This window comes from Falco biarmicus, chromosome Z, assembly GCF_023638135.1.
Source record: "Falco biarmicus isolate bFalBia1 chromosome Z, bFalBia1.pri, whole genome shotgun sequence".
NCBI classification, from domain to species: domain Eukaryota; kingdom Metazoa; phylum Chordata; class Aves; order Falconiformes; family Falconidae; genus Falco; species Falco biarmicus.
In genome coordinates this window covers 46,760,112-46,904,290 of record NC_079311.1, presented here as the reverse complement: position 1 = coordinate 46,904,290, position 144,179 = coordinate 46,760,112, and the positions used below count along the sequence as shown (strand labels likewise).

The window sequence follows — 144,179 nt, the reverse complement described above, 5'->3', positions numbered from 1 at the left end:
TAAATTCAGTCAGAATATTATTTTTGTTTAGTATGAAAAGGACTGTAAGAACTGATGCTTTCTGCCATATATTTTCCTCTATTTTTGAACTCAGAACAAAACCTATGAACAGGAAAAGAAAAAAGAAAAAAATATATGTGCCTACAAAGTGGTGCAAACAGAAGGTACCACAGAAAAGTGTGAAACTTCTTTCTGGTTACTCCATACAAAATACCTATTTGATAGCTATACTGTTTAAGAAAATATGGGCCAGGCCAGGCCAGGCCATGTGTCCCACTTCCCAAACTGATGCATGTAGATATCCCATTTAAAAGGAAAGAGGATCAAGAACTTAAAATTTCTTATTTTGAAAAATACTGTGTATCATTCCCAGTTGGAATGCTCAACATTGCAACTGGAATAAAAAATCAATCAGAGATCAAGACTAAAAGCTCTGACTGTTGCTTTGCGATAATTATTGCTTTCTGTCCGGCTCTCAGTCCCCAGAAGAAGCATCCTTGAATGGGGCATATGTAAATCTTTAAAACTTTTGAGAAAATACATACTATTTATTGAAAAAACTTGAAGACACAAACTAGACTTTTACACTGCAGTCTGTGTCAAACAACATAATTTCTTCATGCTTATTTAGTCATATCATGAACCATATCAGATGTATCATCTCTGGTTACTGTCCAATGCTAGTTACCAGGATCTTGTTGTAAATTAAGGTCATTACAGCCTGTAAGAAAAACAGGCAGTAGAACTAACACAATGATTAATTTTACAGTGGAAAGTCTACTGAATATGAATGAAAATGTCAGAGAGAAAAACAATCTCATCCTTGGAAAATTCAGTGGAAAGTTTTAGCAGAGCAAACCCCACATGACACAGCCTTTCCTTACTTGGTTTTGCCTAAATTTTTGGTCACAAAACCAGGCTTTTGCTCTTATGTTTCTAAGAGATTGCTTTGCTTAATTTTCATGAGTTTCCTGAGCAAAGACCCCTCTACAGTCCCAAAACAGCAAACTATTGTTGAAGAAACAACAGATGTTTGTTTCCTTTTTTTAAGTTTCCGTACAAAGTACAGGAACTCCAGTTTTACTGCAGATTTTTACAGCTGGCTACTACAAGGGCAAAGAGAAAACATAGGAAACAGTCAGCTCCAAGTAAGTTTTCTTTTATTCTTTTAAGCTTTTCTCTTTTTTTCCCAGTTGCTGACATGCAAAAAATAAAAGCAGTAGTTTTCCAAGCTATTCCATCTACACAAAATGTTTCAAAACTGAAAGAATGTCCCCTGCCCACACTTATCTTTTCCCTTGTAAGCAAATCCAGCCCACAGAAAATTGCACCAGGTTACCTGACAAATTCAGTATATTAAAGTTTGTCGGATCTACAGAGAACAGCAAAGAAGTAAAGAAACTTACCTTGTTCCTCACAAAGACAACTTTTCAGGGCAGCGCAGCCAGAAGTAAGAGACTAGAGGTTTGTTGATGCTTTTATAGCGCAGCGAGGGAGACCCCACCTAGCAACGAGCGTGTTTCCTCAGCCCCAGCAACCATCTGCTCTTGCAGCAGCTACATCTGGGTGCTGTCCAAAACACAGAACCACACAAAAAAACCCAGTCATTGCAAAACTATGTGCTGGAGAAAGCAGGACCAGATTTCAGAAGGCAAAAAGCAACAAACGAGCACGCTGTTGTAGCTCTCCTCCCCTGCCATGGCCACATCTCTCACTATAGTAAATTGTCATACAACTTTCTGGATTGTGAAACTAAAATGTTAAAAAACTAAACTTTAGTTACTCCATATTTTGACATGTCAGAGTGAATATATTCACTTCAAAGTGATTATATTAAGACAAAATGTGGAGAAGAGTCAATGCAGCTTTCAAGCTTCACTGAGCTCTGGTGGCTGTTAGCTCTGCTTCTTCTACACATAAGCCCATGGCAGAAACGTTCAGGATTAAGACATGTCTGAAACTTAGTATCGATTTTTTTTGTTGGTTTTTTTATTTTATTTTTTACAAGAACCCCCTGGCAACTGGCAGACTTAATAAAAGGGCAATAACTGACACCTACATAATCAGAAAGAGGTTGAAACATTCAGCTTAAACTCTGAAGTTCAAAGTGAGAGTGGTTTGCACAAGATGAGGGAGCTTGCCAGCCTGCTAGAAGCAGTTTTCTGCAAGCACTTCCTCACCAAGCCAGCCAAGCATACTTTCGAGAGCACGTCCGGCACAGCAGCACACAGCGTATCACTAACATCTCAGGTTGTCCTGGAACATGTTGCCCAGTGAAGAAATACCACTTGCTGAACTAGGAGCATTTGCAACTAGCAGATAGGCCTCCTAGCTGGCTGTCATGCTGCTTTCTGCTGAGCTGGACCTGCAGCAACACACTGGCACCTCCAGAATGAGGAAGTCTGGCTGATCTGCCTCTCATGAACACATATGAAATGCAGTCTCCCCTTGAAACCCAAGTGTAGCAATTAATGAAATGGGAGAAAGGGGAACAGACTCTTGGGTAGCATTAGAAGGGACACTCCAAATTCCTCAGACAGGCATCACTGCATACACAATCCAGCACTGCTTACACATTACTCTATCTAAAATACCTCTGTAGAAACTCTTGGGGCCCTAAAAACATCCCCCCAACTGGGTTTGGTGGCAGGTGCCAGGGGTAAGCTTGGGATCAGCACAGCCAAAGGTGTCACCATGCCACTGGGCCAAGGGAAGAGCTCCCAGCAGTGTTTTAGGAGGCCAGGCCACCCCAGCCCTGGGACCTGCCTTCAGCTGTGGCCCCAGCACTTGTTCCCCACCCCAGCCACTGCCCCACTGCCTTGCAGCCAGGCTGGGGCGGCCTGTTGGAAATGTGCGGGGCCCAAGCTGTGGACTGGTGTCAGGTCCCTTCCTATCCCTATCTTCAGCCCCAGAGAGGTGCCCCATGCCTGGGGCTGGAGCTGCTCCTGGTATCCCTCAGCTGTCCTGCTCCTGCTGGGGAGGTGGGACAGGAAACTGACCCCCTCCCGCAACCCTGGCACTCAAATTGCTCCCAGGTTCCCTGCCCCTCTGACAGCAATTTTCCCCTGCACATTGTTCTTTCCTTTTCTCCTGCACATTTCACATGTTATTTGACAAAGGTATTTCAGATATTTTCAGTAAGCTGAATAATTGAAGGGGCCTATCAGCTGCCAGTGGTACTGTGAGCAAGCTGTCAGGTTGTATTTGGCTTTGTTTATCTAATTATGCTGTGTGAAGTTCAGATTATTCCTGCCCTCCTGACATTCTCCATGTCAGTATGACACTACCAGTCTTATTTCACTGGTTTCAGGTGCTTGCCAAACCCTCTCTTTACAGGTTTTATCTGGGACTGTTTCCCTTGTCTATTAATGAGCATGGCTAATTACAATATTTTTGTACTGAAAAGCTGGACATCTGTGCATACCCCTGGTGCACCTAGCTGTCTTCTGAAGTACTGAAGTAATCTAGAAAGCTGGTTACACAGGCTCGGGGCATCTTTTTGAGTTTTCGGCTTTTCTTAGTAAAGAAAATAGCTCAACAACATGTACTGCAGGCCTATAAGGGTAGGAATTAGTGTGTTTCAAATATTTAGTAAGACACTTTTCTATGTCAACTCTTTTCTTTGGTATGCTTTCTCAATAATTGGACTATTATTCCGTTTTCATCACAGTAGGTTTTCACCTCTTTTTTTTATTGTATTGTCTTTCAGGCCTGTGTTCCTACTTTCAGAGTGATCTGTCATGAAGCCATTGTTACAGCTCATTGCAGGAGCTGTTGGTGTTTGCTTTTCTTCCTTCTAAACGGGTGGAGAGATGTTGACTCATTGGCTTTCTGTAGCTGGAGTGAGTCACCATCTGAGCTAGAGGGCTTCTTTGTACAAAATGCTTACACTTTAAAAAAGCAATGTAATTGGAGGGAACTTTAGTGTTTATTGTCAAGTTTTTAACTGTGACTCCATCATTTGTTTCATAAAGTTATAACAGTTTGTGTACTGTCTGTTGTTGACCTGTTACTGTTTATTCAGAAGTGACAAAACATGTAGCTACTGCTGTAATATAGATGAGACAAAAAGTAATATTTCTTCTTTACTTTTATACTCAATGTGGAATCTCTCAGAGTATCACTATTTTGACACAATAGTCAACATAACATGGAATACAGTTGCTGCCTAGAGAAACGGAAATGTTCAGTAAAAATAGAAAAGAAAAGACGTCACTTTTGGTAAACTGTCAGATTTGGCCTTGCCAAATATTTCTCTTGAGACTGCTGATAACAGCTCAAGTGAGCAGTTGAAGATTCTGCAAGCAATTCATCCTACACAAGATGTCAGCAAAATGAGGCAGGAGTTTTACAGGTTGAAAGATCAGCAGCCCTTACATCTATTTCAGAGGCTGATGCCTCCCCTGATGTAGCTCTGTGTTTGTTCTACCTGGGATGCTATAAAAAAGACTTAAATTTGGGGGTATTTGAGCGAGGACCATTCTACCCACATTCAGCCAAGGAACCCCATTTTATAGGTGACCTTCAGATTACCTATGAGATAAACATTGAGTGGAAAATGATGCTAACAAATTGCACTGTTATGAAATAGCATTATCTTGCAGGAGCTTTAAAATGTACTAAGTCAGTCAATAAATCATAAACCAGAGCTCTGCCTATTTTCCACGACAGTCATACATTTTGAGTCAGCTGATAGCAAGCCAGAGCCACCTGGAATCTGCCTTTCACCTTTTGCACCTTGTGACTTCATTTATCTTTGGTAGCTTTTATCCACATCCTACAAAACTGAGGAGAAACACATTACTTCATTTCCTTAGATAGCCAGGTCCTTCAGGGTAACTAGCTGTACTCAGATTTCAAGTACAGAGACAAGAGACAGTGATATAGATGATATAGACCTAAGAGCATGTAATGTCACCGCTGTATGAGATACAACAGTCCTACCAAAGACAATAATACTTCCAGCAAGATGTTCCAGAGCAAACCAAGTACTTCTTCCACTAACACATATTTACTAATTCCTGTTTTAGGAAGCCTATCTCAGGCACATTATTCAGAAAAACATTTTTTCTCCTTACTGAAGTATAGTGCCTGCTCAGATCTTCATCTCTTCCTGTCACATTACAACAAATTAGATTTCAATTCCAGTCGAAACAGCTATGCTGTCAGTTCATCTGTACCTAATCTTCATGATTCTAGATGGTCTGTCTAGAGCTCGGTTGTAATCACCAGTATCCCCGTGAACCTGTACCATGGGCTGGGTGGCACAGAACTTCAAATCTAGACACACAACTTCTTTTTTAGTTTCATGCTTTAAGAAAAAAAAAAATGTTCATAAAACATGTAATCAAAACTGTGTAATATCTTTTATGCCTTCTCTGTTAAAGGATTTATTTTCATTAATGTGTTATTTCCCATTCAGGTTCTGCTTCAGCTGCAGACCTCTTTGAAAGCTTGCAAATAGGGAAAAGATTGGACAGCATGCATTTGTGTCTTGATACTAAGTCAAAATAGTTCATAAATATTTTTAAGGAATTTTATAACTGGGTTTAATTGTATTTGGCTTTGCACCACACTAAATATTTATCATTCACCTCTCTCATCGTGGATTGGCCAATATTTTGTTAGTGCCTCATGAAATACTAAATTGGCATTGATCCTCTGGGAACAGGAGCTACATGCTTTAATCAAACATGCACTTGCTTCTATAATTAGCTCTAAAATTTAATATTCGCTTAGTTGCAGTAAATACCTTTCTGTAGCTCTATAGATTTCTAGATGTATAAAGGGATTTTCTGAGTCTCATGGTAAACCAAAGCTTGGCTATCCAGAAGATACAAAATGTGAGTGAACTGGCCCCTACATAAAGAAATAAAAATAGAATGCTGTACTAGAAACAGGCAGAAGAGTTTTGTGTGAAGTCATGTCAAAATGCTATAATTTTAGGAACTAGAAATCTCATTCAGCTGAACTGAGCTCGTTTTGTCACTCATTTTAATGGAGCGAGGAATGCATCTCAAGGATGCAGAATGAGAAATGCTGCCAGAATCTTTTTCAACTTGCCAGACTGCCTTCTGTGCATAAGCCCTGACTCTGCTATGGTTGTGTGCCAAAGTAATTTATATGAGGAAAATCTGGACCTTCTAGGAAGCCTCTAGGAAAAAAGCTTTGAAAACCCTGGTTTACACAAATTCTGCCCCAAATCACAGTAGAGCAAAACAGACCCCTAAAATGACAAGATTGTGACAAAAACAGTAAATCACTGGGAAAGGTATAACTCAGTGCATATGCAGGGGATAAGACAAAGAAATAGGAATGCACAGGCTTTTTACAGACTTATGTAGTATAATGCTAATTAGAGGGTGTATATTATAACAGAAGTGGCATTCAACACAAATAACAGAGCTTTACTTTAAACAAGTGAACAATTTATGGCTGTTGTAGAAAGGTTAATGCCTTTAATGGAGAAAAGTCTTTTGAACATTGAGAAACAAAAACCAAACCAAACCCAAAACAGGAGAGCTGGTGCTGTGTCACAACTGAGCTTCAGAGGAGTGGAAGATGACTGCTGTTCTTGTGTCTTGTAAAACAAAAGTTTTACTCTGGACTGGGCTGTTTCGAGGCTGTTGCTGCTTGGAAAGAAGTACTACGTAGAGCACAATGGATGACGTGGTGCAAGTCATAGTTATTCATGACAAATTTTAAAGGGTTTAAGCTTGTTTCAAAGAGAAGAAACTTCAAGGCATGTTTGTATTTGTTGTAATTTGTCCCATTATAGATCTTCCTAAAGGTACATAACTCAGAGCTTGATTTGCATCTGAGTTTCCTCAAAAGGGAAAGGAACAGATGTGACATTTCAAATGTGTCCCAATTCTATACTACAGTAAATTATCTATCTCTGGAACTGCTACAAGGTTTTCAAGAGAATCACAGTGATTTGGAATATACAAAGAGGAACATGAGATTCCTGGCCCTAGAAATTTACCTTTTCATAATTATGCATGAAATATTATTGATAACAAAATACCAGAGGCCAGAATGCAATAGTGAGTCTCAAGATGATGGTGATTTAAGAAAAAGATGTATATGTAACTGATTACTAAACGGATTTTTGAAGAATGCTTTAAGTAAAAATGTAAAGAAGATTTGTCAGGTAAAGATTCTTCCTAACATAAGAGTAGCAAGAACACCAGCCAAAACAAAAGTACGGAAAAGAAAGATCTGAAGATGTCTGTGGCACAGCCAACCTGTTTTATTGTTTGTTTAATAGCTAGCACAGTCAGGTCCTAGCTCAGTACTGGGGCTACTGCACACCCCATAAAAGACTAAGTAAAGCAAGAAACATTATGGTGAATATTAAAAAATTAAAGTAGAAACCTAAAGTAACATAATTAAATATGACTTGGAGTCAGGACTTTTTCTGTTTTGCCAGTTTCTTTTTTTTAGCAGTAGTTGTAGTGCTAATTCTATGCCATACATCTTTTTATTGTTATTTAAAAAAAATCTGGAAACAGAAATTGTCAAAAATGGTTTTATTTTTATAAGGTGGGAATTTTTTACAATCAGACACCCTCAGTGGTTCAGGTGGTTGCTTTTCTCTTCATTTTTTCTCCTTTTCCATTCTTTCTTTTTTTTCCTCTGTAGCAAGAGGCAAAAGGGGGAGGAAGGGGGGATGGACAAACATGGACACAACACAAAAGTCCACTGGTTATTTTTTTTTCTGTGAAAAGAAAAATCACAAAAAAAATTTATTTTATATAAGAAGGTAGTCTTTCAGAGAAGCCTTTTATCTTGGTCCCATATCATGCTATAATTTTCACATCCTGCTGAAACTATAACATATTCAAAATAGAACACTAAAGAAACTAGTCATACAAATTAATAGGTTGTGGATTATCTGAAAGAAGATTCCCAGTGATGCTTCTGCTATAAACCCACACTGGAACTGCTTGTTGAGTTAGTAATAACAAAAGTTTTCCTTTTGTACTATAATCTATAGGCAAGTACCTGGTTTTAATCCTTTTTGACATGAGGGTGGGGTGCAGAACAATACAAGTGAAGTAGAAATCCTGAGCCACTGGCCTCACCTGACTAAGGTGGTTCGCACTAGCCTGCGAAGAGTTTATTCTGTATTTGCTCTTGCAACTGCTGAGCAGTACTTTCCTCTCCCAGTTCCTGTTCCTGTATTGTTCATATTAATATAGAAATATATCACAAGTTCTGTGCCTGGAGTTATACCAAGAGAACAGTGTATTTGATCGACGGTTCAAAAGTACCTGCTTGTCTCATTACCTGAGACCAGTCTCAGCATAATGATGTTGGCAATGTCTTTTTTCTACCTTTAATTAGTAGAGAAGAGAAATGGCAATACGCTTCCATGAAGCAGTCCTCCAAAGCAGGGCAAACTTTGCTTTAATGTAAAAGGAGTTTCACCTGGAAGCATTTAATAACTCTGTTTATGTGAAATCAGGGCTGAAGTTGCATAAAACATCCTTTATCTTTACCAGTTTTACCACTACTGGAAATGTAGCAAGAGTATCATATTTCACATTCTTTCAGCTGAAACAAGGAAGTGTGGATATCTGTAAAATATTCTAATTAAACCCTTTTAACCCTGTGAACATTTGTGTTTTCAAGCGTACTTCAGCCTGTATTTTTTTCACTTGCACTGAAGTCTTCTGCAGCTGTGAGTTTCATCCTGTAAGTTTTGGTCTCCTGGCAAAACAGACATTGCTAGCTGCAGGAAACAGTGAGAAGAAACCTGATATTTATCCCCCATTTTACTTTCTGCAGGTATCTGGTTGCCTAGTGAAGGTCTTTTGTTTTAAAGATTAAATATTTATGTACACAGTGTGGGAGGCTGTCAGAAAATACCAGAAGTTAACTCTCAACTCTATGGGAACACTGGCCCTGAGAAACAGACTGGTTACAATGGATGAAGGTAATTTTTTGGACATAACGTTTGTTTAGAAAAAAAATATGTAATTGTTCATGTATGTTATATTACAGAACACAGTTGTTGAGCGTGGAAGAGTGGAGCCAAACCGCTATTATATTAAACAAGCTGCATAAAAAGTGTGACGAGGATAACAATCTATTTTTAAGATTCTTAATTGCAAACAAAAGTCAAGGAAAGAAACACACTAATATGAATGACATGCTAAAAGAGCTAAGTTGTTTACATGGCAGAAAGATCCACAAGTGAATGAGTATAGTTTTGAATACAGCTAATTATTTTGCAAAGCTCTCTTGCTGACCTAGGAAAACATATGTTCAAATGTTAGTGACTAGTTGGAAAGCTGCATACCAATATTTAGAAAAGCGTGATAAATGAAGGTCTTCTAAATAAAGCCACTCTAGGATTTACAAATATTTTGTGAATTTTTAGAAAAACAGGATTGAGTTTCCACAGCTCAACAAGTCATTATTATTTCAGCCACAGCAAGTGACCATGTGTGCTCATGTTTATGTATTTTGACTCCCTTTAGGGATGTCATTTCAAGAAATGCAATGTTAGAAAATAAACAAGAAAGATTGTACAAGGGAATGGTCAAAGGGCTGATCAAAATGGCTTCTGGTGAAAGACTGGAAAGTGGGTTTGGTGGTCTAATAATGTAAGAACCTTTAAATTCTTTCTCAGAAGACTGTGTTCAGAAGTCTTCAAAAGTCTTCAATTTGGTTATAGGACAAGAAGGAACGAACTTAAATTTAAGAGGAGAGAGTTTCCATTGAATTTCAAGCAAAAAACACTGTACCTAAAAGAGCATTTAACAAGATATTTGATAAGTGAAAAAAAAATGGGTTAAGTAGTTAGTGCTTTCTTTTCTATTATATATTTTATTTAGGAATATTTTTTGAAAGATTAGACCTTTTCTCAAGATCTCCTGTCCCTGGTGCTTATTTCTTCCCTGAAATCTTAACTCCTGAAAAAAAGAATTTACAAGGCAAATAATTTTACCAGAGCATTCTGCCTCAAAGAAGAGAAAATAAGGCCACAACAAAAGAATAAAATTGTATATTGCCTAACTTTGTGGGTTTCCTACTAAATTTTCTACAGAAATAAAATATATCCTAACAGTGACATCTTAAAATTGTCATTAAATTGCACCTGTACTTTTAAAATATTTTTTGTTGTACAGAATACCTCTTATGAGCTACTACTGTGAGTGTTCAAACTTCATTTTTTCTGATATACACCCTAAGGTGGCCATATCTGGGGGCTAGCAGGTAACCAAGGTTAAGCTTCAAAAATTAAAATATTCAGCGTTTACAGTCATTTTTAGTTTGAGACCTTTATTGCATATGCATTTAGGGGTTTAGATAAATGAAAGCAGAAGGCCAGATTCTGTGAGTGCTCTTCAAGGGTGTGTAATTAAAGAATAAATGAACAGTTATGCAAAGCCGATACTAAAAGAGGGGTGGTTTGCCTTGCCCCACCTTAGGGAGCAGGCAGCTGAAAAGCTGTGTGAGGGAAAGATGAGGAGGATTTGTGGCTTTTTCTATGCAACTTGCAGATCCTGCCCATAAATCATGAGGGAGCAGTCTGCTCATACCTAATATTAATGAATATATTTGAACCCTTTCCACACATATTAGTAAAAGTGATTTTTTTCTCAGATGTCATATACACTTCTCTAGCATTATGCTTAAAATTGAAATACATTAGTAAAGATTAAAATTAAAGGATCAGCCATGGCTGATTTAGAGATGAACAGCACTCAGTGTGGCACTGTGATCTACTTTTCTCAGGCAGTTGACTAATGAATAACCAAATGTTGGGAATACAATGAAATATCAAGTTGATATGAATGGATTAGCTATGTTTATAAATAAACATACAAATGCACAATATTTTCCAAGGACTGTTAAATTTGCATTCTCATCTTTGCTCCAGTATCTCTGCAGCTTATAGTAGGAAACGTGTGCCTTTACTTTGATTTTCAAGAGGAAAATAATGATAGCATCAACAAAACACAGCAAGACAAAGCCTTACTGTCTGTAGTAACAAGCTGAAATATTAACCGTTGTCATCAAAGTTTTTTCCAAATTGACAACTTACTAGTTGATAACTTCTGTATATGCTCTTCTTCATGCCTGTGCACTATATTAGGATAATTAAGGATTTTTAAATTTAAAAGGAGAAGTCAACTTACTGACTGTGCAACCTCCTCTCAAACCAGAAGTTAATAACAAGTTAAATGACATCATTGATTGTCAACTCTGTTAGGCAATGCTATTGGGCAAGGCTATTTCTTAAGGCAGTGTAATCTGAGAATGTTAGAGAAAAAAATGTGGTTTGACCAGAATGAATACGCAGAAAAAGTTTGCATAATGTATTTTCATCTGGAAAAAATCTGAGCTGTAGCCTTTGACAATGTAAACTAACCTCTACTTGTAAAACACTGTCAGAGTTCATTGTTAAGCTAGATTCAGAGGATGAGATCGAGTTATAAAAGATATCCTTCTCAGAGGATGAACCTTCCTATTAACAATACAAAGGCTGAATTCATATAACAACAATCAATGCTATAAATGCAAGCTTAAATATAATAGAAAAAGCTGATATCCATGTGATGCAGTGCTCAATGAGAAGGAAGGATCAGACTACTTAAAGACCATCTGGCCTGTAGGTAAATAGGAAAGGCAGCTACTATTCCATTCGCAAATAAAAGAGGCCCCAAAATGCCCATTTCCAACCACTCAGCTACACTGAATATTACAACCACATTTTGTTACTTGACTGCTTGTATGAGTGATCAGCAGCAGCAATAAAAATTACAATTTCCACGTTTTTTGTAAGCAACAAAGACAAACAGTGTGGTCTTGACTGTCAGTGCCCATTTGTTCACAGCATTGGGAGAGCAGTTATTCTATATCCACATCAAGTTTTGTGCTATTTATTTTCCACATAATAAAGGTCAAAATACTCTGTACATCTGCCCAAGTCAAAGAAGCAGTCACCTTCTCTTTCACTATGTTTCTTCTATTGAAACATACTTCAAGGACACTCTCACCAGACTATAAAAGTCTTCTCACTGCCTTTCCTTGTCTTGCATCAGAGCACAGAGGTTAGGACAAGCTCCATTCAGCCCATTGATACTTTTATTAGAAAGTCTAGTGTATACACTTGCGTTATGAAGAGTATTGAATAGCAGAGTATGCATATCACTAGAACAGTCCTGTAACAAGGAGCAATCAAGAAGCTTACTTCCAGGCAGCCCTCTATACAAAGTTATTAAAAGAGCATTAGTTATATATATGTTATATATTAGTTATATATATGATATATATTTTTCTGTCTTTGCAGACAACAACTGCTACCTCCCTATAAATGAGGGCTTAAAATTAGAGGTATTACTCACAACACAGGAGTGGTGCCCAGACCAAGCACTACATTAAATTGCCCCAACAGCTTACAGATTACAAATTTCAATAAATTCCTGTTCTGGCAAGGTTTGAGAAATTGCTGTGAATGCTGAAAGTCACTCCACTGTTTTGCCATTTTGATGGAAATTGCAGTGTTCTATACCTTGACATACAATGAGTCGTGGAATAAGACACATAATGATTGTTAAATACTATTAATGAGAAACAGATGCAAAGATAGTCTTGCTTCTTCATCTTCTTTTTGAGCCATACCCCTGAAATGTCTATGTCTTGCATAGAGAAATTAGTCTGTGTTGGGTTTATCATGCTCATATAGTGAGATGCACGAATATTTAACTGTGTGTACTACTGATTTAAAAACTATACTTGCTGAGTCAAGGAAAGATGTCATACAAACCTGGCTGATTTCTCCATCCCTTAACAGCATCCTTTCTTTGTAGTCTGAAGCACATCTCAGTAGAATAATATGTTCCTTGTGTTCCAGCTGTTCCCAGCCCTGTAATATGCTTGCAAACTTGCAATTTGAATGAATTGCGTATCTGATGATTTACTGAGACTCTCAGAGCCCCATTATCACAGCTGGTCTGGACTGGGTCTAAGTGTAACCAGAAGCCAAGGAAAACTAATTTGAGATCACAGGACTGTTTTGGCTGTTGCGCTGTATCTTACATGGCACTTCGCACACAACATTGGTATTGCAGTTAGCATTAAAGTACCAAGATTCATTAGAATTTGCTGTCCAGGGAAGCTCCAGAGGAAAAACCCTATAAATCTGTGAGATGACCCTTAATCCATAATATCCTAAGAATTTCTGTAGTGGTTTTTTTTTTTTCATCTGAAAGGCATTAAATTAATTAATGCTGTAGGATGGCAATACTCTCTGTAAAACATCCCACACTGTGAACTGATTACCGAGACATTATATTAAAACTGGTCCAAAGGTATAAAAGCTTTATGTGCTTACAATACTCACTTTTTCTTGACCATATGCAGAACATGAACACACTCTGTCAGAATAAAATGACTGATTTTAATCTATCTCTATGGAGCTTTTCTTTACATAAGTTACTTTAAATACTAGAGGGTGTCTCTTTCTCCTTTTACTATAATGTATGATAAATAGGAGTGCCTGGTGATCTTTGTTTAATTCTTACATGCATTGCTTTCTGTATCATGCGTAATAACAATGTATTTTTTTGGTTTGTTTTATTTTTTAAACAAAAATCTCCACTAAACACTGGAATAAGAACTACTTTTTCATAATATGTGATGTGGTGGGGTTTTTTTCTGTTCCTATTGGTTTTGGTGTTTGGGGTTTTTTTTGGGGGGGAGTGGGAAGTATTTTTACTTAGGCCAGTATTCCTATTCTGAAGAAAGTATTCCACTGTCATCACAATCCTGGTTCCGGAAGAAGAATAATTCTGTTTCTCCTACTGCTAAAAGACAAAACAAAACAGGTAATGTTAGCTTATTTTATTGGCAAATATTTGCACACACAAAATGGAGAGAAAACTATTGAAAAGGTGTAGAACACCACTCTAATGGAGGTGTGGGATTTTATCAATCATCCACCAAGCTTTTTAAGCAATAGGGTATAACTACTTGAAGATTTATAGATGAGAAAAAGATGTCAAACTGTGCCACTTGGCTGATGATCTGATTCACTCCTTTCAGCTGCTGAACTGTAGTGTCTGTTTGCTCTAGTTGCAGGTATAACACATGTGGAACTGGGAGCATCATCTTAAACTAGATTGGAAACTCTTGAAAGGCCACAAAAATGGGACTGTGGATTTGAGTTCTCTTGTCCCTTAAAATGGAGGTAGTGTGACTGAGCCAACAGCACATACCTGAATTTTGGAACATTATTGATACCAGTCTAGCTTTTTTTTAAAGCTAATCTATTCTATCCTAGTTTAAGTTCAGGGGGGCAAACAAATTCTCAACCATTCTCTTTTTATATTTTTATGTGGGTTGAGAGGACAAAAAGAGCATTTGAAAGAGTAGATTCTAAATGTGTCGTACCAATAGTTAGTTTCAGACATGACCTCAGAAAGACACTGACTGGAACACTGGCATTGTGATAGACCAAGTATCTTTGAAGTTGAAAGACTAATGGAGTAACTTGTCTTTCCATCCAGGGCTTTAGCATATACTACAATAGTCCCTGGCTGGCCCAATTATTTTCATATGCCAGCTAATCCTTTGTGTATTATGGTCAGACAATTGTGTGTTAGTAGTCACAGTGCTGCTTGAGTGGAAAATTATGACACTGTATGAAACAGTATCTGTTTCAGTGACTGAATGCTCAACTTGCTGCAACTAGCCAGCCTAGGTGGGTCCCTAGGTAGTTTTGGGACAGAACATGATGACTATACCTGCCACCTATGTGAACATCAATAATAACATCTCAGTAACCTTAAAACCATAAATAACACACCTGTTAAACATGTCTCCACCTTACCCCAAGGTTAGAGACCTAACAATTCAGTGACTCCAGCTGTAGAAAAGTGACTGATCTATAAGGTTCAGAATAGCTTGAAAAGGGAGGTGTCATACCTCTTTTAACTAACCATACCACCATTTCAAAAACTAGAACAGAAACATTTTCATGGAGCTTTGCAATTTTGTAACTCCATGAATCTAAACTTCATTACCTAGTAGTAAAGAAATAATCCATGCATTGCTTTTCTTTTTCTCTTCCAAAGATGAAAAGAGCAAGACAAAAGAGGGGTTTTTACATCTTGAACTGATACCACATTCAGTAGAAGTAACAAATACAATCCTCTTTGCTTTGTGGTTAGCAAATTTCATAACTCAAGAAATAACTACCCATAGACTTTGAAGGATTTACGAAGTCAGCTGTGTAAGAATCTTAGAGATGAGATGCCAGGAGGTGACTACATTAATTCAGTTCATGCTATGAGAACTGAAGTTACTCAGGATATTGACTGCTAAACTTTTAATTTTTTAGCAAATTCAAGTAACACCTCCCAATGATTCAGGATCAGGGACCAAAGATATTTTGCTACTGCTTTACTGTTGGGTTTTTTTCCTGTCATTTAGATACAATCACATTAGACTGTTGGAACAGTGATGTGTGTTATTCTGCTTACTTCTGATATCTGATCTAGAGTGAAATCAGGAAAAAAACTGTGCAATTAGAACTGACTCTTCTGACAAAATTTGCTAGAAATTTGTACAAGAAATATACTAGAAAATGTACAAAGAGAGTGTCAGTTTATCAAAATCAGCATCTTGCGTGGGGATACTGGCATGTTAAACACGTAAGAGAGTTCAGGGTGGACCTAGAACAGAAATTATCAGCACCAGAGAGATATCTGCTCCAAAATGTGCATTACTCAGAAATTTAAGGCAAGCATTTGTGTTCTCATTCCACTGGAGATTAGGAATTTGAATATCAGGCATTAGCACACTTGTAGGAAAGCTCAGCCCTAAGGCACCCCTTTCTGCAACGCTTATGCTAAAATTTCCCATGCTGTGCTGCTTACCCATGAGCTGATTTCCTTATTGCGATGCAGCACAGGTCTGTCTATGAAATCTTGTGAAGCTATAATGCAAGATGTGCATAGGCCTGAGGCAGGTTCTTATGACTGCTGCTCATAAGAATGTAATGTAATGTCATGTCAAGAATGTAATATGGGGCAGCCACACCACACAAAGTTTGAGTTGCCAGTGCTCTTTGTTTACTGCTTGCGATCAGCAAAAATACAAAACCTTCAACTACATGAGGAATGCCTGTGTGAATGTTGCCTCAAATTACAAGTTTTACCCCAAGGAAACCGCAGACCTCCCTAGCTTTATATACACTGTTCAACCCCTAGACTTCTATGCTTTTAAATCAAAGTTTGTTTCAGTGATGAAGTTAGCATGCAGCATTCCTGGGCATGAAGCTCCCATTTCACAAGGTCTGATCCTGTGAAATGTCTATTACTATTGAGATCCTGAGCATAACAGCATTTTGAGGGGATTGCTCTGATGTGCCTGTAATTACATCAGAACTGGTCATGTTGTCCTACCCCTTTTCCATTCAGTGAACTCACAGATGAACCTGGAGTTAAATGTAAAGACTGGACTACCATCCACCACTGTTTTTCTTAAACTCTGTAAATATATTACATAATTCAATAGGCAATGGAATGAGAACTTTTGTCATAGGCTAATTTTTCCTGACTAGAGAAGAAAAAATTTCCCAGAAAATAAAACTTAATACAAAGATATGCCCATAAGTTTTTAAGTTGGTGGTGATGGCAAGTTTCTCAAAAGCTAACGAGATTATTTTAATGTGGCCAAATAATATCATATTAATTATTGTAACTGGACTTCGTGACCAACTTATAATAAATACTTAGTTTTGACATTTATCGTACAGGAAAAAATAAATTTATGAAATAATTAATCTTAACAGATATCACTTTTCTGGAAAGAAGCTAGGTTCTTCACATTATTATCCTTGATCTTCAAATGAAAAATGTAGATGTTAAATATACAGGTTTTATGTGCATTTATGCATTATCCAGGTTGTACTTTTGATACAATGAAAAGACTACATTTTTTCTTTTGTGTTTCATTTGGACTGATTCTATTATCTTAGAATTCCTACAGGACACACAGTTTTGAGGTTTAAATTTGTATATTTTCTCTAATAGCTGAGTACTGCTGTATGGTTGCTCCTGGCAAAAAAAAATAATGCTGGGTGTTAGTCAATATGAAATTAAAAGTCTGTAGCAAAACTCTACTGTTTCCTGTAATTCTATATTAAAAATACCATTCCTTTTCTCTAAGAAGAGCAATTAGACACAACTTAATTGTCATAAATTGTCTTTTCCTTTTGGTAGAATATTCCTGTAACCACAATAGAAGCATTTATACCTTTCAATTAAGTTACTACTAGGGATGCAAAATGTGTAATATTTCATGACTGCAAAGAAAAACAAGTGCCAAACCAGTTGCCTTTGCTCTGAGATCCTCTGAAACTTTCTCTTTATGTAACAGAGAACACAGCACATCTGCTTTGTCTTTTGTCTCATCTTTTTTCAGGAGGTATTAGTTATGAGGAAAGAGGAAATTGAGACTGCAGTGCAATGACATTTTTTATGTTTTACTTTGTTTTGATCACTTAAAAATGCAAATTCTAATATGCAAATTCTTTTACAGAATAGCAAAAATGTGTCCTTAGAATGCACTATAATTATAATATTTTAATAATGATATAATAGAATAATTTTCTTCCATGCTAGCATACTTTGTTGTGTTAATTTTTTTAGGGGAAAAATTCTCTGGCAAAACAAAATATAAATGTTATGAGACTTTGGAGTTATATCTGCCAAAATAGATAGTCCTCTTCCATCTTGTCTGCCTGTTTTGAGCAGTATTATGAAGATAAGTCTCTTTCTGTCCATCTGTCAGAATTGCAACTGGCCGCTTCTGTAAAAAGAAAATAACTCCCTGTCACAAAGCAACATCTGCTAATGCAAGGCATAAAATAGAAATCACTACAGCAAAAAGTAGCTAAATGGTGAAACATGCGGGATGTGATAAAGCTACAAGACAGACCTCAGAATTTATACTTGTTAGAGGAGTAAAATTTATTGAAGTTGGCATGAAGTAGCACAGAAGTAACATGATATGGAATCAGCAATTTCCAACTACAACCGCATCTGAAGTGCACTGTTAATTCTTAAACTTAAGTATCAGCAGGGAGTAGTCTAGATATAAATGAAGCATGCTATAAAACAGGAGACAAACTGCTCCTATTTTAAATTGTGATTTTTAATTTAAAATACATATATATATATATATATATCTCCCTTTGTGCATCCCAGGCATCAGTTTTAAAGTATAAATTAAGATTTCATCTCAACCAAGAAGATATATTTCTCAGAACAGCCTGACCTCTAGGTCCCCTAACCACCCCAGTAGAGATGTAGCCACAGACAGTTGTTCACTTTCCTTCCTGTGATAGCGTGTTACGCATGATTATCTGCATCAAGGTTGTTTGATCACGTTTTCCATGCAGACTGCACAAGATGCATGTTTATGCTTCAGTGTGAGGATTATGAATGTAAGGACATTTCATGTTTCTCATCAAATGTTTATCAGTTGTATATACACAAGGGACAACACAGCAAACACGTGAGAGAATGAATGACAACAGTACTGTGTGCTACATTTCCATGGATGGAAGACAAATGAAGTTTCTATGTTGACAGAGGAACTAAAATTTTACATGAAAATTAAAACTTTTCTGTAAAACTCATACCCCTTTTAATTTCAAAAATAGTCTTGGACATGGAAACAGTCTACCAGGGAGTTAATCCTGAAAAGCAATAATTGATTAAGATCCATTTTTGGAAGTGAGCGTGACATGAAAATTAATCACAGAATCATAGAATGGTTTGGGTTGGAAGGGACCAGTGAATATCACCTAGTCCAACCCCCCCTGCCATGAGGAATTCTTTTTAAAACTTTTTAATAGAAAACAGATCTATTCTGGTTGTACCCCAAGGAATCTGTTTGGAAAGTCTTTCCTTTTACACCTTAAATAATGCTAGGCAAAAGTAATTTGCTCATCCTCATCCCTGGACAGGTGATGGAACAGCTCATCCTGGAGGTCTTCTTGAAGCATGTGGAGGAAAAGAAGGTCATCAGGAATGGTCAACATGGTTTCACCAAGGGGAAATCACACCTGACCAACCTGATAGCCTTCTGTGCTGGAACGCCTGGCCGGGTGGATGAGGGGAGAGCAGTGGGTGTTGTCTGCCCTGCCCTCAGCAAGGCTCTTGCCCCTGTCTCCCACAGCCGCCCCAGGTGAGCGCAGGCCGGGTGGGCTGGGCGCGTGGGCAGGGAGGTGGGCTGAGACCTGGCTGATGGCAGAGCCCAGAGGGCTGTGACCAGCGGCGCAGCCCAGCTGGGGGCCCGCAGCCAGCGCTGTGCCCCGGGGCTCAGCACCGGGTCCCGTCCTGCTCAGCCCACCCCCCAGCGCCCTGGGTGAAGGGGCAGAGCGTGCCCGCAGCGAGTTTGCTGGTGGTACAGCGCTGGGAGGGCGGCTGATACCCCGGGGGCTGCGCTGCCGTTCGGCGGGGCCCGGGCAGGCTGGGCAGTGGGGCAGGGGGGGCGTCATGAAGCTCAGCAAAGGCAGGGGTAGGGTCCTGCGCCGGGGGGGAGCGACCCCACGCACCAGCACGGGCTGGGGCTGACCTGCTGGCAGGCAGCTCTGCGGGGAAGGGCCTGGGAGGCCTGGAGGACACCGAGTGGCCCGTGGGCCAGCAGTGTGCCCTGGTGGGCAAGAAGGCCGCTGCCAGCGCGGGCTGCATCAGGAGGAGCGTGGCCAGCGGGTGCGGGGGGTGTCCTGCCCCTCTGCTCTGCCCTGCTGAGGCCGCACCTGGAGTGCTGTGCCCAGCGCTGGGCTCCCCAGTTCAGGAGAGACAGGGAGCGACTGGAGAGGGGCCAGCGGGGGGCTGCCAAGGGGGTGAGGGGGCTGGAGCATCTCCCTCATGAGGGAAGGCCGAGAGAGATGGGCCGGTGCAGCCTGGAGAAGGCTGAGAGGGGATCTCATCGTGCATACAGGTATCTTCAGGCCGAGTGTCAGGGGGACGGGGCCAGGCTCTTTTCCTGGTGCCCAGTAACTGGACAAGGGGAAATGGGCACAAACTGCAACACAAGAAGTTCTGTCTGAATATGAGGAAAAACTTTTTTCTTTGAGGGTGACAGAGCCCTGGGACAGGCTGCCCAGAGAGGCTGTGCAGCCTCCTTCTCTGGAGACATTCAAAACCCACCTGCAGGCAACTCTGTGCAACCTGCTGTGGGTGAAGCTGCTTTAGCAGGGGGTTGGCCTAGATGACCTCCAGAGGTTCCTTCCAGCCCTGACCATTCTGTAACTGACTCTGTGATCTCAGGGAATGAAAGGTTAGTAATATGTAGTTTTGTAGAATGATCAAATCCCCCAATCCAAACCCCAAAGCTAGTTATGCTATGTCTAAAATACTATAAAGAAATGACTGCAGGCTAAATAAACCTCCAAACTACTTCTAATACTGTATTATTGATTACTGTCTGCATTCTTACTATACAGATGAAACAGGTATTTTCTCACTGCTCATTAGAAGCATCCACTATCAAAAGTCCTGCTTTGCAACACCAAGCATAGATATTTCCTTCCAGAAGTCTTTGGTGGAATGCCTTACTTACAAAGAAAAGTTTGGGGTTGAATCCACTGTCAGTAAAATTATGTGGTTTCATATGTATTTTTATGTGGTGAGACTCTTCCCAAGTACAAAGTAAGGCACTTACCTAATGAAGATGTTACAGCCTAAAATAATTGTACTAGATACCTTCTTGAATTGTGAAAGTACTTTCATTTCCACTGAGTTCTGATCATGAGATTAAGTTTTCTGGGCATTGTTTCCATTAGATTGCAGGCCAGTTGAACTGGCCATAAAGGAAGAAGGACTTTCAGCTTAAGTCAAAACAGATAGCAGTGTGATTGTATGAACAAAAGATCATCAAAGTCTATTAGGTTTAGCATTTTCCTTCTAAATTACTGTTATTTGAGGTACAGACCTGAAACTGATGATAAATCAAGGAACTTTATAGTGTGATCTTATTTATTAAAAAAAGAGCGTGAAAAATCCTTGTTTGGATCCCGACCACAGTAGAATTACACAAGTGACAGGTTTCTCTCTTTACAGACACAAGCCTCTTACTAGAAAATGCTGTATTCTAAAGCTGCTCTCATCTTTAATCTTAGCTGAAAATATATTTAGAAATATTTATCTGACGCTTCCTTCACTGTTCTGACAGTGCTTCTGGGTATAAGAGAATGTGCTTCTCAGTCTCGCTCTCATAGTGAAATACTGTATTTCCACATAGCTTTTGTCAAACTTCCTACTCAGAACTAGGTTTACATCAGTTTGATTTCTGGACAGAGTTTTTATGCTTCAACGTTTTGCATAGGTAAGTTTAAGTGCTTAGTACATTTAACTTGGATTGAAACTACTGTTCTCTTTCCAGTTTCAGTAAGTTTTCATTCAACTTCCATTCCAGTATCACCTACATTTCAGGCTGCTTGGAAGCTGTACTGGTTTTGGCTGGGATAGAGTTAATTTTCTTCATAGCAGTCTGTATGGTGCTATGAATTTGTGACCAAAACACTGTTGCTAACATGCAATGTTTTATTTCTGAACTGCGCTTACACAGTGTCCAGGTCTCTGTTTCTCACACTACCCACCAGCAAGTAGGCTGGAGGGTCACAAGTAGCTGGGACAGCTGATTTCAACTGACCAAGGGGATATCCCATGACATATGACATTGTGTACAATAAAAGCTCAGAGAAAGGAGGAGGAAGTTTTTTGAGTTGTACCATTTGTCTTTCTAAGTAACCACTACATGTGATGAAGCCCTGCTTTCCTGGAAATGGCTAAACAACTGCCTGCCAATGGAAAGTAGTGAATTAATTTATTTTGCTTCGTTTGCTTTGCTTTGCCCATTAAACTGTCTTTATATCAACCCAGAAGTTTTATCACTTTTAACCTTCCAGTTCTCTCACCTGTCATGCTGGAGGGTGCGTTGGGGCTGGGGAGTGAGAGAGTGGTTGTGTGGGGCTTAGCTGCTGGCTGGGATTAAACCACAACAGAAGCTGATATACATATATATGAACATATTCTTGTGCTGCTTCTTTGCCTAGTGTTACTGAGCAAATTGGCTGGGGAAACATAAAAAAAGTTCTTAACTGTGGTAATGGTAATAGAAGGAAGGATTAGTGAAACCAACGGCATCTTTGTTACAGTGCAATTACTGTTATTAAATAAATTAAACTGAAATATTATACAATCATCTTGTGGTTTTGGTGGCCAAAAATCACTGCGGTGGGGTGGGGTAGGTGGGGGGAACAAAAAAACAAAACGAACCCACAACTTTAATAGAATACAGCAAAGACTATTTATTTTTCATTATTGATGAAAATCCTGTATGATTCTTTAGAATTGTGAAGATAATTATGGAGAGAAAGTAGCAGAGGGCCAAGAAATTCACAGCCAAACTTAGTCCATCTAGGGGGAGTGATAAAATCTCTTAATGAAGCCCTGGGAGACAAACGCTTTCTCCCTAGGAATTTCAGTCGACAGTGATAAACTATTCTCATGTCTCAAAAAGGTCTTAATTTCAACCACTTACACATAACAAAGAAAGGAAATACGAACAAGGAGAGGAATAGCTATTTATTTATCCTGATAAAGCATCAAAAATAAAATTAACAGTCTGTTGGCATTAGAGACTGATGTGCAGGCTACAGGTGAACCAAAGTTTAAGCTACACGTTCTGTATAAAATGGAGAGCTGCAGTGATTACAGGATACACTGAAGCATGAGGGTAAAATGGCAATCTGAAAAGCTCTTTGCAAGATGGAGTTGTGAGTGGAATTTTTGACAAGTGCTTTGGTGTGCAGTATTTCAATGTTCTGTAGTCACATGCAATAGATTCCATTCTGAAAAGCACCCATGCAAGAAAGAAGGTAATTAAATTCCTCATGATTTTTTTCCATGGGAAAAGAACTCAGGAAAACTTTAAACAGAGCATTAGGAACTATCAAAGTGTTGAGCTTTACCATGAATGTTATTATCCATTCTAGCTGAGAAGAAGGTCACGTGAGGAACCTTTATCCTTCGGAAGCACAGTCCATGCTCAAGCTGCATTTCTCAGTCTGCTATATGAGAATGTTCTGTCATATTCATTAGATATATACAATTTCAACCAGTACATGTTACTTTTGGTAACTACTTCGTCAACATCATAACTCTTGATGACCTCTGTTATTTCTGGAAGTGTAATTTTAAGGCCTTCTCGGTGTGCATAAGCCAGGTTTTTAAATGCTTTATGCTTTTTAGTGCAATGTTGACAGACAGTGAGCAAATATCAATGGTGAGACCCATAGCTAGGTAGTTAGAAACTCTGCAATGATTTAAGTTCAGTTGTTGAACTTCTAGCCACCTAGATTTTAATTCCTCTATATGTGCTCTGATTGCTTCCTCAAAAGCCTGTCTTTGTATACAGGTTCAGAATAAAGTACTTACTTTCTTCCTTATATGGGAGTTTATGTCTAGCTGTTCCATACACCATGAAGAGCTGGAAAAGTAGTGTCTTTATGGAAGTTATGAGTCTGGCAAGGCAAAAAGAAAAAAAAATCAAAAAATGCACAAAAAACCAACCAAACAAAAAAAGATTACTTTCTGCTAATAGATCATTTTGCTTTATTTGAAATGCATCAAAAAGAAACACCTCTTGTGGGGACAGAGTAGAAGCTGGGCGTAACAAGAAAGCAGACATCTTAAAGAGATCCAGAAACAGAAGCTGGCCAAAAGCTGGAGGAATATGTTTGAGATGTGATTATGGATGGAAGTTGCAGGAGACTTAGCAGGTCTTATTCAGCATAGTTGGTGAATTCTGGAAACTTTATTTCATGGACTTAGATATGGCTGCCATTTCAGCTAAACCTGACAGTCAAACCAAGATTAAATCACATAATCATACTAGATTTCAAATGAGACAGAAAGAAAATTCCTACGAGTCTACTCTGGACTATGTGTTTGCTCTAATCAGTTTCTAAGAAACTCATCCAGTTTTACTTTAAATCAGCTGACAGTTTGTAATATTTTTATCTAAAATTATTTTTATGTGTGATCTTACATATCTGTAACAGATCTTACATATCTGATCTTGTTTCATTATACCTGTTTTCAAGAGTCTTGACTGAATACCTCTTCCTAGTATTTATTACAATTACTTTGCTTGTTTTTCCAGAACTGTGGGTGAAAAAAGCTATCCCTTCAGGCTTCCAAGAACATGAAGATTCAGTAAGAATTGATACTGAAACTAAACCACAGACCACCATTTACTCATCTGTTCCTCTACCAGGCAGTGTTATTGATTATTCAGAGGAGATACAAGAACATCCTTCATGTGTGATTAGAAGTGTTATGATTGAAGACACACCTGAGGAGGGTAAGGAGTACTTTGTGCCTCAGGTGTTCAGGATGAGAGTGTAATTGATTGTTTTCCACAAAAGGGCAGATTGGTACCACATTACTATATTGTAGTCTTACAGAAGCAGAACTGCATAAGCATATAGTCCATATTGCATTATCAGTGCTGATATAGCTTGAATATGGATGAATGTAAGTATGGACTAAGTGGGAGAGTTCCTGTCATGATTCAGCATATAGGTAATGGAAGTGATCCTCAAGCCTCTCATATACAAGAGATGCGTATTGGCTTTATATTCATTAAACCCAAAGTCAACAGAGGAGGATTAAATTTATGTGTTCTGGACCTGCAGCTTCTAAAACAAGGTGTGCAACTTACCAGACTCTAAAAACTGTCAAAAAATACTACCACAGCTATTCAGAACAGCAATGTGGCTGCCTAGCCTGTGCCATGTGCTTTGATTTTAGTTGTAAAGTGAGAAAGGAGACACCTCTTGTTTGCAGAAGATTACATTCCAAAGCAATTAAACTGCAAGGTCCTGTGGTGGTTTGAATGCCTTTTGAGAGCCAGTCTGATTGATGGCATTGAAAATAAAGGGAAAGAACTGTTACAGATGTCTTGTCCCTGCCATACCACAGAGTTTTGCATGAGTTAACTCACAAGAATTGTGAAAAAGTATTAAGTAGTTTGGGGAGTGACATGCTCTGTGAGATGCTAAGCTAAAAAGAACACGTGGACTGAGTTTTAGCATTCATGAATTGAAGGCGGTTCAACTGTCTTTCTTCCCAATGGGCTGCTATTGACTAAAGGGGAAACTTGCAGGAATTTCAGGAGGTGATATAGTAATGCACTTTTTCCAGTAGGAAACAGTATCTGTGTCTGTTTTCCGTTAAAAGTTAAGATTAATCTTTATCCTAGAAGACAGATGCTACACTCCTAACCTGCAAGCACTCGTGCTCCAGTGGTTAATTTTGCCTAAAGTAGGATTATGTGGAGGGCTTTTTCAAGAATAACTGTGGTTTCAGATAGTGTCTAGGAAAGCCAAATACGAACCAGAAGGATATAGATGTGAAAGGTCAAGTCCTTCAAGAAGTAGCTAATCTATATATAATTTAACATGTTCTTCACTAACATAATTCACAGAACAAAAGCTGATATACATATATATATTTATGTAACATATATTGATTAAAATAATTCATTCAGAAAGAAGAGTAAGTTGAGCTAAGGGTACTTTTCTCAACACATTTATTTAGTTATGTATTTTATAAATCATCAAAACTGGCTTTTGAAAAACAACCCATTTATGGCTATATGGGAACAGGATCTGCTGATTCCATCTAGTAGCTGGATATACTCTATTTTAAAACAGTACATTCTGTTACAGTATGTCAAATAAAAGCAATATGAAGAGATAGATATTTGATCGTAGAAAATCACTGCACCATGTGAGTAAACGAATATTTCTTCAGGATCTTAGGAAAGGAAGCTATACATTTCTATTTCCCCAATGGACAAAAGTTCTTAATTTCTGGTAATTGTTTTGACCAATTCAGAGACAGAAGACTTCTTTCAGACACTGTTCTCCCTTGCACACCAGAACACTTGAAGAAGTTGCTCATGTTGGGTGTTGTGGCTTGGTTTTCTCTCAGCAGGACTGTTGCACACACCCAGAGTTATCATTAATAAACCTGGATCAGATATGTCTCATATGTAATCCACCCCTGTCTCTACACACACACACACTTATTTTCAAAGATATTGGGCAAAATCCAGTTGTGTAATTTTTTGAAAATCTATTTTGAAAATATTTTTACAGAAGATGAGAAACAAATCTGAAGTACAGCCTTTGCATTCAATATATCTCTATTTTCAAGATTAAGTGGAACCATTCTAGTCTCAGACAAGTATCACATCCTTCTTATGCTTGTAGCTCTCTCAATGACTTCCCATCTTTTTGTATCCCTTTTACTCATTTAAAACTCTTTTGGTTCCAACAGAATAAGTGCATACCACATTTAAAGCCAATCAATCAGTGCATCATTGCAACAATTTTCATTTGATTTTAGCACCTTGATTTCGTTAACAGATAGAGAGGGAAACTCATGGCTGCACAGACTTGGAATGAATATAAACAAGTGGTCATTTCTGAATTCCCTGATTGGATGGAGTGAAAACAGAGCTCTAGAAAAAGGTATATTTATATAGCAATTATAATTCCAGTTTGCTTTCTGGAACACATAATGTATTACATAAATAAGGAAAGTTTATCTTATTTCTCTTCTATGTGAGCTTTAATTGGATGCTATTGTGTCACTTGGACTTCTGTGAAGTTGTATAGCTTAGGTTTATAGTTATACATATATATATATATATATATAGTTAACATTCTAAGATCAGTCTCTTTCAACCTTATACACCTGTTACTTAATTATGATACTTAGTTAAGGATCATGTTACTCAAAATATTTTTCTAATAGAAAGCCACCTATTGTGTAAAGCCAGAGAGATCTCATTAAAAAAAAAAAGAAAAAAAAAGTAATGATAAGTTTTTAATTAACAAAAAAAGATAAAATTAAATATTAAAATTTTATATAATACTCTCATATAAACAACTTGCAAAAGGTAGTTTTGAAGGAGGCTTTAAAGCGCCCTCTTCTTAGCTGTGAGAAATGCCAGTTTTCTTAAGAAGCAGCTTATTTCTGCATTATTTTTTTTATAACCTAAACTTTCAATTTCCATTTTAATGATGTAAGTTTACATAAGTAATTAACATCAGAGTAATCATGGACAAGTAATTGTCATACAACATAACTATGTGTGATGGTTTCCATAGATCAAAGCCGACAGGTCAGACTTGCTGAAATTCTCCTCCCAAAGGTCCACTTTCTTTGTTATCAGAAAAAAGGTACATTTTAAAACTAGATGTCTCTTATAAAAATTTTAGAAGGTAATATGTACATATGGAGTTGCTGTGCATTTTTGTTCTATACTTCAAGTTGACAAAGTAATTTTTGTTAACACAGTAGAACAACTGAACACATCTGGAGTTTGTTCTGATGTTGATCACAAAGCAACTGAGCTGGAGGACCATACAACCCAAGAAGTACCATATATTCCTTACAAGTTAGCTGCATTATCTATCATCAAGGTAAAAACAAACAAAAAAAAAACCCACCAAACAAAACCAAACACCCCCTACCCCCCAAAAAAGCACCCCAGCATGAATGAATAAGTTACAATACAAAAAAATGCCATTGCATTAAGTGTCTCTTTTCCTAGGATATACTAAAATTACTGTGATAATAATTATCATAATATGAATTCAAATCACACAATCTTATTGCTTAGATAGGTTCATTCTTCATATTTGAAAGCTTTCACTTACATTTTGAATATTGACATAAAAATACCAACATTAAAATGGAAATGATATCTTAAGTTAAGTTCAGATATTAAGTTGCTCAAATTTGCATGTTCCCGGTAGGTGTCTAAAGACAGAAACCTCCCTTGCAACTGTACATGGAGAAAACTCTTGCCTTTCCATATATTTCTCATCATGTTTCTCGATGTGGCTTTTGACTTGCAGTGTAAGATTTTGTTGCTATTGCAATATTTCTGGTACCAGTAACTAGCATATTTTTTTTTTATTTTCTGCTTAGCCAGTTTATTTTATATTATGCAGCATCTGTGTGTGTATGTGTGCGTGTACCTATATATATATCCTGTTTTCTTGGGGATTAATATGCTTTTGCAATCTTGTTATTTTGCTATGCATCAAAAAAATTCTGTGGTGACTTGTCTATTACAGACTACAGACCCTTGAGCTAGCTGTTCAAATATCTGAAGCAATCTAATTAAGATGACTCAGAGCTCTGTGGGTGATAAGAAGGATAAATCTGTTGGGATCTTTTCAGTCTTCTCCTAGAAGAGGGGTTTCTTGTGTCTTAACCTTTTAATTGTGTCTCTTTAAAATTCCTCTACTTCTACAATAGTTGTTGATGAGGGGATAAATAGAACAGTATATTTCAAAACCACAACTGTTTAAAAATAATGCATCAGTTACTACAAAAAAAATGGGTTTTTTTCTCTTTTTCAGTTTTATTTCAGCTGAGCTGCTCACTGTTAGCAAAATCTGCATCATATTAAGCTTAAATGAAGAACTGAAACCAAGGAAACCTCTGGAAAAGCTCTAGATGTTTATAATCTTTATAGTTTACATATAATCTTGTTCATTATTCCTATAATTCATTCAGCAGTATCTGTTAGTCTTATTTAAGATGCACAAGTATCAGTGTTGTGTAATTTGACATTGCACCTACCAGACAAGTATGTCAAAAGGCAGAAGCTGGGATCGGGGATAGTGGAACTTTCCTTTTGTGGCTGTTACGAATTGGATTAGAAACAAAAGGAATAAAACAGTCACTAAGATCCTGATGCAATTTTAAGCTTAAATGACTCATTTTCAAACAGGAAAAAGGTCACTTATGTATACAACTGTTTTTATTAGTCATGAAAAATGCATGTAGTACATGTTAAAGTTATATCAGTTCTGCTAGTTCTCAAACTATTTCTATGGAATACAAAACAGAAATTGAGTTTATTCTGAACCAATTTGTGTTATCTAACTCTTAAATGCAAAAATGTAATCTTTTCTACTGACTACCATTTTTATTATTTTTTCTGAGAAATAAGCTTCACAATGCTGTTATTCAAGAACTTTAGAATAATTGTAATGACTGCCTTTTGTATTCAATTCAGGTCATTGCAGTAAAAAGGAAGAGGTGGAAATGCAATACTAGGACCAGAAAATCCATTTCAAGTCACTAATAGATTTTTATTCAATAGCATAACATAATTTCTAGTTGTTGAAGCCTGAAAGCTTTTGCCTGCAGCCTTCTTGGTTACTTATCTATTTTCAAGATCAAATTCTTCACTATAATGTATCTATCATTTTGAGAAATGTATCTCAAAATTGTTTGATAGTTAATTACAACTGGAGTTGCTTGTGCTTTATTATCTAGTTGATAATTTCCTTCATCCTATACAGATTGTAAAAGACATGCACCAAATGAAAAAAAAACACGTGAGGATAATCAGACAACTAGACAATATAAGGAAAGAAAAACAGGTAAATGTTCTGGAGCATTAGCACTGTTGTGTCATACCATTAGTTAAAATTACACAGAAGGATAAAATCTACTTCATTCACATTTACATCTGCATTCAGGTACCCATGTTAAATCTCTAGAAATAATGCCAGTGTATCTGTAAGTGTATTTGATCTTACAACTTTGTGAAATCCAATTTTACTTTTTGTCTAGCACAGTTGCATAGATTTTTCTAAACTTTTTTTGTGTACTAAATATCTACCTTAAATGCTACCTTCCTCTACTGACTGACTGCATGGTGGGAACACTTGTATTTATGTAGGTTGTGCCCCTCAAGAATTATGTCATTGTAAATGGCAGTGCCAAGCTGTACTGCTTTCCTTCATTGCCAAAGTGGAAAGTTTTATGGCCTCTTCCTCCGTGGGTACTTTCTTCTCTACTTTACACTTTGTTCTGCTTTAGCCTTGTAATATTTTCTCAACATTGTTTACAGAATTGCAGAATGTCTCCACCTATAAACTCCTGCAAAGTTACAATCAGAATCTAGAGATGCCAGTCTTGTGACCATAGTGCCTCAGTTTCCTTAGTGGAAGCATTTTTGCATTTCATTAGTCAGTAATTCTCCCAAAATATGAAATTACCCACATCATCTTCAGCTACACTGTTCTGAAACCTTTTCTTGCAGCAGCTGTTTCACTTCTCTGCTTATTATTATCCAAGCTTTTGTTTTCTGATAAAAGTTTAATTTCTTTAAAATTGCTTAGCTATGTTTACAGGGAATTAATTCTGGTCTGCTTTCAGAAAGGCTTTCTTTTTTACTTCTGCAGAAAACCAGAGAAAAGATAAATTCCTTTAGCAGCAATTTTTGCTCAAAGTCTGCAGTGGGTGAAAGCACAAACCTCCTATGATCAATAAGAAAAGTTTGCAGACAACAAAAAGCATTGAAGAAAAAGAACCAAGTATTATCTGTTGTGGAAACCATTCTCTTTATCACGCTTGGCTTTCATGTTTTTGCTCACTGTTCATTGTCTCAATCTTTTGTAATACAGGAGCAGACTATAAGTACTATAAATAAACATTATGGTGAGAAAATGAGCAGTCTGAGATCCCAGTTAGAAGCTTACCAAGAGCTGATGAGCAAGAGCAATACACACCAGCAAGATATAATTACGGTAACAAAGAAGTACAGTTTTTACGTGTGACTGAGAATAGCAGGTACTTCCAGAGGCTGAAGGAACAGGCTGTATAAGTAAAGTTTTCTTCTTAGGGTCAGACAGTCAAATGAAGACACACCGTTTGTGAAATTAATACAGAACTATATCTGTCTGCTTCTGGACATGAGTAACATCTTACACAGTATGTTACCAAAAGAGTTTTCATACCTTGGCTTACCTTCACGCCCCTGATGAAAACTGTGTGGGATTTTCCATTACTGTCTGTGCTTAAGCACTTGGAAATAGCTTTTTTTAATGAAAAGAAAGTGTCAATATTCACAGAATGTATAGGATGTGTAATATTTTTTTGGTGACAAACAGGTATTAAGGTTTAACCTATTCCTCCTTCTGTTCCACTACTGAGGAAAAGGTTCAACACATTCATGCCTCTAGGGAACGTCTTTAGAATCAGACCACCTCTGGTCGCATGTGGTCATTGTAAATTGGTCAATTTTTATTATTTTTGTGTGAGATCCCCAGGACTTAGCAGCCTGGTCCAAATGTTATCACTTCTCAACATGTGTGGAACAAAAAGCCTCAAAATATAGGCCTTTTTGAAAAATGAAGCAGTGGCATAGTGATTGTAAACCCTTTTGTCTTATTCTACTGTCTTAAGAGCCTGAGGGAAAGAAACAGACAACTGATCCAAGAGAAGGAAGACCTTCTTCACCAAATAAAGCAACAGACAGAGAAATGGGAAGAAGAAAAGGTAAACAAAGCTAGTTTGGGTTTTCTTTTTGGATCTGGACAGTGTTCTCATTACCACTTCCAGTGTGAGCTGTTTCTGGAAGTCTAAGGGGCATGGAAACTACAGTCTGCCTTTAGATAGGTACTTTCAAATCAGCGAAGACTGCTCAGCTATACACATGCCTGCCTCTTTTTCAGAGTACCAAAGGAGTTTTTCAGCCCTTAAACACCAATGAGTATTATGTACATTTTTTTGGTCATACTGTATCATGTTTTCCTCTAAAATTTATTAATTGTAATTTCTCTTTCTCATTTCATATTTCATGTCTTTTGAAGAATTTTTAAATAACGGTAAAGCACATTGGGTATTTTCTGTTTAGCAATTAGCATTAAAGATCAACAAAACCTTTACCTCATCTAAGCTACTACAACACTGCAATGCAACTGATTGACCTAGCAGCAGAACTACTTCACTTGGTAGTTCCCAGGAAAAAGGGATGTGCTTGAAATTCCTCAGGTTTTCCAGATTTCTCTGTAATAATGCAACTTTGATGTACTAAAGAGATGAAATGACTGCAGAGATCAAAAAAGAAAAAAATGTTGTTTTTTTATGGATAGCATCTGTAAGCATGGTCTGATAATTGTTATTTTCTGCAGTATTCTGTTTCATTTAGTATGTGCAAGTCTTTCTGTAATTTTGCAGATCTTCAATGTTGCTTTATAACAGTAAATTTTCATTGCACTACTCCAAGGCATGTATTCACTTAGCTAACCTTGTGGTGTGGTGAGAGGGTGCAGGGAGTCTCAGAGCCAGGTTCTCCTTTGTATTTATTAAACTGAATGAAGATTTCTGTAACATTTCTGAATGAAAGTTTCGAGAAAGAGCTGGGGTTTGTGTTTGTTCTTGTTTGTTTTGGGGGTTTGTTTTTTAAAAATGATGTAGCAGTACCTTTGATTAAACTTGGCATAGCACCAGTATTGATTTTTTTTCTCTCTTTTCAAACACTTTTAACAATGTCTATTGCAATAATACTATGTTCCTGATTGATAAACCATGTAAAATCATGGCTTTTACAAATCCTTTGACCTAATTGTTATAAATCAAAGAAATGTAGCAAAAATATTGTAATAAAGAGTAAGGAGTAAGATACAACGTTCTAAGACTCATAGGAAGAAGGAAGATCTTCTATTTGACCAAATAATACTGTTAAGATTTCACACATGCAACATTTTCTTCATGGCTGCCTTAGGATTGTGTGTCCAAAATCTTTTGTTCTTCAACTGCTTCAGGAGCCTCAATAATTTTTGCATTCCAGTAATGTGGACAAATGCTATAGAAAATATAAGCATGGTACAGGCTCTTGTGAAAACATTAGAGTCTGAGAAGTATCTGTTTTATTTCTGTATTTTCTTTGCTAAGAACAGCCAATTACTGCATAACAGCCCATTTGTGTAAGCTGTGCCTATAGGTGGCAACAGCATTAATTCACTGCTATTGATTATTCTCCCCAAGGAAATATAATGAGAATTGGTAACACTCATTTCCTTGATATTTCCTTTTCTTGTCTTACAGGGCTGGATTCTAGAAAAACTGTGTAAAAAACTAGATTATCTTTATACCCAGCACATACTGAGTGAGTTTCATATTTCAGACACTATTTCTGGATGTCTCTGTTTTCTTTCCTGTTGTTTTTCTGTTTACACTGAGGTGCATGTCAGCTGAAGTCAATATAACCTTTTCCACTGCAATAATGTGCCACACATGGAATAATAAAGGAATGCTGAAGCTACAAATAACATCTGTCATGACTCCAGACTCCTTAGCATAACTGGCTTATTACAGTCAGCATCAGTTTTGAGTAGGTCTGTCTCAGCATTTGTAGCTTTCCCTTTAGAAATTTAAAACAAAACTAAGCACACGCCTTTTAAAATTATTTGAATTTTAATAAAAAATGGAATTCTTGATTAGTAAAATTTATTAGTTCATTAAAAATTCTTGATTTTTAAAGGGAGATAACTTGGCCTGCCTAGACAATATTCTAGGAACTGTAGATTAGAAATGCTTAAGTTGTTTGTAACTGTTTTTTCAATTCAGCTTTGCAGGAACTTCACAACATCAGTCTGTATGTGGAAAGAGTGCATGACCTCATGCATTTCCAGATAAAAATTCTTCAGCAAAATTCTGAGAAGAAAGAAGGAGAAAAATCAGATGCGTCAGAGGTTGTAGAATTAAAAACAGAACAAGTAAGCAGGAAAATGGAAACATTTTTAGGATTATTGCAGGTATTTCAAAGGCATTCAGTGATTCTAGCACAGGCTGAAGCAAACCATGGAACTAACTGATAATAAAAACTATGCGCAAATATATGCAAGTATTGAGAATGATAAATTGGTGAGGAATTATTAAAACACCACAGTAATAAAGTAAATCCTTATTCTAGGGGAACCACTGATAGTGTGCTGTTTTCCTCATTATAATATTAGTATAAACTTTATTAGAAAATCTTTTAAAGATCTGCCTCTTTGAATTATAAAAACTGTATTCTGAATTTTGGAACCAAGCAGCCCTTATTTTATATTTCTTCAATTTTTCTCCAGTTTTGCTCTACCTTGCTCATTAAAATTTTGTCAATTTCATATGAAAGGAATGAAAATCTAGATCCTGACTCAGCAGTAAGTTATCTTTGTTGCCACCCAGCTAGCCAATGAAGAAAAAGCTGAATGCTCAATCAAAAAGGGAAATCTTTGGCAAGCACACAACATGCTGCAAAAGATACAGGAATCTTTACAGAAACGAGAGAGAGAAGTCACTGAGCTCTTACAAAGTGAAAGAAGTTGTAACAAGGCAATGAAACCTCAAATCACAGTGCTGATGTTCTTGAAAACTCTTGTCAAGAAGGTAAGAACTCAGTTACCGCGAAGATGAGAAATTATTTACTGGGTTCTCTTAAAAGTTCAATAAGGAAAAAAAGTGCAGTTTTATTTATTATTGTTATTGTCTTAAAGAATTGGGAAAATAGTTTTGTATGCATTGCTTTAAAGGCTGCAGTTGAGATTTTCAGAACAACACATGGAATTAAAGAACCATAAACTTGCACTGCAAGTCAGCCTACAGAAAACCTATTAGACCAACTTGCATGCTTTTTAACTGGCATTATTTTAAAAGATAAATTAGTGAAGCATGGGAATGGCATCATGGAAAACACATGTTTTTCTATCCTTCCAGTTGTGTGAACTACATGATTTACATACAAATGTGACAGCTTTACAGGAAATATGATTTAATTTTTGATCCATGGTAGGTTCACACCATATGTTGTGATGTCCCTGGGGCACAACAGTACATCAGTCAGCTTATCAGGAAGAATGAGGATGAAAGGGCTGATTGGAAAGAAGCCTTTAATAATGCTCAGGCTGACATTCTGTCCTATGAAGTATTTAATGGAAATGAACCTATGGATGACAAAAGGTATATTGGGTAGTTAATAAAGCAAAGATAGAAGTAATACAGAAAAATAATGAATACAAAAAAATACAGATAAAATTGTTTTTAGAGAAAATACATTTTAAAGAATGCCAATGTAATTTCCACATATACTGGAGGGGGGGCAGTGGGCAGGGGGGGAGTGCTCAAAGTAGACTCTACATTTCTCTAAAGAAAGAAATCAGGGAACTTAGAAAAATCAGCCACAAAAGGCAGGAAAACATTTCAGTTTAACTGGATTACTCAAGTTGTATCCAGTCTATTATAAAATATGCTGAAATAAGCTTACTTGGCAAGCGTGTGCTACAATATCAGCATCTTTTTCTTCCTACATTTTTCATTTTTACAGGACGTTTCTTCCTCATATTCTGTGTAATTGCATCTTTCTTGTGGTTTAAGTAATCAGTTCCTTACAAGCTCTTTTTTTTTTTTTTTTTTTTTTTTTTGAATGACAGGGTACAGCTCTCAATGACACTTTTCAGAAATCTTGGGAAAACAAAGTCTGATTTAGAGTATGTTGAAACAGAGAAAATTGTGTTTGATTGTATCCAGACAGGGGAAATCCCTAACTGGATTAAAAGAGATTGTCTTCATGTAGCCTTGACAGGTGAGAAATCCTTTTGTCAATTCAGAGAAGCCTAATTATCCTCAGCCAACTCACTTTTGAATATAGGAAAGCACAGTACAGCAGTAAAAGGTGTTTAGACACGTACTGCTGCCATGCCATAAGGTATCCCATAAAACATCTTCAGTTATGTGCATTCTAATGAATTACTATCTGAATTTTAATACTGGGTCATTGCTTGTAAACATATGATTTCCACATTCACACCACACTGTTCATCTTTTCTCTGATATCTTTTATCATTTTGAGTCATGTGTCTTTTGCATATAGTGTGTAAATGTTTCAGTGAGTGTCCAAGGTAGATACATCCAGAATCCCCCCAAAATGTAGCAGCCATGCACTGAATGCACAGCAAATGTAGAATTCAGAAGAAAGTAACCTCTTTTGAAGAAAACTTAAAAATATCCATTGCATGAATTTAAGACATTGAGCTTTTCTGAGAGGACCAGTAGAAAAACTTTTTCAAATATTTGGCTTCCTGTTTCTATGATTATGCAACAGAAAACCTGATTTTGGCAGTTTAGGCAGGGAAAGGAGAGCAGTTTTGAACTGTCTGAATGACTATAATTTACAAAATTTAGGAAGCTATATGTTTATTGTATGTGACTATATAATTACTGGAACTCTCCAGAAAACCCTGCAACATACTCTGAGGAGACAGAGCCACCATCCAGAGGAACTCACACAGAAGTTTAAAATGGAAATCAAGGTACTATATTATGTATTATGTATCATACCACATGGTTTTAAATGTGTTAAAAAGCACCCTCCTTTTCCTATCTATTCTTAAGGGATTTGAGATTAGTCTGGATTATGTCCTGTAGTGTCTGTCTGCAGACCTTTTTCCAAAGAACAAATCTCAATGTGAATTACATACAAATTCCTGCAGGTATATACCTGTAACCCTTAAGCACATTTACATTAAAGAATAACATAGTTTTGCTAACTGGTGAATTATATGGTCACACTTTCTGTGTATGCAAGGATAACCATATTCTATTTTTGCATCTGTATATCCATTTTCCTGTTTACAAACAAATCTTTTTATGCATCTTAATGGCCCTTGATGTCTATCACAAGTAAAGGTACACTGGAATCATAGAGTAACTTAGGTTGGAGAAAAAATTTAAGGTAATAAAGTCCAACCATTAACCTCACACTGCCATGTTCACCGCTAAACCATGTCCCTAAGCGCCACATCTACACACCTTTTAAATACCTCCAGGGATGGTCCCTCAGCCGCTTTCTTGGCACAACTTGAAGCTGTTTCCTCTTGTCCTATTGTTTCTTTCTTGGAAGATGAGCCCGACACTCACCTGGCTACCACCTCCTTTCAGGTACTTGTAGAAAGCAATAAAGTATCCACTCAGCCTCCTTTTCTCCAGGCTAAACAACCCCAGTTCTCTCAGTCACTCCTCATAAGACTTGTTCCCTAGACCCTTGCCTAGACCAGCTTAACTGCTTTTCTTTGGACTCCAGCACTTCATTGTGTTCATATATCTAATGATTTGGGATACACAGATTTCCTGTTTAGTACTAGGATACAAATGAAGTATTGTCTCATCTGCATGACAACATCAGAGTAAACAACTGCTTTAATCAAATTTTCTCTGCTGAAAGTGACCCAGACATACACTTTAGTGATGCAACAAAAAACAGAGTGTAATAATGCATTTATCATATTGCTGTTGTTGGATCTCCAAGTGAATAGCCCCAAAATTGCCTGAAATCATTATTTCCCCTACACAGACTTTAACACAATAACCATTATGCCAAGTCAATGTACAAAAATTTTCTCAGTGGTAAGTAATGAAAACAGACCATAAAATATTTATCTTGGTAATTATTAATTATACCATTGGTTGCATTTTTTTGTTTGGGTTGTGTTGTGTTTGGTTTTTTAAGTTTACCAAAGAACAAAGGAACAGTAAGAGAGATGCTAACACTGAAATAAAGTCTCCATTTTAGAGAGGGATATTGGAAAGAAAGCTTGATGCAGAAAAGCACTTTCTGTAGTATCTCTGCGGTGGAAAATGAATTGGAAGAAATAAAAGCTCATGGTTTAGTAAATATCAGAAAACTTAGGCAGCCATTTAAGTGTTTTGAAAACTTTACTCCTTTAAAAATATTTTAAAGATATCTTAAAAAAAATAAAGAACCACACCAAAACAACAAAAAAATCCAAACAAAACAAAACACGCAAAACCAAAACCAAAACACCAAATGAACTCCCGTCATTATGATAACATGAAAGACTCTGCAACTAAACAGAGAAGTCTTTGAGTCAATCAGGTATAAATTTGCTTGCACATGGGTGGGACGCATCTCACTAAGTTTTTACTGTCTAAAATGGGGCATTTAACATGTCTTTACAAGCAGTATACACAGAAAGTTGGCTCCAAAGGGTAATTTTCTTCTGTGAAGCACAAGCGTCTAAAATTAACTTTACTCTGTCCCATTTCAGTGTACTGTTCAGTGGTTATTTTAAAGTGCTGGCTTTGTACCATAGTAAGTAAGTGTTTTAACTCTTCACCCTTTTTTCTTAAATTTCATTTTTTATTGAAAAACAATCATAGATATGAAGAAAACTTAAAAATATAAAATCTGAAGTCATAGTTCTAATCAATCAAGGAACAACTGAAAGTGAAGATGGCAGTGGTTATTGTCGAAGACAACCACTTGTCTCTAACAGATGGTTGTTGAAGGCGATGATATCAAGTTCCTGGAAGAAAATGCACACTGCAGGTTTAGATACCACATGTGCACTCTTGGTTCTCAAGATAGGTACTTGGGGTTATGAGTGGTTCATTTGCAGCAGTCAACTGAGTCAAGTCCCTAATGTTACTGCCTATATGCTAAGTTGAAAACAAGTTTTATTCCAGCACTTACGTGGCATTCAGAAGATAACATCCACAAACTTTTTCTTTTTTTCTTTTTTTTTTTTAAACTGCATGTCTTTTCATTATGTGATGCTTCTAAGTTTGAATTACCTATCTGAAAGAACACTTTCTACAGATGAAGCATACCAATGATGGTGCTTTTATGCAAACAGATTGATAAGTGTGTTCTAAATATGTACTACTGGGAACACAATGTCTGTTCCTGAGAACCATTAATGTATTTATGGCATGTTTCAATTAAGCTGTTAGTACACTTTTCTGCAGTAAGACCATTGGAAGGGAATTCAAAAGAAAAGAAACAAGGACATAGATGTCACTAAAATATAGATGCATTGTGGGGGACAAGGCTCAAGAGAAAAACCACTAGAGCAGGTAAAGAAGAGGGTGACTGTGTACGTTTAGTATGAACATACCACTCCAGGATGCAGCACCATTTACAATAAGTCCAAGAATTAGACAGGACTGGACCAGTGTCAGACCACAACAGGGAGAGAAAAAACCCAAAATATCTGTTAAAACTATATACAAGCTATATGCAGGATGCACACATAGACAACCAATTGATTTTCTACTGCAGTAAGAACTTTGATGTATTTAGTGATGAGATGGTAAGGGCAGTTTTAAATCGGCTTTAAAGAATGTAATTCATGTGATGAACTGGAGCTGTTATGAGTCAAAGTAGTTTTTTGAACTGTGTTGCAGATTCAATCTGTAAAGCTGTAAAGCAATTGTATTTTTTATGTCTAGTAGTGTAAAATAAAATAAACTGTCCAAAAAGAAATAACTTTTTAAATTAACTTTATTGGTTAGCTTTGTTAACTATTTAAATAACCCTTATGTGAAGAGATTATATTTGTGATGAAGGTTTGACACAATTCTTATTATTCTTTTCCTAACCTTTTTAAATGTCTGACTCCTTCCTTTACTTAATCTCATGTCTATGCAAGTTTACTGAAGCAGTTTCATGGCTTCATACGCAATTGGTCAACTTGCTAGCTTTTATATCTGTTTTCAATTCTGCAAGAGAGAAAAAGATTAATTTATTTGCTAGGCAATTGATTTTTACTTACTGTTAATGTCAACATTAAGGCTGGGAATTTAATTTAATTAGAATTATTCACCAAACAGCATTTAAAATAGCAGCTGATACATACTTTAATTAAATTAACCAATATATTAAAAGTGACAAAAATAAGAGTAAGAACAAAATGTCATTTCATTTTCATTTTATTTTTGTAAGAATAGTTCAAGTAAAGGATGTGCTGAGATTAGGGAATTGACAATTTGTTTCTCATCTCCTTGGGCCAGATATTTAATTGTATTTCTGAAGCTAAAAATGCAAAAACATGTCTCTCACTAAGACAGTCAAGATATCTAGATCCTATTAAAAGAACTGAAAAATGAAAATTGTACTAGGTAAAGTAGGTTTTAGTTACTAATGTCTTAGAGAACAGGTGAGTAATTGGATTGTTTTCCATCAATTCTCATACTTTTCTGCTTTTTAAACTGAAAGAATACCAGCTTTCACCTTATCAGCTCCCAAACTGCTTCCTGGTTTGGAAGGGATTAATGCATTTTAGTGCATTTTAAAAAAAAAAAATTACCTTTAGTTTAAGCAAGATAAAAATTGGGACTTAAATACCAAAGCTGACAAAAGGGTACTTATGTCATTTAAGACATGTGTCCTCGGTTGGGGAAAAAAAAAAAAGGGGGGGGGGGGGGGGGTGCGGGGGAGCAAGAGGGGAGGAAGTAAAGAAAAGAAAAAAAGAAAGAAAAATCCACTTTATTTTTAAGGAATTCTGACTTTTAGTATCGTACAAATTTTTCCTGGTTTGCCCCTCTAAAAGATGTTCATTGTGGTACATCACAGCAGCATTATAAATCCCTGATAATTTTATTATACTGTTCCTCAGATACATGGAAAAAAACAAACAAAAAATATGAAAAAAGGTATATATAATCAAATTAAAGGCTGGTATACCAAAATAAAGAAATAATCATTATTTAGGAAAATCACACTATCTAGAAACTTCATTTAAAAATACTTTTCCCTCACCAGGGAAGAACCATCGCTGCAGAAGACAAGTACTCTTTAGGAAAACTAGAAAACTCTTCCTTAGCACATCTCATCTGTTGATCTTAGCTATCCAGGACACCCAGCCTGAAACACACCAGTTCCTAGGATGGTTAGTTTGTCCACCTTGGCAATGGCTTTCTCATTGTCTCTGTCACTGACGAAACTCTGGTATTACCTTATATATCCTTTTTGATATCACTGTTCCAGAAGAAATTTGACATTCTCTGTATTGTTACAACACAGAGATGCTTTATAAACGAGACTCTTTTCATCGTAAGGTAGGTTATATATAAGATAAATGCAGTGCTCATATGTGAGGTTCTCAAATCTTTCATGTTTTTCAGGTATCTGCAGCTCTCACATTAACCCTTCGCAGTCTCATGTGCTTTCTCTCTCATGTGAGATCTGCCACTGAATTAACTTTTAGCTAACACAGAAATCTTAAGCTCAGTAGACAAATGTATTTCTACTATGCTCATTTGAGCAGATGTAAAAAGCATTCATGAAAATTAACATAAAATAATATTTTGCCTTAAAGGAAGCATTAACATTCTACTTCTAATCCAATACTAATTTTACAGCTCTCTGACTGTTGCTTGTTTCAGTTCTATAGTTCTGGGCTTTCATCTTTTCTTATGTGCTTATTCCCTATATAGAATGATGGAAAAGATATTCTAATAAAAAAAAAGAGAGGCTTCACAGTAAGAATGCAAGATAGTGGCAGCATGATGCTAAGTTAGCTGGACTGATAGAATATATAATTTAGACAGGGTTGGGTTTTTTTTAATCTTACACTAGACTGCCCTCACACCTTTTGCAAAAAGAGAGTGGGAAAATGGTTATCTATGACAGGAATAGTAATATCAGTGGTTTTTAATAACATCTATCTAAAAAAGTCTATGGTTTTTGCCAGCTAAAATTCAGACACATGTTTTCGAAACAGTGAAGTCATTCATTTATGATTTTTAAAACATTAAAGGCAAATTTCTGACAGTTTTCATTCCTTCTCATGTTCCACAGAAAACATGCCTTTGTGTGGTGGCAGAACTGTTCATCTTCTAGAGAACTGTATCTTACTGTACCTAAATTTAAAATCACCTCAGCTGAAACGGTCACTATCATTAGTGGAAACATGTGCCTCCGCTTGGATGCTTTTCACTGAAACAGGTTTCCCTCAGGTCTGGCCCTACTTGGCCTGACTGTGACGCAAGAGAAGAAATGGGAACTCCTTTTCAGTCCTGGCTTCCCCTCATCTCATCCTTCAACTTTTTCCTTGCAGTTTTTTGTGAAAATCTTGCACTTTTTAAACAGGTAATCCAGGGTAATGCTATCTTGTTCACCACACAGAAACAAAACCAAATACCTTAGACATTACCTGAAACAAATAACAGTAGCTTGCTTCTTCCTAGAGGACAAGGCTTCTAAATGGAAATTTGCTGTCGAAGTCTAATTTATTTGGCAATAAAATAGGCACATTTTACTCTTTTTTTTTTTTTTTTTTGTTACTTACACTTTCTTTTTTTTGTTTACTTGAAGGCCACAACTATTTTAGAGAATTAGAAAGTGAACCAAGAGTAGAAGTCAGCTAATGTAGCCCTCTAATACACTCTAACAGCAAAAGAAAAGTGGTACAATGTGTAATTAATATTGTTAACGTGAAAATGAAACTGGAAAAGGTGGGACTGTTAACCTTAGGGTATAGTCCTCAGTGTTTGCTCTACAAAACACACATGTCGTATTCTCTATATGTCAACTGTACAGAATATGACAGAGTAATACAAGTAACAAAGAAAAGGAAGAATTGGTGCAATTTTAACTCATGACCTTGCGTCCTTATTTTGTGAGGCAGTCATTGAATGAAAGGAACAATTTTGAAGATAATTCTGTTTAAAAGAACTAGCATTTTTACTCAGGCTGGCAGCCTATCACAAGCAGGCTCCCCCAGGATCCATACTGGGCCCCACAGTGTTCAACATCTTCATAAGTTACCTGAATGACAGGACTGAAAGGCACCCTCACTAAGTGTGCTAATGCCACTAAGCTGGGTGGTGAGGTGGACATGTCAGAAGGGAAAACTGTCTTTCAGAGAGACCTGGACAGGCTGGGAGAGTGGGCTAACAAGAACTGTATGAAGTTTAACAAAGTGTAAGTCTGTCCTGCATCTGGGATGACATAACCAAAGAGCCCAGCACAGGCCACGACCTGTGTGGCTGGGGAGCAGCCTTGATGAGAGGGAGCAGGGGGTCCTGGGGGATAACAAGCTGAACAGGAGTCAGCAGAGTGCTATTGCAGCAACCAAGGCAAACAGGATCCCGAGCTGCATCCTCAGGGGGGGTTATGAGCAGAGATAGAGAGGTGATCGTACCGCTCTATTCAGTGCTTGCCAGGCTGCACCTGGAGTACTGGGTCCAGTTCTGGTCCTCACTGTTCAAGAAAGACTGGAGAGGGTAAAAGGAGGAGCAGAAAGATGATCAAAGGGCTGGAGAGCCTGTCCAATGAGGAAAGACTGAATGAATTAGGTCTCTTCTTGCTGGAGAAGCGCAAGCTCAGGGAAGCCTCATCACAGTATTTCAGTACTTACAGGGCAGCTACAAAGAGGACAAAGACTCTCTCTTCAAAAGGACCCACGTGCCCACGTGGAGAAGACAAGGGGCAAGAGGCACATGTTGCACCAGTAGAGGTTTCATCTCGGCATAAGAAAGAATTTTTCTGCAATCAATCACTGAACAACCTCCCCAGCAACAGGCTGGAGTCCCCATTGCTGGAGTTTTCAAGATATGATGGGACAGGGTGCTAGATAACCTCATCTAGGTTCCATTTCTCATGGAAGGTTGGGTCAGGTGGTCTTTTGAGGTCCCTTCCAACCTGGGCTGTTCTATGATTCCATGACTCTGTTGATGTTAACAGTCTAGTGTAAGGCCGGAGACGTGCTGCACGGGAAAAGCCCTCTGCTCCCACTGGCTGCCAGATGTGTGCCCTCAGAAGTCCTGGTAACTGTCTAAGGAAATTGCAGATGGGCTCTGGAGCACATTTTTGGTTACATTCCCAGTGGAATTCAAGACTGCTGGTAATAGTGATTTTTTCCTATGATATGCAGTCAATTAGCTATACAGTGATAACTTCTGGTACCATTAAATTTGTTGCCCCTCCCTGTCTATTTGATCCCACTTAAATGAACAGAAAACAGATAAAAGCAATTGCAGAGAGTTGTTTTTCTTCTTGTTGTTGCTGGTTGGAGACTTATTTAAGAGCACAGAAAATTACCGCACAGTCTAATCTGTTTGGGTAGGAGCCTGATTTTCTTACTTACCTACTTAAATATTTTAATGACTGTAAATTTAGACAGTGCATGTTTTCAACAACTTGTCTGAGTCCAAGTTTTATTCTGTTCAATCAATCCCTTTGTTAGCCTTTCAAATGTTTTCCAGTTATGTGTAATTTTCAAATTGCATGTGCTCTGTTCTAAACTTCAGCTGAAATTCTCATTGCTGTGAGTGGGAGTTACAAGCATAAGTCATTAGCAGGACTGTAAGTAGGTTAGTGCATTTCATGCCTAGTGTACTATTCAGGGCTTTTTGCTCATGTGTGTAAATGTGTCCAGACTGAATACTGGCCCTATTGACTTTTGAGTGTTGACAATAAAATTATCAGTGTCCTTACAGCTTTTCCTAACCTGAAATCTTTTTCTGTTTTACAATCTCTATAGTCCCAAGATTGCCATTCAACTCAACCCATTTGCTGTTTTGTCTGCCTTTTCCACCTGTATGCTTAAAATTAGTTTTAACTTATTTTTTTAAGATAAGGAAGTATTTAAAAGAATTGTCATCAGTGCTAGCTGTAAAAGAGTAGTTCTGGTTAGGATATACTATAAGAACTTCTTTTTTCTGTTTGATATTGTTTTTCTGTTTAAGGATGCTGGAACATGTTAAAATGTCAAAGTGCTCCTACTATGCTGTCTTGTGCTTTCAAACAATGAAAGAAGGACGAATTGAGGAAGAAATTGAAGAGTCCAATAACTGACAAAGTAGTAAAGAAAACCATACTTTTCTGAAATATAAGCATAACTGCCCCAGATATGCTTCCACGTCATTGACAGTGGAATCAATCTGCTCATTTGTCAAAGTTGCTTCCCCACTTCGACTTTTTTGGTCTTCACATAGTGCAATCAGAGTATCAGTAATATCTCAAATGCAGTTCTGCAATCAATATGCGGATTATTTGTTTATTCTTTAACACAGGAAGGAGATATAAAAAGTGCATTTTAAATAGGAGATGCTGAATTTTTTCAGTACACTAACCCCACAACTCCTTGATAAAGCCAAAACACACACAAAAAAAAAGTTACAAGTTTAAAATTCTTTATTTGAAATTAAGGAGTTCTTGAAGAACTAAGAACAAACCTCACTTGAACATAGGAGATATAATGTTCCTGAACACTCTTGTTCATGAAACCTTTCCTTGTTTTGAACACAAGTGATGTTTATTGTCAGGAAGATGATGAAAAGCAGGGAAAAGTTCTGCAGCATTGCTACAGCTAAAGATCTGCACAACCTTATGGATGACATAAAGAACTGTGAGCAACTTACCATAATTTTGATTGTACCATTTTTCAAGGCACAGGTTACAGAAGACACTCGCTATACATCTGGTGAGGAAACTAGCAAGACCAAAGCTACTCACTGTGTCTGATAGGTCCCTAAATACTCTCATTCTCTGAAACTTCAAAGTGTACCTGTTCTTGCAGTAGACAAGAGTGTGATGACAGCTTTCTCAAGGCATTTTTTGCAATCCCCTTGTGGACATTCCATCCTTCTTTATATTTCTTATTGAAAGTCATACATCCTTAGTTTTCAGTCAGAGAAAAACTGTAAAGATCTGATCTGCCAGCAGTGCTTTCTCCTGGTGTTTCTGAAGCCTGCTTAAATATGTCAATGCCATGCACAACTACCACTGGGATGAATTACAGCTTTGTTTGACACGTCACCATATTTGTCTCTTAATTTTCTTGCTATTATACGAGGATATCCTCCTGCAAGCTGCAGCAAATTTCCAGTAATCAGCCAAGGGGTTGGACCAGAGGCTTCTTCATCCTTTTCTTACGTGCCTTCTTCCACTTTATAGTTAGAGACACCTGCAAATACAAGCAACTCTACCATCTCATAACTGTGCAACAGTGCTGTGAAAATTTCTGCATATGATAGTTTCAGAAATAAAAAAAGTGTTCAACACAGTGTGTGTCATGGCACACACAGACCAGCTAAGAAGCACACATGCTTGTATGAGAAATAAAAGAAAAAACTAGCTATTGCCAGTATTTTTCATAATTCTGCTTGTACTTGATAAAATTCATCCTGCTTTAAGACAGTGTCTTCAAGGCATGAAGCCCTTGAAGTCGCCTTTATTTTCCATATTGCTATGAAGCTAAAAATATAACCAAACTCCTGCATTCAGCCTAAAATAAAATCTATCTCTGTTTATGATTTTTTGTTGTTGTTATTTTACACTACCAAAAAAAAAATTATAAAGGAAGGACAGTTTTGCCTGTGAACATAAATTTTACAGTTTTTGAAGAGGAGATGTAGCAGAAGCTACCATTAAGCACAGGCGTATTGCAGATTTAAAGTAACAGCTGGACTTACAGATATTATCTACTTCTTTCATTTTTATCAGGTGAAAAACTACAGGATTATACAGGCAACACAAAGAAAGAGATCCTCAGTCAGTAATAAATTTGTGATAAACTTCAGCTGCCCTCACAACATAAAGGTGTTGCTGATGGGACACAATATTCATTAAATAATGAACAATTTGCTTGAATCTTTTTCCACTGTATAACTCTCAAATGTGCGTCAGAAGCATGTCTGTTCCTATAGGCAATTGACCTCCAAAGGATATACTACATATTCTTTGATTTTTCTCCTTTTTTTTAGTTACATGAATTATTATTCCTCTCAGTGCTGCTGAAATTGCTGTTCATTACCATATTATCTTGCTTGACAAAAACACGTGAGCATATGCTAGATTTATAGGTTTTGCTATTATTATATGACAGTTCAGTTAGAAAACCATAAAAATTTCAAAATAACAAGCCATTACAGAATTAAGTAACAAGTACATTAACAAATTAACATTAAGTAACAAATACATCAACAAATACAAGTTCCTCAAACCTTCCTTTTAATCTAAATTAATAATTTTTGTATAAATATTTCTAAATTTATATGGTCTCATGCAACAAGTAACATTTTATAACTATATAGCACAGAAGAAATATGATCAATACATTATCCAGAGTGAAGCAAATTATTAAAATCAAATAATTGTAGAAATATGAATAGATTAAGCATATATAAACAAATATTTAAATAAACAATCCAGTCTTACTCAGTCTAACCGCTGAAGAAATACAGTATTATAAATACAATCTATATGCTCTTTGCAACTATTATTATTAATTTATAAAGAGTGAACATGTGTCAGTGTCACTCCTTTTTCTGTTCTACTTCTTTTATGGAGGTATACTCTATTAGGAAATAATTCCTTTTCAGGATTTCAGTGAGAAAGCATACTGACTTATTGCATTGATGGAAATAGGTTGTATTGATTTTTTTAAATTACTTTTATTTATTTCATTTCTAGGTTTTATTCTATATTTGTTGTACTGAAACACATCTCCTTTTCTAGAATAGAAATACTAAAATCAATTATTTTAAAAACTTGGTATTCTGTAAAAAGTATGAAAAATGCGACTAGAAAAAACAAATTTTCTCTGATTTTGAACATTTTCATAAAATACAGAAAGCTATTCTTTTTTTATCTTATTGGCTTGTTACCAGTGGATTTAGGATTGTATATTCAAAATGTTAAATGGCATCCGCTTCCTTCCAAAAATTTTGTGTGATGAAATCTGAATGCAGAGGGTTTTTACATGTTTAAGTGTTGGATTCTTTAATGTATAAACATTTTCCTGGTGTGAACAGAGGACCTAGAAAAACCAGATTTTCCTCACACAGGAGGTTGCACATCCATAAAGATGGAAATAAATGCTACAGATAGTGTGTTGCTACTTCAATCATTACAAAGCACGGCAGTAATTCAGCAAAATAAAGAGGCCACTCTCAGTTACGGCATTCCCAAATGTCACAGTGCTTCTACTGAAAGCTCTGCTCCTGATTGCTAGGCTGAAAGCTAAGTTTCCAGGGCCTGCTGGAGTATCAAAAACTGCCATGACCCTTCTGGGAATGGTGTCAGGTCATCACAAGTTGAATGTCGTGCCTAGGCAGGATGTGAGGAGCTTTGCTTTTGTCACAGCTGTTGAGGAGCCTGATGACAGTTGCATGGAAGTTCTGGGCAGGTGCAGGAAGGATGAACACAGTTGCGTCAGCATATGTAAATATTTGCTGTCATGGTCTGTGGCCAGTGGTAAGGCAAATTTTGGGGATAATAACAGCTGGGGGTACCAAAGGACTGCAAGGACTTCTGTTTTCCCCTCCATAGAACAAGTCATTTTCTGCATCTCCTCCCGAATGGCAAAACCTGGCATTCTCTGGCTGTGATTTGACAACAAAGGAATAGCTATGAGCATCAATCATTATCTGAAGGTTTCTTAATACTAGGCCATTTCATTCCTACTTTGAATGCATACAACAGTTTGCAATTCAGGGAAGCTCAAGCCCTTGTCCTCCTTCTATGCCAAGCAAGAGTGCTGTCCCATGCTCCCCATAGTTACTGTTTGTGAAAATCAAACGCTCGGATTTTCTGGTTGGGGAATGAGAAATGACAGAAAAGATCACTTGCAAAGCAAGCATTCCAGATAAAGAGAATGTAGAGGCAATGCAAGTGTTTTCTGAAAGTGGAGTTTTATTATTCACGGAATATATTTTACAGTATTTTATAAAAAACATAATGGTTCAGAAAAACAGAAAGAATATTCTGAAGTACCGAATGTATATCAGCATTTTTTAGTTACTTTTCCAAGTAACAATATTTAATAATAAAGAAAGAACTATAATCTGCCTGACCACTTTCTGAATTCTCTATTTGTTTCTCAGGCCATAGAACTAATTTTCATGCAAGAAAGTTTCTATAAATGCAGAAATATTTTTCAGAAAATCTTAATGAATTATATTAGAAGTATAGACTTCACCTGGCTTATACCTGTACTGCTGGAAAAAAAATAGAATATAAGGAGATTACTCAAACCAAGAATATATTACAGATTTAAAAATCACTTTATGTTTGTGTTCACAAATGATCTCAAATGAAGATAAGCTTCCTAAAGAAAAGTCTGAAACCAAAGCCATTGGTACAGTCTTGAGTGGAATAAGCAAACAGAATAGAAACACACAGATAAAATTACTGAAGTCTTCCTAGCTGTTCTCAACCCCAGGATACATAAAATCTGAGCTCGAAAGCTCCTAAAAGTCCTTTTTTTGTTGTTTTGTTTTGTTTTGTATTGTTTTTAATCTGTCCTTAGAGCAGCTGGGGTTTCTCTTTTTTTAATGGTTTTGGGGAGGTTTGGGTTTGTTTGTGGTTTTTTAATTACATTTATAGAACTTAGACATTTAGCTTCATAAAGCCATGTCCAGCTAAAAGATTCTCCCATACAACTTCATGGAAATACATACTTGGTTTGAGAAATATTGCTCAGGTTCATCACCCCAACTGGAAAGGAACAAGTTGTCTGGGGATATCTTGCTGCATCTTTGTTTTGTCCACAGCTTCGAAAATGAAACAGTAGCAAAAGCATGACTATAGAGAATATAGTCTCTAACATAAAGCAAGGTAAAATTGGTACTCAATCCTTGAAGATCCTGTGGACGTGTATGCAGCCTAAATGTAACCTTATATGCTTTACAGTCCCCTGTGGCTGTCACCATAGTGGAAACACCCTCTAGCAGAAGGTCTATGCAAGAAGACATTTAAAAGCAGGAAAGAGAAAACGGGGGGAAAGAACATGACGTGCTCTTGAAATGGATCAATAATAGGCAGAGTAGAGGTGCAGTCAGCCTCTGGGTCATAATTTTATGTAACAGTGACAATATTTGATATTTGATTATGACACATTCATATTGCTCAGAAAACAGATCTCCGTTAGCCCAATTCCTATGCAAATAGCCAATTAATTACCTTATTTAATGCAATTTTTGCAGTAATCTGCTTCAGCAGCTGAAGAGAGGCATTTGAGTGAGGCTTTTTTTCCTCGTGTAATTTCTAAAGTATATTGAAATAGAAATACTTTCATTGTCTCGTTACGAAAAAACCGTGTCAGACTGATCACTCTTTTTATACACCACAAGGAGGTGCAATTGATCTTTTTTTTTTTTTTTTTGCCTTTGGTTTTCTTCTCTCTCTCTTTTTTTTTTTTTCCCCCTCTATTAAATTTCGCCTACCACACTTTAATGCCAATTAATGTCCCGTGAACTTTGATGGTTTTCATTGACATTTCCTTTTTGGACTTAACGTAAAACAGTAGGTAGTCAATATTCCTTTTTTTTTTTTTTTTTTTTTCTCTTAGCTAATGTAACTGTGACCTATTCTTTGGATAGCACAGCTACATGATTTTCTTATCAGTGTTTCAGTTTCCTTGCAAACCTTTCATCCCACCTGCTGTTTGAGCTGATGCAGGAAGAAAAATAGATCATGAGAAACTTCCCAAACCCCCGTCATGATGCTGAGAGTTTTTTGCTTGTAGAAAGTGTGGAAACCCCGTTAGATTGGATTTGTAATAATAAAGGATGAAGTTCATAAGTCTGCACTGTAAGAATAGAGTACTAGTTCAGTGTGAGGAGCATTTCTGGCTGTCACTTCTATTGAAGTTACAAAAATTGCATTACGTATTTTGGATCAGTTGTCATCCATTTTGCTCTTCAATATAGAAGATGAAAAATACCTTCCATCCAACTTCTGTAGTGTTTGTCATCTGCATTATGCAAGTACAATCAACTACAGTCTGATATAGCAAGTTTAAACAGTATTTATACGTAAAAAACATTAACCCACCAGACAAAATCCATATAAATACAAAATTGTATTTAGTTGTATTACTATAATGCATCCTGTGTGGTAGAAATAAAATAAACTTACTTCCTTTCCTGAATTTTGTCTAACATTCATGATTTTACAGGTATGGAAAACACAAGTTCGAAACATAATGTCCTAAAATACTTGCTGCTCATAGCAACACTAATAGAGTTGAAGATAACAAGTACACAAAACACTTTACAGACTCTGAGATGATGTCAGAGCACTCTGTGCTGTCACTGATGGCTTTTCACATTGGTGCACAGTTGCTATTTCTTCAGTTTCCTTATGATGACTACTGAGAATCTTAATTGTTAAACTCACTTCCTATTTCTTTCTCTGGAAAAGTGTTTCTGCCTTTCAATCTGAACAGTTAACCAATCTTCTTGATTCAGCAATTATTTTTTTTTTTTTTTCACTCATACTTTTCAGTAGGTGGAGAACCAGAAGATAGAAGCAGGATTGCTACAAAGCCATTCCTTGAGCATACCTACAAAAACTGCATGGATGTGCTGTTTCCCTTAGAATTTGAGTAATTGTTCTTCTGCACACAATCCCTTGCTTCGTTTGGTCAGCACTTTGTCCTGAATCTCTTAGCATTTCCTTTGAAAGACACTCTATCAAGACTAATCTGACTGAGATAGCAATATCTTTGCTCCAAAGCTCCCTCAAACAGTGCCTTAGCTATCACATTTTTGTATCAATATTTAGCCCCCACTACTCAGTTTCCTCTCACACCTGTCCACGTGTTTGGAGTGAGCTGGCTTTCATTGTTTCAGCTATCTGCTCTCACAGCTGAGCTTTATTGTTTCTTCTATTTACTCTGTGTGAAAAGTCATGATTACATTGCCCTGTGACTTTTCACTCAGCTTTTCCACACAATAAAGTTATATTCCCTTTTGTTCCTTGCTTCTGTCATAATTTCTTATTACTAGCCTTTCTGAGGTTAATAGACTCTATTAACTCATCCTCCCGTTATGAGAACAAATTTAATAATATCCTGTTGTTTTCAAATTTTATCTTGTTGGTTTAAAATAAAAACTTCAGAAAACCTGATTTTTCATTTTCTTATCCTCAAAATACAAAAATATATTTAGAAGAAATGTGAGTTACTGTTTGTATTTTTACAGAGTAGGTAATGATCATGGACTTAAAAAAATCATCTGTCTGGTAAAGATGGGATAAGAACTGAACTAACCCCCAGCTGATGCAAGGTTTCGCTCCCTGTCCCTGCATGTTGATTGCCTCTCCAAAGACTTCTATTATGGATACCAGTTATTTATTCTATATCTAGGAAGTAATGCTGGATCCTTTCTTATTGCCTGCACTTGTTTTATGACAAGTTGACCTGATCAATCTGTCTTAAAAGTCAGTGTAAACCTTAACTACTGCCCAACAATGACAACTGCTAGCAATCATTGCAGTGATCACTTCGTTCTGTAAAGAAAGACCGTTTCAACAGCTCTATGCCTGTGTTCATTTACTACCCCAAAATTAAAATAACATGTTTGCAGAAAGCTGAAGTTGAATTTGTGCTTGTAGTCCACATCTCAGCTTCAAAACAACTGGATCACCACAACAAACCAGAACCTCTGCTACTTTCTGTCAGGAATCTGCTTGCAGTTTCCCCACTAAAAATGAACACCAAAAACATTGCCTTGAGTGACACATCTAGCACATTCAGCACACTAGCCTGTCTAAGGAGGTCACACTTACTAGATGCCACTTCAGGGATAACCCTTCCTGCACAGAGGTGGGAGCTGCTGTCATCAGGGGAGATACCCCTTCTGCTGCTGGCAGCTCCCATCGCTTTTTATGCAGGCATATTCAGTGAAAAGGATTGGGGAAGTAAGTGGTAGTTTTAGCTGTTTAATAGTCCTTGAAGCTGCAATGTGATCATTTTTCAGCCTGTTCAAATAGATGCTAATTTTTGCTTCTCATTGACAGTTAAACAGATAAATGGCAATCAGTTCTTTAACAGATTACGGATTATGAGAAACCAGACAGGTTAACCATTTCCTCAAAAGTCCAGTCCTCAAGCTTAAATAATTCTGAGGCAAGGGTTTAATAGCTGGAAATAAATACTTCTATGTCATATGAAAAAAAAAAACTGATGAAAAATGTGTGTTGAAGTAGGAAACAGATGAAGTTCATATTAAAGTAAATTCAGTTTGGGATTATCAGTGGTCCAGAAGCAATCTGTTTGGATACCACTACATGGCCAAAGAGCTTTCTCATTTACTGGGAGGTCCCAAGCCACTGCACTTGTTTTCAATTTCTATTCCAAAGCAAACTACTGAGCTGCTTCTGACAGAAAATCCAGGTGGGGTCTAGAATACATCCTTCAGGGAAAACCTTGTGAAATTGTGAAGAAACTGCACTTTCAGCACAATCCTAGCAGGGCTCATTCCTTCTTGGCTACTACCTGGGCCACAGATACTCTTGGAGAAGAGGGAACCAGCTTTACAATATTTCAAACAATTTGGACTGAAACTGCATGCACAGCAAATGGCACCTTAAGGGCATGGGGTAGCCATACACTGTGTGGCTCAAGCCCCTCTGCACTTCAAAGGCTAGTCTTCAGCAGTGTGGTCAAAACCCAGCGGTGTTGTCAAAATTCAACCTGGGGGCCCAAGGTTTCTCTGGAACAGGTGTTTTAAAGTGTCATGACATAGCATGGTAGTTAGGAAAAGGAGGTTTGGGTTTTTGAGGATTGTATAATTCAGAAATACAGTGTGAATTACTCCTGTCTTCAGTCAGAGTAAAATGTGGAATACAAATAGTAAACGGTGGGAAAAACAGAGGAAGGAGTGGAAATCCAACTTCTTTCCACACCAGGTTAGTTAAATAGAGATCCTGACTGAAGTCTTGGATTGAAGTCCCAAGGATCAGGATTTTCAGATTTTAAACAACTTCATATATTGCCTCAGCTTTTACAGGTGTTTTGGAAATACAGACCATGGAAGTCTGAGCACTCCAGTAAGCCAACAGTCAGGACTCCAGGCAGGATTTTCTTCTTCCTTTTGCCTTTGTAAAACAGCATTTTGATTGACATTCTTTCTTCTGAAAAAAAAAAAAACCAAACCCAAACAAAACCCCACCTTATTATGTCAGTGCAGTGCTTTGGGGAGAATTTTGCCTCAGGCTAAGTTCCACCCCCTAAACTAGAAATGCAGATCTAATGCTTCCAAAGGTAAGGCATACCTCTTCCTGTGTATTCATACAGCACCTTCTCAACTGTGACTCCTTAACTTTTTATTTCACATCTTTAAGCATTACTGCACTGTACTGGGAATGCTTGCTGGAAATGAAAGCAAATGATTTCTACCTTGTTCTGCAGTCATGTTGGTAAAAGGGTCACAGCATGCTTTGTCACCCAGCCTTCACTGGAGTCTGCTGTAATGCATCCTCAGTGGATGCATTCCAAGATGTTCTTATCCTCTAAACAGTTCAACTATGTCTAGTCATACTGTAACTATTCTTCATCTCAGTGCAATACAGATCACTGAAATGAAGTACTTCTTGCCCTTACATTCTGCTCACACCTAACCACTACATAAGAAAGAAACTATAAATGGTGTCTTACCACCCTACTTTGCATCATTCCTGGAGAAGTCATACCCTTAGAGAAGAAATCTTGCAGCACCCAGGTTTTTACCTTTAAAATCATCCATTCAGTGTTGCTAGTCATTCATTTTTTGCGATGCTCACATCTTAGAGCCCAAAGTTGCATGGCTACAAGTTAAGCAGCAGTAGATATTTAACTTCAACATTTAAACACAGATTATTTTAAATCTCTGGCAAAGTCTTCAAAAAGCCTTTGTGCCAGGAGTTCTAGTTTCTATTACTTCTACGTATCTCATTATCTGAGTTTCTTATTTACTTTGCTGTGCCACAGATGTCATCTATGATTTCTGATTCAGCACAATGTTACACTACTTTTATACTGAATCTACCACTATGCTTAGTGAAATGGAGTTAAGACAGTGGTGTTACCAATTTTTCATGAACTTTTAATTTTAAAATGTTTGAATAATATCATTATCAACTAATTTAACACATATAAAATAAAAACACACAGACAAGCCTTATATTGAGTTTAAGTCTGGAAATGTACCTCCCTGTGAGCTGAAATCAGTGCAAAACTTTATAGCTTTTAGTGGTATAACAAAAAGCAGATGCAGAAGACAGTCCAGAAAGGTGAGTAAATCATTAACAGTCTGTGAGCATGAAAGTGCTTTATGAGGAGATTAAGGCACTCCCAGACACTGCTCAAATAAAACACCAACACAATTTTACTTTCAGCAGATATAGAACAAAGTTCATTCTTATTTATATTAGCACCTGAGCTTAAATTGCAGTTAAAATCATCACACCACCACTACATCAGTATCACTTCACTGATGCATTATTTATGTAAAGATCTGGCTAAAAGTGTGATTTCCAGGTATCGCTGCTAAATATAGGCAGTGTTTAAGCTACATATCAACACACAGAGGTAGCTTTACAGTTGTGCTCTGTCTGTATAGTCTTGACTAGGGTTCTAAATATTTCACATACAGATATCACAAAGACAACGACAGTAAGCAACTGTGAATGAACAAAGAAAAACATTCAGATGAGATCTCATAAAACTGACACGTTTCTACAGAAAGGATAGAAAGTATTTTCAATAACTGCCACCTGGTTCATCTCTATTCGGAATGTCTAGAAAAGAGTGTTCCAATAGCCCAGAAATCCAATGATGTCCTTAAAAGTATTGACAAAATGAAGCTGATGAAAATTCCAGAGTCAGGCTTGTTTTTCTGGAGCATGCTCGGGCTGGTGCCAATGAATTCAGAATCCAGACCAAACCTTTCCTTGAGTGTAGTGTCTCTTCATTGCCTCATTCATGGTCTATTCTCCCATGACTCCCTATAAAGGTGAGGATCTTGTCATGATGAAATACTGGCAGTTTTAAACAAAATTGAAAATACAGGCACAAATACAAAAGGTGTGCTGCTCTGATAAGCAAGTTGTGTAGAAACTTTTGTTGGTGATGACACAGTCACCTTTGTTTCCTCTCTGTGTTAGTGAATTCCATAAGAATCTAACAATATCCAGAAGCATGGCTGCAAGCAATAGAGTAAGGCATGGTTTAAGAGCACTTTAGACTGGAAAAACAGTAAATAGCACAAAGATTTGTAACTTGTAATCCCCAATATATCATTTATTTTTCTTTCATGTTTGATGGCAGTATTAGTCTTATTTAACTATAATCTTCCATGTTGAGTAGAGAATTCTTATTGAAATAGTTTAAAAATAATCTTTTAAATTAACAGCAATAAAAAGTATGGTAGCCTGATTCAAACAACCTTCAGGACTTTATGAATCATCTTCCTTGAGCAATATGTGTTTCTGTGTTTGAGGCAGGGAACAGTGCAGAGAGGTATCAACACATAGTGGAGATGAGAGGTTTTGGCACCCCAAAATGAAGGACTTGAGTAGCAACAGGTTGAGGGTGGGGAGGAACAGGATGCCCATTCAACCTTGTCTCTCCTGGACTCCAAGATCATGGAGTTAGAACAACTGACAGTATTTTATTATTTAGGTTATAGCAATGGCTGGCTGGCTGGCTGGAAACGGGAAACTGGAAATGGGTCTCTGCATGTCTGTCTCCTGGTCCTTGGTCAGGTAAGCTAATGCTACCTTTCTGTTTACATATATCCAGAAAACCTGGACTTTAAGGCTAAAATAATTCTACCTTTACTTTAAAAGTGGTTGAAAGTCTGTGGGATATAATGTATTATGTGCCTTAGTACAGAGGCAATTTACTAAATACAGTTTAATGAAAAACAAGGCTGCCTGCAAAATCACCCTTTCTTTTTTCTTTTTTAATGTCTTTTTTTTTAATAGATTTTGCCTATGATATAATGTTGGTACTTGGCCTTTATTCTTTAGATGTCTTCTTCAACCATGTGGTTTATAGGCATTTTGAAATCTTCCATCCAATATAACAAACGTTTATTACCTCTTTAACTGCAACGATGTATTAATAGAAGCTGCTTAGTTACCTGAGACGCAAATTTTTGTTTCATATGCAAGCATATAGTTGGAAATCTATGCAAGAACTTGTTTTTAACAGTTCACTTGTAGGTTTTTTAACTGAGAATGGTCAGCCCTTGGTCTCTGGTTACACTTTTCTTCAAATTAATTTGAAGTTTTACTTAACTAGTGCTCATTCAGAAATCACTCCTCTTATGACCAGAATTTACAGACAATAGATTGTTCATATTAGAAAAGTACATGTCCACTTGCTGCACTAACTTGGTTAAATTAATAAGTATCAATTTATCACTACTGAAAAACAGAGAAACTTTAGAAAATTTAGCAAAAGAATGGAAAAGAAATGCTGACTCTGAAATGTAATGAGGTAAGGAATTAGAGCTTGTAAATTAAAACCTAGCTAATAGAACTCAATGCACAAGTGTCCAAATAAGTTAATCAGCACATAATAAATCAAATTCTATCGCTGTATTCCACAAGTAACCAGCAATAATTAAATGGTATTCAGGATTACCTTGATGAGAAGAAGCAGATTACTTTCATTCATTCTTGTAAAGAACTCAAAATAGAAGAAACTGAAGAGTGAGTAGCATGTAATAGATTCTGTGGTTAAGAGCTTTTTCAAGATTTGCAACTAGTAAATACATTTTTATTATAAATCTTTCACCTATTAATTTTTTTTTGTGAGAAAAAGTAGAAAAGTTTTGAAGGAAGGGGAAAAGAGATATTTGAAAATGTAATTTCCTATTAAGACAACAGATCTTAAGAAAACTCAACAGAGAAAAAAATAATCAGTGTACACAAAAGTAACTAATTTTGACACCCATGGCAAAATAGAAAATGACGTATCTTAAACCCTCATTTTGATACACAAATTTCACAGAATGAAATAAAAATTAAAATAAATTGAGTTTTTTACTACGTGTATAATATAGCCCCAAATATGTATAAAAAGAAATGATGAGGAAAGGCATGAGACACTCTAATAGCAAAATATGAGTATAAAGGTAGCCTTTCTGATAAAGCAATTACATTCTGGAATTGCTTATTATATGAGAGTGTTTCAGTGGGAAGAAAGAAAAGAATTCTGGTAGGGCAAGCTCCCCATTAAAGTAACAAATAATTTTAGGATCTATTTAAACTTGGATAAAAATGTAGTTTCTAGGAACTAACCCAGCTTCTGTTGAACAGCTTGAGCAGAAAAACAAGCAAAGTCAGTTAAAGTAGATATTTTTGTTTTGATTTTTACTACCTTTTAATACAAAATTAATTTTCCTAATTAGACACTGGCCAACTCTTACCAAACCTTCCACAACATCTTCCAGTTAAAGGGGGTATGTGCAAGTCTTGCTTAAGAAATACCATACAGAAATTGGAATAGTTCAATTTTTATGTACATTATTAAGCTTCATAGAAAGTCAATCATTCTTATTTTTTCTGCAATAGTTCTTCTTTCTAAATTGTATTCTACACGACTGCAAACTGACCTCTCAGACCTGCTATTGGATGTAAGAGGAACTTGTCTCTGGTCAAGTTATGTACATGTTAACTGTTAAAATATAGTTAATTTCTACTTTACCATGTGTTTATTTCTATTTCATATCAACAATTCTAAAACAACTATAAGATTTTCTTCTTTTGTTACTTTGATTATTTTTTTTTTTTAATATCTAGCAACAATTTGAAAGCTCTTTGGTCAGCCACCAGTATTAGAGGTGCACACACAGGCTAAGCAGTCTTTGCTGTGTCTGCAACAGCACCAACAGCACAACTGTAACTGCAGTTTGGCCTTTTATTTGGTAAGTATATGTTAGCTCAGTACTTAACACCTTTAAGTCTTCCACACTTTGGTACTGGCCCTTTTTTCACTTACACAGGTTATTTACATCTGATCAAGACACAGTTTACCACACTAAAATGTAACCATAAGCAGTAAAAACAATGAAAACACTACACATTCAATTACTGCCATCTATGGTTTTTTTCTGTCAGAGACCGCAAAAGATAACCAGGAATAATTGCTAAGCTTTCTTTGCTTGACCTACTGTTAGAATATTAACACTGGAGTGTTAAAGGAAGCAACAATACCTGAAGTAGGAAAATAGAAGGATTTTAGGAAAGACACATGTAACCACAGAAGAAAAACTGTTGCAACTCTTGAGCATAAGCCTTTGTAAAATAAATAGTCATTATATCCATTGGACTGAGTTGTCACTTCAGATACCATCTGAAAAGTGCCACCAAAAACTATTAACAGAAAAATAAACTGTAAGAAGTTTCTCAGATAACAGTGAAAAAATTTAACTGGTCATTAATGCTTGGGAATCTGACCAAAGCACTTTTGGTAATGTAGCATAAAATTCCAACTCCATCTGCTTTCATTACCACAAAGCCTAAGGCTTAATCCCGTTTACACACGCTATAAATTGAAATGATTACATTGTTAGTCTGGATTTGCTAAGCATGGGGATGTAAATTAATGAGAACTGAGCCCTAAACTACCTTATTTTCCTTTATTCCAAGAGAGACTGTTAAAAAATACTGCCCTGACAACTCCTCACATGCATAGCATTTCAAACGGTCAAAGTATGCTATGAACAGTAATGAACTGGCAATACAAAAGTATTTACTACTGCAATCTTTGAAGTAACTTGCATAGATTTGAGGGAATTCAGCCATGAAACTTAGGTGTTGAATTCAAAAATTATTTTTTTTTTTCAGTGGAATTAAATGAATGGGTAAGAAGCAAAAGACTTGAACTGTGACCAGATACTTGTAATAATCTGTTAGGTAAAGTTTATTGTAGACATTGTATACATTTATCAGGTTTTCAGGAATAGATGCTTTTATATTAAAGAAAGCGTGCAAGATAATTTAAAAATTCATTTATCTAGTTTTGAGGGAGCTTATTAATGCTCTTTGAAAAAGAAACAGAAGTATTGAGGATTAATCACGTCTATACAAAAAATCTGCTGTTGATACGTAATCATTAATGAAACAATATCATGGAACCTTAATAGTACTTTTCAGAAGGATATTTAATTATGAAGAACAGCATGTTGAAATGCTAATCAGATAGTAATGTTTGTCAGCTGAGTACAGAGTCTTAAAAATGTTTGGGACTCACTCATATTAATTCAGACTACATGTCTCCTAGTAGAAGCAAAACTTCTTTTAAGCAGAAATTCTTTTAATACAGCAAATAGCTGATTTGAGCAGTTATGCTCAAGCAACACTTTTCTGATAAAGCAGCTGGGTTTGGGAAAGTCTAAAACATGAGAGATCACAAAGGTAATAAAAACCCACCCAAAAGAAATACTAAACAGTCACCTACATTAAATTTATTTTCCCAAGTAAAAGCTCTTCTTCAGGTTTATTATAGGTAGTCATCCACAGAACACAGCAGCAGAAAAGGGTTTTTTATTCAGACACATTGCTGTCTTCATAGACAGCAAGAATTAAATAGGAAGCCCTTGAAAAAAAGCAGGGTTCATTTGTGTGAAGAAACAGAAGGTGACAAGATCTTTACACAGCTTGGTTATCCCCAGTTTAACCCAGCTCACCACGACAAGATGCAAATAGATCCCCACAGTTAATTCCTTTTTTCTTAACAGTAAAAAACTCAGAAACATCAAACTCCAAAATAGTACTTTTGAGTACAAACACTTCCAGGTAGGACTGACGGATCCTACCTGCCCCACACAATTCTGATTGTCCCATTCTGGGCATCACAGTGAACCACCCGCCTCAGAGCTCACATTCCTCCACAGCCTGAACAGTGATGCACTTCAGGGGCTTCATCTTCTATTATTTCAGTATCTGACACTTCATAAAACTCAGGTGTTTTCCTGAGTGCTCTGGTGCTGTTCTTTTCAGCTGCAGGGGTACACATTCTAAAAGTAACACAATGACTAAAACATTTCCCATAAAATTGTCTGCTGTACTAATTTTCCAACAACTGGCAAAAACTCATTCATTACTTTTGTTTTGGGGGACACTTTTCTAGTTGGATTTTTTATGGGAACATGACTGCGAGTGTTAGAGCTAGACATTTGCTGCTTGGCAACAAATTTCACAGTGTTATGCCTAGAATTTTCCTAGACAACTTTTTCTCAGGTACAGATGTACAAGTGTTTTATAGAAAATAGAACATTTAAACATTTTTGCCTGTCTTAATGAAAATCTTACAGTTAACATAGAGCATGCGCTAAATGTTTGTATTATTTCTCAGATGAGTGAGTATGCTAAATATTTCATTTAGGGTGGCAGTTATTTGCTGGGTAAAATAAACAGTGCTTTTTATGCTGCATACATGTAATAAAATGTGTGTTTAGACACTGAGGTGCAACAGACATAGTTCACTTAAAGAGGCTGTTTTGTCCTGAAAGAAGTTTAATAACAGTAGTGTACTGTATTACACAATTGTTGCATCTCCTCAAAAATTACATACATTTTTTTGCTGCCATGAACATAGATATGCCTGAAATAAACCCATAATAAATGACAGACTTGTAGATTCAGTCATGCCAAGCATTATTTAGAGGACAGACTTGTAGAAGAAGTCCCTAAGCTTCTATTAGCTTGAATTGGCAACTGCTAGTACATTTTACAGCAGAATGAAGACCAAAATTGATGGACAAGTGCTAAACAGTCCTTCATCCTCCACTGCTCTGCAAATGATTGAGTCAAAAGTTGATAAGAAATATGGCAAATTCTCTATATGTTACTGTGCTGCTTCCCCTCTGCAGAGTGCATTACCGTCTATCAGGGGACATTCAGCTTTTGTGAGCATAATGTTATACCACATTTATGTTTCTCAGGAATCTACACTAGAACTAATGGAGGCATAAAAGATGTTAAAATATTTCTACTGTGTACAAAAATATTTGTACTGTGTGAACACATGTAATCCAAACAGCAAAAAACCACACCTAAAATGTTAATCACATCTCATTATAAAGGCCTGAACTTGTTCCACTGCTGAAGTACTCCAACAGTAGCATGACTAAACTCAGTGAGTTGTGCTGATGTAAAGCTGATATGACATTAGCTTCAGGCATAAGACTACACAGAGCGCTGCTAACTATTTTGGAGCTTTCCATGCTCCAAGGCTAGAAAAAGAAATATGTAGAAAGTGTTTACATGCAATGAACAGACCTAGAACCTGGGGGTGCCTTGCCAAATGCATCGTTCAGGTAACTGATGTAAGCACGAGTGAGTAGGGGAGTCACAGTGCAGACAAGCGCTGGCATAATTTGTGCCGGGTCTACAGAATTGGTAGAAGTGTCTGCTAAGGTGGCTGACACTCTGGTGTGTTCGCCTCTGTCTGGGCAGTAATGCCTGTGCTTGACAATCTCAGTGACAAAGATTTATCAAGATGCTCAGGAGGGTTTGTTTCAAGTTCAGGCAAGTGGCTTATACCTGCCTGTTCCCTTGGGTCTGCTCCTAGTGTGTTGGCTGCTACAGAGAAGCCTGGATGGATGGCTCAAAAGCCTCCTTTCCATAAGTATGGCAATTCATTTCCTCTCACATTAAGCGCATTAGGCAAATCCTAAGATTCCTAATGCAACAGCTTTAGGAAGTTCCTACTAGCACACAGTGGCAGAAAACAACATGTGGCCTGCAGCAGTAAAATGGAATCCTCCGTGATCCAATAATTAACCCAAAATTTCAAATACTGATTTCTGCATCATCTTCATTTTAAAAAGAAAATTTAGGGGGGTTTATCTGCAAATATATACAGTTATAAAACACTAAATTGGATAGTGCATACTACCTACAATGATTTTTTTTCCTGCTGTCTGAAGTCTCAGGCAGGTGTCTACTCATAGAGACTCACTGGGTTCCAACATGCAGAGTTTTCAGAACAATGCTTTTTTTAGTAAAATAAAAAATCCAACATAAATGTGGTTGCTGCATAATCACAGTATCTATGGGACTTTGCTTACCCTGCAGTAGGGTATAGTGGTTTTTTGTTATGATGGTTGGGGTTTTTTTGAGAATAGATTTCCATTAAAACTTTTAATACAGTTAGAATATGTCTTGTAGTCATGGTTTAACCCTGTCCAGGAACCAAGCCCCATGCACCCGCTCACTCACTGCCCCCTCACCCAGAGGTCTAGGAACAAGAATTGGAAAGGAATGTAAAACCTGAGGGAGGGTTGAGATAAGAACGATCCAATAGGTAAAGCAAAAGCTGCACAGGGAATTCATTCACCACTTCCCATGGGCAGGCAGGTATTCAGCCATCACTAGGAGAGCAGGGCTCTGTCACACATAAGGGTTACTTGGGAAGACAAATGCCATAATGCTGAATGCCCCCCCCTTCCTTCTTCCCCCAGCTTATGTGTACTCAGCATGATGTCCCATGGTATGGAATACCCCTTAGGCCGGTTCTGGTCAGCTGTCCTGGTTGTGTCCCCTCCCAATGTCCCATGTCCCTCCAGCCCACTCACTCACTGGCAGGGCATGAGAAACTGAAAAGTCCTTGACTTGGCATAAACATCACCCAGCAACAACCAAAAACATCCGTGTGCCATCAACATGGTTCTCACACCAAATCCAAAATACAGCACTGCTCCAGCTAATAAGAAGAAAATTAACTCTATCACAGCTGAAACCAGGACAGTTGCCTTTTGAAAGCAAAATCTAATTCTGAAGTGATTTGCCCAAGAAATCTATGACAAGTATTATGCAGAAACAATTATTAATGGCTTGACTTTGCCTCCTTCTCAGAATATAAATTCTGTTTGAAAATAACTTTGAGATAATTATGCAATTTAAAAAAAAAAAAAAAAAAAAAAACAAACCAAACTTTTGATATAAAGGGGAGGAATGAGTAATTCTATATTATTCAGTGGAATTGAAGCTGTAATGAAGTACTGCTCCAGGTAAGCATGACAGAAAGTTTTCAGCTGGTGTTATGTTATTGACTCCAACACATACCATGAATATAGTTTTTAATAAACACTGTGTCATATAAGCCTTTACTTTCTTTCTGCATCAGGATTGTACCAGAATTGCACATTTTTTATATTTTTTTTCTCTTTCTGATTTTGGCAGGAAATGGCTTTTTGTAAGTTGATATTTGGGGTTTGTTTATATGTATTTTTGAAAATCTTTTGCTCTCCAAGAAGCTGATTTTTATTTTTCTGCAATCATTCTCATTACAGTGTCAGTCTGGAAAAGAACAGACTAATCTGACCCTCATTTGAGCAAGTAATTCCAGCAAGCAGACTGACAAAAGGTGTAAGTTGGGGCTGTATACCTTCCTTATGTCCTCAGTCCTCTGTCCTCCCTGACCCTTAGCCCTTGACCACACTTACAGCCTTCCTGAGAGCTGGAGAGATCAAACCCTCAATGCCTAGTCCTACGGTACTCTAGAGTCCAAAGTCAACCTACATTTCTGGCAGCCTTCTGTGCCAGGGTAACCATGGTCAGAGCAGTCTGTTAAAGCTTCACTTAGTCAAAGGAGAGTGATACACTACTCTGGTCTAGTGAAACTGGACTGGTTGTAAATATATAGTATAATGTGTGTATGTAGCAAGTTTAGCTTCAATTGTCTACAGGTTTGTCTGCTTATTTGTCCTGGGATATCAGCCCAATTGCCATGACTTTTCCCTTTTTCTTCTGTTTTCTCATGAATACAATTATTCAGGTGGCATACTATATTCAGCTGGATTTATGAGTGCGCATAAGATCTCTGTTAAGGGGAAAAATGTTATTATACACTGTAGAAGACCCATTTCAGAAAGATAAGTTAATTTACAACTTTGTAAATTTCATCTTTCTCATTATTTATGTGTGCACACAGGCACAAAGGGTCTGCTGGTTAAAACTGGCAAAACCAGACACCAATGTTCTTTTTCTTGTCTTCAGAAATCTGTGTTCCTAATAATTATTGGGAACCATAGATCTCTAACTTGTGTGTTTTCCAGTGCAAATAGAAACAATGTTGGCATAAGCACAGATACATTGTGTTCTAGATAGCCAAGTATAAAAATAGTAAAACGGTTGCTTTTCTGGCATCCTGCACCTAGTTGACTGCCTTTGACTCCAAGCAGCGCTGTATGTTAACCATAATACGGCTTCTGTAAAGTACTAATCCCTAGTGTGAGATTTGCACAGGGAAATGCAGCAGCCTAAACCTACCCTCTGTTATGACTGACTATTGTATTTTTGAAATCTCTAAGATGGAAGTTGAATCTACCCTACTCAAAACAAAAGTATGTTCTACTGGTTTTACAACGCTAAGGGCAATAAAATAGTATATATACTTTTCTTTCTTTTCAATAAGGATTTTCTCTTACTGTTTCCTTTTTTAGGAAGTTACAGTAGCAGGGATACAAAACACAACTGCCCTATAGCTGCTTATGTCCTCCTCCAGACCCACCTTTTCTTGCTTCTAAACCTTAGTAACAGTTGATCTATAGTTCTCAGAGGAAGAACTGTTTATTGGCAACCAGAATATTCCTTCCATTACCTTTGATTTTTAAATTACAAATTACAATTTACTTTCTCCTTTTTTCTTTGCTTTGTCAAACAGCTAGATTTAGGCACGAGTCAAAACAGAACATCCCTAAAAGTACTTCAACAGCTTCTCCTAAAAGTTTTTGAGCAAGATACATTTGTATATAAGTAAAATATTTGATAGACACCCATGTCCACAGAAAGAATATTCCCATAAGTGTAGAAACCCATGGTCAACAGCATGTTCATCTTATGATCTATTCCAACATCACCTGTTTGCCGATGCTGTATGTTAATGCCTTTGGATGCCCAAAGTCACTTAGTCATTGCAAAGATACAGGTGTTCATAGACTTAGGGTCTGGAAGTCAGGCTGTTAGGCATTTGGTTGTGTCACTGAATGCATTTTGAAAGCTAACGTCTGCATCCCTCTCATACAGCATATACCCCCCTCTTTGCAAAGAAAAAAGAAGGCAAAACACAAAACCAGCACTTTGTCAATGAAACAAAGATGTGAGGATTTTTAAAGGCTGGGTTTTTTTTTACTTTTGTGAAGTCGATGTGTCAAAAAATCCCTTGGAAAAATATAAATAAATAAATCAGAGAAAATTTTGTTACAAAATTCTGTGTCCCATTGCTAAGTTTGTAATTAAACTCACTTTTGTGCTCAGTCTGAAAAAAGGTGTTGTAGGGCGCTGCTTCGTGTCCTCCCTCCCCAGCTTCTTCTTCCCTGGGCCCATGCCCTGTCTGTGTCCTGGCACTCCCACCGTCCCTCCCCTCGCTGTTCTGAAGATGTCTGGGGTGGTTAGGATTTGTCAGGTCACACCTCAGCCTGTCAGGACATGGCGCCTCCTTTGCCCTGCTTCAGCCCATCGCTTCATTTCATCTGCACAGAGCCTGGCGACGAGCTGGCCTCGTTAGATGCAAATAACCACAGCCAGTCAAAATGAGCCTGCTATTTCCTTCCCACTTACCTGTCACATCCCCTTGGCTTTTGTTAAACCAGCCAGAATTTTTCTTAATCCCAGTCCAGGCAATGGTAGAGAGGCAAGTATGTACATGCACATGTCTGCACATGAGCGTGCAGGCATACGCAGGCATAAAGTCCAACAAAAGCTTCTGGTTTTGGGCTGAGGGGAGAAGGGGGGAGAGCTGGTTACATCCCTAACCATTGCCTCTCCTATCACCCCCCTTTCTCCCCTTCCTCTCTTCACTGTATGCTGCCTACAGAAACTTCTCCTTACCCAGTCCTACTCTGTTTTTGTTCTCTCTCACCTGCCTGTGTGTTGCATTCCCAGTATTTCCCTCATTTCCCCAATGTGAAGGTTTGATTCCTTCTCCCCCTTCTCCTCCCTTGATCTGACACCATGTTTCCTTCCCCACACTTCTTTCTTCCCTTCAACCTGACTCCCAGTGACACCTCTAGCCTACCCGTTTCCCTATTACCACCAGCTCTCCCCTTCCATCTCCACTTCTTCTATTGTTTCCCTAGCTTTTACCACTCTTCTTTCCTCCTGTGAGCCTGAATCTGGAGCAGATGCATGTGCTGAAGAGGTGAGATCCCATTTCCGGCAAGCCCTACAGCCTCAACTGCAACCACGCTCCCATCCTACCTCCAACTCTGCCTCCAACACGCTCTGCCTCCAACAAGTTCTTGTCCCCATCCCTGCACATGGGAAGAGGGACAGAAACATGGGATTGTTGGCCAGAGTCTTCTCCTGGGGCTGGGACAAAAAGGTACTCCTCTAAACATGACATTATGCACAGGATGTGCACACCTGAAACACAACACTTATTTCAAGGTTGCTCTACATTAAAGTTGGTTGCTGCCACTTTGTTATAGGTTGCACTATAAAGCCCAGCAACTAACCTACTGGTAAGAGCAGGATCAGGACAGCACCGAATGTATTAAGATCAGTAGAGATTCAGATCTGTGTTTTTACATAGGAAATCTTCCAAAGGTCTATCGAAAATGTAATATATTCTATATAAAGATGTCTACACACAAAATAATTTGTAACAGTAAAAGTGAAGAGTGAAACCTCTTGTGCACGAACACAAAATCTAGAAGTTACTCTACTCATAGGCGAGTAAGTAACACGTAAGTACACTAGGATCATTCAGTTCCACAGTCCTCTTTGTGCGCATGACCCTATTTCTAACTCCTAGCATAAGGAAACCTACATTTACATTTGTTTGATACAGTGCAGCAAAACCTGACATTTCCCTGGCATTTTTTGTGAGGTTTAGAAAGAGAAGACCACTTTCTTCCATGAGCAGTTTGCATGGCATTTTCTTTACAAAAATAACTACATCAATAAATTGTGAATACATGCTGGATAAGCTGTTGATAGCAAAGCAATAGCTGGATTTTGGAATCTGAGCTGTTCTCCAGTGGGTGCTGAAGTATTTTCTAACAAGAAGCAAGCATCTGACTTCAGCACAATGTTGGATTGCATATATATCTTGGGTGTTTTTGCAAGGCATCTTTGCCTTTTCTTGGAAATGAAGGGCAAATCTGTTCTCAGGCCCTCATTCTCCCCTACTTTTCAGCCTAACAGTATCTGCACCTCCTCCCCCTCCCTTCTTTTTCTTTTCCTTTCTCCATCCCCTTTAAGTTGTAATTCAATCTCTTCCAACTCATGATCTCTTTTCTCTTTTTGGCACTCCCTCCACCCTCTCTCTCTCTCATTAGTTTAACTTGAGTTAATTAGGAATAGTAGGCAGCCCTCAATCTGTTATGTGTTAAAATAGAACAATCCAAAACAGAGAGGCACAGACACAACTATGTGATTTCATTGTCTAAGGGAGACAGAAAACCAGTGGGGATTCTCTTATCTAGACTAACATCTTCCCAATGGTTAATCTAACTGGCTTTAAAATGTTCCGCAAATGCAGATCTAGGATAACAATCTTTCCATGTTTCCTTCTTTTTCTTTCTTTCTTTTTTTTTTCTTTTTTTTTTATTTCATCATTGGCAAGAATGAGTGAATTGGATTGACATGGAGGTGATAGAGGAAGAGAAATAGTCTACATGTCAAAATGACAATGTATATTACATGGTTAACAGAATGAGTGGTACGTGCAATGGCTGCGGGTATTTTCATCTGCTGTGTTGTACAATAAGCTCCTTTTTTTCCCAAGTGTATCATCAAGATCCCTCCCAATTCAATGCAGATTAAGCTTTTGCTTGAAGGATCTCTTTCTATGATTAAAATCACTTGATAAATGTGGGACTGAAGTAAGAATCTAAGTATTCACTTGTTGCTATTACTGAACTGTGTATATATAGAGGTCATGCCTGGCACTCTGACTGTAGCTCTGATCACAGACCTTAGGGCAGAGTGTGCTGTGGAAGCGAAATACAACAGATCTAAGAAATCCAGTCCTAATTGTAAAGGTAAGGCCTTGCATTTTTGATTGACTACATATGGTACTGTTTGGTTGAAATGCATTCTCAGGAAAGACAGGTATAACTGTCCAACTAATACGAAAATACATGGCTGTATAAAACGTATACATGTCTGTCTGTGCTTTTATATTTATATATGTATATATAAATACAGAAATACATAGTTTAAGCCTTCAGTGAGGGTTGTGTAAGATTTATGGACTATCAACAGCCAGATTTACGGCAATGGTTACATTAAATTGCTAATTTCGTATGTATGTGTCTGCATGCATAAGAAGATGTGTGACAGTAATTAGTGTTAATAATTTATCCATTAATTAGCAATGCTAATGCAAATATTCTTTGAAATTAAAAAATTCCAGTGGTCTTTTTGAAATCTGATATCCAGGAAACAGAATGAAAAATCTATTTGAAATAAGGGAAGAAAGGGAGGCATTGAAAGTACCACAATCAAAATGTCATTATATATGTTAAGAAAAATTAATTTCCTTTCTCCCAAAAACAACTCTTTATGACAGAGAAAAGATCAGACTAATGGGGCATAAAAGGAATGTGTAATGAAAGCAAAGTATAAGCTTGATTATCAGAACATACAAGAATGTTAAAGCATTGGAGAAGATAATACCCTCTCAAGAAGACATCCTAGGCAGTTTCTTCTAGGGGTGTGTGAGTGAATTTCTAGCTGGACAGAATCAACATGAGACCAAATAAGGAGATGTTACACTAAGTCTGGGAGGTGGGGTGGTGGGGTGTTAGAGTTTATGGTTAAATAATCAATTATTTATTTCCCAAAATACTTGTTCAGTTATGGGCAAACTCTACTAGATCCAGTAAGGAGAGAGAGATTTGGCTCTTATAATGTTCCTCCATTTGATCTTTGCTTTATATAATAATGCAAAAATGCAGTGGTGGATGTTGGTTTATTTTACACCACAAATGAGAAACACTTTTCTTTTTCCAAGGAATTAGAAGAACTTACAGTAATGCTTCTGTTTCAGTATTGACAAATAAGCCTGTTTAATTCATACAACCTTTTTCTTTCTATAAGCATTATAGACCACAATGTGCGAGTTGCATAAGGAAAAGATATAAACTTGTGATTTAATAAAAAATCCAGGACGTTACAAATCTATGCACTAGATGACATTAAGAACTTTAAGCAATTTTGACATCTAAGACTATATTATTTCCTGTTCTATATGGGTAATTAAGTAACTTGAGGAAGCCATAAAGCACATATGAACTTACTTAAAACCATTGTTTAGTCAGAAAGCAAAATATTAGGGGAAAATAGTGAAACTAAATTAATCTAAACACCTATCCAACAAATATCTAGAAAGTGCGTATCTTTAGAAAAGCAGAAAATAATTGCCATTCTATCACACATATAGTAAACATACTGGTGATTTTACAAGAGTAAACATATTTATTCTCTGACACCCTGCAGATTAGGACCATAGTTTCTGTCATTCCTTGTTGCCTTCCCCACGTCAAACTGATGTGCAAGCCCCTGAAAATGCTCTGTGCCTATAATAGCACACTTATCAGCGCAATGCTTACAAAACCTCTATCTTCCATCAACATATATGGCATGGCAGGAGTAAGAGAAAGGCAGTGCTGTGGCCTGAGAAGAACCACTTTAGTACGCCATAAACTAGGGCAAGTATGTGTCACGAGCTGAATGGAATGACTCTAGAAGATTGTTATGTAACACAAAGTGTAATCCACAGTCCTGAATGTTTTTGGTTCGGTGCTATCTATGAAATTCAGCCCAGACAGTTTCCACAGTAAGCTCAGTTTCAGCCACACTGAGTATGAGACTTTCCCAAAGCTGCAGAATGCAGGATCAGATAATAAACAGCTACACAACCAAGAGAAAAGTCACTTCTAAAATGCACAGGTAATGCAGGGGTGGCTGTGTCCTGTGGGAGTTGGTGGCACGTAACTCTTTGTACATGCGGTCATCTAGCCTGAAGTATTACAAAAGCATAAAGTCAATAGCTTTAAAAGTTATCCTTTAAGAAACACTGCTTCAAGTGGATTAATAACTTTGGTATTAAAATCTACTATAAATCGCTTTGGTGTGATGACAGGTTATCATGTGTTATCAGTGTTTATGTTTGTATTGCAGTTGGTTTTGCCTTATTCTTGTGACATATAGAGATAGATTCAGGAAGACAAATATACATCTAGGATGAAAAAATGGTATTTTGGCATGTGAAACTGGCATTTTTGGATTTGATATAGTGCTAAAATTCACCTCAGAAGTAAAACTCAGCCAAAGAAGTATTGAAGAACTCATTGCTTATATGCCTAGAAAGGTTACTAAAAATACATAAAAACTAATATTGTTACTTAGACAAAAAATGCAGGAAAATAGAAAAGAGGTGCTGCAAGCACAAAGGCAATAAAGCTCACAATGTTCAAGCTGTGGCAGTATAATCCATGATCTCAAATAATTTGTTTAGGCTATATATAGAAGAATATTAACTATGGTCAGAGTAGTCTTACATGCTATCTCAGGAACATGCACAATATTAATTGAATTGCTAATTTCCTCAGAGGCCAGAGGTTCAGCAGAAAATTTTGATGGTTAATAAGATTTAATGTGTTAATATGGAGGCTGGAAAAGGATTTAGCTAGTCAGGACAGCTTGCTGCATACAGAAATATGCTACAATTTTGGGGTGTGTTTCTACAGTGTATTTTATCCTGCTTCTATTGCCTTTGGCAAGAAATTCAGATTAATTAGATCTGTACCTTTACACATACTTGCATCGTTGGACTGATGATAAACAAATACGATATATCGGATAATGAGACCCCATATAAATGTTATCAATCTAACATTTTCTCATAAAACGTAAACTCCACACTTTTAAATAAGGAAAAGGCTTCCTGGGATTTAGATTTAAACAAATTGCTTTCAGTATCTGAGTGAGAATAGCAGAGCTGAGAATATCCATGTCCTCCTCTAACTTCACAAATTAAATGGAAATCATTGAGAAAAGACTGCAAGATCCCAACAGAAATGGGAACCACACCTTTAGGTGAGGAAACTGTGCTAGATGACAACATCATGGACAGATCTGCCACTGTAAATAATTTACTCACACTGACATATGGCATTGTTCTGTCTTCTGAAAAGATGTTTTGTTTCCAAAAAGCAAACCCTTACTTCAAAGAGTAATGTGGCTGACATTTCTAGCTTTAAACCTCCTGCAATATGATGTGATTATTCTAACTATTAAATGAAGTTTCCTTGCTGTAGACGTGTGAGGGTTGGGTGGGTTTTGAGGGGGATTTTTTGAGGTTTGGATGTTTTGAGGTTTTTTTGTCTTCTGTCTTTTGACTGAAAAGCACAGAGGTACTTAAGTAAAAATTCTTATTAAGATTTTGATTGGTGTCCATGTCTCAGGTGACAGTTTTTTTTCTTTTTTCATCTTCATATAGCATCAAAAAATCTATAAAGAAAATATTTTCATCTTTTATTCGAAATATTTGGTTGGTTTTATATCTTATGGGGAGAGATAGCTGAAATTATTAAGACAAAAAGTAGACTGATTCTTACTGTAAAGGTGTCACCCACCTAAATTATTCTTTCCTTTTTTGTACCCTGACCATCCCTTTTCACAAACACTCCCCTTTTAATCCACTGCATGGCATTACACAGCGCCCCTGCATCTGCAAATGCTCACCATCAGGCAAAGCACTTTCTGTCATGAATATTCATGCTGAATTTCCCATATTGGCTGTCCAGCTACAGGCACAAACCTATTTGACAAAATGTCTTTACATAATACTCAGGTTAGTATATTTTCTTGATTGTTAGCATATTGCTTAAAGCCTGAATTTGAGTAAATTAGTTTAATCTGTCATGTTTTCTAACTTCTGTTAGCATTAATAATTATTTCAAAGCTAATAAAGAAATTTTAGAGCCCTAACAAGTACTATCTTTTCAGATCAAAGCAAGCAGCTTTCCTTATTTTGTGGTCAGGTCTGGGAGAAAATGAGCTCAGAGAACTTTTATTTGGAGATATTTGTAAAGTTGTGACATTCTCATGTGTTTGGAATTTTAAAAGTTTTTCCAAAACAAATTGTCATGACTTATTTTAAGGAATATTCTTTGTGGTCTTTATATAACGGAACAATGAAATGTTGTACAAAAAAACATAGTCTTAAGAGTATGTTGTCAGACTATATTATTTTACTCTCCAGTTCATGATAAAATTAAGGCTTGGATAGCACACAAAGGGAATGGATTCAAAATGCCTTACAAAAACTTTCTTACTTGTAAGTTCACTCTTGCAGTTTCCATAGAGGTACCATGTCCAGATAGCTGTTCCTTTAGCCACATTTTAAAAAAAACCAAAAAAACAAAAAAAAAAAAGCCACAGTAGATTTGTTGCTGACTTGCATTTAAATGCAGTATTTGTAAAGCTGTAGCTACACTAAAACCAGAGAACACACTATAGTCTAATAAAATGTTCATATTTTATTTTATATGCTGTCATAAAGAGGAGAAATGGGAAAATAAATCATGACACTAAAGTAAAAACAACTCATGCACTTTGTCTTTCAGAACTTCTTACATTGATTATCCTTCTATTCAAAAAACTCCTGTCTATGATTAAATATTTTTGATTGTATTAGGTGAAATGAAAATGCAGTTCTCCAAACACTGAACATTTCTGAAGTCTAAGTACTAAATGTATCAATAAACTTACATACTAAGTGATGTCTTCATAGTCTTCTTGGACTTGATAGGAACTTGCATGACTTTTCTAGATAGTTGAACCTGCTCTCATCTTACAATTGCTCTTCTCTCATTGCAAATTAAAGCACTTCAATCCCATGTAATTTCTCCTCAAAGAACAGATATTCTATAGTTTTTCTAAGAATGATCCTGAGTAGAAATAGATGTTTTTCCTCACTTTTCGCAGAAATATGATGGTATTCTCTTCCGCTATTTAGTGTCCTTGGCAATGCAGGACACTTTACAAATGAATGAACAAGTAAATTTCTGTTTCTAAGAACTTAGACTACTGGAAAGATATTAGACAGGTTTTGCTCAAGTATTACACAATTATCTTTGGATTTCTGACAAGAAATCAACTACATGGATTTTGCTGACAAACTGAAGGCTGGAAGAGCTGGTATTGATGAAAGACTGAAAAAGGCAAGTGAATCTTGTGAAAAACAGACCACAACGTGTCAGGATTCACAAGACGGTAGACTCCATCCTGACACTGCAGTTGCATCAGTGCAGTTACTTCTGAGAAAAGAACAAAATAGAATATATTCTAGTGTACAGCATATTCTAGCTGCCAGTTTTATCACTTACACTTGTAGTGTAGTGGAGTAATTTAGAGCAAGACAGAGGAAAAGCAGATTTATTATAGGGCCATGAAAGAGAAAGTGAGATGTTTCAGTGTTAGAAAGAAGGTCAAGAGCCCCTATATGGCCCCAGCGACAGTGACTAACAGATTAGGGTAAAATGGAAGAAATCTGGATTTAAAAATGCCTTTGCTGCAGTTCAAGCCCCAGCTCCCAGCAACCAACAAATTTTACAGTGGCTTTGGGAATATTTCTCTTCAAAAGGCACATTGCAGAGGTATGGATGCTTGTACACTGGAAGAGAACATAAATTATCTGCTTGTGCTTTCACTGAGGTAGTGAAAGGAGGATTTAGCCATCATTAACCTATAATGGGAAAATACTCAGTGCAAACTAAGAAACCAAAATTTCCTCTTGAGGTCTTACCTAACAGTTTTGCTTACAATTTCTCAGCTTGTTTAAACAGTTTTATACACACAGTTCTCTTTGATTCTAATTTATCTCTTTAACTCACAGTAGCTATGTCTTTATCTCATCAAACCTTTCTTCATCTTCATTGGTGTTCTTAATTTTAGTTTATATGTAGTTTGATAATTTCTCCTTCGTCTGTTCGTTCTCCCTTCAGTCCATCCCCTTTTTTACCTTTTCGCTTTGGTAAAAGTTTTCGTATTTGCCTACACTGAATTAACGAAAAATTCAAGGTGAAATTTTGAGATAACATTAGAATTTTCCTTAGTTTTGAGGTGAAATTGTAAATCTTTTTTGGCAATGGTCGGAAAGGAGTAGTTTTATGCAGACCTTATTCTGAATGAAACAACTGTGAGTTTATGTTGATTGTGAAAGACTAAATGCTATCTCCCATGGTCTTCAAAACTTCTGTGTCAGTGGAGTTTGGCAAATTAACTAATTAGGAAAGAGTATCAGTATTTTAACTTTATTTAAACTTTATTTTAACTTTAAATTTAAAGCCAGATTTATAACTTTAGCTACATGGAACTTGTTTTTCAGGGAAAAATTGTAAGGAATAAATAGTAATTTCACCTTCAACCACTGTCTCCTGCCTTTGACTCATTTTTGCCTCTCTGCTTTCTCCAGAACCTGCTGATAGTCCAGGTAAGTTTCAGTTTATTATTATCATTATCACCACCCCAGGAAAAAAACTTTGCATTATCATGCAGATAATGTGTAATTCATATAATTTTTTCAGTGCTTAGTATAACCATAATTATTGTGCATAAAACTTCACTTCTCTGCCATTCTACTACTCTCACTACCACGGCAATATGTCAGAATGTATGTATTTGACAAGCCTCAGCAGGATGTTGAAAAGTGCACTAAAAGGCTAGGAACATGTACTGATTTTTCTTGGGAATAAGAAACCTGGATGTTCTCAGCTCTTGTATTTTTCCTCACACAAACTGACAGAACCAAGAAGCTGGTTTTTTTTTAATTACTCTGCTATTTAGTAGATGGAGCAGTCAAACCAAAATAGACAATTTTATTTCAAAACTTTAAAAAGATATTGAACTCTTCAGAGATTTGCTTTAAAGGTCTGAATTTGTTTCTTTTCTTGCAACCGTTTGGCAGCAGCAGCCAGATGATGTTACACACAAATGGTGTAAAAAAGGGGTTTATTTACATTCTTCATTATATAGATTACCAGTGATCTGGCTCCACTGGTGATCAGAGCAAGCTTTGGAGTATTACTCTACAGTTATATGACATCAAACAAGACAAAATGTAGTGCAAGACTGAAAGGTACTTTTCACTGTTTTATGTGTTTATGGAAAGAAAAGTACAATACACCCCACAGCTCCCCAACAACAACAGCAAAAAGACACACCAAAAAAATCAGAGAGATGGCTTTGCAGCTCCTGTTTTCTTAGAAATTGTGTAACAATTTGAAAATATGTGCAGCTTTTTTTTCTCTCAGAATTAAATGAATTAGTAAATACTGGTACATTATATTGGACTACACTGTTTCCAGGTAAAATGTTCTAGCTTCTTAGAAAAAGGATATTTTTTTCTTTTTTCTAGTTGTATTCTTAGAAGGGAATTGAAACATATTTATTCAATCAGTCCCAAAAAGTTGATCCAGTTCTATCAGTATATGTAATAATCTACATTTATATACAAATGCACACATATGTAACACAACCACAAAACATACCTCTAACTTCAGATGAGAAGTGAATATTGTCACACACCCCATGCAGGATTTGGTTTTCACTGTAAGCTTGGCTCCTTATATTTGCAGTTACTAGGTTTGCACTTGTAGATCTGCTGGCTAGCACGTCTCTGTAACAAAACAGGAAACTAGTTCCCAGATTGTATGCTATTTACTTGATTTCTTGTACTAGGATGTTAACATCTTTTTTTGATACTGAGTTCAAGGGATCTTAGAGAAATTAATAATATACTTCAAATTTGTCATAACAGATATTCCTTTATAAATGCAATTATTTAATTAAATGGTACATAGAACTTAATACTATGAATTCATAAGACAATGGGAAAGCTTTTGACAGCATTCAGTGGAAACTAAACTAATCACATTGTCTTTCAAAAAATCATAGTAAAGTCTTTTAGCTGTTAATTCTCACTTACCAGTGATGTTGATGCATGGCATACATACACTAGTATAATACTGATATCAGCACATGAGAATTGGATTTTAACCATGACAAAGTACAGAAAAATGGGAATTACAGATCACAAACTAATGTGGTCAACTACATTACATCTAAACTTGGCATCAAGATATAAGCCACAGGACAAGGGATAATGTCAGTCTTACTAATTATCTTAAAAGATTATATTCTACCAACAGGAAAAAAGGACTCTTCATAATGCACTACCAAAGTTTTATTCTATATCAGGGTTTAGATTCTGAGTCCTAGTCCCCCAGAGCACATGTATGCACAGATTTACAGTCTTGTTGAAATCCAGTTTTCATTAGAAACACCAATATTTGTCCACAGAAATCTCCCTGAAATTTGCAAACAAAGAGAGGTTTTTTCTTTGTGTTAGTTATTTGTTTGTTTAAGTTAAATTAAACAGTTGAGAACTAGCAGAGTTGGAAATCCATCAAAATCCTCCATTGGCATTACAATACAAGGAAAATACTTGAGTGTCACAGTTAATTTGGAAATGCTGTATGACGAATCAATGTGCCAATTTATCCTTTATTTATAATAACTGATATTCCTACTGCAAATATGGTTCTTTCCTAGCATTTCTCATTCCACTTCAAATGTTATAAAGGTGAGTTTTGACCCCAAGATTGCTTACCTGTATGGGTGGTTTCTAGCCAGCTCTGTAGGAACTTTCTGGGAATAATCATACTAAAAACAAGCTGGAGCAGAGGGGGAACAAGACGACTCAAAAGAACTATTCTTGATTTCATATTAGTTTTGCATCAGTTCAATTGTAACTTCAGTAGATATAATTTTAATTTATTCTACTAATAGTAAGTTTCAAATCACATCCTAGCATTTAACTAGCATGATGTATGCAAAAGGCACGTTGGGTCTTGAGTAGGAAGGTTTTTCTTATTTTGACTGCAGAGATCTCAGTGCCCAAGACATCCTATATACCAAAAGACACAAAAATAAACCTTTCAAAAACACTGTAGTTTAAATCATGCTGATTATTAATATCAAATATGAATATTAAGAAAAATAAGAAGTGATATAAGGACATTAAAGAATAGAACTTTAGAAAATTATTTTTAAATATCAAAAAAGGTGTAGATTAAATATACCTCTGACTTTTTTCTTTTTAGCTGTACAATAACTTTTTATAGATGCTTTTTAAAACTTTAAAAGTTGAAAGAGGGTTATTTTCACATGTGAGACTTTCATAACTGAAGAACACAATCACGACACACAGGCTTATAAAGCACACATAGCAATTATGTAAAATCAGTTGAGGCTGTCTAAATCTTGGCTTTGAAACAAAGGTTCATGGAGGAAATGCTGAAAATTACTTGGCAGTAATTGTTGCTAACAATGCAGGTTAATAACTAGTGTTGGGTCTGATTCTGATCTAACCCTGACTACTTTGCACTTGCATGAACTCTATTGATTTGCATCAAATTATTCATGATGTTCACTGATAAAAGCTTTTATCTGTGACCTGTGGCATAAAATCTACCTCCTTTTTCATAATCAATTATCTAAGGAAACTTTAAACTACTTCATTACTTATTACTTGCTCTCATTTGACCTGTGTATTGAAAAAAAAACAGTTTTAAAAATTTAGTTTAATTTCTAACAGAAAAAAGGAGTAAATTTGTTCTTCTGACTCATGCAAAATGGACTTTACTTGATGTCACACTTTTCAACCATAGAATAGAGAAAAAAATAACAGTATCACAGAAGGATATTCTGTAAAAGTCATTCTATGTTTCCAAGACTGCCATGACTAAACCTACAGTAAATAAAACTATTCATTTATTAACTAAGGTGTTGTAATGCTGTTCTTTTATCAGTTTTCATTTTTACAGCCCAGATATTCTTTCCAGTTTTCTCAGAACAGTATTGCAAGAGAGATATAAATGTCCATCAACTTTCAGCAAATGGTTAGAAAAGCAATAGACCATTATTAATGTTTTAATTAAATAATATCCTGTTGACATGAAAAATAGTTTAGCCTGAGTGAAAAACACAGTTTTGTCAGTTGCTAATTCATGAATGGACTGTTTCTATGACCTTAATTTTGCAAATATTTGATGTCATGATTGAATAATAAGGAGGAATTAATAGAGTAGGAAAAATTCTATTGATACAAGTTAAATACAATTGCTTATTTTCTGTATTTTAGGGCAAATGCACAGACAGAAATTTATGAGTCTCAGTTACATTTTTTGGTATGGTTTATCCCAGTTTTGAGAGATTTACTTCTTCTCGAGAAGTTTAGATACATCTTTGATGCTTCAGACAATAATGATTTCAGTTGGGTTTATTTGTTTGATTGCTTTCTTCACATAAACTATCATCCCTTTTACTTTTGTCTGGAGTTTTTGATGATAAATTCAAGAAGAGACAAAAAAAATTCCAAGTAATTTCAATTTTAGGAAATGAAAAATATTACGTGTTACGAGATATTCTTGCAACTTTTAGGAAACGCTGTAATGCTGAAATAGCTAGCACTTTGTCTTCCATTAGTATTACAAAGAAAGTTGCTTCCTGTGGATGAAATAGGTTCTATAGCTATTTTTAAAATGGTCTTAATTCTTGAAACATGGCTTGCTCTCTCTTATTGTACCACAATATACCCTGTTCCTTTAACATTTCCTCTTATTTTTATTTTGATGTTGTTTCTGTGATTGCATTTTAGTCATTATTTCATATTCAAATTGCCCTATATACAAAACTAAAACATCTGTCCCCAAAAACAATGTGCAGTACAAAACATGCTATTGAAAATACAGACCACAAAGAGCAGACACCCAGGTAGCAGAAGATGAGTATTCTAAAAAAAATATTTATCATCACAGAATCATAGAACCATAGAATCTTAGAATGGTTTGGGTTGGAAGAGACCTCCAAGACCATCTAGTTCCAATGCCCCTGCCATGGGCAGGGGACACCTTCCCTCAGTCCACGTTGCTCAAAGCCCCATCCAGCCTGGCCTTGAGCACTTCCAGGGGTGGGGCATCCGCAGCCTCTCTGGGCAACTTGTTTCAGCAACTTACGACCCTCACAGTAAAGAATTTCTTCCTAATATCTAATCTGAATCTACCCTCTCAGTTTAAAGCCATTTGCCCTCATTCCACCCTTCCAAAAAGTCACTCTCCAGCCCTCTTATAGGCCCCCTTTTAGGTACCAGAATATGTACTGCTATATGGTTTCCCTGGAGCCTTCTCTCTTCTGAGCAACCCCAAATGTCTCAACCTGCCTTCATCAGAGAGCTGTTCCAGCCCTCTGATCATCTTTGTGGTCCTCCTCTGGACTGACTCCAGCGGGTCCATGTCCTTCTTATGTCAGGGACTGCAACGCTGACCGCAGTACTCCAGATGGGCTCTCGCAAGAGCAAAGCAGAAGGGGAGAATCACCTCCCTCAGCCTGCTGGCCATGTTTCTTTTGATGCAGCCCAGGATATGGTTGGCTTTCTGGGCTGCAAGCACACATTGCCAGGCCGTACTGAGCTTCTTGTCCATCAGCACGTCCAAGCCTTTCTCCTCAGGGATGTTCTCTGTCCATCCCCACCCAGCCTGTATTGGTGCTTGGGATTGCCGTGACCTATGTGCAGGACCTTGCACTTGGCCTTGTTGAACTTCATGAGGGGCACACAGGCCCAGCTCTCAAGCCTGTCAGGGTGCCTCTGGATGGCATCCCTTCCTTCCAGCATGTCAACTACACCTCACAGCTTGGTATCATCAGCAAATTTCCTGAGGGTGCATTCAATGCCACTGCCCATGTCACCGACAAAGGCGTTAAACAGCACCAGTCCCTACACCAACCCTTGAGGAATGCTACTCATCACTGGTCTCCACTTGGACATTAAGCCATCAATGGCAACTCTTTGTGTGTGACCATCCAACCAATTCCTTTACCCATCAAGTGCTCCATCCATCAAAAATGTATCTCTCCAGTTTAGAGACAAAGGCATTGTGCAGGACAGTGTCAAATGTTTTGCACAAATCCAGATTTAAACTGATATACCCACTTCTATTAAAGTATTTTGCTCTAGGTAAACCCCGCTAGATTTTTGATATATATTCCTTGGCTCCCAGTCAATCTTCTAAAGAGCAAGGACTCTTCAGCAGACAGGAAGTCTTTATTTTCTCCTGAGGGCCTGCTATCTACACAAGGATATTGTTAAGCTTTATTTACACTCCAGTGTAAATGATAATTTATTTATGGTAATTAAAAAAATGATAAATATTTGTATCAGAGCTAGATTAGTAGACTTCCTTTATAGCCACCAACAGTAATTGTTCATCTATGGGATACTGTGCAGTTTACAAGGATACCAAGCTACTTTAGATATCCCTTTTGGAGTGACAGGATTTGTGCTTTAAAAAGTCCTGTTTCTCACCACTGATTATGGACAATTGCTGTACAGCTAGCCCAGGCATATATAGCTGTGTGGGCGTGGCATGCATTTGTTGAAGTGTGCCCCATTCCATTGGGCTAATCTTGATATAATTTATTGCCTCATCCCACCAAAATCAAACAGTGGAAATATGGCTGTTTTTCTAAAGGCGTTTTTCACTGGTTTTCTTCAGCAAACTTGGATTCCAGCATCACCAGTCCGCATGTTAACCTTGGTAACCGTGCACTCGGGGATTATGCTGCCCATGTAACAGTGAGTGGGGCTTCCACTCTGAGCCCCAGGCTTCCTTTCTAGGTGTTCTGTTCTCTCTTGCTCTGCTGTCGTACTTTGTTGTCTGTTGTGGAAGGATTTATGGTAAAAAGGTGAAATTATCCTGAACTTTGTTGCGAAGCTCTGTGTTCAGCTTACAGTCAAGCAGAGAGTGCCTTACTGTGTATGAAATCAGAACAAAATCTCTTGCTCCACTGGCAGGTGGGTCTCTGTGAATGAGAAAAAAAAAATCCAGCTGTGGTTGCACAAGTTTCTGTGTAGGAGCAGAGGAAATGCTTATTTGTCCCTACCTGCAGAAAGTGTCATAAGATGGAAGTGTCATTATGGATTCAGCAGAGAATAGGCTTAGGACAGCATCCACTATCAGCTCAAGCTATCCTTTGGTACCAAGATTACTAAATTCGTAGCACTAGTTTTTCTACTTTTTGTTCTGCCTCTGCCCCTGTTGTAGTGAATCAACGCAGGTTAAATCTGGACATTACTGGAGCAAAGGTGTTTGCATGAATCAGTCAAACAGTAGCTAGTATTATCATGTGTGTTCAGACTTGTTTGTGGAAGCATTATGGAGAGATATCTTCCGGGACATTTCTTCATACACTCTTATCATCCATGTAGCAAAAAGGAAGTATTTTTAACCAAGTGAGTTCAAATTTCAAACTCAAATAAAAAGTTATGCATTTGTCAGCGGCCTAACTCCATGAGTGTATACCTCACAGAAATTTTATAATGACTAAAGAACTGGTAATTGTGCTCAAAGATACCTGTATTTACATAAAAGGAATACTTGGATTTTCAGAAATGCAGGGTACTCAGTGTACTACAACACCCAAAGGAATTTGTGCAGTAGCCTTGAAAATCTTGTCATTTTGATTTCAGTGTTTCACAATTAGAGTTACCAGAGCTTGTACAACCCACCTATGTTTGGACTTTCAGTTTAGACAGGCAAAAATGGCACACATTTCACACCAGTTCTGCCTAATTTCTGATGTGTCTGACTTTCCACATCATGCTAAACAGTGACCACTGTTTCTGTTCCACTGCCATTAATGGGATGTCATAACGAATATTAACAATGTGAATAAAGCAATTCAGAGCAAGTCTGGTGATTTCATAAATTCTATGATTTTCATTTTTTAAACGTATTTTGGTTCTTTTGACACTTACATCTTCTACTCCTGACTTTTTGCCAGCATTTGTCAGTACCAGCAAGTGATTTGTATGAATCACTGAATAATTCCCTTTCTTAACACCATGTACAATCTTGTTTTGGAAGAAGTAGTTCAGCTAATCAGGATTTTCAGTAACAGTGATATTATTTCAACAAAGATTTTTCAGGTGATTTTTTTTGTGATAAGGTTTTATAAAGTGTAAACATATGCTTAAGCGTTGAAGACTGTCTAAATTCAGCACAGATGATAGATTTTAGCTACCAAACTGCAGATCGCAGCAGCCTATCCTGTTCATCTCTTGTTCCAGGTAACTTTTTACAACAGTGCTCTAAGTCACCATGGAAGATTATTCACCTTAAGTGTCTGGAATTATAGCAATCATGACTTTATAGAAGTTACTTGTTATGCCACCTTTTAGAAGGCATAACTGTTATGGAATATAAGGTGTAATTTTAATAGATCATCAGATGCCAAAGATGCAATTTGAAACTTTCCCAGAGTTGTAAATGACAAAAAAGTAAAGTAGAGAATATCTACTATCTGTTTACCTGCAATACTAAAATCCTGGCACTGTTCTACATTACAGATAGTCCATGCTAAATATATGCGGTCTTATCTGATCTATGTGGCTTTGAGCATGTCTAATACAAGATAATAGTCAGATTTCTTTAATGATCAAACATGCATTTTGAAGGGCAAGGTCTGCTTTCTATAGAAGCCCATGGACTAGAATTTCTTACTGCTGTGATTACAATCTCAGCATTAGACAAAGAGTAAGTCACCTGTCCCCTATTGATGGAGAATGGAGACACAGACACCCAGACTGTGGGAACTAGGAAGATATAGGGTGTTTGGTTTGGGTTTGGGGTTTTGGGTTAGTTGTTTTTTGTTTGTTTGTTTGTTTGGGTTTGGTTTTTTTTTGGGGGGGGGGGGTGAGTGGGGAGGGAGTGTGGAAGAGAAGACTCCTTTGAAAAAGACAGACTTGTGTCTACTTCTGGGAAAAAAAGTCCAGCAGCTTCTGGCCTTTATAAAAGTCAAAGTAGTTTCTGGGTAAGAGAGAATTCTGTTCTCAGAATAGTCTTATCTACAATGTGAAGTAAATATTTCTCTATTAAATGCTGGAAAGGGAATTTCTATAACAAGTATATGGCTTTCAGACTGTATTAGCCCAGCATGCACTAATATAAAACCAGCAAGTAGAATCATAAATCTTCTGGTCAAGTCATTTTCTTTGACATAGGCATCGAGTGCCATCTGAGCTGCACAGCGTTTTGAAGACACTGATACTATTTTGGCAAGGTGACGTAAGACCTACAAGACTCTCCTGGACTGACACCTCACGGCAGCTAAGAAAGGCCAGGACATTTCAGATCAGTGCTAGTATTGAGCTAAGGGGAGACAATCTAGTCACAGGTTACCTCTGGCTGATTCTTGTGACACGCTGATTTCATTAGTTGGCTTGCCATCTAGCCCAGCTAAAGCTCTGCTTACGTCTGTGTGCTGCTGGCTGTTGAACGGTATCTCATGCAATGAATATGAGGCCACAATGAACCTCAAGAACATAGGTCAAACAGTTTGCCCACCTAAATCACAATGAATCCAATCAAAAAGTAACTGCCAATGACATTGGTGATATCCCACTGTATAATCACACCTAAGGAGAAAGGTTACTTGTACTCTGGAACTCTTTGTTTAGTTACTGATTTATTTTTTCTTCATCTTTGCGAAGAAACACATGGACAAGTGATTTACAGATTCTTCCAGCCTAAGACTTTCATTTAATGTACTGACACAGAATTACATAATTCATGCAGCCCTCAATCTTGTGTTTTAGCACTGCCAATGTCATGCAGTAAGGCATCTCAGAGCTTACTTACAACCTTTTGTTTGTTTCTTTTTGATCTTTTATTGAATAGGGGAACTCAGTAAGTTTAACCTGGGAAAAATGTTATGCATTACAGCATAAAAAGCACTACCACATAGTCACATAATATGTCGTGTAGTTCTCCTGGCTGAGGAGTAGCTAAGGTTCATTCCTTAGCAGTGAAAAGACAACGATAAGTAACAGTCAGATAATTGATCACAAGAAAGAAAAAAATTAGGTAGAATCTAATATTTTCCAAGCAAATACTAACAACAGAGCTATGTAAACTTCAGACTATATAAACTACAGATACAATATCTGTAATATAACTGTAATGTAATAAGTGTTATAATTCACTACTTGAAAGAATAGTACAGTCTACAAAATATGTAGTGCTTGAAGTGCACATCTTTATTCAGATAAAATGTGTAATGTTAGTGATGCAGGATGGGGAAAAAAAGATACAGAACAAAAATAGGAAGAAGATGTAGTAAACAGCAACTGCGATATGAGGAAAGGGATGTAATTCCTATGCTAGGCTAAAAGGAATCCTAGGCTGAAAGTGAATAGGAAAGTTATTGGCAGGGAGATGATTGGGATGGTCATGAACAGCTAGGCTAAGCAGTAGTTCAAATTTCCTCGAAAAAAGGAGGGGAGTCAGGCATTCCCAGATATGATAACACAGAGAAGTTAAAGGAATTATTGACATTAATGGTACTATTTGGAGCAAGTCTCAGCCGATAAGGCGCACATAGAAAAGCAGATTGCTCAAGATAGCAAGTAATCTTTTTAAAAGATGAGACCTTTTTAACAATACAAAAGGCTTAGAGAGAAAAGAAAGGACTCACAGGAAGCGTGGTAGTGAAGGTGATTCATGCAATCCGAGAGTGAAAGAGGGAAACTGAAAGGAAAGAAAGATGGTAAAGTATGTGTTAAATGAATCAATAGTGTGGAAAATAAAACAATGATTGAGGGCATGTTTGGAAAAGTTGAAACTTTTCACCCAGGGTACTATTTCTAAAGCCTGTCTAAGCAGATTTCAGGCTGTCCTTATAGACGTGGGAAGAGGGTAAATGCTGTCATTTTCCAAAAAGGTTATCCTAATTCAATTCTAACTTAGTCGTTTTAAAAACACCTCAGGAATGCAATGGTACCTAAATATGAGAGTATTTAGAGCATGAGAATGTATTTAGAACACTCCTGCTTGGGAGAAAGATTTTTTTCTGTTGCCTGAAACCAGGGAATTCCACTAATATCTGGCTTATGGCTCAGTTAAATTATATTTAAGTTAGGGAAATCTGAGTAATTAGCAGGTGAATTAACCAGACACAAACTCTTTGTGGATTAATGGAGAAAAGAGTGGCAGGAAGATTATTAGAGTAGTCTTTAGTGTTTGAACCATAAAATCAGATGAAAATTAAAACATAACAAAACAAACAAAACAAAAAGAAAAGAAAAAGAAAAAGGAAAACCACAAAAATTTGCTGCATGAAGGTAACATTGAAAAGCTATATTCCAAATAATAGTGATCAAACTCTATTTAGACATCGTCTTTTTTTATGAGACTCAATGACATTACTTAAGACAGGCCAACACTGTAACCCAAAATGTTAAGATCTGAAAGTGCTGTTCACAAAACTCTCCAATATACCATTTTACATTGGGACGGCTTGAGCTGGCCAGCTGAGGCAGAGTAGCTGAAGGGTGCATCCAAAAGGAAGTAACTGAGCTGGTAACCTTGGAAATCATGACATTACAGTAATGGGAATGGGTGCCCTTCATTCACATGATATGGTGAGTGGCTGAAACTAGCCCAAGTCCACCCTGAGAGATGACTGTTGTGAGTAGAATTCTCTCTTATCCGGAAATTACCTGGACTTTTCTAAATGCCAGAAGCTCTTGCTCCAACCATATGTCCAAACACAAATATCATCAATGATAATTATATCATACTCTTTAAATCAGAAAATATGTTACATATAACTAATGCATCATAAGATCCATCTCATGATACGTCCTATATCATCCATCAGTTAAAAGCAACAAAGCTTCCATTGCCACATGGTTTAGATGATGCCTGATACATGAGTTAACTCAGTGAGGTTTTCAAGCATCTGTGTTGACTCAATGAAAGCAATAAGATCACTTCTTTTTATTTCTATAGCAAAAATCCACTGTGCATATATCAGAAGCTCAGCATATTAAAAAGGTGCTAATTCAGTCCCAGTTGGTTCTGTGATACCATTCATCAGGAAGGATAAGACTTCATGAAGAAAGGAGTTTCTTGTGCCTCAGAAAATTATTTGCCTATACCAGAGATATGTTTCTTATTGAATGATCAGAACTGGGCATATAAGCACCAATGGGTTCCACCTTAGATAGAAAAGTCCTGCCTATTAAATCATTTATTTTGAAAGACACAGACAATATTTTCCAAAGGGCACTGAAGTAAAAATGTTGTCCTTAAAATTGTTGTGATATTTAAAAAAAAAAAAACCACAAGGTTTTGCTTGGTTCTACCCACAGAACATTTTTCCTGGATCAATCAACTCTGTCCTACCTTCACATCTATTGAAAAGCATGTGAAGGATTTTCTATCACCATAGCCATCTCTTATTTCTGTGATCTCCAAAGCAGGTATTAATTACAGGAATTATAATGTACTCTGAACATATTAAAGCGTAACCTAAGGTGGCTTGTTTTTTAGTAAATGCTTTCCAGCTCTGGGAATTCTTGCCAACACTCCAGTGAGAAGGGCTTAGTTTGTTTCCAGAGCTCCTAAGTCTGTCTTTACCTTCAGAGCTGCCTTCAAGTACGTGAAGAACGTCAGCTAAAATCTGAGGACCTGCCTGCTAAAAGAAAGTAATTTTACAGGTAAGACAAGGGAGCTTTAAACTGTGTTCCCCAGTAAGAAATCCGTGGTGTCTGGCTAAGCAGATTGTTTCAGCAGCATTTGCTTCATCGAGGTCTCAGCTCAGTGAAAAGGCTGTTGCTTTTGGTCTTAAAAATAAGTAGTGTCATTTTCTCCTTGCAATGAATTCTTTCATCCAATCATATTCCTGCATGCAAATATGCCATGGCTGGTACAGATAAAAAAGCACAAATAAAGCTAAGAGCTCAGTCAGGACAAAAATCACTGTGGTTCCCTCCACCCAGTTTCACCTGTGTTTCAGGAACAGAGTCAAACTCCTCAACTGAGAATATGAAGAAGCAAGGTTCAGACAGCAGTCCTGCTCCGGTTTTGCCAGCGCTGCCTGAACCACTCAAAAATCTTCAAATTAAGTACACCAAGGTTAGTAGCATTTGCGTTTCTTAATTTTTCTTATGCATTCAGCTCAGACAGTAGGTTGTGCTCATTTTAATCTTAGATGAACCACGGAAGCAACTAAATCAGTGTTTAAAATGTTTATTCTGACCTGTTTCTGATATTATACGTGTTAGTAATTAATGTTCAGTCATGCTTTTACCCCAAGTATTTCAGGAAGTGTGCAAGTGGGATAGAATCCTTTCATATTTCACTTGCGGTAGGGGGTGTTTTTCTCCTGAAACAAACTTTCTGCAGTGATAAGTTTATCAGAAAATATAAATGGAGCAAAGAAGGAAAAGTTTCTATTATTATATTAATTTTCAGAACAGTGAGAACAAATTAAAATGGTAGCATATTGTATCATTATTACAATCAGATGTAAATAATTATACCAAATCAGCTTATGTGGAAAGGGATGTGTGAAAATGAAACTAAAATAAAATTAATTCCACTCACATATTTTTCTTAGAGGTAATGAATCTGTTTTTCAGCTTAACCAAGTAACTATCAATAAAACAGGTAAAGCCTACTATCACTAATTACGCAACATTACCATAAACTTTTAAAATAGTAAAATCTTTCCATATACAGTTAGATATGCACAGATAAAGAAGGTCTGAATCCAGACTTGTGTTCCCAGCTTGAAAAGACTTTTGCCTGTTTTGTATCATAGTACGCAGATAACTGCAAGAACTTTGAACAAACTGCTGGCACAAAATATTGAAACTCTGCCCTCTGAAACATCCGGGTAGAATAATTGATCAGAAAAGACCTCTTCTCTTTGGAGACTCTTTGGTTACTGTTCATTATTTTTCTCATTACCATTGCAATGGAAATAATTTTTATTTTCTAGAGCCAGTGCTTATTCTCTTTTCCAAAAGAAAAGTGTGCAGCAATATCTAGACTGGTCCTTTCAAACTCCACTCTATCCTATTTTTTTCATGGAAAAAACCTAACTAGATTTCAATGCATGTCTTTCTTGAATAAATCACACAGGACCTTACTTTGTAAATATTTAACAGGCCATGAAAGCTATGGAGTTCTGCCATGTGATAGCTCTCTACTGCTCTTCCTGTCTCAAAAAAAAAAACAACAAAAAGCTTAATTCGGAGAAGATACTTTAGTACCTAGGTCACAGTGGTGTTCCAGAAACTACAGTCCTATTTGTTTGCTGTTTTATTTTTCCAAAGGGAAAAACTAATATGAGTAAAATGCAAGCTCAGAAATCTGGTGTAAGTAAATATGCAAGACATAAATCCCTGTAAGCATTTCTACCTTTCTAAAGTATTAGGTTAGCAAAAACTTATTCCATTAATACCAAAAACAACCACAAGGCAGCCAGCATGGCTGAAATGTCCATAGTGTACAATTAAGGAAAGTGTCACACAGCAAATGCATGCTCCTTTTGCCTTTACAATAGATACCATTTCCTTAAAAACTGCATATAATGTGTAATTCTGCAGAAATGCAATGCACTTGTTTACAAAACTGTGTACCTACAAGTAATCAAATCCAACACACCCCTGCAGAGGCTAGGCTTTTGCAATCCTTTCCCTCCTCTCTTCAAATATCACACAGGACTGTCTGAAAGCCACAACTGTGTAATTAGGGGCAGGGAGGTGGGATAATAGAAATGTCATTCCATACCCAGCAGTCATCCCACAATTTAATAAAGCCTTTCCACTCTCCTCTTCTTATCCATCCTGCTCCTCTCTTGTCCCATACAAGTTGTAACATGGGGTGTGGGATTGTTTTGACTAGTTACATTAGAGAGATCAAGATGAGGGAAGCATTAATTACTGCTGATATATTAACCTTCTGTATGAAGCACCTTGGACATCAGCAGATCCCTCAGCTTTGGAAACTATTTTCTTTTTCTACCATGGCATAATATCAACAGTCATCACACAAGGATCTGAAGAAAGGTCTGCAGAAGATCTTCCAAGGACTTTACTCTTTACTTAACACTTGATTTTATTTTCTATGGGAAGGATCATTTTGAGCCTTTTACAGAGATAATTTAACTAATTCCATATGTCTATGGATCTACAGGTCAGTTCAGCTGCATTTCAGATTATGCCTTTGACATATAGCATAAAACTAAGCACTCTTCAGGGAATTTGAATGTCAGTATTAAGTTGAATGCATTTTAAATAGTTAAATTGGTGTAAATGCGGAACCACAAAGTGATCTTGAATTGGTTTCATATCTGAATCTCCTTTAAAGATATTCCAATGAACTGAATGAGTGTTGGTAGCTGGCTAAAAATATACTAGTAAATATTTTACTTAGCCAACACTGAGGAATGACAATGATTGTTTGACAAATGATTTCTGTCATGATGCTCTCACATACACTAAACCCTGTGATGTTCCTTTAGTCAGAGAAACTCAGATTAGTTAATTATTATGTTGTCAAATTACACTGCAGAGAGAAAATGCAGCGCATTCTCTCGCTAAGCTGCATGTGAAATATCAGAAAGTGTAGAAGGGTAAGCCACTCTGAGTGAAGAAAAATTGCAACTGATTATCATATATGTTGCAACCACTAGCTTCACAAAGAGGAGGGGTAAAAACACAAAACTTTAATCAGAATATCTGGGTGAGGTAATCAACTCTAAAGGTTCTATAGAACCATGCTCTTTTTAAGATCAGCTGACTTTGTAGATACAAAGCTACTAGCTGACAAATTAGAATGTTTAAATAAATAATCAATTGAAAGAGTATGTTCTCAGATTATTGATTCATTACAGCAGTAAAATGTAATTCCTGTATCAACAATAACATAAAATCCCAAGAGAGGGGAAAAAAAAAAATAAATATTATCCAAATATCAACTTCTTGTAAGGAAAAAACTAAGGGGTGGGGATTTCACAGCAGGTATTCTAAATTGATAAATTGATGTATTTGTTTAAAGCTTACAATTTCAGATTTTAGTAGTTCCTTAAATAATTTCACATAGTTTAACTGTATTTCATAAAGAATACAGTGAGACTCCATGACTTATTTTGGGACTACTAAATCAGAATTTATAACACCTGAAATGAGCCTTCTCTTGGGCAACAAATCTCTTTCAGGTTTAGATGTAACTCTAAGATTTACTGCCATCATCAAACTCAAGAATATCTGAATGACTCTCATAATCTATAGAAGCGGGTGTGAACAGGTGCCAACAATTTTTCAGCACAGTGCATCACCTCACCTGAGCGATGCTGAATTATCTGCAGCACGTGGAAGCCCAGCCAAAGCCCTGGTGCCTCTTCACTGTTCCCAGCCTCTAAAAGAACGATGGGGTGTCATTCCCTGGTTTACTGCTCTGCACTAGAAAGCTTGTGATCAGTCAACTGAGCAGCTGTTGAAACTTGGTGATGGCTTTTAGCTCTGTAAAACAGGCAGCTGGGCTCATTTGAAGAGCATTGTCAAGAAAAGCTTTATCATAGCAAGGATTGTAGGCTATCTGAGGGCAGATTTATGGTGGGAAGAGGTTATGCTTTTTCTTGTACTTTAAGTTTGGAAGAGTTCCTGGTATCTAAAGAGAAGATAGCTTAGATATTTCATTCCATGTTTATAAAGCTACCCTTAATAGCTAAATTTGGGACAGTCCACATTTTAGGTAGTTTTATTATGTTTCTTGACTCATTTCTGTAACATGGATTATAATTTATAACCATAATAGCAAATTACATAAACATTCTTCCCTGACAAAGAGTAAATTTATACAGAAATGCTGAATATGGGGTCATGTATAGGATCTTTGCAACATCAGAAATGAAGTGTTTTCTTCTCTAAGTTGCACTTCTACGTCACTTCTACAAAAGCACTGAGGCTTGAAACCCTGTACAGACTTTGCCCAGTATTAAATTCACAAAAAGGGGATCCTTACTCAAGATGTAGCAAGAAGCTCTGTTTCATAAGGTGATGACACAGAATATAGAGGCCCTAAAATCTATTTCACCAGGCAAAGCTGTCCAGAGTCAAATACTTTCTTTCCTTATGTGGCACAGACCCAAACATGGCACTTCCCACCTTACAGGTACCTAAAAAAATGAATTCATGGTCCTTTCAAAATACCCAGGGACTAAAGGGTAAAAGATACTGGGATGACAAAGAAAGATAAAGAGCAGGTCTTGTCTTCCTGTTCTTTGCTCAAATCATTTAAGTGACCAAATCAAGTTTCTAAACAATGACAAAAATACTGTAGTCTTGCACATAACTTCAACCCCAAGTGGTGAATGGTAATAGATTATCTAAACAGAAATCAATCATTTCAGAGAATCAAGATTTTATTGCACTCTGACACTGGCAAATAAAGCCAGTCAGAGGGTTTTTGACAGCAATAGACCATTACCTGGGCTCTATTTTAAATACTAAGCTTTAGTAGTGTACAGTCTCATCTACAAGAAATGGGTATTTCCAGTTCTAGTGCAAAGAAGTCTGGAAGTCATTAATTCTTTGTTGAAGAAAGAATTTGTTTTTGTTGTTGAAATACAAAAACATCTTCTCCCCTAAAAATGCCAGTGAAATAACAGTTACAAAATGTTTGCAACAACATTTCCAAATCCTTGAAAAATAAATTTGCAGCCCTAAAGCTCATGGGCCACAGTCAGTCATCACAGACAACCCCCTGCACAGCACATGCCACAGAAAGGCAGGTCTTTTGCATTTATGGCTGACAAATCAGCACAAAAATATATAAGCAACCAGTGGAGTTCTGACTGACAGGGAAAACACTGTAACCTATTTCAAGGTGATTCCAAATGTTTTTTTCAGCAGCACGAGGGAGTTGCCAAAGGGTCCTGTTGGGTGGTACTTCCATGTTGCATGGATTTAGAGACCCACATTCTGTTTGTTTGCATGATGTACTCCACAGCATTAAATGAGCTTGGCTGCATGCACATTTATGTGTGCAGCTGCCTGCACTGCATGTAACATTGCTTATATGGAGAGCTTTGACTATTTCCTTCTCTTTTCTGTCTTTCATACCTGCATATGCAAGACTGCTATCTGGCTTATGAAAGACATCTGGATAGTTTGATTTATACAGTCCTGATAAAGTTATGTTTTAAATGGGAATGGTATTAGAAACATTAATAAGGAAGATATTCTAAACTAATATCATGGGTGATACTGGTTGGTGTAATAAATCCAGTATTTAAACCAATACTCTAAAAACTTCCAAAAATGGTATGTTTTGCTATTATTCCTTTCACAGACAGATATGAATTTGGCATACTGTAACATCATAGCAGTGTTATGTTAATATTTACCTTTTGCTTTGTCTCTTTTCTTGGCAATGTAACTAGTTACTAAATAAGTCTTTTTTCATATTAACCATTTAACTGTTGTCTTTGTCTTTTAACAAGAGTCAGAATTTTGTGTGGATACTCCTGTAATTATCTCCATCATGTATCTGAAATTTCCAGGTCTTAAGTATTTATTTTCCTGACATTGTTACATCAGAAGTTTGCTGGTCAGTTGTGATGGTTGGAGGCAGCAATGACACTATATGTGGTGCCCACATAGAAACAAGCTGAAACATACAGGAATATATTAATAGGAAGTTGTCACCATACCCATTTAGAGATAATATTTTTATTGATCTTGATAGTTACTACCAAACTATTTCCCAGTTATTAACAACACTCAGACAGTCAGTGTAAGCAATTTCAATACAAATATTGTATTGAAAATATGTAAAATATGTTGCCTGAAAGCTGTCACTTTTTCATAACATATGTTGTGTGGTGATAAAGTTTAAATCCCAGACCTGTGTGGTAGAAAATTTTATCCTGTAGTTTTGGTGTCTTTGCTTTGTCCTGCCCTGAGTCAACCATTTGATTTGCTTGCCCCAAAGTATTTTCTCTCTTTCTTTTTAAATGTTCCTGTTACTCAGCAGCAACAGTGTGTCCTGTATCTTAATGGAGGGGAAATGAGAATCACATCTTTTCTGTTAGTTGGCCTCACAGCTACAGTGACTAAAAGTGGGACAAGATTCCATGACTTTAAATACAGGCATGGTTCAAGCACAAAATCTCTGGCACAGTCAGTCAGACCTTGCCGTGGTTTTGATGACAGACATGATCAAGATCTCACATGCATGCCAGCAATGCAGTGGCACTGGGACAGAGCAAGAAGGAAGGGCGCCAGCCTGTCAACAGCAGGAAGATGGGCTTAGGCACTGAGAGGGCAGCTTAGGGTGGCAACCCCGTATCAGCACTGACCCAAACCCAGAGATCACAGAGGTGGTTAGACAGAGGGTGACAGGTACTGTTAATACTGGACAGTATACATCATCATGTCCACTTTGGAGAACAACCTACATGACACTCAGGAGCAACATAACTTCTTTTTTTCAACATCTGTGCCATGTGTCAGATCTTTCCAATGAGGTTTCTCTTCCTGTTTCTAGGCAGGGTCAGAAGTAAAAAGTTAACCCACTTTGACAATTTTACCAGCAGTGGCTCAAAAGTGGCTAACTCTAGGGTAGCACAGACCTTCTACATGTATGGATAGGGCCGCAGTTCTATTTTGCAATTCCGAACAGAGATAAGTGCCTCAAATTTTACCCCAAGGTCCTTAGCCTTCACTCTGCTTGTCCTCTTAAGTTTTCACAGCTGTGGAATATCGCATAATTTCTCAGTAATTAGGGAGTAAGTAGAGCATATTTTTAGTAGCTTGTTTTATTCTCTGTCACTTAGCAATTGCTGAATCAATTCATTTTGTATCATCTTTAATATGACAGGAGGCAAAACCCAGAAATATTATAGTTATTTTCATAATAGTATAAAGTACACTTTTAAAAAGACATTTACCTTTTTATAATAGTGTGTATAGTGCCATATTTTCCCTACAAAACTGAAAAACACTGATTTTTCAGGCACAATTGCAGTGTTTGTTTGTTTTAAGGGAAAAGCAGACTGATTTTTACAGATTTTTTCAACAGTCTTATTAACATGCAGTAACCAAAAACCTAGAGAGCTGCAGTATTTCTCACTCCTGAAACCCTCTTTGGACATAATTTTAAGGGACATATAGTACAAATGAAATTAGGACACCAGAGCTTGAAAGAGAAGGAAAGTCCCATAGTATATGGGATAACAAAATTAATAGTAAAAGTAAAATAGACATGGTAGGAATTTTGTGCTGTTTTTGAAGAAAGTATTCTTGTATAACACTGATGTCATTTAGACCTTATAAGGATTTCAAACTTAACAGTACCTTTGCCAATTACTTATTCCCATACAAAAGGGACTAGGTTTGAATTTCTGGGGTTATGAAACCACAGATGGTTACAGATCATAAAAGTTCAACATGGGAAACAACAATTCCCACCTTGCTTTGTTTGGGTCTTCTTCTAAGTGCACTAGTAATGTTTCAGTGAAGAGTCGATGGTATTTATTCCAGTCTTGCAAAGTAAATTCAGTACACAATGTACTTTGACCCAGTATAAAAGTTTGATCTCCAAGTAAGGAAACAGTTCTTAACATTTATTAAATTAAATATGGATATCAATTTCGTTGCTGCTGGGTAAGCTGTTATGATTAACTTTGGTGTAGGTCAGCTGCTGTGCAATTGTTCTTTTGTGCTTAATTGCTAGCTATATATTTGGCACTGTGAAAATTTTGAAATAGAAAGACATTAAATAAAAAGACAGGATATTCTAGCAAGATTGAGGAAAGCACAATTTTAACTTATTGTTTTGGTTTTAATGTTAGACTTCTCCAGTCTCTGACAGGTAAAAGTCAGGATAAAACAGTTAAATGAGCAATGCAGACTGGCCTGGTTTTCCTGGTACGTGGATGTTCCACACAAAGGCAACAGATTAGTAAAAGGGGTTATACAATATCTAGGAGGATGGAAAATCAAGGCTGGTGGTGTCTGCTAAGAGAAACCAGTGTGAAGACACATCAGAGATCCTCAGAGTTGGAATTAAGTATGAAAAACTATGAAAATGTACACAAGTAATATTAATTTGCTGTAATATCCCTTGCAGTTCAAACAATAATGGTCAGACATGGACAGTAATAGTCAGAATAACAAGCATTTTATAACTTTTATTCCTAAAGGCTGACTAGGAGGCAGGGAAGTGTCATCAATTTCAGGGTGACAGAAGATTTGGTAGCTGTGACCATTAAATCGGACTTAATCAGGATATTGATTGAAATTACTGAATAAATAATGAATCTCATCAAATGGATAGGATCACCTTAAGCAGAAAATAGTCATACTGATTATAAAGCAAGACAGTTAAAATGATTACCCAAGGATCACCTTGGCAAAGCCTGAAGTCATACAAGGCAAGTAGCATCACTCTTCAAAAGCAGGAATTGCAGCATGTACCGAAGATTAAAACCAGAGACATTTGAATTCCTGGTGTTTTGCAGAGAAACTTTCAGGTAGGGCAAGGAGAGAGAAGAGCCCCCCATATACATTACCATCAGCTGTAATCCTGTCAAGCCATGAGGGCATATACACTGTCAGCACTCACATTTGCTATATGTGTGTGTGGTTATATTCACACGCTGAGTGCAGGATTATGGTAATACAGCACAACCCCGCCTCTGGTACCCATAACACAATTCCTAGGGAATAACAGCATTGTGACGTGGAAATGTTCAGAATGAGACCCTGCAAACAGTCTTTTCAAGGAGGTGTAGGAACTAGCTTTGAAAACTATGATCAGAAGTGCCACTGTTTCCTGTATATTTTCATTAGGATCTGTTGAGTTGTACAGGGTTATATGTATAGATGAGGATCATAGCCATCTTCTGCCCATAAGGTACTGTTTAAATTCCCCTCATTGTCAGCTCTTGGACATTTTAATTTGGCCAGTGTAAACATTTTGCTTTGTGCTGGTTCAGTCTGGAAGGATAGTCCTCCTTTCCTTGTAAGATTAGGACAAGCAGAAAAACAGCAATTAAAGAAATAAGTGTGTGTGATTTCATCAATAAAGTAATTCAACTTCCTTTCCAGGCAACAACAATGTGTGAGAGAGAACTTTTCCCCCAGTATAGGCTGCTAACTGTGTTTTTAAGAGAGTGTCTCTGTGAAATGCACCAAGTAGCAAGAACAGTTTAGGTTTTCTCCAAGGTTACTCACAGTGTAATTGTGGTGAATACATCAGCCATATCCTCGTGATTCATACTTCTGATCTTTATTTAATGGAGTAAATTCTGCTGTTTCTGTAAAAGATTAAGATCATTATGTTTCTGCTTTTAAATCTCCATTAGGATCACATTCAATCAAGCAGGAATCCACAAAGCCAAAGGATTTGGGTGAAAAACAAAAGAGCTCCTCCCTAATCTCTTAATTATTTTTCTCCTGTAACATGGAAATGGAGAAGTATACTTGCTTACTTTTTACTCTGCTTAAGTGGTTCGTTCTTTGTTTCGTTCAATTAACTGTGGTGGGGGTTTTTTTAATCTTGACTTTAATTTCAGGAAGACAAGCTGTTGGATGTTTTTGGGGGGGATTTTCTTTTTTGGCAGGAGATAGTGAAGAGAAATCAAAGCAAAGCTAAATAAAATTATGTTCTCTGAGATATTACATGTACTAAACACAACGACTGAGTTTACTTCTCTTGGGCTGTGCAACAGAAAGGCCCTCCATTGTTACCCACCCTGTGAGAATGGGAAACCCAGGTAGTTTTAGGTGGGTCATTGATGGCTGTAACTTTCCAATGTCACAAACCAGTTTGAGAGAGGAAGGACCCCTTTGTCTGATGATCTAAAACAAAGTACAAAGATCATGCAGAGAGAGGAAGTTTGCCTCCCCAGAGGAAGTTAATTTTAAAAGCTGATCCTGGTTAAGTGTGTACGTTGTTACTCATCTCTTCAGAAGAATGAAGAAACAACTGTTACACTTTTTATTTCAGGTACCTATCAATCAGGTAGCTCTCAGCTATGAAAGAGATTTTTTCATTAAAACAGATAAAATATGTTACTAATATTGACACACTATTTCTTCATCTGCAGATATTTATAAACAATGAGTGGCATGATTCAGTCAGTGGTAAAAAATTTGAAGTCTTTAATCCTGCAAATGAAGAGAAAATCTGTGAGGTTGAAGAAGGCGACAAGGTAGGGTTTTCTTTCTTGCTCGCTCTTAACCCTAGTTTTAAATTCAATTCTGCATCTTAAAAGCAGGAATGCAAGCGTCCGTCTCTGTTCATGTAAAACACCACCTCAGATACATACTTACTTCATCCCATATACCTTCTGCAAACATAATTCTTAGCTTTTTTAATGAGCCTTACTGCCTTGATGTTCCTTGTAAACAAACACTGAAAAACTGTTTTATTCTTAGAAACTTGCTCATCAGAGGAAAATTCTGAAGAAATATTTTTATTAATATCTTTTGTTAATAATATTGATCCTTTTCATTATGTTTGATCAGTGACATCTAATAATTGCAAATTTTTTTGTTATTTTTTCCTGTGTTTTCCTTACAGTGATGTAATCTGTTCATGACACATTTATAAAAGCCTGTTCATTATAAATAACATGAAGTGGACAAATACTTGTATTTTCCCACACAGACTCTGTGAAGATGATCATTACCATGAGCATTTTTTATATATGAATATATCTTCTCAGTACTGTCCCCTTCAAATATTTGGTTTTGTGAAAAATGTATTGCAACATGGTCCTAAAGAAAGTATTTGTATTTTATATTTATAAGGTTTCTTATTGGAAAATTACATACACACATACACATAATATCAAAGATATAATTAAAACCTTAGCCTTCAAATAAACAGCCCTATATTTCTGTATATTATGTATTTTTTGTGGAAAAGGATTTGCCTAGTGGTACCATATAGTTTAAATGTAAGTTGTCAATTAGCAGTGTACACTTTTAAACAGAACAGACAATGTTCTTTAAACATTTTAAAACTGATGACCAAAGAAATTTTTTTATAAACTCTGAGCAGTTTTCTATTTCCAAGTAACAGGTATACAAGAAGTGATGACTGTAATGGAAAATAAAATTGGTTTTATAATTACTTGGTTTGATTCTTGCAAATATTTATTTCATTTTTCTACACTTTCTCCTCAAAGTTAAATTTTTACATCAAAAACTGCGAAAATTTTCTCAGATTTCTCACAAAATGAAATCTGATGTTAACTTTAGTCAAGAAATATGCATATCTGGAAATATTTGTAACAAGGGTGTTTTAAATCCAGCAGCAGAATGTCCATTAAACACCTTTTTATCCATGACAACTACTATAAAACTTAGAAGCCATTTATCTGTGTTAAAGTTCACCAGAAAAAATACTGCCCATATAATAAGCACAATCTCTTTCAAAATACTATAATGTATTGTACAAAGATTCACTCTGAAATAAAATGGGTTTTGTGAGAAACACAAAGAAACCCAGTTCATTTACCATCCTGTGCTTACTGAATCTTAGTTACTCTGTTCTGTAGTTTCATCATGAATCCACTCATAAACATTGGCTCAAATGCTATCTGTCTAGCACGTGAGCAATAGTGTCCACACTTTATTAAGACAGTCATAGTGAAGACACATTTTAAACATTTTGTTAGGCAGATGGCTGAGAAATTCTTCATGAATTTGTATTTTGATAATTTCACATGTCTAATCATGAGTATTTCAAATGCCTGTTTTCTTTCTTTTCTTTAGACCCAATTACCTGTATATAGTCCTCACAGTCACTGAGATTATTTCAGGCTCTTTCTGTCCTCAGCCAAAGAATTTCATAAGCATGCTGTTAACTTCTCAATTGACCCCACTAGAACCATACATGCTTTTGATGTAAAATGGTACTTCTTCTACCTCTTCTCTAGTCAGTGTTTAAAAACCAAACTACACTGCAAATCAGGTTGGCCTGATATTTGATCATCCTCAAATTAAATTACTCATGACCTGCAACTGTTCACTTACCCATTCAGAATTTTTGTAGCTTTCATTCCTTACAAGCAACCTAACAAATCATTAAAGAGATAATACTGTTCGACACACGGGTTTGCTTTCTCTCCAATAATTTTGCAAACTAATGTGTAATGACAACTGCTATTAACCAAATTGACAAGTGAAATGTACAAATCTAGTAAATTACACAGTCATTGTGAACCTAATATTCTAAAGCCTAGTCTTTAGATAATGAGCCAAGATTTTAGGAATTTAATTTGTGTGTACAATAGGGTTGACAAAGGGCTGTACACTGCCTTGCAGTGGTATTTAAAAAAAAAAAAAGTGGAGATTACAAAGCACAGACACATATGTGGGTGGGGAACTGTTTTCCTTTCAGTTTGATGGCTCTTTCAAGCTATGTTTGCTAATCCTAAAGGCCCCTAGTAATAATAAAGCAGCTCAACAAATGGTCAGTGGGATGTAAAGCAAATGTACTTCTATAAAAAGTCATAGTTCTGAAAGGAGCTATCAGTCTCTATACTCAGTGTAGATTCAGGTACCCAAATTTCAACTGTTGAAGAACACTTTTTTTTCCTTATTTTTCATACACAGCCTTGTATTAGCTTTATACGATTTTTTTTTGTTTAAGTATTTCTGCACTTGTAGTAGTAAGAACACATGGCACTGTATTTAGTTTTAATTTACATCATTCATACAAGTATAGCTCATGGTTTCCCTTTCTTTTCTGTAAAGGTCAAGGCATACCTCCCAAGTCACATTGCAAAGCTGTAAAATATTTGTGACAGAGGCAAGAGAGAAAAAACCAAACAAACCAGAATTAAATATTAATTGAATACAATTTTCTGAGTCACAGATAAGTGATGAGGTATTTAATGACATTCTGACAGATTCTGAAGAAATGCAATTGCTTTTAATCTGGTAGATTTCAACTACCTGATCTAAGTGACCGGTCAGTATTACCTCATAGTAATGGCTGTGCTATTTGTAGAGACCCTTCCCATCTTTTTCCAAATTTCCTGGAATGAACCTTGGGAAGTTCTGGGGGCCTCCTGCCTAGCACGTCTGTGCTGGGCTTTCCAAGCCACTTTTCCAAACACACACACTCCCTGCTTTTACAAATTACCTGCTGGCTAACAACATTGGTTAAGGATTTCTGGTGAATCTTGGTGATGAGATCCTGCTGTGAACCAAAATCTGGCTAAAATTTTGAACAATTGACTTTGGTGTTATCTTAGTAAACTTCGCTGAGCTAGTCAGCCTTGATAGTGATTCCCCTGCAGGAGAGACTAGCAACCAGCAGTACAAAAAAAAGTTTGAAAGAAATCCTCCAACCAATGCATGCAAATTGCTCAGGAAAATGGGCCATGTATAGATATTTTTTTTTTCTCATAATTTGTTTTTAATTGCCAACAAAAGGGTGGAATAAACCTCCTTTTTATGTCATTGCTTTCCTGGAGAAACTTTTACAAAATTTTGAGCTATAGAATTCCAAGTAATAAAAACCTTTTCTCAATAGATTTCATAATTTAGTTTTTTATATTCTGGAACAACCTTGCAGAGGAAACAGTTTCATACAATTCATTGTAGATTAATTTTCCTGCTATAATGAAAGCCAAATGATAAACAATAAATTATGCTATAAACACCATTAATGGACTGACATATTACCTTGCTTAATGCAAAGACAATGTTTAAACTTTAGAATATTTAGGCTTAGCATTTTAAACTTAGTCAACTGTTAAAATTATTTAAAATACAAATTTTCCTTAAATCTTTCAAAAACAACCTCATCGAATTGTCTTCCTCAATAATGAATCTCTGTTCCTGTTATGAAACATTCTAAGGAACAGATTTTTCTAATGTGGTCTTTAGTGCACCACCAGATACTTTTAGATGATGTTGAGTACTTAAATATTTAACTTAGAGATTTGGACATCTCTTTGTATATAAAAAAGATTAAATTGCATCAGTAGTGTAATTGGTGGGTGCATCCCCAATTACAGACACTAGAAGGCAGAAGGTTTGAAAATCTGAAGTTTAAAAATAAAGTTCCTTAATATGTTTTTGTTTTAGAAGCTTTGAGAAACCATCTGTTTCTCATACAACTTCACATTGCTGAAATGATAAGTGTTTTAAAGAAAATAACCCATGTATTTAAGATTACTGTACTAATTCTGATTAGATTGGGGTTGGTGTCCCTTATTTAACTTGCAGAACACCTCACATGTTTAACAACCAACAAGACTGATCACAGAATCGATTATTGATTATAAAAGTTTCTCTGTTTTCCCCACAGGCAGATGTAGACAAGGCTGTTAAAGCAGCTCGAAAAGCTTTTGAGCTTGGGTCACCCTGGCGTACAATGGATGCTTCAGAGCGAGGAAGGCTCTTGAATAAACTAGCTGACTTAATTGAAAGAGATCGGCTGATTTTAGCTGTGAGTATGATACATGAACAAAAAGACTGGGAGAAAAGCCTATGTCCTGGTTTTTAAAGAAAGTTATACACAAGCATGACATGGTAAATCCTTGGAAAGTCAGGTTGTCTCAATACTTGTTTCTCATCTCTATTGCAAATGGATTTCATTAAACCGACTTGCGCTTTGGTTTATTAACACCCCCCACACACAAAGTACTTGAGTATTTGATTAGTTTTCAAATGATACTTAAGCCATCTACAATCAATGCAGTTTCATTTGTCTATTCTTAAGGACACACTAACATAGACCACGTGCTTGACACTTGTCTAAATCAAAGCCTGAATCAAGGCCTAAACTCTAAGCCTAGCTCAGCTCTTACAGATGGTACAAGTAAGCACTTGGAGAAATTCTGAATATCATGGCTATATATTTTGTTATCACTGGTCCTTCATTAATTCCAGCTTGCAACTGGCAATGAATGAAAAACCTTAATCAGAACCAAAGGCAGCAATGAATTACTTATTAGTAGGAAGAACACGGTGAGGTGGGAATGATGTCCATCTTTACCATCTACTGTGCATTGGCCATTTTACCATACTTAACAGCGGACACTTAAGTTGTAGCACCACCACCTACAGATTATGCAGCAAGGCAAGAAAGAACATTTTTTTTTAAATGCACTACCAATTTGTTAAAGTGTAGTAAAACCCCCCTCTTGTTTTAGACCCCACATATGTTGCTACCATTAAGATGATCTCTTTGCTATTTCAAGCACCTTCTGCAATTAACATTTAGGAAGGATAAATGTTTGCAATGTCCTGAAAATGAACGCTGATTTTCTGCCAACAGCAGCAAAAATTTTAGAGTAGGAGGGAGTATCCGACATTCCAGATAGTCACTCAGACTGACCTAGCTACAGTTTGAACTACCTAGCCATTAGATCAAAACCGCATCATCAATAAGCTCATAAAATTCAAACCTTCAAAGTAAGTAAAACCTGCAAGCAATCTATTGCCCATTCTATTGTCCTTATGGCTGTAGTATAGGAAGACACTTGCTTGTGTCCCAAAAAGGTTTTTAAAATAAAAATGAAAAATCGATGGAACTGAGGTTATTTCCTTGAACTCCAAAGTCTGCAGCTGTAAATTTACACTTTTCTTCAACAAAGTTATTTCTCTAATAACCCTGATAGGTTATTAAAGATAACTGTTAAAGATAGGGACTCAGGAGGAAACTTGGGTGGCTAGAATGTCTGTCCTCAACAAAGTTAGATTTATTGGAATTGAGAGAGATAAAATTGTAAGAGTTATATTTTTAATAGGAAAAGTGTGCTCCATTACAAGTTAAATACTGTGTAAGTTGGCATTTGCTTCTTTATTGTACAGCCTAAGGCATTACACGTGCAAAAAGGATGGAGAAATAATCTTTTTTCCACAGGAAAGCTGAAACATTAAGTTAGTTTTTGTTCCCACCTGCCATTTTTGTAATATGGAAGTATTGTTTTTCTCTAGGGCTCCTCCCAAGTTAATTTTACTGACCTTGTTTTTAATTCCTACACCTTATTTGCTTTATTGACTGCTTTTTCCTTTTAGATAGGGTGTGTTTGAATCGAGTGCTTTTCAGACTTAGTCGAAATCAGGCGAGATTTTCTCCACTCACAGCTTATCCTAACTGCAGAACAAGTACTACAGAATTGCGAATAGCCTTGTAAACACTAGAGGTCAAAACAGACCCCAAAGCTCATTGCAAAGGTATTTTTCTGTGTCTATGCATGCGGCCAGGATCAAAATTATTCCATTTCAGTGTTTCATATAATGACAAGATGCCTCCTCTGAGGCTCCAGAGGCTCAACAGTCCTATAGGTAGGCTACTGGAAGAATAAGTCAAAGCAGGGTACTGAAAGAGCCAGAGAATTTTGTTTCTTAGATTTCAGTCTGTTGTGATGTTAAAAGCTATAGCTGGTGAGTTCAAAGCCAGAAAAAAAAGATTCTCCTATATCCAAAAAGAACAAAACAGTGCCAGACGTATTGCCTGGAATGGCAAGGATATATCTCATTTAATGAGTTCCTTGTTGCTGAAAGACATCAAGCATTGCTAGCTCCTCCATTTGTTCTGCTCTCTTCCCAAGTATGGTATCCACAATATGTCCAGTTATCTACAACTGTGGGATTCACAGGACAGTTGTTGGTGAAACATTGTACTTGCAGGATCAATCTGTAGACTCAGCCTGCAACACTGAAGAACCTTTGATATACAAAATAACAAATTTTGAAAAGAAAATAATATTTATAAGATCTGACTAGACCTTGAAACTGTAGTTTGAGGGTGTCCTACTAAGTATCCTAACAGGATTGTTCACAAAGCTGAACATCCCAGTGTCTCCATACTGGGAAACTTAAGAAAAAAATTCTAGCAGTGTCTTGACACTATTTAAGAACTGTACATGATCTTCAACTAGATATCCAAACAATCAGGGGTGTTTAAACAACATTAATCCTCACCACAGTCCCTAGACATGGCTGGAAATCAACGCTGTTTAGTGCTGGTGTCTATGAAATCATTAAAGTGTTGTGGGTGAAACACAATTGCCAGCTGAAAAATTATAGATGTTCAATGAATACTTGCTGATCATTATTCTAAAGGTTTATATCTGTCTGGCATGGAGGTCCATGGCACGGAGAGTCAAGCCTGGCTTCAAATAAGACCAGTTAGTTCACTCAGTTAAAGATTAGCCAATAAAAGAGAGTCTTTTCTAAGTTTATTTTTCGTAGTGAATTTTTCTCAGTTGAGTGTACTTGATAGCTCAGACCTCTCCCTTGCACATCAAACACTCAAGGTATATTTAGGGTATTTTATTCCATGCTTTGAGTCTTCTTGGTCATATAAGTTGCTAAACAGGGGTTTATTAAGCACCAAGAAAGATGTTTCTTAATAATTAAACATCACAGGATCCTAAGTTAATGTTATTGATGTTTCCAGGAGACTACTGCCTACCTTGGGTGTCATTGGAAAGCCACCTGTTTTATTTTCATCAGTTATTTGCACAGTCTCCTAGCTGATCATTTCATCTATACTTGTAGAATAGTTAATATAAATTAAAACAGTGTAACTGATTCAGATATGGAAAATTTTGGTTTTTTCAGATGTCTCATCATTGCAAATGTGCCATGATCATGATCATGTTACCTACATAGCTCACTGTGAATGAATGATCATGAAAATTTCTCATTCGTATATTGCTATGTTTGGTTTTTCAAATGCTACATGTCCTTCAGAGAGGAATTAATCCAAATGTTTGTACTGAAGCTGAAAACTTCTGAACTCAACAACCAAAAGCTAAATTACAAAGTACAAGCATGAGAACTATTATCCATAATTGATATTAACTTTGTAATTGCTGTTTTCTGCAGACAATGGAAGCCATTGATGGTGGGAAACTCTTTTCCACTGCTTACCTAATGGATTTAGGTGCCTGTATCAAAACATTACGCTACTGTGCAGGCTGGGCTGATAAAATCCATGGCCATACTGTTCCAATGGGTGAGTAGTTTTGAGATAACAGAAGTACACAACTGAAGTCAATGTAATCCATAAAAAACTGCCTATTTGTAAATGTTGTGCAACACAAAATGTATCTCAAATAGAAAATATTTTAGATAGTTCTTTATACAGATTATTGAAGATTTATCATACTGCTTCTTTTAAACATTTAGTGCAGTTATTCACATTAATTTCTTGTTTTATACACCACTAATAAGTACTTCATTGAACAAAAGATTTTAGCCTGTATGCACATCTAAGTCTGACAGGTTACTTTTGCGTAACAATGTATAGTTTATACAATGATACAGTAATGAAAACCAGGTATTTGTTTATTAAAGCTAAGATTAGCATGAACAGTAATATTTGTTTCAGTTATTGGATAATTTATTAGGAAGAGTACTGAAAGACAAGAATGAGGAAACATTCCTTTATTTTCTGAAATTTCATTCCGTTCTCTCTCCCATTAAGCAGCTCTATGAAAACATTGTTTCTAGCTGCCTTCTCTCAGAAGGACAAAGAATGGTAATAAAGAAGGAATTAAGGAAAACTGGAGTGATAAATACTTCCAACTTTTTTTGCGTCACGTAAATCTCTATACTAGGCTTAATGGAACACATGTTTATTTGAATCAAAGAGAATTTTATACTTAATGGATTTGATTTAAGCTAAGATCTAATATTAAAAAATGTCTGATATGTACCTAGGATTGCAAGTAGCTTTTAAAAGAGTACCCTCAAAAAAAAAAAAAAAAAAGGTGATAAAAGAAAAAAGCAATGAGGAATGCTCGTTGACGTGCTGTGTATACCATATTGAGAAGCAGGGCTATCACTGCAGAAAGTCAGTCAGGCTGGCAGAATCAAACCTTGGAGCTATGAAGAAAGTACATATTGAATCCAGATGCACTTTATGGTTACTTTTTTGCATAGTTGAGATTTTGGAAACATCATTTATAAGCAAAATTGTATCCAGCTAAGTTTGGTATCCAACTTTATCTTCTTTCTGATTTAACTGTTTCTCAGAAGAGCTTTGTCCTGTATATCTAATTTATTTCTTCTTCCCCTAGATGGAAACTTTTTTACATTTACTAGACGTGAACCTATCGGTGTGTGTGGCCAAATTATTCCTGTAAGTAAGAGCCATTTATGTAAAATACAAATGTTCCTGTAACAAATGGAAATATTTTCAAAATTTTGTCTATGTAAATGCATTTGTGAAATAGTACCAATCAGAAGATTTCCAATCCCAAAAGATAAAGACTATCCTGAATACTCATCAAATTCTGCAGCATGGAGTTTTTGATGAGTGACTCCAATCTAGCCTTGTCTGTGTCCTTTCTCTATATGGAGGGAAAACAAATCTCAAAACATTGACTGGTGGATTAGCTTGAAAGACAGAATTTTGTTTTGCTGGAACAGAAGGAATTAGAAATAAACAAGTAGGAGAGAGTAATATAAGCTTATAAGCAATAAGCTCTTCAGGACCTGGAATATCTCTTCTGCTCTGTACAGCATCCAGACTGCTGGATCTTTGTTTATGACCAAGACTCATTCACCATGTTGATGGTACAAGTAACAACACAAAGAATGTGTCCAATAAGTACAGTGATACTGATCTGCACGTTTCCAAGTGTCTAAATTCCCAGTTTTGAAGCAATGTGAAGATTCAAAAGGCCTGCCTGAGTCTGAACATCCAAAACACTGAGGAGCTCTTAAATTTGTTTCTGAGGTATAGACAGCTTCAGTGGGTTGCTGTGGAAATGATTATATGCACTCGACACTCCCAGTCCACGCACCTCTTTGCACATGGTAGGCATGAGCAGCCTGACCTGAACTGCTCAACAGCTTATCAGATCCTGAAATACTTAGCTTGACTATCAAGTTTGCTCAGACATGTGGGTCCCACAAATTCCTGATGTCCCTAATTTGAGCTTGCAAATTTGTTATCTCTGTAGACCACCACATTGATTTAGAGAACATCACTGGAATAAGTTTGGATCCAGCCCCCAGGATATCTTGGGAATCAGCTGGTTTAGATTCTCCTGTAGGCCAGGCACAAGATATTTCATGTAAAGCACTCAGACTCAAGATATGCTAAATAACTAGAAACACTAGATATGGCCACTTCTAAAGAAAATTGCATCCTGGAAGTATAAGCAATTAGTTGAGGACTAGCTTCCCTCATAAAATGTTCAAGGACTTCTGAGTATATCTTTATTTTCTCCCCATTGAAATGTGAACCCACCCAGTTGGACATTTTTACATTAACCAATGGTGTGAACGCTGCAAAACACTTTTGCTAGCTCATAATTTCTATTTCCCTTCCATGCCCACATTTCCATTTTAATGATAAAGATCCAGAAAACCCTGTGATCCCTTAATTTGTGTTATTTGTGCTCCCATTATTTTTGGGGGTGGGGTGAAACTGAAATTAGATAAGGAGACAGATAAAGAACAGTTGCATGTATAGTCCTCCAAGCCTTTCTGACATAATAGGTAACCATTAACTACCGTTTTCCCTACTTTCATAAAGGTAAGGCACACTGCATCTTTTATATTGAGGTTCATGGACTCAGCGCTTCCATAACTATTAGAAATATTTGCAAAGGGGTAACCTGTTTTTCTTTCATCTACATTGTTACTCATACTGCTGAATAAGAGGACCAAAGGAGTCAGCTGCTCTACGGTCTGGCTGGACTGACTACAACAGAGAGCTGACAGTGAAACATCCAGGGAAGAGGGCAGGGAAAATGTTATGTGTTATTACCTTGTATCCCTTAGAAAACTGAATGATGACAGAATTGATAATTTAAAATAGCAAAAATCCCAATTTCACCACTAATCCAGCAACTTTCTGTAAGGCTTTCTTAAAGGAGTACATTATTGTCTCTTGAGCTGATCACCTCGACTCAGATATACCAAAATCACTGGTCATTGTATAACATGGCTTGCCAGTTGGTTTTTCAAAATATCTCCATTCTGAAAAGAATCAATAAAGAGTTCAATTACCCAGCTGAAAATTTGTGCTATTAAAAAAAAAAAAAAAAAAAAAAAAAAAAGGCATTTTGGTGATGTGTTAGAAACAGGATACACCTTCTCATCTGTCTTTCAGTGGAACTTCCCATTGGTGATGTTCATCTGGAAGATCGCCCCTGCCCTTGCTTGTGGAAACACGGTGGTTGTCAAACCAGCAGAACAAACTCCACTGACTGCACTTTACATGGGATCTTTAATTAAAGAGGTAAGTCATCAACAGAGTTTTTTGCCCTTCTCAGAAATTAAGAGTATACTGCATCTGAAATACCAGAGGTCATTATAAGCCAAGCTGTCCTCTGGAAGTACTTCTCATTGCATGTCTAGCCTGGCACTATGGAACTTACTTTAAACCAGTGAAGCAAATCCAGGGCAAAAGCATACGTATTTCAGCCTAGTCCACATACACAACAAAAAACACAATAGCAATTTAGTTCACTCCATTCCTTGGCAAACATTTGTGTTACAAAAGCACAGTACTATTCAAAGTCAAAAGAAAACAAGCAGAGTACTTAGAGATGGGTGGCAATGACTTCACTAGCATAGTTATCACAGAAAAGGTCCTGTTTATACAACTAATTGTTATTATTTTCTACTTGAACAAACTTTCCATTCACCTGGGTTTAGCATTAACTATGGAATCGAACTGGTGACTTCTGCTAAGCTTGTGAACACTCTTCACACAGAAACTGGGAGAATACCCTATGTGTTATTGAACATAAGGGGTGTGGTAGTTTCTCAGGTGTCTCAAAAGTTGCATTGACTATCATGCCTAGCCCAGGAAACACCCAAGTAAGAACAGTTAAAGAGTTCAGCTATCCTGTTTCCCAATAAAATCAACAAATGTACTCAACATGTTTGAAGAGTTGGCACAGACACCAATAATCACCAGTGCAGCAACCTTGCAGAGTGTTAATGGAAATGACTCAGCACATTTTATTATTCCCCTTCAAAACATTTAGCAGAACATACTCTATGGTCATTCATAATGTTTCACAGAAACTAAACCATAAAATCATACAATCACAGAATGGTTTGGGTTGGAAGGGACCTCCAAGACCATCTAGTTCCAATGCCCCTGCCATGGGCAGGGGACACCTTCCCTCAGTCCACGTTGCTCAAAGCCCCATCCAGCCTGGCCTTGAGCACTTCCAGGGGTGGGGCATCCGCAGCCTCTCTGGGCAACTTGTTTCAGCAACTTACAACCCTCACAGTAAAGAATTTCTTCCTAATATCTAATCTGAATCTACCCTCTCAGTTTAAAGCCATTTGCCCTCATTCCACCCTTCCAAAAAGTCACTCTCCAGCCCTCTTATAGGCCCCCTTTTAGGTACCAGAATATGTACTGCTATATGGTTTCCCTGGAGCCTTCTCTCTTCTGAGCAACCCCAAATGTCTCAACCTGCCTTCATCAGAGAGCTGTTCCAGCCCTCTGATCATCTTTGTGGTCCTCCTCTGGACTGACTCCAGCGGGTCCATGTCCTTCTTATGTCAGGGACTGCAACGCTGACCGCAGTACTCCAGATGGGCTCTCGCAAGAGCAAAGCAGAAGGGGAGAATCACCTCCCTCAGCCTGCTGGCCATGTTTCTTTTGATGCAGCCCAGGATATGGTTGGCTTTCTGGGCTGCAAGCACACATTGCCAGGCCGTACTGAGCTTCTTGTCCATCAGCACGTCCAAGCCTTTCTCCTCAGGGATGTTCTCTGTCCATCCCCACCCAGCCTGTATTGGTGCTTGGGATTGCCGTGACCTATGTGCAGGACCTTGCACTTGGCCTTGTTGAACTTCATGGGGGGCACACAGGCCCAGCTCTCAAGCCTGTCAGGGTGCCTCTGGATGGCATCCCTTCCTTCCAGCATGTCAACTACACCTCACAGCTTGGTATCATCAGCAAATTTCCTGAGGGTGCATTCAATGCCACTGCCCATGTCACCGACAAAGGCGTTAAACAGCACCAGTCCCTACACCAACCCTTGAGGAATGCTACTCATCACTGGTCTCCACTTGGACATTAAGCCATCAATGGCAACTCTTTGTGTGTGACCATCCAACCAATTCCTTTACCCATCAAGTGCTCCATCCATCAAAAATGTATCTCTCCAGTTTAGAGACAAAGGCATTGTGCAGGACAGTGTCAAATGTTTTGCACAAGCCCTGGTAGATGACATCGGTTGCTCTTCCTTCATCCACCAGCATTGTAACTCCATCACAGAAGGCCACAAGATTTTTCAGGCATGAATTTCCCTTAGTGACGCCATGTTGGCTGTCAACAATCACCTCCTTATCTTCTATGTGCCTTAGCACAGCTTCCAGGAGAACCTTCTCAATGATCTTGCACAAAGGTGAGACTAACTAGCCTGTAGTTTCCCAGGTCTTCTTTATTTCCCTTTTTAAAAATGGGGATTTTGTTTCCCATTTTCCAACCAGTGGGAACTTCACTGGACTACAGTACCTTCTCTAATATGATGGATAGTGGTTAGTCACTTCATCCATCAGTTTCCTCAGGACCTGTGAATGCATCTCCTCAGATCCCATGGACTTGTCACCTTCATGTTCCTTAGATGTTCTTGAACCTGATGTTCTCCTATAGTAGCTGGAGCACTTACCGGTGAAGACCAAGACAAAAACATCATTGAGTACCTCCGCCTTCTCCATGTCCCAGGTAACCAGGTCTCATGTTTCCTTCTGGAAGGAGTTCATGTTTTCCCTAGTCTTCCTTTTATAACCAATATACTAATAGAAGCTTTTCTTGTTGCCCTGGATTTCTCTGGCCAGCTTTAATCCTGTCTGGGCTGCCAAACATGGTTACGTGTTCATATTTCACAGAAACTAAATGACTATCAGGAAGGAGGCAAGTCCTGCTGTAATTACATCACATAGTAAGTGCTATTAGACAATATCACAGGGGAAGAATGCTTTAAAAACAGTATCAGAGATAACAGGTTGCCCAGAGAAGCTGTGGATGCCCCAACCCTGGAAGTGTTGGCAGCCAGGTTGGATGGGGCTTTGAGCAACCTGGTCTAGTGCAATGTATCCCTGCCCACAGCAGGGGGGGTGGAACTAGGTGGTCTTTAAGTCCTTTCCCACTCAAACCATTCTATGGTTTTATGATACCTTCTCCATTCATTTTTAACGATATGTATCAGAGGGTATATTTCTCTGAAAAAGCAACTTTGTAGGAAAGTAACTCAGTTCTGCTTTGAGCATAGTGAACTATCTGTTCTAGTATTCTAACTTCCTGAAAGGAGAGCTCAGAAGTGGGAATGTGAACAGTGGTTCATTTTGGATGCACACTTACAACAGTATGGTAATGACTGGTATAATATTAGAGCATTTTTAGTAAAAGGCAAGATAAATCTCATTTTAGCCATTCATTTACAACTAACTGAGAAGCTTAAACATTTTGTTATATTTTATATATAACAAAATATAAAGTATATATATAATATATTTTTATATATAGCTTTAAAAAACCCAAATATTTATCTTATCAAGTCCTTCAAGATTTATTGCCCCAAATCTAGCTGACTTTTAATTTATACCCAGATTACCCAATGTTGGAGCCCAAAGTCCTGATAGTGGTCAAAACCTCAAAGATCACTTCAGTAACTGCTTTAGACTTTTTGTGAAACTACTTGAAGATACAATTTAACTTTCTATTCTTCATCTGTCCACATTAAAAAAAATATATAGTCACTTTTGTTAATCCTCACTGTCTTTCTTAGTAGTCCTCACAAGAGTCATTTGCTAATATGTAGAGAAGAGCTTCTAATGCAGACATGAGAATTAAATGCCCAAAGTGAGACAGTGTGTGTAAGTCCCATGAAAAATATTCGTTTCTCTGCAAATTATGAAACACAATGCAAAGCAAATGGAAGGAACCTCATTGTCTTATCATTTCCAAGGGTAAATATTAATCTGGAACATTAAATGAGCATAAAAATCATGGACAGAATGTATCTGAGCATGAACATGCAAGGGACAGAAATTGCTCAAAGTAATTGTCTGGTATCCATAACGCAGGACATGAGGTTTAAGAGCTGTAACTCACCAGCTGAAACTGATCACTTTCCAAATAAGAATGGAATCTTTGCATGTAATTCCAAAGTCCTGTTTAGTGCTAAAAAGAGATTCATTTCAGTGATAATACAGGAGATGCACTTCTTTGGTCTTTTAATTCTATGCTTTCTCTGCAAGTGCCATTGAGATCCCATAGCTGCTCCATAGCTACTGGGAAGTCAGTCCCAGTTCACACATCGTTACAAGCTGTTGGAAGAAAAGAACTTCTTTTGCCTATGGATGGAACATATCTAATACAGAATTGGTGGGAAGCTATAGGTTTGACTTGACCCACAGGAAAAGCCTCTTTAAATAGAAAATTTGCAGGCTATCTCAGGTAGCCAGCTTTTTCATGCTTGGTAGCTGATCTGCCTCTTTTTTGCTGTAAACTTTCATGTTGCCCACTCTCTACTTTCAACACACATCCAGAAGAAAAAGCAAAGACATTGAGTTTGAAGTGAGATTTCCATCATTTTTCTTAATAGAATTTCAGTGTAAGTCAGCAGATCATTAATTAAATTCCATCTAGCATAAGGGGTAATGAGCAAAAGTCAGCAAGCACACCAGATATTTCAAATAGCTTTAAGGAAGGAGGCATGAGACTAAGCAATCTTTTTCTTTGTACATCTGACTGGGGGAGAAAAGAAAAAAAATGTATTCTTGGCAATGGCACTGAAAAAGAACTGAAATTAAATGTTCTTTTTGTAAAAAAAAAAAAAAAAAAAAAAAAAAAGAGCCAGTTCAATAGCCTAAAATACAGGTGAGGGGCAAAAGGGTGTAAATCATGAGAGAACATGAGAGAATGAACACATTTTGGGCTCTAGGGCTGAGAATAACTGTATGACCAGGAAAAAGTAGCTGGAGAACTGAAAAGGGAAGTAAGACTGTATGGATATGTACTTCTAGTCATTATCCTTCCCCAGATTTACAGGGTTCTCTCCTCCAATTCAGGTAGGATTTCCACCTGGAGTTGTGAACATTGTACCAGGCTTTGGACCCACCGCTGGAGCAGCAATTTCTCACCACATGGATGTAGATAAAGTAGCTTTCACAGGCTCTACAGAGGTACTATAACGAATACAAGAAAATATAAGCAGGAAATGTACCCCTCTGATTCCCAGTGATGATTTAATATCTAACTTGTTCTGTGTAATTATTTTAACTTTTTTCTTTCTTTTGGCTGCTGGTTTGTTAAACAAAGTCTGTTTAATGATTTGCTGGTTATTATTAACTTCAAACATATCTAACAGTGTTTGTATTGCAAGAAAGCCCTTCAAACAGAGGCACCCCATGAGATACAGTAAGTTCTAGTATACCAAGGTTATTTTAAGTCTTGTCCCTTAAAAAGATAACATTTTCATAACTGTTTGCTTCTTTTTATAAGAATAATTATTTTTTTAAATGCGAAATGTGAAACAGGCTGTGCTCCATTCTATTTATTTTTAACAACAGCAGGATAGTAGGAAGGTACTTCAGAAATCTCATTCCTGGTTCTGCACATCCTTAGGTAGGGTGGTGGCGTTTTGGTCTTTGAATGATACTGATGATCATCTAGGTGGTCTCAGAAGTGTATTTGAATACATATCAGTTTAATAATTGGAAGGGAAGTAATTTCTGTTCAATTTTCCTAACCTTCACTCTGAAGAACTGTGAGTGGTATGACTGAAGATTTCTCAGTGCAGGCATTAAATAACTGTATCCTTAACACAGTACATTATATTATCTTTCTGTATGCATGCTATGTGGAAGAGCTGCCAGGTGGTCTCTTAACTTCTTGGATATACACTCCAAAGATAAATATCATTGCCTAATGTCAAGGATCAGTATACACCAACAGCAAGAGCTGTGTTTACTCTTAGAAACTTCTAGCTCTCAAGTAATGGGGATAAAAAGAAAATAATCTAAAACGCAACATATGAGAAATATCCCATGGATGTTTCCAATGGACAGTACTAACTATGGCTTCCAGTGTCCATGCCCCTCCAAGGCAAGTGGACCAGATAGTGTATTCACTGAATTTTGTGGCAGTCCTCTTCCTGTAACAGTGTAGTTTAGCAGTGAGAAATGAAAACAGGAATATGGGCAGGGAGACTGGAGGAAATTATTTGATGGTTGCTACAAATGAGCAGTTGCAGGTTAAAGCCATGAGGGCTACAAGCATGCTTTTGCTTCACAGTTTTTTCCAGGACAATTCATATAAAGTAGTTGCTTTAATTATGCTATCAATGGAAAGAAGCAGGGTAGGGGCTCTGCCTCACAGTGTCCATTTCCTCTTCTTTCTTCTAAGGGAGAAATTGGAGTAAGGAAGAGTTGGCTATACAGGCAATGTAGTTAACTACTTTTTCTCTCATACACTTTGTGTATCAAAGGGCTTTTCCATGTATAAAACAGAGGAACTTCTCACCTAATGGGAGTAACTGGCAGAGCAGGAATCAGTGCTTACTTTAGATGACAGACACAAGCAAATAGAGTGGTGGTAACGAAAAACCCACCAGACATCTTTAGCAGTTAACATGAGTGTGTCCAGGGGGAAACACTTCTGGGAAGCATCCCTGGTTTGTAGACTGCAAGTCACCTACAACCCGACTCTTTAAAATTTTTTAATTTTTTAAATTTATTTTTCATTTCTACAGTTACTGGGATACCAGCCAACTGTGAACTGATTTTCACTTCTGAGGAACTCAAAGAAGTGTTATTGAGGTCATAATAAACTTTTTGAGATAAAGCTGTTGTCTCCCTACTTTTTAGGTTGGCAAACTGATTAAAGAAGCAGCAGGGAAGAGCAATCTGAAGAGAGTTACATTGGAACTTGGAGGAAAAAGTCCTAACATTATATTTGCAGACGCAGACTGTTAGTAGCATTTTTATTATATAAACCTACTACTTTTGCAAGCCCCATGTTCTTTTTATTTTCTTTGTCAGTAAATTATTTGTACCTGTTTAATGAAGGAGTAAGTTTTAATGTTTTCTTGTCACGCCATAGTTTTAAGTTAGATAACCATCAAAAATTGGTGGCTTCTGAAAGGATATGAACCTCTGACAACCTGTCTACCCTTACCGTACTTAAGGACCATCCTAATACAACATGAATGCAGAATGAAAAGCAGCTAGATGGATCTTATACAAGTCTATTAACTTTCTAGCTGAATACTCCACTTGTTACTGCTGATAGGGCAAATAATGTTGAATCTACATTTGACACAGAAGAGCTGAATGTGTGTTTGTTTACATGTGCTGTGCTATGCTTGATAAGAGTAGTTTTTGACATAAGTCAAAGGATCAATATCTGTTTTAAAGGGCCATAAAAATAAAAAGTGCTAAAAATGAAAATTATATGAATTGACCATGGTTTGTAAAGAATTTATGACGTGACCATTCAGGTTTATGATCTGGTGAACTCTGCATTTCTTTGCAGTGGACGCTGCTGTGGAATTTGCCCATATTGGTCTGTTCTACCACCAGGGACAGTGTTGTATAGCAGGATCTAGGATTTTTGTGGAAGAGTCTATTTATGACGAGTTTGTTCGTCGGAGCATTGAACGAGCAAAGAAGTATACTCTTGGGGATCCTCTGTTGCCTGATGTACAGCAAGGCCCTCAAGTAAGTAATGTTACATGTTTCCAATATAATCATGACATGACATCACAGTTTAATATACTTCTAAACCTACTGTTGCATTAGTTCCAAGAATAAGTACAGTTGTCTAGTGGTTAGTCTGGAGGAACTGGAGGAAGAAACTGGAGTGATGGCTGGTCATGCCACTATCATAGGCCTAAGGGTGAGGTTCCTTTCTCTTTTCTAGTTCCTTTTGTTATGGAATGGGAACAATTATATAGAATTTAAATGTTTTGAGAAAGCTGCAGAGCAACAGCTGCACAAGTGTGATCAAAGATTGCTAACATTATATTCAAATAGTGCCACTATAAGTGAGTAGCTTGATGAAATAAAATACAATCATGGGGGTTTTCCCCTTTTTCAAGGTGCTAGTCTTTCATTATGCTGCTCTCGGTTTTAGAATATTACAGAACTGAAATGCATCATTCTGTACTTTTTTCTGCTTATGTTAAAAGGTTATACCAACAGATTTCCTAATAAATGAATGCTAAAATGCAACATTAAAAAGCATAGTTTTCACAATGCTGTGGCTTCAGTGGATCACATTAGAGCATTGTTAAATTAGTTTTCATCTAGAGTCTTATTCCCATATCAGCTTGTACTAACAGCATATATACTTTCTTGGCAGAGTTATTATGTACATATTTGATTGTCACAGAATCAAGGAACGCTACTGGAGACAAAGCAAAAGCTGGAGACAAAGCAATTCCTGCACATTTCATAATGTAATGTGTTCTTCATTGGTTATCACAGTCATTTTATGTAATCAAAGACACCAAGTAAATTGGAAAAATGCATTCCAAGCCACACAGGATTTGGAGAATTTAAAAATACTAAGGATGTTATTTTGATATTGTGCAATATGTCTTGCTAACAAGCTAGTATGTTCAGCTGAATAAATTTAAATACCAGAGGATGGGAAGATTCAAACAAGTGTCTGCTGTACAGCTTATACAAAACTTACAGGAATCTATTCTTATGTTATTGTGGCTTTTCTGAGTTTGAAATTCATGCTAAGAACTTAAATGAGAGATGAAAGTAAGCTTTTATTAAAAAAAAGAAGGTTAAACATGAAAAAAAAAGCATTATTGGAGACATTTTAAAGTCTGTGATAACTCTTTTCTTCTCCAGTCTCATCATTTGCCTTTCTTGACCTCTTTCTCTTCTTAGGAGCTTTAGCAGAAATCTTAATTTTTTTCATATTAGTAAAGTTCCTCCTTTTAAAACTGGTATGATCCCATTTAATCAAAAATTTTAACCATGCTATTTAGGTGCATTTCTTTTGTGGTAGTTGTTAAACATCTCTCTTTGTCTTTAAATTCCATGTTGTGCTTTGACTAATTCTTTCTAGAAACAAAACCCGACAGCCTGTATCAGGCATATTCACTGTGCTCCTTTGTCATAGAGCCTCCTCAAAAGCCATATTTGTCCTCCAGTTCCCAGGCCCTCTGGGGCAGCACCTGCCTCAGGCAGCAAGTTTGGGTAACATTTTACACAGCAGGCACAAAAGAAAAGCCAGACCCTAATGGAATTCAAAAGATCATAAATATGCTAATTCACACATGAAGAAAAATTATGATTATTATAATAACAAAGGTAGTACTGACAGCAATGTGACCTGTGTCATCTAAACCTCATCTTCTCTTCAAGGTGTTTATGCACAAGAGATACTTGGCCACCAGGGTAGCAGAAGTTTTATGTCTTCAGTAAGCAGTAAGACAATTGTTTTTTAAAAAATGACAAAGGCAGTGAACTAAAAATTACCTCCTTATAGATACCCTTATGAATCCATATCCCTATAGATACAAACTTTTATCATAGCTTTAGCTGAATAGCTGTTTAATCTAGTATGCATCTAGGATGCCCCAGAATCTTTGAAAATATTGTTGCATTCTATGATCATGGTAAAACATGTTTTAAACTGAAATAAGAAATTTTTATTGCATGAATAGGAGAATAAGATGTACACCTACTCTGCTAACTGATGGGTATGATCACAGAGAAAAAGCTTCTGTACAAGAGTTCCCCTAGAAATAATCCCACTATCTTCCTGAGCCAGTGCTTGAAGGCCTGAAAGAGTGAAGGAAAGAATCACAAAAATGGAACAATAACAACAACAACAACAATACAAAACAAAACAAAAACAAACAAATAAAAAAAGGGGTGTTAGGGGCTTCTACCAAACAAACTTTACCACTGAGTTTTTGGTGATATAAATGTTGTTTTGTGCACAATTTCCCTTCAGGCCTGAAGTGGTGATTTCTTGACTTGGAGAGGGGAGGAGAGGAGCCAATATGTGATCTTTTTCTAGTCCCCATTTATACTATTTCTTTTTATCCAATTTGCCACTGGAAATTGGAAGGTGTTAGGGAAATACAAGCTCCTATTGTACTGCCACCATAAACCCCTTCAACCAAAGACCAATCATTTTGCTATGCTATAGAGCCAAACTGCAATAAGCTTGGCATATATTGAATTTCTTGGTAGGCTTGGGGCAGAGATTGGCTTCATACCATAAAAAATCTGTCATTTATGCTTCTCAATCCACAAATATAAAAAACTTTATTCCACTATTAAATCAGAATTATCTCAAAACAGCATTGAATTGCAGTTATATCTTATTGTTGCTTTTTAACCTTCTTTAATAGTTTAGGAAAAAAGTGTGGCCAGTCTGCCAGACCTAGTGAAGCTCAGAAGACTCTTGCATCAAGCTCAGAAGACTCTTAGATCAAGACCTCTGCAGATTTTTCAGAATCGAGCTGAACAATTTTTAATTTGTTGAACTATTAGTGCTTCGCAAGAGTACTGGAAGAAGTATGAAACACACTCATTTTATAGAATTTTTTAATTTATTTTTTTTACTAAAGAAAACAAGGGTATCAGTCCCTTTACAGCTGATTCTTCTATGTCAAAATTTCTGATTTTTAGCCTATTTGAGAAAAGCCTGGAAAGTTTTGAGAAGTTAGTGACAAGAACTCCAGCTGTTCGACTTCAACACATGCAATTGAATAAAGCTGGAACATTGTTAGGTTTTGGTTAATGAGTTAGGTGAACAGTTATTATCAGTGTGTGCTGTTTTCATTCTTGTGATATCTTTTCATTTAGATTGATAAGGAACAGTTTCAAAAAATCCTGGAGCTAATTGAGAGTGGGAAAAAAGAAGGAGCCAAACTGGAATGTGGAGGAGGTCCATGGGGAGACAAAGGTTACTTCATCCAGCCCACAGTTTTTTCAAATGTTACAGATGATATGCGCATCGCCAAAGAAGAGGTAAATAAATTCTTGGCAGTCTGTACTCTCACTGGAGATTGTCTGTTTGAATGTCTGTACAAAATATCCATTTAGAAGATCAAGTGGCTACATAAAAACACTCAGTAAATCTGTTGTTCTATTCTGGTGGTGGTTAAAATGCTTTTCTTAATTTCTAATGCTGGTTTCACCAACTCAGTGGAGGTGAGGGAAAGGAGTACGTAGGTTGACCTGCCAACGAAGACTCCAGCATACACTGGCAGTAGATAAGAAAATGCTGCTGAGGTTAGGATTGTTTACATCACACCATACTGCCCATGTCTCACATCTGAGAGTTCCAGTAACCTGAACAGAGAGGCAGATTATGAAGGCACAGCTTGTCCACTCTTTGCACTGCCTAAAAAGACCCACTTAAGTTGGGGTTTGGACACAACAGGCACCAAGGAAATAGTTTGATTGTGCTTCCACAGGCATTTTGTTTGTGGAAATACAGCAAAGCAGACTTTTGCCTCTGCAGGGTTATTTAACCTGGATCAGTTTGCACATGTGTTTACACAGCATTGAAAGAGCTTCTACTGACCCAGCTAAGGTGGCGGTGCCAGGGCATCAGTGATCATCTACAACGAACAGGAGTGAGGAGTGCAGAGCTGCTATGCCATTGAGAAAAACAGTTCAGTAAGCACAGCCTCCAAGTCCAGTTATGACCTCTTCTCTGTTTTTTCACACTCATCTTGATCAACAACTGCTGCAGTTCTGTGTCCTTTATACTTCTTCATACCAGAAAGCTCCTTCACAACTGTTACAAATCTAGGTGTTGCTTTATATAGCCAGTGATACTGCTGATGCAGTCTGCTGAATGTACCTAGCAAGAGTCAACAGGCTGAGTTAAAATGAACACCGGAACATCCAGACTTAATTGTCAAGGGGAGAGAGCTATAAAACAGATGAGAACTGTATGAGAAATAATTTACATTGTTTCTGTCAGTCTGGGAGGCAGGTAGGAAACTTCAGAGATGTATGTTTCTTCACAGATCTATTGGTTTCCTTTGGGTCAGCAGTACAAGAGCTGTTTTTCTCACACTATTTTGAGTGTATTGAATAATGAAACCTCAGAGAGCCAAGGCAATTTAGATATCCAGGTTCTGCAACTCACAGCTTGAACAGTGAGGGAATGTTCAGTGGTTTTCTGAGCTATGTAAATCAATCCCTGCAACTCCAGTTAGAAGCTAGCACTAAACACTTTCTAGGAAAATCAAATTAAAAGATCACAATCTATGGGAACAGCAGTAATCAGATGTGCTAATGCCCCCCTGCCCTGCAGAGTCTTGGCACTGTGTGGTGGGCATGGGCACCTCTGACTGAGAACATGGAGCAGCAGCAGTGGGAAAGCCAAGCCTTGAGAGACTATTATCTCGCATAACACCCATATGGAAAGCAGAATTATTTGTTTCACTTGGAATATTTGCCCAGTTGTGTAGCTAACTGCAGAGATAAAGGTCTGATAGGAAGTTTAGGGGAAGGTAAAGTTGAATGTCCTTCTCAACTCTACACAAGAAAACACCAGTTTGCTGATAACCAGTGTAGATATGTAACACATGGCTCTGTGTTAACTACCTTTAAGGTGAGTGTCTTTCCATCTTTATTTAATTGTTTTCATTATTTATTTTTTCTATTTATTTATTTTTATATTGTTTTATTAATCATTCTACAATATACTATCTTGATTTGCTCCATGCTACAAAAATCTGACTTTTATGTGAATTTATAATGCTTTTTAGAACTCTGTTCTGAGATGTACACAGCTGACTGAATGAATTCAGGAATAAGGCCATCTGACAGAACTAAAATTTTTAAATATACATAATTTCCGATAATAAGCTATTCTAATCCACTTTACATGTTTGCATGTGTCTGAAACAGATATTTGGACCTGTTCAACAAATCATGAAGTTTAAAACTGTAGATGAAGTTATCAGGAGGGCAAATAATACTACCTATGGCTTAGCAGCAGCAGTTTTTACCAAAGACATTGATAAAGCACTGACATTTGCAGCTGCTCTTCAGGCTGGAATAGTATGGTAAGTAATGGGGTTTTAAATATTCCTTCAGAACTGCAGGTGACAATGGCAGTACTTGTAGGATATTTTAACACTTTCTTGGGTGGTATATTTTTATATCTGAATTCCTTAACATCTTTAGAGAGGTAGATTAATGTTATCCTCGTGTGCTTCCATTGCCTTCATCTTTCCATACTTAAGATGTTATTAAATAACTACTTCCTGTAAGTCTTCACAAAATTGTCTTGTAAACTTACTAGGAAAAAAGGAAATTGGCTTGCTAAAAAGGAAAGAAAACAAAAGGAAATACAGTAAGTGCCACTTTCCTTTAAGTTCAGGACCTGGGCATAGCCCAATACATACTTAATTTGCAGAAATTGCTGTGTATACTGTGTAAAGGAACTAATTATCTGAAGTTCTGTGGCCATTAACCTGGTCAGAACACCCACCTGTGATGGAAAAGATTGATAAAATGTGGTTGAAAAAAAGGAAGGAAACACAAGTAGGAGACAGCTGCTATAGGAACAACTATTTCCAGCAGTGGGAAAGAAAGAGGCAGCCTACAGGGACCTGGAAAGGCAAAGGCTGAAAGATGCAAGAGGGAAAGTTTGGAGGAATAGCAGACTGAGTCTAATGACTATCACTGACCATGACCTGCATTTCCCTCAATTATTTTAATGCAACAAAAAGAGAACAACTAATTTTACTTGAACACAAAATCTATGTCCAATTTACATTTTATCTGAAAGAATTTGCAGCCAGCACAAATTCCTGCCCAGGTCCTGTGACCTAAAAGCATATCCTTTATAAAAATGAATTAACAGTTTTGACTTAGGAGTTGGTATCTTTTAAATGTAAAAAAAAAAACAAATAAAAGTGGAGTCTTTGGGTTTTGCATTTACAACATTGCTGGTCTGTCTAGGAATCTTTAACTATGAGCAGAACATCTATTGTTGAAACCAGTAGATTAACAGCAGCAGAAATTATATGATATGAAATAGATAATATCTGATTTGACAATGTTGCAAGATAAAAATAACTTCTCAGTTGAAGAGAAAGATGGACATTCTGCCAAAACTCTTCATACTATAAATTCTCCTGTAAAATTCCTTTTTTTACTCATTACTATATTTTTGTTCTCAACCACAATATAGAATATGGTTTAAGACTGAGTAGTATCAATTTTTCCTAACTATATACTGAAGTGGTGCTGGATTTGTCTGTTGGAAGTGTACCTGCAGAAGACTTGTGACCAGTCTTCAGTTTGAGAGTTTATGCACTAGTTAGGAAGGAATTTTATCATAACTATCAGAGAAACATGTGACTGCCATTTTGCTTGAAGATCCTTGACGAGCATTAGAACCCTGATCATAGCTGTAGTTTCTGGTAATGCTCTGTTTCTCTGAACTTTCAACATATATATTTTTGTAAATTCATTACTTAGATAGAGTTTGTGAATATTATCACGTCTTTTATAGTCAAAAGAAAAAACCTGATTTTTCAGAAGTAAGAAAAGTCATTTCACACTGTTAAAAATAATTTTTCTGAACTTCCAGGGTCAATTGTTATAGTGCAATGTCTGCTCAGTGTCCTTTTGGAGGGTTTAAGATGTCAGGAAATGGACGAGAAATGTAAGTAAACACTTTTTAAAAGGTAGGTTCACAGGAACTGCAAAGTGAAATTCCAAAACTCAACTTTAAATATTCATAACTAGGATGCCTATTTTTTGTCGAATTAGTCTATATAGTGTTAGAGGCTTCATGTTGTCAGAGACAATGTCAAGCAAACAATTCCTCTATAAAACAAATAAGAATGTTACTTAGATACACATTTTATCAAAATGACTGATTTTAGTAGCTTGTGATCTAATGATATGCCAAACTGATCATTATATTTATGGTGTACAGATTTTGTCATCTGCATGAAGATACTTATGTGTGTAGTTTGTGGAATCTCCTTTAAATGCTAAGTTTTTGGGAGCACAAGACATTTCAAAAGTTTTGATTTAAACAAGAGTTTTCAGTTTCAAAGTTTTGTGATGACAACAATATTTTTGCAGTTTGTCCAGCTTAGTCAAAAGTTATGACAAAATTAGTCCTCAGTAGTCCCTGGACCTTTGGTCTTTTGCTAGATTAGAAGTCGAGGACTATGCAGAAATGACAAGCTAATGAAATTCTTTCAAACTTCTAAGGTTTAGTCCAGTTTCAATTTGAATCATGTCCTGCCTTACCTGTATTCATCTTGACCTTTACATTAGTAAGAGAATCATTTAATTTATTATGTACTGAAACATTTGATGTCATACATGTTCATTATATTATGTAGGATTATGTCTTCTGGAGGGTTTTGGAACATAAATCACAAGCAGTCTTTTGTCAAAAATGCCATATATCTGGGAACAATGAAGTATTTTTAAAACAATGAATATAAATCAAAACATGTAAATTTTCCCTTTTATTAAGCCAAATACATAACACTTTTATGGTATAATGGTAAAGAATAATGGAAGTAATTAAAAATGTATGTGCAGGTTAAGGGCTTCAGAGCTTCCTTTTCCCCCTGTTTTTTTTTTTTTTTGAGATAAAGGCTAGGGTTCTCATGCTTACTTTCACTGGTCTCAGTCTGCTCCTGATGTCAAAGCTCTTGCTGATTTCAAAGGAAACAGAGTCATGCCAATGCTGAGAGCTTTAGAAAATGTGAATGCAAAAAAACCCAAATAATTTAGGCCATTACTATCAAAGACTGTTTTGCATTTCCTGGATGCCAAAACCTGGGAGATCATTGATTCTGAATCACAGCCTTTTGCAGGAATATTTTGGGGGGTTATTTGCTGGAAATAACAGGAACACTGTAATATTGTCTATAACCGTGCATTCTGAAGGAGCTAAGCTTTTGTGCAAATTAAGTTTTTCCTAATGCTTTGTTCAAAATCACAATTAGTGGACCAATAAAAATATTCCTTACAAAACTGCAAGGAAGAAAACCTGTGTCATTGATTTTAAGAGAGGCAGTAATATGTGGGGAACAGCTGCACTGAAATATTCAGAAAATCAGTGCATCTAGCCGTTGACTTCCTTGAATCCCAGAATAAAATCCCCTGTATAATTCTTGCAATGATAATACCATTAAGAATTAAATTACTGAATGTCATGTACTAACAGAATGCCTCTTCAAAAATGAAGATAATCGGTAAACATTTTTGACAGCACAGGAGTCCTGAGCACAGATTTCTGTTTTGTAGACACATGTATCTAGTAAAATGGCAGTAAGAACTGGATAACATTTTAGTGTAGCAATCCCTTACTCTATCAAACAATCAAGTTATGTCTAAATAGCTTGACTGTGTCAGATGTCAAGCATATAGGCACGCAAGCAAGCTTCATCTCATCATGTAAAATGTAAAGGTGGAATCATGCTGATAATACGTCATCAAGATTTAAGTGTTTTTCACTGTTTGGGAGATATCATAGTGGATTAATTATGTCCCCCATTTGAGGTGAAGTGCAAATTCTTTGACTCTGAAGAAAACTCTTGACAGCAGAGGAAAGCTTTCGCAAATAACATGTTGAGCGTATTTGTGAAGACCTAACTTGTGCCCGATTTACTGCACAGGCACCCAGTTTAGATATGCACTAAATTGATTACATGCCATTCTTTTGTGCAGAAATGAAACTGCTCTCTCTCCTACTTTTCTAAGAAAGACAGTTGCTATAGCTTTTAGAAAGGGTTCCAGCAGCAGTCTAGTTGCACAGATGTCTCCCAAATATGTCCAGTATACTTGCTATACATCTGGCCAATTACAGAGCACCACTGAAAATTCCATCCAGGACATAACTCATATAAAAGCATTAGCATAAATACTGCTCTTGGTTCTCTTTTATCTAGGGGAGAATATGGTCTTCATGAGTACACAGAAGTTAAGACTGTCGCAATCAAAATCCCACAGAAGAACTCTTAATGCTGTTGAAGTGCAGAATTTGACATCTTCAAATGAGTCTGAAAAGGCAATCTCAATTCTGAAAAAATTCATTTCCCAAATTATTCATTAACCTTTTTGCTTTCTGATTGTGTGAGAGGTACTTGCTTACATTGACCATATAAAGAATAATGTAGGAAATTCTAATGCAGTTAACAGAAAAGGAAATTTTAATATCTGGTACATAGCTAAGTAATTTTGAAATTCATGTTCAGAAGGAACTATTTTTCATTTTCAGTGGAAGGTCTCTATAGTACTATGAAAACATTCTTTTTTCAATGTATTCTATTGGTACAGTTTGAATTTATGTGCTTTTATAAATGTTAGATTGCAAGCTCTCTGCATTTTCTCTTCTTTGTGGCCTTAACAAAAGCACTTATGAGTAATTAGCAGATAGATACTTTTCTGTGTCGTTAAAAATAATAAACTTTTTCTAGATATATTACTTACACTACTGAATGTATTCATCATACTACACAAATGTAATCTAGATAGTATTAAACAATATTAAAATCCACCTTCAAAAGCTAATATTGGTTCTTTCATTAGTCTTTCAGCCACTAGGCACTACATAGTACATTTTTTATATCCATAAAGAGGCACTACTGTCTTAATGGTGTGTTTAGGCCATCAGAAGTATACTATTTTTGCTATATGGAGACTAAAGTCCCTAATACTTTGACAGTATTATAAATGGAAAAATATGAACACACGGAACACTGGACAATTTGCGAAGAGCCAAAACCTGGCTTTGTAGCAATAAGTATATAAAAAGTCTTAACAGAGAACAAGCAAGAAATATTAAAGGGAAAGAAGAGAAGGCACTCTTTTTTGTGACTCATACCTGCTCCATTTACCTGTAGCTACATGCCTCCTTATAACTTGGATGGTTTCCTCCCTATAGTCCATTGAGTCCCTTCATCGGTTTACCTCATTTTCTTTTTTTTGTGTATCGTTTTATTCTCATAAAGGCCCTCTGCAGATATATATATCCCAAGCTGGCCATAACGTCTAAAGTCTCTTGGTCTGTGCAATTTTGGTATTTCACAATTCTCTGCCAGCACAGCTCTCAGCACCCTCCAAGGGCTATTCACCATCAGCAGCTACCAGATAAGCTCTTGGACAGTGGTCTACAGACACCAAATACAGCAATTATATATCCTGCTCTGGACTGTATCCAGAGCCACAACTCATCTCTTATTAGAGAGGGTCAGCCTTAGATACAACCTTATGTACAAGGTCTGCCCATTAGTAACAATACAGCACACCACACATTTTTAAGCAACAAGTATGAAGAATTTGTACAGTATTGTGAGGAAAGAGGTTTTGTTCATTTGGATATGCTTGTCAGTGTTTTTCTTTGTTTTCCTTTTTCTCTCTCTTTTTTTTTTTTTTTTTTTTTTTTTTTAATTAGGATTAAAACAAAGCCGTATCAGGCGTTCATTCTCCTCTGGATGCCTTTTTTCATGAAGTTGAGAACTGGACATAACACTTGTGGCACAGGTATATCCTTCCACAGGTCTCAACGTTATCTGTTCTTGAAAGGTGTCAGTTCCAAATCCTATACACATACTTTTGAAATAATTTCAGTAGCCATAATTGTCAAACAAACCCCATTCTTTTCCTGTATCAAGAAACAAGTAACAAAATAATAGAAGAAGCAAAAGAAAGAAGAGTGAATCAAAAGTAAAAATGTATCATGGCAATAATTAACATAGATTACTTAGCAGAGGCAATTGTACAGAAGAAAGCACAGAAATAAAAATAAATGTCAAATACTGGGGGGGGGGGGGGGGGGGGGGGGAAGAAATCCTAAAGGAATAAGCTGCAGAGAAGAAAAGAATGGCAAAATACTCCAAAAGACTTTAAAATTGGTGACACATATAATATTAGAAAAAACAACCTGGATATATTGAAGCCAGTATGTAAAGCAGGTGCGGGTCTTCATAAATCTCTACTGTTCAAATTCTGGTTTTGCTGAAGTCAGCTGTAGAAGTCTCAAAGGAGGATAAGTAAACAAATGACAGTAAGTCTACATCTGCATTTTGGTTCAGATCAGGATTACATTCCTGAAATTATATTCCTGATCATCTCCACTTACCTTCTTTGGTTCACATGGAAGAGTACTACAGGGGAGCAAAACTGTGTGAATTTTTGGTGACACTAAGCCGGAAGATACTCTTGGCCTGCGTCTGGTATGATCCAGCCACAAGAACCATTTACCTCTTGGAAGCAGGCTCTTAGGGCTAGTCTGAAACAACTCCCTTCTGAATGTGTACCATGTGGGCGGTTGGTTCTTATCTCCTCACAGTGTCCTTTGGCAGCTAAGACTGCAAATCCAGTCCTACCAGGCTATGCTGCCTGCAACTGCAAGCCCAAACAAAGAATAACTTTGAAATATAACCCAATGAGAGCGAAAACCTGACATAAATAGAGGGTATAGGAGAAGGATCAACCCAGCCCTTGCATGCATATATGTATTTTTTACAATGCCTGAAATATTTAAAAACTGTTCTTAGCAATATTGTAAATATATTTCAGTTCCTGTGTGACACTCTTTCTCTTATTTACAGGTAAAACAAAGCTGCAAATAGTCTTGTTTTGTCAATTTAAATGTTTCATAAGTGCTTAAAATGTGGCATCTAGTAGTGGCTTTAAGTTCTTGCTTTTTAAAAAGCCTTGAGTCAGAAAAGTGTTTCCGTGTGTATATTATACATGAGAGAGAGCAGCAACGAGGCCAGACTGTCATGCAAGTAATGACAGAGCCAAGTATAGCTTTGGGTTAATCTGATGAAACACTGAGGCTGTTCCCAAAAGATGCAAATGTAAAGAGATACACCTTTCGGCATATAGTAAGTTTAAGGAATTCAGTATGTGTGTGTTTGCCTAAAGCACTTGAGATATGCTTGAAGGAGGCAAACAAGGGCTCAATAAATTGCATAGTCTGGTTTACCTTACAAGAGCACATTAGTTCACAGTGCATGGCAAATTGTCAAACTAAGAAGAATTTCAGAATATGGTCCTATTTGTTCCTCAACCATCCGGTTACTGACTCAGTCTAAGTCAGGAGTGCATTTCTTTCCACAATGCACACACTGTTAGTACTAATACAATCTCTCTGTGTGTACAAGAAACATCCTTCCACAATTGAGAGAGTTTTTAATTGTGTTCATAGTATTAAAGACCTGATGGTGACATTTCTTTGCTATGCCTTTACATTATAACTGCACATGGGTTCAGTGACTTGTGATCATCCAGACAAATATCATACAGGTAATTACAGAGGCTTTTTCCTTCTGGGCTTGAATCACTATCATGTTACTGCTGTTAGGTGCCAAAACAACATCATTGAAAATTACTGGGTTGAAATATAAGAAGAGCAATATTTGATCTGTATGTAATTGTTGATTACAACATTAGTGAAGTTGTAGTCAGCATTTCACAGAGAATAAAAATCAACCAGAGAAGTGAACCTGCTGCACTTCTTTTCAAAGCACCTGAAAACTGACTGCTATAGTCAGCAACAATTACTAAATTTGTATTTTGTTTGGATTGAAAGAGTAATATTTTTCATGTAGTTCTCCAAGGCGGCTGGTGCCTGAGTAATTAATGTACAGCAAAATCCGAGAAGATTTGAATTAGACTGTTTCTTTTTCCAGTGAACTACTTTTCTAGCCCTCTAACACTACTGAATGGACACCTTTAATTTTTATGAAAGTATGATCAAGGAGATGCCTTTGTGGTCTGTTTGGAAATTTATCTGTTTCAGGCAATTTTATACCATATAGAAAAGCAAGTCCTAGGAATTTGGGATCCTTAAAGCAATTGTCTTGTCATCACAGGGGCCATCCCTGCCCCCTCCCTTGCCCCTGACAAGAATTTTATTATTTTTTTTAAGAAGGGGAAGCTGCTGAATGGCAACAGCAGCATAGAGGGACCCTCAGGCTATTTCAGTCAAAATAGTGAATATGTAAGGAATTCTCATTCTGTCTCAAGAAAGAAAATTACTGATAATCCTTGACTGCCAGATATCCAGGTCTTAAGACAGACAAGAGAAGATATGGAAAAATATTCAAAGCAAGAAAGGCATCTGGCTTGGATAAGGAGTAAAAATTCCCTGATGAAGTAGGTTTTAGGGAGGAATTTGAAAGATGCGAGATCTTGGCAGGCAAAAGGGATTAGGGGGAGGAGAGTGGGATATGCCATCTGGGACACAAAAGATAAGTGCAGAAAAGACAAGTGCAAGAAAAAGGGGGAGAAAGGAAGAGAACAATAACAAAAGTGTAAGGAGTCTGACAAGGAATGAAAGTAAAGCTAAGGATCACCTTGAGATTCTCAAAGATCTTACTGTAAGATCTCATTATAATTCTGTAGAAGTTAACATGAAGGGCTTTAATAGATGAAGTGTCCCTCCCCAGCCCCTCCATCACAATGTTTGCTGTCAGATCAGGCAAGCCTGATCCTTCTGCACTCCCTATTCTCACTCAAGTCATGCTCAAGTTCTCCTGGTGTTAACGTTGTTTTCCACGTATTCCCCTACAGAAAAGTGAGATTTAAGTTACAGGAACAAGTGGAATACCCCACTTTAAATTTAAGTAGCAAAAAAAGTCTCTGAAAAGTTGGGAATAATAGTTCCCTGTGTACTTAGTGGGAGGCTCTAAGGACTGAATTGTAACCTTTGCTATGCTGACAGAAGAACAGTGGCTTGGTGAATATACTGATCTGGAAACAAAAGTTAAAGGTCTGGAAGCACAACACAAACTGATTCAGTCAAATAAAATGCTGTGTAATCTTGTAGGGAGGTCACAAGTCACTTGTTACATAAAAATTGTACAGGCATAAAAAGCCAATAAACAGAACAGAGTATGAGTGGTTTAACTATTGAAAATCCAACTTATGAAACAGTCCTCAAAGTATAGCACCAAAGGTGATTAATACACAGTATAATAAATAGCCATGCAAGAGTAAGAGACCACGGATGCTTTTACACATTACTAGCAGGTGTTGCAGAGAGATCTGGGAGAAGTATTAATCAAAATACAGTAAGATTGTCCTCTATGAGAGCAGAATAGAAATAGCTAACTCTTCCAACAAAAATTATTAGTACTGATGGTTATTTAGAAAGAAGCAAACTAGAAGAGACAGTAGCAAGGAGAGGGTTTGTTTTAGCATTTTAGTTTATATCCTCATATTGCTTATAGTTCTATGTGGAGTATGAGATTATGACTAAATAATAAATTGACAATTACATATGCTCAGTACACCGCAGTGCAAGATGGTTCTGGACATAAAGAGCAATCTGACAAACTCTGACAAGCATTTTGAGTTATTAAACAAGCCAATGCAACTGGACACTATCACAGTCAGCACAGAACAATCTCTTAGCCACTAGTACCTTTCAGGGACCATTAAGAAGCATGATAATATAGCACGACCCATACAGCACAAACCCAGCTGTGGCAAGCAGAATAATGCCTTTGTATCATACCTTGCCAAATGGCACAAGTTCTGAAGGCCTTACCTATGGGATCCTTGCAGGTTGGTGACTCCAGTAGTACAGATTCTACATCTGTTCTGAACATAGCTCCTTATTACAGATAGTGACCATGCTTAGGACCAAGGAGCACACCATGTGGTGACAGCCAGAATGAACCTGGCAAAATTTGAGTAAGGTTAATTTTTGCCCTTGGAAAGGAAAAATATCGGACAGGCGAATATGTGAATAAATGAGAACAAGCAACACTGCCCACAATTAACTATGCTCAAGAACCAAGAAACACTTTGTATGAGTGTGAAGGAATAAATGTGTCATGTGAACATTGTATTTGGACTATAAGTATGTCCCATGCATAGACACATCAACACATATTTTAGAACTCTGATTATGGAGAAACAGCATGTATTGCTAAACACAATGCCTGTTAGGAAGCTGACTCTTACATAAAGAATCTTTGACCCTGCTTACCCATGGTATGTTCATGGAAATCTTTAAAAGACATAAGATTCTATGACCTTCTTTATCTCCAGAAATCCTCAGGGAAAAGAATCCATGCAAGTTACCAATCAACAGAACACTTACTTTCAACACAATGCATGACCCCTCATACAACACATTGGTCAAGTTCAAACTATAGGCAAAAATGCCGATGCATATGTTTGGATGATGAACACATGAAAATCATAATCTGTCTACAAATATTTATGCATCAGAAGAATATGATTAATATATACTGTCAACACTCATTGCAAATTATTTATTCAGTATTAATATACTGATTATTATTCAATATTCTTAGCCTATTGCTTTCTCCTAGTGGCGAATTGTTACAGTCCACTCAGTGGACTCGTGGTGGTTCATTTACTATGATCTCGAAGTGCAAGAAATCAAGGTGACCACGCCAAGGGGTTATGCTTTGATCAAACAGAGCAATTTTATTTTTTGCCTGTAAAGCTGTGTGTGATAGATAGAAAGACAGGAAGGGAAGAAAAGGTAGAGTAGAAAATAAAAGAGGATTATAGCTACCACCACAGGTCCAAGGCATCCCTGTGGTCCCAGGTCCAGGCAGCGTCCCGCTGGTCCTCCCAATCATCGTGATCCTTAGTGGGGAAGATCTTCAAAGTTTGGTTGCTAAGAAGCCATCTTTTATGCCAAGCAACACACCTTGCTCCTCCTCTGGCCCATGGATTGTTGCCAGTTTCTGCCCTCTCGAGAAAGGTTACCACACACATCCAAAGAGGAGTGCCCGAGGCGTGGTTTGCCTTAGAGGCAGCTTCAGACCAGGAGGTGTGTTTTTGTATTATAATGATATTATAATCAAGAAATTTCACCTGAAGTTTAAGTTTTCTGGTTCGTTGCTACAACAGTGGTTGTGACCCATCTTCTGGACAGCAGTTATGTGGCCTTATCATAGTTGTTCCTTTCAGTCCCAAGTAGCAGGGAGCAGCATAGTACTCCTCGTACCATGCAGTTCTCCTTCCCAGGGTCTTTGTATTTTGGTGTCCATGAGGACCACATTCCATCTCCAGGTCTCTGTTGACAATGTTGAGACAATATCATTCTCTTTGGACCGGCTCTTACAAGAATTTCCAGGGAAAATCTGTCATATATTTCTTCTACATGTATTAAGATAAAATTCTCTGAAATAAAATAAATGTTAGTATTTATTTTTTGATGTTCTGAGCAATAAAGGGGTTTTGGTTTTTTTAGTGTGAGAGGCCTTGGCCATAGGTTAACTAAAGCTAGCAAAAGGAATCTGAAGTCACAGCTCCACATATCCACATGCCATGAGGGAGGTTCAATCTGAAGGAGGAAGGAGGTACAAGCACACACCATTAACACTGTTGTGGCTGTGGAGGTCTAAAAGCGCAACAACATGATTAGAAAGAGGTAAAATCTTTTTCAAAACCAAGTTAAATAACAGAACAACAAAGAAACTCTTTGTTACAAAGTGCCTTCTCCACGTCACCTGCTGGCTTCCTGTTCTCAGACTTGATCACAGATTAGGGGGAACAATCACAGTAAAAGTAACAGTAAGGAGGTAGAAGAGAAGACCATTCTGAGTTCACAAACCCATATTCCACCTTAGCAAAAAAACCCACCTCCTACAGCTTCTTTGTTAGCCTCCCCTTACGGCATCTGACGTGCAGTGGGAAAAGTAAGGTTTCTACTGCTTCAGCCTCCTTCTCTTGATGCACATACTCCCCTGTGCTCCATGGCTCTCTATTAACACCTATACAAAGGACATGTTTAATGGAAATTATCTTTCCACGTTGAATGTCTATTGTGGTTTAATGCCAGCGAGCGGCTAAATACCACGCAGCTGCTCAGTCACTCCCCACCCCCCCTAGTAAGATGGGGAGGGGAATCAGAAGAAACAGAGATAAGAACAGTTTAATAATTGAGATAAAGTAGTAATAATAATAGCAATAACGGTAATAATTGTAATGAAGAGGACAGGGAGAGAGAAGAATAAAACTCAAGGGGAAAAAAAAACCCCAAGCAATGTACAATACCTTGTACATGCCATTAACACTAAGGAGAGGTCAATCTCCATGAGAAGGTATCCTAGGAACCTAAACTTTACACTCAGCAAAGCAAGGTGTACGTTTCATCCATAATGTTTCCTTAGCCTGTGCTGTGTCACTCTACTTCTCTTCAGAGAGGTCTCAGTTTTGTTTAACAAAAGGAAAAATGCCCGTGCATTCCACTGTTTATCGATACAAGACAGATCATGTCTGACATTATCCCACTATCTCAGGAATCACAGCCTGTTGTCTTTAAACAAGGGATCCCTTGCAAAACCTTCAACATTTTATATGTCACTTTTCACTGCTGTTGTGAATATGTATGCTGAACAGTTAACCTCCACTGGCTTATCCACTACTAGAAACTGGGCTACTAAAGTACGTGGCTTTATAGACACTGGAAAACATTTTTTAAACTTTATTTAGCCAAATTACTAACTTTCTATGAGATGTATTTGTTGCACAAATACTGCCTATTTGCTGCATTCTTATGTTCTTCTGTAAATACTTTGCTTACAAAAACCTACTAATCCTGTGCAATATACAAATATGAGCCGTTGTATTCTGGAGTATATTTACAAGAACAGAACACAGCAGAATTTTATTTCATAAAAGGAGATTATGAAGGTTAAATTTCTGACATACTGAACATATAGGAAGAAAAATAGATATGCCTTTTTCTTCACACCAAACATACCTGCCCAGATCAAGGTCATAGCTGTTTCACTGCCTCCTTTTGTGCCTACTTCCCTAGCATACAAGCAGCTGCCTGTGAGGAGAGTAGAATGAGTCAGTTTGACTCAAATTTTTATGTGTTTTTATGCACTACTGCAGCTGGAAAGCAGCTGGAAGGAAAAGATGCACAGCTCATTAGCAGTTCCTTCAGGTCGTATGAAGAGTTGTATGGGAGGAGCTAGCTGTGTATTAAAGTGATCAGTTCCTAACAGACTGAAACTTTAAGCACCAAATCTAGAAGAGTATGACATAATTTTTGGCTGTTAAATTGAGCCCTCAGCACTGTCCATGCTGGCAGTGATGGGTCAACAACAGAGAACAGCCTGAACACTTCATAGCCTATACAAAAATTTCAGCATCCATAAAAAGACTTTTTAAACTGAAGATTTCTAGGAATGACAGCTGTCACCAGCATTAATTTTGACAGCTCTGGATATCCATGTGATTCAGGTAAACGTCTCCTGTGAGCACTGCTATGCTCTGAACAGAAGAACCATTTATTCATCATGGTCTGGTGCTTTACTGCCTCAGGGCTGCTTGGGTGACATTACTGCTTTAACTTCCAAAAGCATGTTTTATCTGAAAGATGCATTGTAGCTCTTTAATTTTTAAACAAACCAGATGGACATCTTTAAAACTAATCTTTCCTTTGAATGCTACACAGAACAAATTATTTTGAAGGTAAAACTTTTAATAATGGTATTCAGCCAGGGAAATGTATAACAAATGTGAGGACAGAATAAAGAACACATTACTTGAGAGAATCCAGAAACAAGTTAAATATTTAAAACTAAAATTCTTATTGTATAAATAAGACATTACATGATTAAACAGAAAATATCTGTTTACTTATTAGTCATTGTGTTGTCTGTGAGAAACTTGCTGCTCTAAAGCACTGATACACAAATCTGTGAGTGTGCATGGCAGTGGGCTACAGCCACCTAGCAAAATCCATAACACCAAGGTCAAATCTTGTTCATAACATTCAGATGAAGGCAGGTGGACAAGTTTTTATTGCACCAAACCTTTGTAGGCCTAAAAAGTAAAGCTTAAAAAAACAATCAGGAGCAAAGGTATAGAGTAAATTAAGAATTCTTACTGAGAAGGGAGAAAAGACATATGCCCACAGAAAAGACACGTCAGCAGAAAAGTCAACAGGGATTTGATGCAGAAAGACACACTGAACCTTTTGCAGAGACAGAAAGAAATGTTTCATATTATGGAACAGGGTGGAAAATTAAGGCCATTATGATATTTTATGATATTATCTGCATGAATGAACTTTTGGTTGCAACATTTGAAAGTGACAATACATCAAAGTTTCTACCCCATGATATCTAAGAAGTCCAGCTCCTAAGCTATATAGCACTTTGTTATGTATTTCTTTAAGGAATACATATCCCAGAAGGCTAGACATCAACATATATATGAAGTATGTAGAATTGAGAAAAAAAATTCACAGAGCAAATGCAGCATAATGCACAGGTTCAGAGAAATCATAGTTAATATTAGACTTAAAAGAAATGCAACTACATACAGCAGAAAAGCCACAATGTGACCCTCAGACATCAGTAATATTTGCAGTGATACTCCGTAGTCAGCAAAAAGAAGAAGCTATCTGAGGACCTATACAGCCAGGTTAGAGGAACTAATTAATTCCATTTATGTTTCGGCTTTTTATATTTTCTCCCTTCTAGTTAATACTTAAGAAATAGCTGTGTAGAAGAGCAGAGTCATCCACAGACAAACAACTAATGGGTAGGATGCCATTCAGCTCAATCTTTGATGTAGTTATTAATGTGGATCTCAAGAAGGCTTTGAACAATCGCTTATCTGTGAAATCTGGTTCTACTGCTATGGCATTTGTGACAGATCAGTCTTGTTTTCACAGTAAATATGTTTTTCTTTTGTCAAAATGCAATACAAACACTTCCTCAACAAAAAAATATGTCTATATATGAAGAAAAATCATCTGTCAAAAGAATACCTGCACCAGGATTTATATAAAAGAAATGTTCCTAGCCTCAAGGCGGTGATGGCACAGCATTACTTTAACTCACCTCATCTGTCAATGAAGTAAGAAACACATGAATGAACAATGATACAGTTACTGCAGAACCAGGAAGGAATCTATTTTAACCTAGGATTGAAATATTCTTTATTTCGTCATCTGCCTGGGAGAAAAATCATACTTTTAATGCCACGATCCCATATAAATTATGTGTAGAACTACAGTACAATTGTGTGATTTTTTTTTAATATATTTTTTTATTTACTCTTCATTGAAATCCCTTCTAGAATACACCTGTTGAACTCCTAGGAAATTGATAAAGTAGCACAAAAGTTACTCTGTTCAGGGCTGCAGTCTAACTGGAAGGCACCCTGCTGTCCATGAACCTTTCCAAGAGGTTCCCGGAGCTCTCACTATCTGTGTAGGCATATTAAGAACACTGAAATGAAATCTACAAAATTTTGTATGCTAAGCACCGAGCTAACAATTCGAAGCACTCAAGAATAATGGTGCAACTAAACATAGCACAGGTTAGGGGTCATCTTCCTGCATTTGCAGGGAATAGCCTCTATAATCACTAGGCTCTGAAGTCATTCTGACTCAATCTCTGGCACAAGGATGCTTTGTTGGAAGTCAAACAGAAGAAACAGAGAAAGTGCTATTTACAAGCAGGCTGTTGTATCGCCATTTCCTGGAGAAAAGACACTGGGAAAAGGCTGGTACCAGAGGTTAGAAACTGGAGTCCTGCACAATAAAATCCATTTACCACCAGGACCCGAGGACAGAAAAAGGGGAGCACTGGTGTAACTGTTCACACAGTGTTAGCCACACACTGCAACACTTCCGTGCTTAAAGCTGCTAGGGTTTAAACCTGAATTTGAGTTTATTACCCTCCATATATTTTAGGCATATACTGGGTGACCTAGCTTTTGGCAGTTGTAACAATTAAGTTCCAAACAGTCTATGCATGCCCTAGTAGACATTGAGGTACCAGGGTATCTCTGCTAGTGGAAAGATGTTTTCACACAAACTTCAGGAAAGGCAGCAAGAAAGGGATTTTTTTTTTTGATTCTGTAATTCTGAATACATACAAAGAAAATGGAAGTTAAATACCCATCTTTGTGGATTCATCTACTGCTCCATACCTTGTATCTCTCAGTTACATGCAGCTGACAGGGAAAACATCCACTAATTCCTTGACCATCCAGCAGAGAAGTTTCAACTTAGAAAAGCCAAACTAAAAACGCAGTTGCAAGCAACAGTCTCCTGCAGCCTTACTGGGATGTAATCAAAATCACCACATATGCAGAGATGATACCATCAAGCAAAATGTAGCATAAGCGATTCTGCTACATCCCTTTGGCACATCAAAAAACACCACGTAAGTAATAAAGTATTGCTAGCAACAAATACAGTGAAGAAAATTAACCTGATTATGCTATTTTTTGTATTCATACTTCTCTGGAGTTAGTTTTCCTTGTTTCTCGCTGCGACACTCCCATGGTGTTTTAGTGTGCCCATGACTCTTGGGAGACAGAAATACAGAAATAACTTACTCCACATTGCATGGTGGTAGCTGGAGTTAAGGTTCTACTTGTCTTTTCTAGTGCAATGCTAGAGGTTCTCTGAGAGCAGTATTGTTTGCCACTGCACAATTATTTGTTGTAATTGACTGAAATACAAAGTGAGGACCAGATATACCACTGCTGTGCATGGAACCTGGGGGCCCTTCTGCCTTACACTGTGTTGGAAGTAAGATCCTTCCTGCACTTTTATACTTGTTTTGTGTTAGGGAATGGAAAGGCGCAGTATGATGTATTCTTCATCCTGAAATGATGTGGAAAAGAAGAGATAGGTACCTGTAACCTTCTGTGGTGGGTGTCTCAACTTTTGAAGCTGTGCAGTACTTACCTACATGGGCAGTTTATGTGAAGCAGGACCACCTCTCCCTCCGCCCTATTCTGTGACAGTTCTTAAAGCCTGTGGCTTTCTCTTTAACCATATCTTTGCATGTGATCTTTCGTTTTGTGGTGTTTGGTCCATTATGGATGCTCCGTGATATGGAATGATGCTGGATTCTTTGCAGGGTAGTTTGCTACCTGCATTGAGGGGATAACAATTTACAGTTTGTCCAAAAATTTCTGCTTGGCAAAAACATTTCCCAAATTATTCTGAACAAGGCTTTTCTATCTCAATATTACCACATATCTATGTATTTGTCCAGTAAAATGAAAATCATTTCTCAGTTACTTTAAATATAAGACACAGTATGATTTTTCCTTTCCAAATACAGGCTCTTGAAATGAAAGCTCATTTTGATGAGTTTGTTTGTCTTCTATATGTATCTATAAATAAAGTTTAAAGCTGACTTTTTGAACAAGCATTACATATTGTCATGTCTGAAATAAGATAATAGACGGAACATTTTGACCTGCAAAATACCTATGTGTCAGACTATATGATTCAGCAGTGCTGGTTTTATAAACTGAATCCAACAGACTTATTCCCAAGCAGTTGTACTACCACCAGTTATTGTACCTGAAAAACACAAATGCTAGAAAGGTTATTTTTTTCACTGCTTTTTCCCATGTAGTATTTCAGATGTCCTATTGAATTTTTTGTTCCTTTTGGATGGCCACAGCACAGCAACAATATTAGTACAAACATCGTATCTGCAAACTTCTGGCTTTCGCATGAATTCCCAGTTGATCTGAAATTCCACTAGCAAGCTTAGTTCTATCACTTTTTACAAAATCAAATAGTACGGATTTATGCTTTCCTAAGGCAGTTGCTCACATAGGTGCTGGGCAATATCCTATGTTGTTCTGACCTCTGCTGGAGAAAAGACCAAGACACATGTAAACTTTTTTAGGCAACTGCATTGGAAATGAAAAAGGCACTTTTTACTTCAGTCTGAGTTTTAAAACTATTTCTTATTATGCATTCAGGTAATAGATTAATTCATATCTGATGGCACATATCAATGTGAAACTAACAGTTAAGTACTCACAAAACTAGATGTTCACTTTACTAGTAGCACTCAAAGATCTAGTCAGATTTGGAACCTTACAAACAGATAAAAAGTCTAAACTACCCCGAAGAATTTACATATATCTTAAGACATGATGCAGTCAGTAAGTCTAACAAAGAAAAATAGCTGAAAAGGAAGTAGCTAGGCAGATGAGGACAATAGTAATAAAATATTTTTTTCCACGGCTTAAGTTCAACTTAAATTCAGCAGTCATTAAAGTGAGTACACAAGATATCCTCTGCAGGCAGTGAACTGTTTACTAAATTCATATTTAAATGCTGGGTTATTACCTCTGTATCTATGTATAGTTTGTAGTGATAGAGTGAATAGGGTAGAAGCTAAATTACAAGTGAAGTCCACAGTGAGGAAGGAGGATGGGCAAGGAGCAGGATTTCAGGAGATGGTTGAAGGTTGAGAGAAAGACAAGGAAGAATTCAGGGACATATTTGCCTTTCTTCAGTCAAAGTTGATGAACTCTGAGATAAACTATCTCCTAGTTCAAACACTCTGAGATATAAAAATACAAAAGGGATTTTACCAACCTAATTTAGTTTGGATTAGGGGCACCTTCTGATAAAGAAACAGGATAAAGGTGGGATTCACAGAGTTAATGACTGACTGTTAGAAAACATTAGAGTCATATCGAGGTATCACATAATCTTTAAAAGTAAATCTATCCAGCCTGGGCTTGCTCAGGTAAAGGCCTAAGTAACCCCGTGTATAACCAGTCACTTTTTTCCTAATGATATTCTGCAAAATTACAACATGGAAGAGAGTATGAGAAGTATAACACAGTGAGGTAAATCCAGTTAAGTAAGTAAATCTAATTTTAGCCTCTGACTCAAATTCTGTTGTGAACTGTAAAGTGAAGCTGTAGAAAAAGAGAACAAGAGTACTGGGGATACTCTCAGCTGTTCATCAAAGCAGAAATGAAATGCTGGGTTCTCCCATGTGGGAATGACTTGGAGAAGATTGCAGACAAAGAAACCACTATCTAGATATGGCGGGGAGGAAAAAGTACTTTTGAATTGTCAGGTTTTCTTCATCAAAATGCAGTCCAAAAGAAACTCCCTTTGTTCCTTAAATGATACATATTGCATGCAAAAGAAGGAGGGGGAAAAGACCTAAATGAAACTATGTATACAAGACACTGAATCCTGAAAACTGATCCCATGTGTAAAAGAAGGAGGAATTCTGATGTCAGAAGGAGAGTACCTGGCACAGGGCACTGCTCTTTCAACAGCACTGCTTAAACTTAGGGCACCCCCCCTCCTGCCTCAGCCACATCATGGCCATCCTAACACAGTGCCACCAGCGTAATATGCACAGCCTAACACTCAAGGATTGCCAGCCTCATGTTGCACAGAAAGCAGGTAGATACGTAGCATGAACAGACAGGAAACATGAACATGCCTTCCCTGTCCCAGGTACAGGGCTGTCGTGGCATGAGGGAGTAGCTTATTTCCCAGCTGCAGAGCTGGGAAGGGGTGGGGAGCCTCTCTCCAAGCTGCGAGCAGACAGTGTCGCAGTCTCAGAAAAAAAGAGGTCCTGCCTTTGCGGCTTCACGGTGGTCCCACAGCACATGGCCAAATCGCTTTGTCACTAGGGCCTACAGCCAGGGCTGTCACTAGAAGTGCACCACCACAACGCTGCACAGAGAAAGGAAGGCAAGCTACTTCCCTCTTCTTGTTACTCTTCATTGTGCCTGCATCCTTCCACTGAATTATCTGTAAAAGCCTGGTGCAAAGCAAAACCAAACAGGAGACCAAGCAAAGGTGAGAGGCAGCTATGTACTGACAGTGATGCATTTGTATTTTCACTGAATGAATGTCAGAAGACAGCCCAGCAGTAAACAAAAGAATGTTTCTTGTGGCTTCCTTGTGACTAAGTGCCTTTTAATTTAATTCATTCTTCCAAAGATTCATTAACAAAGCAGAAGATGGAGAGACTGCCTACCTTGGTGCTTAGTTTGATGAATCAGATTAGGCTCCCTCTCTCATTTAAGGCACTATATGGAAGATGGGGGCTTGCAAACTGATGACCAGGATTCCCAGTGCCATCAGCACCCTGATGTGGAGGGGATGGCTGGGGTAGAAAGCAGATGCCTTTACAGCCTGCCTTAATCACAGGTGATTCAGAAAACCCCTGGAGGGCAATACTGAAGCAGGAGGGGAAATCAGATGTTAACACATAATATGCTTTGTGTTCTCTGCTATAGCTGGTGTCCTATTTTCTAAGCTGGCACAGCACCTAGGACACAGACTGTTTATAGATAAATAGATAGATTTATTCCTAGTCTAGCCTGGTGATGAAATTAACCTCGCATTAGACAGAGAGTGAGTGCTCTGAAAACTGCTATTTATAGTAACTTGTCACCATGCCCCACATCTCACTTCCAATGCATGTTACATCACTTTCCTTTGTGTGTGTGGAAATGAAAAAGTATTTGCTTTCCACTGTGCAGCAAAGTTCATTCGGAGAGAGGAAATGCCAAGTGCCAAGGAACTTACCCTAGCAGACAAAATTAGTGAGAGCACAGTTTACCGGCTGAGAATACTTACCTGCATGATGCTTATCCAGCACATGAGAGCAGCGGTGGCACAGACAGATCTGTCAATCCGCTTTTGCACGCTAGGTAGGACTGAGGCTGATCTTGACAAAAAGAAACTGCTTATTAAAAGGAAAAACACACTTCCATATTTTTAATCTGGTTGCAGCAGGAACATCAGCTGATATATGGTCCATCAGAATCATTGCTATGTGTGGTCATCAGAGATACCTGAAGATGCCAGACTGTAAGAAAATGCCCTTAGAATGGTATAAAAGATTTTAAAGGCTCTCAGCCTTAGTTGTTTACAAGTAATAAAAAGGCTTACAAGGTGTTTGGAAAAATCTCCTCAATTTTTTAAATACATTTCCTTTAAACAAATGAATATAGCTTGTGTACTTTCTAAAAACATCCTTTATGCAAGGTATAGGGAGCCATGGCTCTGTCTTTGGAACAATCATTGAGTGATTAAAAAAAATGAAAAAAGAAAAAAAGAATATAAGAAAGAAAAAAAAAGAAAAAAGAAGGGAATGCTTTTGACAGGAGTAGTATATCAAAGAATACAATTGCTTCATCCTTCTAGAGGAAAGGAAGAGAGAAAGAAAGGTAAAAGTTTTGGCTATCACAATTACCTTCAGCAAGAAAGAAATTAATCCCATGTTGATTACAATGAAATTGTGCTTCAACACTGTAAGGATCAAATTGTTACTTTATGTAAGATACCTATTACATTGATATCACCCTGCTAGTGAACATTGATGTGTTGCTGAAGATTTGGCCTTCATGCTTGGAGAACCTCTGAAAGTAATTTTGAAGAGGGGTTTTTTTTCCCCACTACAATTATGACATAACACTTTTTCTTTTTCTTCTATTCATTTTGCCATGTCTGAAAACAGGTTTTGTCTAGTGGGGAAACCTAGACTGATCCTTTATCAGAGATGCAAACTAACAGTTTTAATGGCCTGTTACCCATTTGACTGTCTTTTGGTTAGCTCATTGCATAAAAGTGACTTCTAGTTTGTCGAGTCAATCACTTGGGATAAACACAGGTACAGTTATGTAGTCAGAAAATCTTAAATTTTAACTTAATAGTTTTTGTGAGTAGAATTTATATTCATTGAAAACTATTTGCTCTAAGAATTTTGCAGTTTAAATATCCCAAATATAATTGGTTTGTTTCCTGCTCCAGTATTTTGAGATAATGGTTTGCTGACTATAGATTACCTACTGGAAATTTTTTTCTAATCTAATTCCAAGAGAGGGGGAAAATGTTCTGGTTCTATTTTTTTAGGAAGTTCTTCACAAGGGATTAAAAACTTGAAATATTAAAAACTATCCCCACAGCTATGGGAAACTGGCAAGGACACAGACAAAAGAGTCAAATGGTAAGTGATAAACATAGTTTACTGCAAACTTAATGAAAAAGATGGATTTTAGCTAAAAATCCACTATAAGTTTTGAAAATCCTCCTTTCTTGTACAACTTCAAAATTAAGAAAGCAATATTTTGCAAAAAGTACATAGCTGTGACATTAACTGCACAAAACAGTATCCAAAAATACAAAAAAGAATTCCAACAAACAGTCAAGGACAAAAAAAACCCCTGAGATAAATTTTGCCATAATAATTTTTTTATTATTATTTTACTAACACTTCAGCAGATGTGGTTCACAGCTTTCTATGACTATGCACTGCAGCTGAGACTTTTTGTCTCAAATTAAAAAAAATCTGATGTGGTATACAGGCTCCTTTGTTTAGATCCGCATGCTAAGCAGGATAAAAGAAGTGCAGGCAAGTATTATCAGATGTTCTCCAGACATGTAGGGAGCTGATATTTATTCCTGCTTTGAATTATTATTAATGACAAACATCTTTCATCTTTTTACACTAACTTTAAATTTTCTAATAGTGTAAATACAAGCAAATACTCCACAGAGAATATTTATACCCCAATATGATACTGGTATTACATTTGGGTCCTAAGCAACATTTCATTTTGCAAGCTGTCAACAGGATCTGTAATATATAACATAGTCTCTTCCCACAACGTTTACACACTAAGACAAAGACTTACTGCAATAAAAATACCTTGGTTCTGTGGCTTTTGTTAATACAGAAATATGGGAATTCCCTGGATAACCTTGCTACTTAGGGAAATGGCCACCTGTCATGCACAGTATGTATATGGGAGCTGGATGTAGGACTTGGTGCCTGCGTGTAATGGAGTATGATGGAGAAAGACAGATGTTTGCTTGTGGTACTGAGTGGAAGAAGCTAAACTAAAAACGGACAGGAAAGAGTTGGACAAGGCTGTGACTTGTTTCCTTTGCTGAGAAAAAGGGAGAACAGGTGGCTAGGAAGACGTGGCAGCCCTCATTCAGAGCCCATGCTCCCTTCCAAGCAGTTACTGGAGCAGACAAAGCCCTGCAGTTTCACACAGTCAGGTTTCACCCAGTGAAATATTTCAGTGAGTTATCTGACAAGCAACCATGCCGGCTTTGAATGTCACAAACCATTACCATGGCATCCTACTGATTCTGACCTGG

General features: G+C 37.1%; 3 protein-coding genes across 3 annotated transcripts in view; 2 read left to right on the top strand and 1 right to left on the bottom strand.

Annotated features, from left to right (window-relative positions):
- Positions 1-1,562, bottom strand: part of ANXA1 (annexin A1) — a 19,248-nt gene extending 17,686 nt beyond the window's left edge. The window contains exon 1 of the mRNA XM_056325169.1: positions 1,407-1,562. The gene's annotated coding sequence lies outside the window, so the exon portion shown is untranslated. The remainder of the gene's footprint in view (positions 1-1,406) is intronic.
- A 7,022-nt stretch (positions 1,563-8,584) lies between these two features.
- Positions 8,585-39,998, top strand: LOC130143084 (uncharacterized). Its single transcript, XM_056325694.1, has 14 exons — positions 8,585-8,700; positions 8,794-8,941; positions 24,202-24,402; positions 26,474-26,578; positions 27,411-27,535; positions 29,435-29,515; positions 30,545-30,667; positions 31,326-31,418; positions 32,970-33,030; positions 33,492-33,640; positions 34,095-34,295; positions 34,699-34,865; positions 35,336-35,487; positions 36,137-39,998. The coding sequence occupies exons 2-14, from the start codon at positions 8,842-8,844 to the stop codon at positions 36,199-36,201; spliced, it is 1,623 nt and encodes a 540-aa protein (XP_056181669.1). The 5' UTR covers positions 8,585-8,700; positions 8,794-8,841; the 3' UTR covers positions 36,202-39,998.
- Positions 39,999-67,249: 27,251 nt separating this feature from the next.
- On the top strand, positions 67,250-125,815 carry ALDH1A1 (aldehyde dehydrogenase 1 family member A1). The gene is made up of 15 exons (XM_056325399.1): positions 67,250-68,417; positions 86,933-87,004; positions 87,304-87,422; positions 97,411-97,515; positions 101,634-101,774; positions 105,167-105,296; positions 106,363-106,424; positions 108,408-108,536; positions 113,339-113,452; positions 115,136-115,238; positions 115,803-115,987; positions 119,108-119,272; positions 121,172-121,329; positions 122,865-122,939; positions 125,194-125,815. Exons 3-15 carry the CDS (start codon positions 87,333-87,335, stop codon positions 125,264-125,266), a joined length of 1,530 nt encoding a protein of 509 aa, XP_056181374.1. The 5' UTR covers positions 67,250-68,417; positions 86,933-87,004; positions 87,304-87,332; the 3' UTR covers positions 125,267-125,815.
- The last annotated feature ends 18,364 nt before the right edge of the window (positions 125,816-144,179 follow it).

Excerpts from the sequence above, each read along its gene's own strand:
- LOC130143084 (XM_056325694.1), top strand. The coding sequence starts at position 8,842 with ATGTACACAGTGTGGGAGGCTGTCAGAAAATACCAGAAGTTAACTCTC. Across the intron at positions 26,579-27,410 it reads AAACAGAGCTCTAGAAAAAG|TAGAACAACTGAACACATCT; the intron begins GTATATTTATAT and ends TTGTTAACACAG. Across the intron at positions 34,296-34,698 it reads TGAAAACTCTTGTCAAGAAG|GTTCACACCATATGTTGTGA; the intron begins GTAAGAACTCAG and ends GATCCATGGTAG.
- ALDH1A1 (XM_056325399.1), top strand. The coding sequence starts at position 87,333 with ATGAAGAAGCAAGGTTCAGACAGCAGTCCTGCTCCGGTTTTGCCAGCG. Across the intron at positions 121,330-122,864 it reads CTTCAGGCTGGAATAGTATG|GGTCAATTGTTATAGTGCAA; the intron begins GTAAGTAATGGG and ends CTGAACTTCCAG. Across the intron at positions 122,940-125,193 it reads TCAGGAAATGGACGAGAAAT|GGGAGAATATGGTCTTCATG; the intron begins GTAAGTAAACAC and ends TCTTTTATCTAG.